Genomic DNA, 144,179 nt, shown 5'->3' with positions numbered 1-144,179 from the left:
TTCCATCTTTAGGACTTGAGATGGGTTCTAGTTGGATTATTTCCACAAGTCAATAAGACTTGTAATTCAAATGAGTTTGAATTTGAATTCAAGTTTGACTTCAAAGTGGGTTCCACATGGACCCTTCTGCCATGCTAATGGATTTGTAATAGGAAAGCCCAAATGTTAGGCCCATGCACATATTTGAGAGTTTGGGGTATGGTCTAAATAGAAGGATCCATATTGAGGCCCATGGGAAAATTTGAGTTTATGGGGGTAGTGTCCATTTAGGAGCTCATGAAAATTTTAATGTCGGCACCAATTTAATATTGATTCATTCCAACCCAAACTTACTCCATTGGATCAGATATTGGTCCAGTATTTTTATCTTCTATCAATGGATTGGATATTGGTCCAATCTGACCCAATTTAATATAAATCCATTACGGATGGACCAAGTCCAATCTAATTGAATAAATACTTTGGACCATCAAGTCTGAACTGCTCTAATTTATTATATCTTAGTGTTACATCCAATCCGTCCAAATCGATTTTGATTTGAACAGGTGCAATTCTAGTTTATTTGGCTACCGTTGTAGCAAGGTTTTAATTTGAAACCCATTTTGTATCTATTAATTTGAAACCCATTGTGTATCTATGGAATTGGGATATGCTTTATCCTCACACTAACCTCACAGCCACATCCCACTATGTATTAGAAACATTTCTCATGAATAATGACATACAAGTATAGGGCCAAATGATTGAAATTGTAGAATTATTTTTGAAAGCTGAACCAGAGATCGAACCAAAAGACGGTATTAGTTTTGGTTTATCATCATAATAAAGGTGAAGCATTAGCTGAAGTACTTCCCTTCTTGGAAAGTACCAGATAATCCTGAAAAATTTTACGCGCTGTTGGTGATCCAGAAACAAACGCAGCCACAACCGTATCAATATACCTACGGGTTCTCAATTGATCAAAGCGACCGAACATACTAAATTGGATTATTTTTCTTTTTCTGTATATTTAGTCCCGTGACTAGTACTACTATGTGGGGGCCTACCTTTAATTGGACCGTTCATCATGTAAGATATATATTATATACAACACATTACAGCCACACATAGCGAACATCTTCCATGAATGCAAGTACCAGCCATAATAAATCCGGACTTGAAAGAATAAACTCTAAGGTTCCGTTTACTTTTAGGTAAGTTATTTATTTGGGTAAATGCAGTTATCTGGATAAGTTTTTCCTGGGTAAGTGCATTTATCCATGTTCTTTTATTTCTCATGTAAATAAGGCAATGACCATTTTAGTCATAAAAATCTATTATTAAAAAGGGCATTTTTGTCCTACTCAAGTATTGGCAACTTTTCTTTTATGTGGAAAAGTTATTTACCCACATAGGAAATAGGTATCACATAAATCTAAAAAAAGAACATGAGATTCTTGGTCAATGGGAACAAAAATCCTATTGACCAACTTTACCCTCCTCTAAGCGGGCATAGCCTTGGCCTAGTTCCATCTAACTTTTCACAGAGATCAGGTTTAGTGAGGACGAAATTCAGATTCCCTTTCACCCACATCTTCTGTGTTTGGAAAGGCTGATTAGGAGTTTTGTGAGACTTTGGACTGGGGCATGTATGCAGTTGGAGTTAGGGGTGGATTCGAGCTGAGCCGAGTCGAATAGTACAAGGCTCGAGCTCGGTTTGAGATAGGACCTTGCCTCACAAGCCAAGCTCTATTAGGCTCGAGCTCGGCTCGTTGCCACCCCTAGTTGGAGCATTGAACGGTTGTGTCGGGAACTACTTGCCAAAATAGGTATGAGTGCAACTTGGATGGGCTTGGGTTGGAATTTTGTCAAAATATGGATGGACCCAGTCACCCAGCCCAGAAATGATGTGTAAAATCCTAAAATCGGGTTTCCAACTTGCAATCCTAAAATTAGGTTTTTCATTGCCTGATTCTTAAAATTGTTGGCTTGGTCAAATATACCCCAAATGCATGTGTTAGTATTTGTATTATTTTAGGCCCTGTTTGATTCACAGGAATAGGGTCTGGAATCGGAATGGGCTATTTCGATTCTAACTATTTGGTTGAGCGGAATCGGAATCCCATTCCCATTCCTATTGGAATGGCTTTCCCCCATTTGAGGGAATAGCCAATCTCTGCCCATTTCTTGGTAATGAAATCTCATTCCTACTGATTTCAATTCCTATTCCCATTCCTATCTGAACCAAAAAGAATATAGGAATAGAACATTCCGATTCTGATTCCTGTTGCAAACCAAACAAACCCTTGTATTTTTAATATTTTTATTTGAATGAATATTGTGAAAGTTTGACCCAATGACAAAAATGGCATTATGTCCAGTCTGAATTTAACAAAATTGAAGAAAGAGATGGAATTCCAATAATAGTTTGAACGTAATAAAGGGAGGAAGGGCTCAATCAAGAGTCCGGATTTCCTACCCACGGCAATTCTATCCATATCTACTCACATAACATTGCAGTCATACATGAGAACATCTCATCCTCTTATATGTTATTATGCGTGGGGAGATGTTCCCAGTGCACAGGGATAATGTTTTGTGGGTAGGCGTGGATAGGAGATCCAGAGTCATCAATAACAGCCCATCCATCCCTACACTTCTAGGAATACTGGCGTGTGTATTTAATATTTATGAGTGGTTACGTAGAGTTTGTAACACAGCATTGAGAACAGCAGATTCGTACTGGTTTCTTAATACATGTTGAGTATTTAAACTTAATTAATATTTTTCAATGTTCGATTATATATTTTAGCTATGAGAATTAAATTTATAATATATGGATTAAAGGAATAAAAAATGATTTAAGCACTCAGAATTTAACAATGTATGTCGTACTAAATAGAATGGAATGATGAAACAAGATTCATGTGTAATCCGATGAAGCACAAAAAAAAAACCCGGTTGAATGTTGAACCCATGAGTCCCATCGGTGACTGATAAGAAGTTTAAAAACAAATTGTAGATAACAAAAGTTATCTGATTTCTGATTTCTTAATATAAAATGTAAGAGTTGTTTTAGAAATATTTCAGTACAATTATATTGTTTTTTCTGATATAGTAATTGTTTTTGTTTTGATAAACAAAATCAACTTGTCAAAAACCCCCCTCAGAAGTCTAGAAATTAGGAAATATAACTTCATTCCAAATTTAAGTTTGGAAATGGCTATAAGAAATTCGTTGGCTTCCATATGGGTCTTTATATATGTATGGATAAATAGATGTAAAAATTTTTGTTACCGAAATATTTCCATCTCTTTTATATAAAGAAAAAAAAATCTTTTCCATCCCTTGTAATTTGTTTGGTAAACATGGTTTTAAAGGGTTTAAGCTTTTGAGGCATACATCTCAAGCCAAGGCACATAAATTTTGCCTCAAGGATTAAATTTAATAACTTTAATCCATGTCAAAAAGAGGCATAAACCTTAAGTCTTAAGGCTGTGTTTGTTTGTGGTGCAAATACAAAACTACACTGATGGAGTTTAAGAACAGTCGGATCTGTCAGTGTAAGAAGTGAACTGGTTTTATGCTGAATTTACACTCATATATGTTTGGCAAAACGATGTGAAATGTAGAAGCAGGGTGCTAGCAATTGAAACCATTAGAGAGAGAGAGAGGGAAGAGAAGAGAAGAGAGAGAGGGATTGAAATGGTGATTGAAACCATGACGGAGTGTGTTTGGCAAAACGATGTAAAATGTAGAAACAAGGTGCCGGCGATTGAAACCATGGTAAAGTAAGAGAGAGAGAGAGAGAGAGATTGAAATCACAATTGAAACCACAATGAAGTTTGTTTGGCAAAATGATGTAAAACGTAGAAATAGGGTGCTAGCGGTTGAAACTACAATGGAGAGAGAAAGAGAGAGGGAAGAGAAGAGAAGAGAGAGAGAGATTGAAATGGTGATTGAAACCATGACAGAGTGTGTTTGGCAAAACGATGTAAAATGTAGAAGCAAGGTGCTGGGGATTGAAACCATGGTAAAGTAAGAGAGAGAGAGATTGAAATCACAATTGAAACCACAATGAAGTGTGTTTGGCAAAATGATGTAAAATGTAGAAATAGGGTGCTAGCGGTTGAAACCACAATGGAGAGAGAGAGAGAGAGAGGGAAGAGAAGACAAGAGAGAGAGAGGTTGAAATGGTGATTGAAACCATGACAGAGTGTGTTTGGCAAAACGATGTAAAATGTAGAAGCAAGGTGCCGGCGATTGAAACCATGGTAAAGTAAGAGAGAGAGAGAGAGAGAGAGATTGAAATCACAATTGAAACCACAATGAAGTGTGTTTGGCAAAATGATGTAAAATGTAGAAATAGGGTGCTAGCAGTTGAAACCACAATGGAGAGAGAGAGAGAGGGAAGAGAAGAGAGAGAGAGATTGAAATGGTGATTGAAACCATGACAGAGTGTGTTTGGCAAAACGATGTAAAATGTAGAAGCAAGGTGCCGGCGATTGAAACCATGGTAAAGTAAGAGAGAGAGAGAGAGAGAGATTGAAATCACAATTGAAACCACAATGAAGTGTGTTTGGCAAAATGATGTAAAACGTAGAAATAGGGTGCTAGCGGTTGAAACCACAATGGAGAGAGAGAGAGAGAAAGAGATTGAAATGGCGATTGAAAGCATGATGGAGTGCGTTTGGCAAAACGATGTAAAACATAGAAGCAAGGTGCCAGCAATTGAAACCATGGAAGTGGGGTGTGTGTGTGTGTGTGTGAGAGAGAGAGAGAGAGAGAGATTGAAATCACGATTGAAACCACGACAAAGTGTGTTTCATAGAATGGTGTAAAACATAGAAGCAGGGTGCTAGCGATTGGAACCACAATAGAGAGAGAGAGAGATTGAAACCACGATGGAGAAGCAGGGTGCTGACGAAGATTGAAACCACGACGGGGTTGAGATGGAGTAGTTTCAGGGGAGGAGAAGAGAGACATTATACTTTTTACACCGATGGAGAGCTCAATCGAGTATTTTACATCGATTTTTGATGTATTTTTCACAACGATTCTCTATGTAAAAACTTGTCTAACAGCTCATTTACATCAAGAATCGTTTTTATTTTACATTCCATCGAAACGGCTGCAAAAGTGGACTAAGAGTGTAAAATCACGTCAAACCAGCTTTTACACCACACACAAATGCAGCCCAAGGCATGAGGTATAGTTTGAAGTGTAAAAAGGCATGAGCCTCAAGAACCAATGGTTGTTGAGTGATTTAATACAAAAATTATATTTTATGTATGTTTATAGTTCAAAATATATGAAAGGGCATTTTGGTAAATATGGAGTAATTTAAAAGAGTAAAGCAAAAGCCAATAGGGCAAATGAAGTTTAGTTTCTCTTAGTGGTTTAGGAGAGCTCAATGTGACATGGGCCAAGAAGAACCTTGTAAGTCTTTTTTTTTTCCTTATTATTCTATACTTTCACATTACCAAAAATCTAACATTCCAATTCCAAGTTTGTTATTTTTGTCATCTATTTCCCTATTGGACTTATTTTCTTTTTATTATTTTTTTACTGTTAGAACAGTAATATCAATTATATGGATAATCTAAAACATTATGATTGTTCATTTGAATTTGGAATCTTGAAATGTAAAAGATTTATGATTGCTGGTTGATTGGTTATGGTTTTGTTAAATGCTAAAAGCCTAGGACTTATTGCTTACGAACTTCTATTTTTAAGGAGTTATTAAAAACTTTCAATCATTCTAACATATGGGATCAAGTCCCACCTTCGCCCATATTTGTGGGGTGGGGGGTGGGGGGGGGGTTTAAGGGTTTGGGGGAGGGCTACCCCCTGTTGGATTTTTAATCATAACTTAGAGGGCCATGTATATCCAAGGTTAAAGACTAAGGCTTCATTGAGGCATAAGTCTTAAAAAATGAGAAAAAATAAATTAATTAAAATTTATAGAGGATAAATATAACATATGGCATACTATATTTTTTTGGAAATGAACTACATAACAGGTCTTTGTTATTAAGTTAAAATGATAGAAAGTATAAATGTCTACATAATATAGAAGTTTGGAGCAGTAAGTTCTAGGCCTTTAGCATTTAACAAAATAATAACCAATCAATTAATAATCGTAAACCTTTTACATTTCAAGTTTCAAAGTATTCAAAATTTTCAAATGACCAATAATAATGTTTTAGATTATCAAAAAAAATCTTTATAATCAAAATTGTTTTCACTAATACTAATTGGATCATATGATGAATCATCCACATAATTGATATTACAATTCCCATCATTCAACAATTTAGAAGAAAGGAAACAATTTGGTAAAAAAAATTCAATAAAAGAAACAAATCCGTTTGGAAAAGAAATGGAAAAAATAACAAAATTTTCTTTAGAAAAATAACAAACTTGGGATGTTAGATTTCTGATCACCCAAAATTATAGAATAAGAAAAAAATCCACTTGATTTAGGAGGTGTTCGGCATCGTGCAATGTCCAGATATATTGTGTTTGAAAACACGCAACACTTAAATAGCTGTTCGGTTGGCCTGTGGTGTAGATGGATCCAAACTATCTTGTGGATTGATCCACACCACGGGCCAAAATCTCTTCTACGAATTTTTCTCGTGGATCAAACTACGCAACCCTTCATTCATTGATCCTATGTTTCACCTATAAAATTTATCGTATGTAACCCTTTTTTTTACCGTTGCAGTATCTCAATCACCGCTCGCCGCTGCTTGCTTCTGGGCTTGCCGCTGCAATTTCGACCATTAGTGCTCACTTGCTTATGCAACTTCAGCCTTGCTGCATCGAACTACAAGTGGTAAGTGCTCCTTCTCCGGCCACCCTTGGCTTCTTTTTCTTTTTTTTCTTTCGTTTGTATTCTTTTTCAGAACTTCAGATTTGTGTTCGTTGGTGTTCTGCTTTTTTGTTTTTCTTAACTTTTCCCGCCCCTCTCTGGACCAAAGATTGAGACTCATGGAATAGTTATTACAATGAAACAAATCATCATGATCTTGAATGAATCTCTGTTTTCTAATATTTATTATAAAAGAAATTTGGGTTGCGCTGAGTTGGTAACAAATTTGAAAATGAAAAACAAATGAAAAAAAATCAGCATGATTTTGTTTTGGTGATCGTTGGAGACAAGCTCCTCAGTCGTCACTTACTTATATTAGCTACTCGGAAAACCTGTGCATCTTTCTCTGACACGCAAATTTTGTGTTGTTGGATCTAGGAGGTCGTTAATCACCTGAAAAACACAAGGAAAGTCAGCATTTAAAATACAATGGACTTTGAAACATTGAAATAAATTAAAGTCCAAATAACAAAAATATACAATGATATTAGTACCACAGTTCCAGACGTAAACTGTTAATAGTTCTCAAAATAATGCATGAATCACTTAAACCCAAAATATGGTAATAACAGTATGTGCACATAAGCTTTGGAAAGGAATCAACAACATCCCAAAGACCTTATCTCAATACATTCCAAGCGTTCCATGTATTTACTACTGACCTCATTGTAGATTCCAATTCCAGGATCCCAAGTTTTATGCAATTGTTTTTCTTCAAACAAATAGTTTTTAATCTTCACAAAGCATTAAGCAGAAATAGTACTCTAAGAGTCAAGGGTCAATAGGGAATTCTTAGTTTGGGGATACAGGGGTTTTCATTGTAATATTATAGAATAAGATGTGACTGTACTGTCATCCTAATTCTGCTCCATGCCTTTCCCTACTATTCAGTTTTGTGGAAAGTTGGGTTTGTTGGAATTATTTTCTGTCGAAATATCATTAGAAAAAACAAAAACAAAAATTCTAAGAGTCTGGGTTTATATAAATGGCCAGTAGCTGGAGGGGAAAAATATTACAGAACATACATAAACAAACAAAACAAAAATCATTTTAGCAACCAGATAAGTCCCATAGAAAGAAAAACAATTAGCCATATATACAAAGCACTAAGCTTAAAAGTTCCATATTGATAGCTGTAAAACCACCTAGAGAGAGAGTAGATGGAAAAATGATAAGAAATAGAAAGAAAAATGTGGGTCTCTTGGCATAAATCTGTGGAGACTCTATAACTTGATGTACCTTATTAGTATAGTCCCTATTGTATGTTACTTTTATATCTTATTCTTTTTGTCTCTTTCAGCCCTGTATGGACATTCTTGTAATTGTACATATCTTTTAATATATAAGATACTCTTTGAGGTGGGGGTCATTCATTCTTGACACCTCTAAGATGATTCTTGTTCTTTTCTCTATTCGGACAAGAGTGTTGACATGGTATCAGAGCAGGTTGCTCTCTGATCTATTAGAAGCAGTAAACCTATCGTAAGGTTGTCTTGATCAACCATTTTCTGCATTTTCTTCTTTGCACAACCAGTAGGAGAGATTTCTTTAGATCTCTCTTGGGCGACATTGGTTTGAGGCCAAACTTCAGGTCTGGTGTCGCCTAGACTTGATCTATTCTCCCTACAAACAACATTTGATTTGGTTAAGTTTTCAAAGGAGTTCCGATCTTCTTCTTGGGGCGGCAACACTGTACAATTTCCTTTTTTGGACTGCAACAGCTTTGGACTTCAGATCTGGTGTCGCCTAGACCTGATCTATTCTACCTACAAACAACATCTAATTTGGTGAACTTTTCAAAGGAGTTCTGATCTTCTTCTTGGGGTGGCAACACTTACAGTTTCCATTTTTTGACTGCAACCTTTTTTGGACTTCAGGCCTTCAACATCAGCCTGCGATTTAAGTTTTTCTCTCCAAATTGAAGGGTTCTCTCAAGCTCTCCTTAACCCTACACTCAGTTTTTGGTTTGGAGTTTTTAAGGACTGCCTCAATCAGCCTAAGATACCTCCTTGTTCGTGAAGAAGACGTCTGATGTGTTGGTAAATCACAGATTTCCCTCAATCGGCTGACTCGATCAACCTATAACCCTAGATCTGGTGTTGTCCTAGGGTTTTCTTGCCTCCCATTTATTTGATTCATATTTGAAAGGCCTTAGACTCGATAGTCTTAAAAATTTGCCTTTTTTGGACTGTCATCTTCTTGATTGCTGAATTTGGTTGTATCTGATATCCATGTGCCTGACTGTTGTTTTCTTGCTGAAATGGCCTCCAATAGTGGCGATTCTTTTGTTAAAGGTGATTCTCCGGCACCTAGTTCTTGGTAATATGTCTCCCTTTCAGAGGTTATTTGGTCGTTCTCCAGATTTATCTATGATTCATGTCTTTGGATGTGTGTGCTTTGTTCATCTTTCCTCTCGTGAACGTTCTAAATTGTCTGCACAGTCTGTCATGTGTGCCTTTGTGGGTTACAGTCATGACCACAAATGATTTCTTTGTTATGATCCCTCTATTTGCCGCATTCGTATATACGTAATGTTGTTTTCCTTGAGCACATTTCATTTTTCACTGGAATTGCTAGACTATCTACATCGTCTGTTTCTATTTTTTCAAACTTTGATTCACAAGATGCTCCACCTCCTTCTGTTGAGAAGGATTTTCTCTTCTTCTCTCACAAGCGGTTACGTGCTCCAGCCCCTACGCCTGCGACTCTCCTTCCTCCTAGTTCAGATCATCATCCTATCATTGTTCCTATGTTCCTCGCTCCTATTAGGAAGCTAATAGTAGACCTCATTGGAAGGAAGCCATGGATGTAGAGTGATGAGACTAAAAGGAATCCTATTTTTGTCCCCTAATTTTCATCTTCTTACATTATTTTAGCACTTAAATGAACTCATTACTCTTGTATTTCGATCCAGGGCAATAAAGAAGGCAATTGGAAGAAAACAGGGCAAATCAGGTGATTTTGCACAGTTTCGGAGACAATCAGTAATCTGGGCCAAGAAGCATTAGAAAGATGAAAGGAAGGCCTACAATTTTTATGTTTTGGGTTTTGACAGATTCGACCCGAATCGAGTACGAAAACGAGCCCGAAGTCGTAGCAAGTTCGTAGTCAGGCCCATTTCACAACTTAAGCCCAACTCGTAGAAGTACCTTGAAGCAGCCCAAGTTTTAAAGCAGCCCAACTCGAATTTAAGAGTCAAGAGTCCAAATCTCGAATGTAATCTCTAAAGAAAGAGTCTTATCAGATCTAAAGTCTTGAATGTAATCCTAGAGAGATTGATATTAGATCATTAGATAAGAGATAGGATAGGATTAGTTCAAAGAAGATCAAGACTCCCTAAAGATAAGATGATCTCCTAGAAGGAGTTGGAAAACAGCCATCTCCTTCGCTATATAAAGAGGGGGGCGAACCAGCTCTGGCATCACTCATTCAAAGATCCAAGAGATCATCAAGAAGACCAAGAAAGCCCAAGAAAGCAGTTCAGCCATGGAGAAGCAAAGCATGGAGATTGCGTAGATCATGAGCAGCTAAGCTCCTTTTTCTGGTTCAAGGGGAGAGGTTCAATTGTGTCATTGTGAGGTTCTGTAGTTAATTTATTTTCTTGCTTTTTAATTCAAGTATTCATTGATTCTTGTGCATACTTTTATTGGATGTTGATGTTAATTAGTTTGACAAACTGAATTAATGTTGATTTTCCTACTGCTATCCATGATTTCAATGATCCGTAATTATCACGAATAATGGTACAAGTAGCAATTAGGTTGATATCTTTTTGGGTCAATTGTTCGTGACAGCCTTTGACCAATGTTTTAACATGGTTCAACCTAAAGGAATTGATGGAACAAGATTCAGTAATTGCAGCTATCTCAATTATTGTTATTTTGGTTTAACTGTGTTCACAAATCTTAATGCTATCACTATTTAACATGGACGTTATCGTACCCAGTTGAGTGGTGATAAGTGTTGATCGAATGCTGGGTTTGGTCAACTGAATTAGGAAAACACAAGGTTTATTGTGGCTATCCTAATAAATCTAAAGTTAAATGCTTGAATTGCAAGAATGCTGAAATTTACCTAGGATCGATGGCCAACTGATTCAACCCGAACCCTTGAATCAGAATTCGGTAAGACTGATTTTCTCTTGTTTGTTATTCTTTTAATTTTAGTTATTAAATTTTCCCACTCAATTACTTTATCCATTCAGCTAAGAGATTACTGAATTGCTCCCTGTGGGATTTGACCTAGTACCACTTTTTACTACAATTATTTGATTGTGGGACTAGTACTAATTTTGAGGGCTTCGACAACCCGTCATAGATATTCATCCTTTACATGAGAATGACACTTGGGATCTTGTGTCTGCTCCTCTAGATGCATCCATTGTTGGGAGTCATTAGGTTTATAACATTAAGCTAAAGTCTAATGGATTTCTTGATCGATACAAGGCACGTTTAGTTGCCCAAGGATATAGTCAGGAGTATGGTATTGACTGAAGAAACCTTTACTACTGTTGCAAAGATCACCACAATCCGTGTTCTTTTAGCAGTGTCTGCTACTTAGTCTTAGACCATATGCCAGCTTGATGTGAAGAATGCCTTTCTTCATGGTCAGTTGAAGGAGACGATCTATATGAAGCCTCCTCCTGCATATTGCAGTGATCCTTTTTTAGTATGTCGCCTCAAAAAATCCCTATATGGTCTAAAACAAGCTCCCTGGGCATGGTTTGAACGCTTTCACGATATTGTTGTTGCTGTTGGATATAACTAGAGTTCTTCCGATCACTCTTTATTTGTTAGGCGACGACCTCAGGGTATTACCATTCTCCTACTATATGTTGATGACAAGTTGTTGACTGGGAATAATGCTGAAGGCATTCGTGAATTAAAACTATTACTTCATAATTCCTTTCACATGAAGGACTTGGGACCTCTCACATATTTCCTGGGACTAGAAGTACATCGTAGTGATCGAGAGTATTTTGTTTGTCAATAGAAGTATGCCTCTGACCTTATTAAACTTGTTGGTTTTAATGATAAAAAGCATGTTGATACACCTATGGAGCTAAATCTTAAGCTATCTAAATTTGAAGGTCCATTACTTCCTGATGCTGCCTTATATCGCCAACTTGTGGGGTCCCTCATTTATCTCACTATGACTCGGCCTGATATTTCTCATGCTATCCAAGTTGTTAGTCAATTTGTTCGATATATTAGAAGCACAACTTCGTAGGGACTATTCTTCTCATCCTCTTCTCCTATTCAGTTGAGAGCATATGCTGATACGGATTGGGCTAGTTGTCTAGACACTCGTAAGTCCACGTCTGGGTGGTGTGCTTTTATGGGTGATTCACTCATCTCTTGGAAGTGTAAGAAACAACAAACAGTCTCCAAGTCTTCCACTAAGCAGAATATAGGGCAATGTCTTTGGTTTGTAGTGAGATTGTTTGGTTACAGTCTCTCTTTATGGATCTTGGCATTCAGGTTTCTACTCCTATTCCTCTCCATGCAAACAATACGAGGGGACTGCCACTTTATTCGAGATCTCTTCACTACTGGGTCTATATCACTTCCTCATGTAGCTATCCTCGGACATGTAGATTACTGATATCTTCACCAAAACTATGATTAGAGTTCGATATCTCTTTCTAATAGACAAACTAATGCTTATGTCGAGGCAGTTTGAGGGGGGGGGTGTGGAGACTCTATAACTTGATGTACCTTATTAGTATGTCGAGGCATCAGTTCGATATCTCACAAGGAAGTAATCCATCCACTGAAATGAATTTTTTCCATCCATTAATTGTTTAGATGTCAGAACTGAGAAGCCATACGGCCAAAACATGATCTTGTGATGGCAAAAAGGAAGAATTTTTGGGTACTTAGGATTTGGGTTTATGGACACAGAACCTTTTATTCCTTACTCAGATCTTCAATCTTATACAACGGAAGTAATTCTAGCTAACACCATAAAAGCAGGAGCTGATTGGCTAATGACTTGATTTCTCACAATGATTCCATCCACTGAAATGAATTCTTTCCATCCATTAACTGTTCAGAAGTCGGAACTCAGAAGCCATCACTGAACCTGTCCAATTTTTATGGTTATGTTTAGTATAAAACACTTTTTTTGTATTCTAAGTGTATAGTTTCATACTAATAATTTGGGGTTTGTCTACATCATTAGAAATAGGGTCTGCAAAAATTCAGGTATTTTCTTGTATTTTTTTTTGCAATTTTCTGTAATTTCTGCAAAATTGTTGTAATTTCTGCACTTTTTGCAATTTACTGCAAAATTCCTGATATTTTCATGCATTTTTCTGATTTTTTCTGCAATTTTTTTGTAATTTCTGCACTTTTCTGAGTTTCTTGCAATTTTCTACAAAATTTCAGGTATTTTCATGCATTTTTCTGCAATTTACTGCAAATTTTCTGTAATTTCTATAATTTTCTGCAAAAATTGTTGAAGTTTCTATATTTTTCTAAAAATTCCTGATTTTCATGCATTTTTCTAAAATTTTCTACAAAATTATTGTAATTTCTGTAATTTTCTAGTTTTCTTGCAATTTTTTGCAATTTCCTACAATTTTTCTATTATTTTCATGCTTTTTTTTATTTTTTTGCAAAATTGTTGTAATTTCTGCATTTTCCTGCAAAATTTCTACATTTTTTTTTGCAATTTCTGCAAAATATGAGTATTTTCATGCATTTTTCTGAATTTTCTACAAAATTGTTGTAATTTCTTTAATCTCTACATTTTCCTACAATTAAGTTTTATATATTATTTTATTAGTAAAAATATCATTTTATTTTATTAATAAAAATATTAATTTATTTTATTAATAAAAGCATTATTTTATTTTACTAATAAAATATTAAGTTTCAAATATTATTTTATTAATTATTATCGTTACTATTTTATTAATTATTAAATTTTGGATATTATTTTTGTTAATATTAATAAAATTTTAATCATTATTAAAAATATTATTTATTATTAAATAATGTTAATATTAATATATAATTATTAAGTTTTGAATATTAATTTTATTAATATTAATAATCAATATTAATTGTTATTGATATTATTACTTATTATTAATTATTACTAATATTAATTTTATTAATTATTGAAATTCTTAGCAATTTACAATTATTATAATATTATGTATATTACAAAAAATTAAAATATTGCTTTTTAGTGATTAACGGCATTGGTTTTCTTAAATGTTGTAGTTGAGAGCATGGAATCAAATACAAGGTCTGAACTGAAATGCACCACACTTTGTAGAACACCCATAGAGGTGTGGTGTGGATTGGTCCACACATTTTTTTCTCCGGTGTAGAATAACTACCCAGTAGGGTGTGGATGAAAATACACCACCCAATTTCTCATATATGCTATAGAACACTCCGGTGTAGAATAACTACCCAGTAAAAATCAAGTGACTTTGAAGGTTCTTTATGGCCCTTGTTGCTTTGAACTCTCCTAAACCATTAAGAGAAAATAAACTTGACTTGCCCTATTGTCTCTTTTCATTTACTTTTTTTATTTAGTCCATAATTACCAAAATGCCCTTTTCATATATTTCTAACTATAAAAATACTTAAAATATAATTTTTCGTATTAAACTACTCAATAGTCATTGATTCTTGAGGCTCACAACTTTTTTGGCTCAAGCTACGACTCATTCCTTGAATTTTGATGAGAATAATGCTACCTCTTTTTAAGGTCCTAAGTCTTACATCACAAAGTTATGAAATTTAAGCCTTGAAGCAAAATTATGTACTTTGACTCAAGAGATATGCTTCACACCTCAAAGGCTCAAACCTCGAGCCTTTTATAACTTTGTTTACATCAAAACAATTAAAGGGATGGAAAAACAATATTATCCTTACATATATATAGAAGTTTACCTTCTAAAATAGAGCCACAGTTATCTGAAAGCCAACAAATTTCTTCTGGCCATTCTCAAACATTTGAATATAATACAAGTTTACCATCTTAAATAGAGACACTGTTGTAAAATTAAATCCCGGAATGAGGTTATATATATTTCCTAATTTCCAGACTCCCAACAGATTAACTACTGATTTACACTATATATTAACAATTCAGCTTGAGAAGAGTGCAAATACAAATATTTCAATGTAAAACCTCATATTTGGGATGTTAGAGTTCTGATTTACACTATATATTAGCAATTCAGCTTGAAAAAGAAATAATGACTTTTGATTGATTGGACTATGATTAATTATACGTATTGGTAGAAAATAAGAACTTTTGTCGAATTATAAAGTTGTATTGGTCATGGGTTCAATTATTCAACCTTCTAAGTAATATCTTTTCTCCAAAATTATCTCTAATTCCTATTTATCTCCAAAATTATCTCTAATTTAATAGAGAGTTTCTCTCCTAAATTATCTCTAATTCCTATTTATCCTCTCCACTACTTTTTTATCTATATCTATCTAAAGAAAGTTTGGATTAAAAAATTTAAGAATTATTTAAATATTCTAACAAAATTATATAATAACTTTAAAGCATTTATTAAAATCACAAAAAATAATTTTATATCTTTACAAAATATATCACGAAATTATGTACTAACAATTTAAATTATGCTTCTCCGGATTATCAATTTAAATGTTTTTCAAATATTTAATAATATGTAATATATTTAAATAAATAAAATTCAAATAACAAAAATTTTAAATATTTTATACATTGTTTAAATATTTATCATAACTAGATTTTAAATAGTTAAAACAACAGAATTATGTATTAGATTTTAAAAAATTTCTTATTCCAAAAATACCCTTAACACTTTGTATACAGAAAACAAAATTGGCCAAATATAGCCAATAGAGTGGTTGTTGTGTCTTATTAAGGGCAAAAATGGTATTTTTATTTCTATTTTCCATTAGACCCATAATTTTTAATTCCAAAAATACCCTTAACATTTTTTTATACAGAAAATAAAATTGGCCAAATATAGCCAATAGACTGGTTTCCCGTGTCTTATTAAGGGCAAAAATGGTATTTTAATTTATATTTTCTTTTGATTAAATTTATTAAAATGAACAATAGGGTCAAAACTATCATTTCCACTATCATCTAATGCAAGATTGATTAAATCCGTTGCAAATTATAAGTGGTGTTTTAGTAAAATGCTAATTATAGGGTAGATTTTAGTAAGTCCATGAAACTATAATGGTATTTTATTAATAACGTTAAAATATTTATTAAAAACACAAAAAATAATTTTATGTTTTTACAAAATATATCACAAAATTATGTACTAACAATTTAAATTATGTTTTTTGGATTATCAATTTAAATGTTTTTCAAATATTTAATAATATGTAATAGCTTTAAATAAATAAATTTCAAATAACAAAAAATTTTAAATATTTTATAGATTACTTAAATATTAAAATAACTAAATATTTATAATAACTAGATTTTAAATAGTTAAAATAACGAAATTACATAATAAATTGAAAAATTTTCGTCAAAGTAGAAAAATAATTATAACATAATATTGAAATTAATAATAATTTAACATATTATAAAATTAATAATGAAATTATGTAATAATAGTATAAATTATGATTTTAAGGATAATTAAATTCAATAAATAACTAATGTTTTAAAATTTAAATATTTTACATATTATTTAAGTAGCTAAATATTTTAAAAATTCTGAAAAGTAGAAAAATAATTATAACATAATATTGAAATTAATAATAATTTAATATTTTTACATAATATTGTAAATAACTAATTTCACTTATATCAAGTAATAATTTGAGAAAATAAATTTCAAAAAAATTATTTATTAGTAATAATTTTAAACTCTTAATATGTATTTATTATATAATTATATATGCTAAAATTAATACTTATTGTGTTTCAGTAATTATTTATTGTTTTTGTGATAAATGTATTTTCAATGATTATGTATAAATTTTTTTTGTTTTTTTATTTAACGGAAAACTTTTAATAATTATTGGAGATGAATCTACTATTATTGAAAATTTTAAATTTAAATTATTGTACTTATTGTATTTATTGTACTTTTATTATAACTTATTTATTAATATTTATTAGAGATTAAACTACTATTTGAGATTATACTATTTATTGACTAAGTTAATATATTTTTAGTACTTATTGTATTTTTTTTCATTATCAATTTATTTTCAATAATTATTGGAGATTAAACTATTGTTGTTTATCAGAGATGAGATTATTAATTTAGCTAAAATTATGAGTGTTCATAAGTTAGTTTAGTTCAATCGTAGGCTATTTGGCCAACCAAATTGATCTGGTCAAGTTGGGGAGTTGGTCAGTTGAAACCGATTGATCTTTTGTGAAAATCGACCCATTCAAGTTGTATCGATTTAGGATGATTTTTTGGTTTGGTCAATCGGTTAAAAAGATTTAGACTTAAAAATTTAATTTAATTTTAAAAATTATAATGTAATTATTAAAATATAAAACATTTTAGACTAAGAAATATGGGAAATTTCCCACTTTTCCGTATTACAAATTACATTTAAAATATAAAATATTATATATATATCCATGGTTAGGTCGTTCGATTTTGGTCAGTTTACAAATTGCCAAAGTGAAACTGATCCAACTTGGTCAAATTAGGAAATTTTTTAACCAAAGCCGACCTAAAATACTAGAAAACCGACCTACTTGGGTCAAGTTAATCGGGTTGGTCGGTTTCATCAGTTTGATGAATAAACCTAACTGAAATTAATTACTGTTATTTTTGTATTATAAAATAATTATTAAAAGTAGTATATAAAATATGAATAATTATTAATTATTTAAAAAATTGAAAAAATAAAATAATTGTAGACTCTTATTTGTTTCCATTAGGGTCATTTACTAGAACACACCTTATAGTTTTCATTTTACTAAAACAATTGTAGACTCTTGATTGTTTTGCCATTAGGCCCATGATGTTTTATTCCAAAAATACCATTTACATTTTTTTTTGTACATAAAACAAAATTGACCAAATATAGCCAATAGAGTAGTTCCCATGTCTTATTAAGGGAAAAAATGGTATTTTTATTTTCGTTTTCTTTTGGTTAAATTTATTTAAGTGAGTATTATGGTCAACACTATCATTTTTCACTATCATCTAATGGAAGATTGATTAAATCCATTGCAAATTATAAGTGGTGTTTTAGTAAATCCATGAAACTATAAGGGGTATTTTAGTAAATGACCATTTCTATTGTTTAGCTTTCATTTAATAAATCCCGTGCATCACACAGGTCCCCGCTAATTATAATGTTTAAATTATATGATCTATAATCTTTAAGAAAAGAGAAATGTAGATATTATATCAAAATAATATGGTTCAATAATACATTGTCCATAAACATAAAAGTGCACTTTAAATTCTCCATAATTTATAGTAATGTTGAACCATCTTGACCACCTCTTCATTGTCATTGAACCTATGGATTTATTTAAAATAGTAATTATTAATCATTATATACTGATGGTGCGTAATCCGGCTAGTCCTAGCTGTCAACGACATTGCCTCTGAACAGAACTACAGGGAACCTGAAACGGAGAAGAGGAGGAAGCTCCGGGGGGAACCCGGTATGGATGCTCCAAAGCTCAAGTTAGAATTCTTCAAAGGCAAGATAAAACCAGATGGCGCAAAGTTCGCATACCTTGTTCTTGGGGGGTAGGGAGCCTTTTATAACCACCTCGCGCACTCACTTCTAAGCTTCTGTCAGATCGGGTATGATTATTTCTAAGCTCCTGCCAGTTCGGATGTGATCCCCTTTGGCTGGGCAGAACCGCCACTGCTCTCTTTGTTGGAGCCGTCTCCGCGGCTGGTGATGACAGTGGCAGGTGGCGGCGGCAGGTGGCCGTTGAAGTGCGGGTGTCAAGCGTCAGATCCCAAGTCAGTCGGGTGTGCCGCCCTCCGATACGGACATCCTTGGTGTCAGGTATGGTACGTTTGTTCAGTCTAGCATCCTGGAGGCGAAGTGCTGGAGTGGTGAGCGAGATGAAGTCTTGAGTTCGGATAGGGGAGTGTCCCGAACTGCCATGAGGCGGACCAATTCAGGTCATTTGCCTTGCGTGCGGCTTGGGGCCTAAGGAAGAGTTCGGGCTCCTTGTAGGGAGTTCGGGCTCCTTGTAGGGACTTTGGGCTCTTTGTAGGGAGTTCGGGCCCCTTGTAGGGAGTTCGGGCTCTTGGTTCCTCCCTTCGGTGCTCGCGCTTTGGGCACGCTGTGGTGCCGAGCTGTCGCCCTTGCCACATGTTGGATGACTACGAGGTCGGGCCAAATCTTCCTTCATCAATTGCCCCCCACTCCTCGCACAAGGGGCTTGCCTTGGCACGAGGAGTTTGCGAGGTGGCTGGTGGATTTGTCCCGTGCTTTGAACTGGTTGACTGATAGTGCGAGGTGTTCGTCCGGAGCTGCCCGGGTTTTCTCGAGCGCCAAAGAGACAAAAAACGCGCCAATCTATCTAAAAAATGCTGACAGACGTGGCGGCATGCGCTTATCTCAAATTTCAAAAAAGCGCGCCGCTGGGAGACGTGGCAGCGGGTCTTTTCAAATTTTGAAAAAAAAACGTGCCGCTGCCGCTTTTAATGCGAGGGGACGTGCGCTGGTTCTGTGAGTTTCAAAAAGACGTGCGCCGATGTTCCATTAGTTTCAGAAAGACATGCGCCGGCGTTTCGTCAGTTTCGGAAAGACGTGCGTCAATCACGTCTTGGTCTTTGCGGACGTGTGGTCAGCATGACTGCAGGCCGTCGGATTGGTTTTGATCTGAGCCATTGCTTCTTGGTCACTGTGGGTATAAATAGTGGGGGGACCCCAGTCGTTGTCACTTCTGTGCTTTTCTCTCGAGCTCGCGTCCAGGCTTTCAGTTCGCGTTCAAGGTCTTTGCTCGTTCAAGTTTCCGTAGTCCGCTCCAACCTTTTTCCGGGTGAGTATCTTCCTAGAATCCACCTTACTCCTCGATGTCTAGCTCGGATAACTCAGACGGTTCTTCAAGTGGGTCCAAAGCAGGTTTCCACGAACCGAGTTGCATCCCTTGATAGGGTTGCATCCCTTGATAGGGTTGCATCCCCTGATAGTTCTAGTGAGCCGGAGGTAGAGCTCGAGGAAGAGTTCGAACCCGTAGGCCAAGTCACCTCAAGTAGTTTAGCGTCCACCTCTCGTCGGGGTCGGACGTTAGACAAATTTGGCCCTTCGACCATGACGCCTGAGGGGCTCCAGTCCCTTATTACATATTATAGCTTGCCTGGGGAGTATGCTTATTTCATACCTTCGGGTATCTTTCCTTGGGAACACGGTCCTAATGAGATCGTGATATTCCGGGAGCAGCTCGCCGCGGGGCTGCGACTGCCTTTCATCTCCTCCTTGTCGAAGTCTTGAACCACTTCGACGTGACGGTCGGCCAGCTTCACCCGAACTCCATTCAAAATTTGGTGGGGACAATCTCCTTATTTTGCGAAGAGGGCTTTCCTTTAGACTTGGAGATTTTCTCTTCCATCTTAATGCTTAAGAAGCAAGCGGGTCCCCTTCCCGGGCGTAGGCGAGCATATTACCTGTCTCCTCGTCCGGGTTTTAAGCTTTTACATGAACTTCCCAACAAGGTCCCGGCGTGGAAGTGGGACTACTTCGGGGTGCGAAGTGTACTGGGGTGGCCGTTTCAGACCGGGTGGGGGATGGCCGCTCCTGACTCCGGCGTCACGCTTGACAAAGAGACGGTGAAGGGCCTCCGGCAATGGGCGCGGCTTGGGCTAAAGTGTCAACAGTATCTAACAGAGGCCAAGCTCATTGCGGCCGGCCTGAGTTCGGGTAGGTTCCTCACTTAGAGGTTCTACTTTGCTCTCTCCCCTGCTTTTTACTGATGCCGAACTCTTTTTTGCAGGTGTGATGGACTCAGAAAGGACTCGTGGTGGGCACTTGTTTCAAGGCATGAAGAGGAGGAAGCGAGTCGCCAAGCGAACTCGCACCGCGCTGCCCCGGGATGTGGAGCCCGAGGTGCCGGGCTATCCATCAGAGGATCTGCCCAGGGAGCCCGAGATGGCTCCTCCAATGCAAGAAGCGGCAGGGGGCCCTTATGCTGAGACTACCTACACGGGGGCTCCTACCTACTCTGGTGCTCCTGCTTACTCTGGGTCTGCTCATACGCGAGCTGGGCCCTCAGGCTCGGGGGTCCCAGGGGATTTCAGGAGTCTGCTGTCGCCGACCCACGCTCTTCAGAAGAGTAAGGAGGCCATTTTCCCCGAGGAGGTCGCGGCGTGGACTGATCTTCCTTTGCATCAGGTGGCTTGTCGTGCTGTCACTCATGCCATGGTGGTAAGTCAGACTTTTTTATCGAGCTTTTTTGCTTTTATTCTTATGTCGTTCGTTTGATCACTTGTTCTTTCTTTTTGGTAGGTGAACTCTTCTATCCATGCCTTGGCGGCCCAGGTGAAAAGGAGCTCGAGGTAGGCGCGAGCTGCCGAAGAGGCTCTTCGTGCTGTCAAGACGACTTCGCAAGCTGCTGAAGTGGCTGCTCGTGCTGCCGAGGAGGCTACTTGCGTTGCACAGATCAGGCAGGCGAGGTCTCAGAGAGACGCCGAGGCCATGGGAGTAGTGGTGAAGCACATGGCGGACCTGAGGCTGGATCTGCAGCATCAGGTTGAGTACCTTTAGGAGGACATTAGGGAGAGGACACAGATCTTTTCTCAATGTATCGAAGATGCCAAGAAGAAGGCCGTCGATGAGTACATCGCCTCGCCGTGCTTTGATGATCTGATGGTGGACTCGTACAGAAGGGGTTTTAAACTAAGCCGGGGGATGATCCGGAATATGTACCCCGAGCTCGACATCAGTGCTATATCCACTTCGCGCATAACTCAGGAGATGACCAATGCTGCTGATGGTGAGCCAGATTCCGAGGGCGATGCAGGGCCTTCGGGTGTATCGTTGAAGTGCCTTCCGATAATGAAGAAGTAGCTCCGGGCCTATGAAATTTTTTTTTTTCGAAATGTACACTCCCTTATTTTGAAATGGAATGACTTTTCTTTTGGCTAAGTGTTGGTTGTTCTTTCTCCCGAACTGAACGTATTTGTTGAGCTGACCATACGTCCAGTCTGTTTCCTATCCGGGTTACCGCATTCGCGCGGCCTGTTTTGGTGTTTAATACTCTGAGGTGCCGATGTCCCTATTAGCTCATTGTCTCTACTTCACTTTTGGCTCACTTTTCTTAGATTGTGTGTGTCGAGGTACTTTCGTTAGCTCGGCATCCTAGCCCTTGGGCTTTGGTGGCGATTTTATCCACCTCGCTTGGTGGTCTATAGGTAATATCGCCTTAAGTTGACGATGTTCCATGATCGGGGTACTTGCTTACCCTCTAAGGTTTCGAGCTCGTATGCCCCCCCGAGTGCTTTTTTACTCTGTAGGGCCCTTCCCAATTTGGTCCGAGTTTGCCCATGCCGGGTTCGGGAACCATGATCTTACGGAGAACCAGGTCGCCAACGCGGAAGCTCCGCTTCTTTACTCTGGCGTTGTAGTACCGAGCTACTTTTGTTGGTAGGCCGTTGTCCGGATGTGTGCGAGGTCTCTTACCTCATCCAGTAGGTCGAGGTTGGTGCATAACTCGTCTCCGTTTGTCTGGTCGTCATATGCTTCTAGTCGCAGTGTAGGTATTTCGATTTCCGCCGGGATTACCGCTTCGGTGCCGTAGGTGAGGTTAAAGGGGTTTCTCCCGTGGCGGTTTTTTTCGTAGTTCGGTGAGCCCATAGAACACTTGGTAGCTCGTCCGCCCACAACCCTTTATCTTGGTCCAGTCGTGCTTTCAGTCTGCGGAGGATGGCTCTGTTCATTACTTCTGTCTGACCATTTGCTTGCGGGTGTGCGACCGATGTGAAGTTCTGACGAATTCCCATATCTTGGCACCATTCTTGGAACTTGATATCCTTGAACTGTCTTCCGTTGTCAAAGATTAGTATCCGAGGTAGCTCGAAGCGACATACTATGTTCCTCCAAAAGAAGTTTTGTATGTTGGGGACTGTGACCGTTGCTAGAGGTTCAGCCTCTATCCACTTTGTGAAGTAATCTACTGCCACCACTAAGGACTTTCTCCCACCTGTTGCTGGCGGGGAAGGCCCCAGGAGGTCGATGCCCCAATGCACAAAGGGCCATGGACTGGTGAGGTACTTGAGGTCAGCAGCAGGCTGATGGTGGATATTGGCATGCTTTTGACACTTGTCGCATTTCTTGATGAACTCGACCGCCTCTGCCTTCATCGTTGGCCAGTAGTATCCTTGTCGAAGTGCCTTTTGGGCGAGGGCTCTGCCCCCAGGTGTCCGCCGCACAGACCTTCATGGGTGTCGCGTAATACGAGTTCGGCTTCGGTATGTCGCAAGCAACGCAGGTAGGGGAGCGTGAGACCGTTGGTACAACCGTTCATCTATTATGACGTATTTGGCTACCTGGCGTTGCACCCTCTTGGCTGCATTGCGGTCCGCAGGGAGGGATCCATCTAGCAGAAAGCTCGCGAGTGGGTCGATCCAGCTCGGCTCTGCTTCAAGGACGGGAGCGACCTCCTCTACCCCACAGAGAACGCTAGGCCGAGGTAAGTCCTCTATGTACACGGTTCTCATGGTGTTGTGACTCGTGCTGGCTAACCAAGACAGGGCGTCGGCCTCAGTGTTCTCTGACCTCGGGAATTGCATGATGAAGTGTGACTGGAAGTTGAGCAGAGCCTCCTTTACTTTGCCAAGTATGCGATCATAGTGAGCTCGCATGCTTCATATTCAACCGTAACCTGGTTGACCACGAGCTGAGAATCACTACAGATAACTATGTGCTTCGCTCTTTATCTTTTGCGCTAGGTTTAGCCCAGCTATCAGTGCCTCGTACTCCGCCTCATTGTTGGATGTCGCGAACTCAAAGCGTAGTGCGTATTCCAACTTCGTGCCACCTGGGCCGCGTAGGACTATTCCAGCCCCGCTGCCCTACTAATTCGAGGAGCCATCTACGTGAAGGATCTAGGGCTCCTCATCCCAGTTCGCGTTTGGCCTAACTAGGAGAGATGCCACACTGGCTGCTACCTCACGGGGTTCAGACTCTATTGGCTTGGGAGCTCCAGGTTCGCCCGAACTGGGGATCTCGGGCTCAACCCGCCCAGGGGCCTCGAGGTCGAACGTGCACTCGGCGTTAAAATCTGCCAAGGCTTGAGCCTTAATAGCAGTTTGTGGCTTGTACTGAAGGTCGTACTCGCTGAGCTCAATGGCCCACTTTGTTAGCCGATCGGAAACTTTGGGCTTAAGTAAGACTTGCCTCAGAGGTTTGTCGGTCAAGACCACGAAAGTGTGAGCCTGGAAATACGGGCGGAGTTTTCGAGCAGCAATTACCAGTGCATACGCTAGCTTTTCTATCTGCGGGTATCTTGTCTCTGCTCCCTACAGAATTTTACTAACATAGTAGACGGGCCGCTGGACCCGATCTGCTTCTTTTATTAGCACCGAACTGACCACCTCATCACTTGCTAAGAGGTACAGTTCTAAGACTTCGCCTTCCTCGGGCCTGGCTAAGGTTGGCACGGTAGCAAGGTAGCTTTTTAGCTCATCGAACGCGAGCTGGCAGTCTCGGGTCCATTCGAACCCTTTGCCTTTGATTGCCTTAAAGAAAGGCAGACAGCGGTCTGCCGATTTGGACATGAAGCGGCTCAGAGCGGCTACGCAGCCATTTAGCCTCTGAACTTCTTTCACTTTCCGGGGTGGTCTCATATCTAGGATGGCCTTTATCTTGTCCGGGTTGGCCTCAATACCGCGCCAGTTGACAATGTACCCTAGGAACTTACCCGAGGTGACACTGAAGACACATTTGTTGGGGTTTAGTTTCATACTAAATCGACGCGGAATTTGGAAAACAGAATCTAAGTCTTGTATTAACTCCTGTGAGAACTGCGTCTTGACGACCATGTCGTCTACATAACACTCTATTTTCGTGCCAATTAAGGGCCGAAATAGCTTATTTACAAGTCTTTGGAAGGTCGCCCCAGCATTCTTCAGTCCGAAGGGCATGACCTTGTAACAGTACAGGCCGAACTCGGTTATGAAGCTGGTTTTTTCCTCATGGACTGGTCCATGTAACAGTACAGGGCATGACCTTAGCAGCTCATGTCCCAAGGTCGCGTCCACTAGGTGGTCAATTCTGGGGAGGGGGACAGTCTTTTGGGCAAGCTCGGTTCAGATCGGTGTAGTCGACGCACATGCGCCACTTGCCGTTTGCCTTTTTCACCAGCACTGGTTTGGCCACTCAGCTCAGGTAATGAACTTCCCTTATGAAGTCTGTTGGGAGGAGCATTTCGACCTCTTCGTCGACCGCCCTCCAGCGCTCTGGGGCTAAGTTGCATTTCTTCTGTCTAATGGGTCTGACTACAGGGTTAGTGTTAAGTTTGTGAGTTATAAGGCCAGGGTCAATACCGGGCATATCGACCGCGGACCATGCAAAAATATCTAAATTTTGAAGTAAGAAACTCACCAGTTTGGCCCGTAGAGGCTCCTTGACGGAAGCACCGATCTGTATCGTCCGAGCTGGATTTGTAGCCGAAGTCGGAATTGCGACTGTTTCCTCTGTGGGCGAAGCTCGTGCCTCGCCCTGCTCTGTAGGCCGTTCCAGCTCGAGGTCGTTGGCCGCCTTTGTTTTTCCCTTCAGGGCGGCAACATAACACTTGTGGGATTCAAGTTGGTCGCCCCACGCTACCCTCACACCGAACTCTGTAGGGAACTTCATTGCCAGATAGTAGGTGGAGACCACTGCCCGCAGAATATGCGTAATTGGCCGCCCTATTATGGCATTGTATGGGGAGGGGGTCGCGACCACCAGGAAATCGTGGTTGAGTCTGACCGCACAAGGCCATGTGCCAACCTCCACAGGTACTGTTATCTACCCGAGGGGCCTAACTTCCTCTCCACTGAAGCCCACCAGAGGAGTGCTTGCGGGTTTCAGTTCGCTTCTCTGCAACTGTAGCTGGTCAAATGCTGATTTGAAGAGGATGTCTGCCGAATTGCCCGAATCCACAAGTACGCGCCTGACTTCGAAGTCGCTGATCCTTAGTTTTATGACCAGCACATCATCATGGGGGTAGTGGACACCTCGCGCATCATCTTCCGTGAAGAAGAACGGTTCTTCTGTTTTCGGCCTCTTTGGAGGGTTCTGTTCTTCTCGGGCTGCCTCGCGAACTAACGTCCGAGCTGTTGCCGAAGTACACCCTGCTACCACCGAACCTCCCACTATTACATGGATGGTTCCCCGAACTGGCCTCTCTTCCGGAGGCTGTCGTTGCGACGCTTCGGCCGGTCTGCTGTTGGACTCGGGGGCATCCTTTTCATGATCCCCTTGCCGACCTGCCTTATCGTTATTATTATTATTATGCTGTACAAAATTTCTCAAGTATCCGCGATGGATGAGTCCCTCTATCTCGTCCCGAAGATTATTACACTGCTCGGTACTATGACCGTGATCTCTATGAAAACTACAGTACAGATTCTTATTTTTCTCGTTTGGATTCTCCTTCAGGCGAGGTGGCCACTTCACGTATGGGGCGTCTTTGATCGTCATCAAGATCTCGGTCCGCCTCGTGTTTAACGGCGTGTAATCCGTCCGAACCGCTAAGGGGGCTCGGGACGGCTGGCTCGGCTTCGCCTCTCGGGCCGGGTTTCTTCTGTCACCTGGGTTGGGGGGCTCACCTTCTCTTTTCCTTTTCTCGACCCCGCCTTCGGTCCTTTGGTTTATCTCTTCCTCTATTCTCATGAACTTGTCCGCGAGTTTGAGGAATTCGGCCATAGTCGCGGGCTAGCTGGCCACCATGTGCCATTTAAACTCCTTGTGCGTTACTCCTCTCTTGGTCGCCGCGAGCTGTACCGCGGGGTCTAATCGCGGTATCTACAAGCACGCTTCATTGAACCGCTTGATGTAGCCCTGGATGGATTCTCCTTCTCTGGACTACTCCGAAGATGCTTTCCTCAGTTCTGGGGCACCGCTTGCTAGTAGCGAAGTGTGCTGTGAAGACCTGCACGAACTGGGTCCAGCTTCTTATTGACCCTGGGGCTAGGTTCCTGTACCAGGTGCAGGCCACCCCCCTGAAGGTGGTGGTGAAGGCCACACACATGCATGATTCACTGGCCCTAGCGAGGTGCATTTGGGATTGGAAAGCATCGACGTGGTCGTTGGGGTCAAAGGACCCATCATACTTGTCCAACGGTGGAAGCTTGAAGTCTCTGGGCATGGGGACTGCCAGGAGTTCTGATGCGAGGGGGGAAGGAACTGAGAGAATCGGGGCAACTTTTACCTCGTCCGAGCTCGTCTCTTCCTTACCTCTGAGCTCGGGCAGGACACGGGTGGCAGTTCGGCGACTTCACCGGCGCCTTCGTTGTTTAGTGGGCCTGGTATTGGCGCTGCTGGCCTCTGTGTTGCCGAGCTTGATGGGCCCAGAATGTTGGTAGTCTGCTGCCAGGGTGCTGAATCGGTTCTCTGTGAGCGGGAACTCGGGCCTGGAGCGCCGGGGTGCTGACCTTGCGGGTGAGGTTCCTGACCCGCCTGCAAACTACGAGGCGGGGGTGATTTTTCTTTCCCTTCGGCCAGGGGATGATGCCTGACTGTTAGGGGGGTTCTGGGGTCAGGAGGCTTCTCCCTGGTGGTGGCGTGAGGGGAGGCCTTAACCGGCTTCGGAGCAGGGTGCCGAGGCGGAAGCAGCTGGTTCAAGGGTAGTTGGGGGAACTGCTGCTGGTAGTGCTGTTGATAGAGGTGGTGTAGTACTTGGTGCTGCTGGAGTTGATGCTGCTGGAATTGTTGCATTTGGGCTTGCATTGCCCGCGTGCATTGCATCAGATCGTCGAACTAGCTCAGGCGGGTCGCCAGGGGGACAACAGTTGGTTCAGCAAAATTTGTTTCGATAGGGAGTGGAAGGGGGACGTTTATGGCAGGAAGGTTTATGGGCGCCACTGTTTGAGGCGCATTCAAGCTGGGGAATCCATCCACCGGAATGGGGATGGCGAACTGTCTGATGCACACCACGGGGACTTGTAGTTGTTCCCCGATGGTGTTCGTGTCTGTGCCACGTCCGACATTGCTGGAAGAAGCCAAGAGTGTTGGGATTTTTGAAAGAAGAGGTTATGAGAGTTTTAGAGGGAGGCTTTTAGAAGCGAGTTCCCACAGACGGCGCCAATTGATGGTGCGCAATCCGGCTGGTCCTAGCTGTCAACGACCTTGCCTCTGAACGGAACTACAGGGAACCTGAAACGGAGAAGACGAGGAAGCTCTGGGGGGAACCCGGTATGGATGCTCCGAAGCTCAAGTTAGAATTCTTCAAAGGCAAGATAAAACCAGATGGCGCAAAGTTCGCATACCTTGTTCTTGGGGGGTAGGGAGCCTTTTATAACCACCTCGCGCACTCACTTCTAAGCTTCTGTCAGATCAGGTATGATTATTTCTAAGCTCCTTCCAGTTCAGATGTGATCCCCGCTGGCTAGGCAGAACCGCCACTGCTCTCTTTGTCGGAGCCGTCTCTACGGCTGGTGATGACAGTGGCAGGTGGCGGCGGTAGGTAGCCGTTGAAGTGCGGCTGTCAAGCGTCAGATCCCAAGTCAGTCGGGTGCGCCGCCCTCGGATACGGACATCCTTGGTGTCAGGTATGGTACACGTTTGTTCAGTCTAGCGTCATAGAGGCGAAGTGCTGGAGTGGTGAGCGAGATGAAGTCTTGAGTTCGGATAGGGGAGTGTCCCAAACTGCCATGAGGCGGGCCAGTTCAGGTCATTTGCCTTGCGTGCGGCTTGGGGCCCAAGGAAGAGTTCGGGCTCCTTGTAGGGAGTTCAGGCTCTTTGTAGGGAGTTCGGGCCCCTTGTAGGGAGTTCGGGCTCTTGGTTCCTCCCTTCGGTGCTCGCGCTTTGGGCACGCTGTGGTGCCGAGCTGTCGCCCTTGCCACGTGTTGGATGATTACGAGGTCAGGCCAAATCTTCCTTCATCATATACCATTACCGAAGTAATTCTTCCTCTATAGTGAAAGAGTTGAGAGACAATCTTGTATTCTTTACGGTAAAAATAGTTTTATTGAAAATAAACTTAAACATTTTTTTTATTTGTTGGACAATTTTTGGTAATATGAAAAATGTCAACAAATTTTGTATGGAATCACAACAATACCAATACTAACATATGCAAGTCATATCATATGGCATGTAATCACAGTAAAATCAATTAATTATGAACACATGGAAGACAAATGCTATGTAAAGAGAGAGAGATATATATATGCTATGTAACAACAACAAAATCAACTACCAACATAATCAATTGATAATATATTTTTAGAAATATAATGTAAGTTTCAACTATTTAAATATAATTTTCGTTAATATTTATTTCAAATAAGTAAAATATTTATATGGGGTCAAATCCGGTTTAGATTGGATTTTAAAATTTGTTGTTATTTGTTTTATAATTATTTAGCTATTTTTAATAATTTTTTATTTAATTCAAATATTTAAGTATATAGATTTGAATATTTTAAAGTTTCTATTAATTTCCTTAAAATAGTTATGAGGTCAAATATTTAAAATATTTATTGGTTAGTTATTTAATGGTTAGCAATTTAAATAGTTAATTATTTATTAGTTATTGGTTAGGATTTGACCAATAAAACATAACATCGTCTTTTAAGTGCAATTTTGGAAATTTAGTCTTCAGGAAATTAAATAAATATTCAAGAAATTAAACAATTTTCTGAAAATAATTAAATAAATATCTGAAAATATATTTCTGAAAAACAATTTGAATTCGTTTAATAAATATCTGAAAATTAAGTATTACAACAAAATATCACAACTAAACAATTTTTTGAAGATAATTAAATAAATATCTCAAAATATATTTCCAAAAAACAATTTGAATTCGCATAATAAATATCTGAAAATTAATATATTTTTATAGATTATTCATTTCTAGTAATTACTATTATTGATGATAATTAAATAAATATCTAAAAATAAATAAACAATTAATTTTGGTAAAAAATAATTAAAATAATTGTTAGAGTAAAATAATTAAACAATACTTAAATAATTGTTAGAGTAAAATATTTAAAAATAATTAAACAATTAATTCGTTTAATGAATTACAGTGTCATACACGGTAAATCTAACAACCGTGTATGACACGGTAAATTAAATATTGGATATAAACAGGTCGTCGTCAGTCCGTTTAGATTTTATCAAAAATGAGTTGACGCTAACCCGATTTACATCGTCTTCTTCACCCAAATATAGAAAGCGGGTTATTTTTCAGTGTTTTCTTCCGCTTTTTCTTTGGTTTTCTTGTTCACCCGAATATAACCTAACAACCTATAGTGTTTTCACTATATATTCAATACGAAAATAGATAAAAATATTTGGATTTAAGAGCCAAAGTGATTGTTCTCGTCTATTGTTTGTCCTCCAAAATAATGTCTTTTTGCCCCTGTTTTCAGTTAAAAAAATATATTTAATTTGGATTGGTAACAAATAAAGAAGAATGGAGAGGGGGAAGGAGTTTTACCTGTTGGGCGATGAATTAGAGTGATTCCGCCCCTGTTATTTTGTCCAAAAACAAAGTAGTTCCACCCTTGTTTGCTGTGCTTCTGCCTCTATTTTTCTCTATCAAAAATAGAGTACTAGAAGGTAGAAGAAGGAAGAAAAAGAACGGAGAAAACCTGTGTTCAAAAGTGGAAGAAGAACGTAGTTTTTGTGTTTGAGTTGGACATGATCTAAGAGAGGTTTCAGACATGATAAACCATCCTAGAATCATGACGAAACATGGCTCTTTGGAGGCCATTCAGGGTGGCCAAAAATGGCTCACCTATAACAATTTAATTGGTTAAATTCAAAACAATGTGGATTAAAAATTAAAAAAATATAAAAAATGAGAATTTTTTCACTTCCTTGTTTTAATACAAAATGTTTTCAAAACTGGACCACATTGGTCGGTTGGGTCGGATTGAATTAGAGTTGTACATATTTCAGGGTCATTCAAAAACCAGGTAAACCCAAAACCTTTACAGGTTAATTGAACCGTGAAAACCAAAACTTCTTTTGGTTCAGTTTTCAGAAACTGATTCTACAATTTCAATCATTTGTGACCCTTAGACTAGGGATGACAACAGGGCAGGTTCGGGGAGGATTTTCTAATTCTAAGCCCTACCCAAGGTTTTTAAAACTGGACCGAATAGGGAACTGTTCTAGGGTCCGGTTTCTGGGTCAAACAATCCGACTGTTTAGTCCAAACGAACAGCCCGCTTTGACAAAATAAATAAATATTTTAAAAATCCAAAAAACCATTAAAACCGTTCCCAAGTCAAATAGTTCAATGGTTCAACCGCCTGAGTCAATAGTTTGCTGACTAAATCATCGGTTTTAGGGTAAAACGGAACTGTTCAGGTGACTGGTTCCTAGTTTTTCCAGTCCGACTGTCCGCTCCGGTCCGGTTTTGAAAACCATATGACCCTACCTGCCTCCCTAAACCTCTTTTGAGAATCTAAACCCTCCTCACACATGAAAATGCAAAACCCTCATTGACTCTACCCTCCCTGCATTCAAGGGTAGGGACGGGTTAGGTTTAGAACCCACATCTAATTTCCTATTATTTCTTGTCATATATAAACAATAAATAAATAACAAAATTTCCAATTATTTGATTAAGACATGTAAAAACACATAAATTATCAATTATCTTTCATGTAAATTTTAAAATATTATTAAATTCAAGACCTAATATAATATTTATATGCTTTCCAACAATATTCGAGTTAAAAGTGGTCAAATTTAACCTAATATCGTACCCTACCCATCCCCACCTCAAAGCCGGTTCTTCAAGAAAAAACCCACCCCATCAAGAAACAAAGTTAGGGACGGGTACCCAGTGGATGGGATGGAAATTGCCATCCCTATGAATAGAAAAATGGATTCCAAATTAAAAACCATGTTATAAAAATAGTTGAATACACTAGAATGCCCCCATATAGAACTCTTCAGGCCTTACCGAATAGCAAAAGGTTCTCTGCTTTGGCATTGGATTTGGTTCCAATATCTGTGAGTTAAGAAGGTAGCAAGAAAGATTCCAACCAATGTATAGAATCAATCAATTAATGGGGTTATCAGTATTCGTCTTTTTTTATTTATTATCAATGTCAGAATTCAAAAAAAAAAAAAAAAAAGAAGGCGTGGTGCAGTATAAACCTTTACAATTCTAACGTTTCCTTTGGTCGTAAAATTGGTGATAAGTACAATTAGATGTTTCATTACATGTATTGCACATGTAGGTGGGTCCTATTAGTAATAGACTCATCATTATACCTATTCACGGGTCAGGCTTTAGATAATACTATTCCAGGTTCGGATTTTGGGTAGTATTCATAGAATTCTGTTAAAATCCAACCCCAAACCCAATTCATGAATAGATTTAATCATCATTATTTTCATCTTCATCATTTAAGCCTTATCCTGAAATTTGGGGTCAATTACATGAATCCTCTTCCACCGTTTTATTTTATTTAGCCTGACATACGTTATTAAATTATGAATGATTAAATCATTTCTTATTATTTCAATCCCTCTATTATAAATTTTATTGTTATTGTAAAAATATATAATCTAACACTAAAAATGTTAATTGATCTATAAATACCAAACATGCATGCAGTATGAAAGTAACCATGCTGGATGCTGGATATGTAAAACCCCTGACCAATAATGAGTGGATATGTAACCCCCCACATAGATTCTTTTCAAGTATAATCAGTTTGGCTAGCTTTTGTCTTTGTTTGTCATTACTGTTTCCAACATTATTAATCAATTTTTCCCTTTTAAACTCTCTAATTGCTGTCAAATATGTCTTCACCATCCACACCCAAATTGGATTCGGGCCATGAATAAAAGAAACAAACAAGTCGATGTCGGGGTAGTACGATGGAGCATATCATGGGTCTAAATCTGATCATCATTCATAAGATAAATATGTTTTTCGAATTTTTAATAAACAAAATCACTTTCTCCCTCTCTCACTCATTCATGAGACCGTATCCATCTAATACAGAACATTCGTCTTGCTTGGTGAGACGCAACAGGAGCAGCATTTCCTCTTTACACTAACAACAAACAATGGTACACTTTTCACATATATATACTATCATAGTTGTCATCGTCTATAATCCATCAATAATGTCTCATCAGTTGGAGTCCGGATCTATTCCTCACATCTGACATCTCATAGGTTCTTTATACATACATCCTATCATACACTGGGAACATTTCCCGTACTTATTAGTTATTACTCATGAGAAATACTCTCAATATGTCCGTGGATGTGTCAATAAGGCGCTCATTTGTGCGGAACAGATCTTGCTGCTAATTTCAATATTAATTGGAATCTATTTCTCACAGAATACACCTCACAGCTATATTCAGCCCAATTCAGAATTCTCATAAATTTATGAGCTTGTAATTCAAAATGTCTCAAGAGTAATTTTTTTTTATCTATAAATAATAAATACAAATACGAAAGAGGTGTAACACGCGTTGTAAAAGTGTAAAGAGCAGATTCAGATTCTTTTAATACCGCTTATAAACGACGTTGGACTTGACGTCAGTGGCTCATTGAATAGCATCTTCTAGAGCTCTGAGAGGTTCACAGAATAGAGAGAGAGAGATGATTGACTTAACATTGATGATGGGTGATGTGACAGAATTGTTGTCATCAAGAACTTTGAAATAGAAATGAGAGAGAGCCCCTTTCGATTCTTTGCATCACCCCTTTATTGAATCATGGCTGTTTCCTAGAAATTTCTTCCAAATGGGGGGACATGTGCAGTGCCCCTTCCCTTTAGGCTTCAACCACCTCAACTTCTTCTAAAATTTCATTCTTATCTAGTATTCACAGAATAACGCGTTTTGTTTTAATTGGGCACTATTATTTGTATGTGTTTTTATGTGCTCCGATGGCCCTGCAACTGCAACTCACAATGAGCCAATCTTTAATTTGTTTTGCTCGTCAAGTGTATCAAAGGTCACAAATGAAAATTATTTATTTAATTTAAAATTTTAAATAGGGAATCTTATCCATTCCGATCGGATTAGTAAAATTGGTTTGAATGTTGTATTTTTATTAAAAAGTTATGAGTTCAATGACGCTATTTTTAGCTCATTCAATTTGATCAACTGATGATGGTTCAGTTGGTAAATGATCTAGTTAACATGTTGTAGTGGAGATTTGGGAGAAATTTTACCCCCATTGTGTAGCCAGCCCTAGCCCTATGAAGCAAAATAGTTAAAAATCATCTCCGGTTCAATTCTCGATATATATAAGTTTTTGGATCCATTTGCAGCCCTATAAAATAATTAAAAAAACATAGGATGGGCCCTGCAACTAAACTAAACTAAACTATATGGATTCAAAGTGAATGTTTCCGTGCGAATCTCGGCATTCACTTGTTCTGATTCTACATATTAATCATTTTTATCTTCATCATGTAAGCCTTGTCTCAATTATATAGAGTGGACTATTGGTGGGACCAAATACTTTTTCAGTTGTTATTATTTCAGTCAGCAGTTTTAGAAGCTGCCTCGAACAAGATCTTTGCTTGCAAATATGATGCAGGCAAGTTGATGATCAGAATTATTATTAGTGGGGCTCTAAGTACCCAATTCCCACTTGTTTTTAATTCACTCAGCAGTTCTGGAAGTTTCCTGGAAGGCTGGAACTAAGGCCTGGCCTTTTATCAGAATTTCATTGGGCCCCCCACGAAAGCCTAAGCCCAAAACAGTATAAAATATGCAAATTCAGACCAAATCGGAATAGGTTCCTCCAGGTTTCATTTCACATAAAAGAAGGAAAACGAGTGGTTGTCATTATAATATAAATAACTTTCCTGATTTCCCCAGTGTTTTTTGACTCGATTGGAAAATGAACGTGAATTGCGGATAAACCTGTGGGAGTCATGACATTTCCAACTTTTACTTTATAGTTATGTTTGGTTTGAAGGAAAGGGTAGGAAAAGGAAGACAAAGACAGAAAAATCCATGCAAGGTTTATAAAGGTTTTCTTACTTTTCTTTTCCTTTTCCTGCATTTTCCTTCAAACCTAAAAGGCTCATTTTAGAAGGAATATAAATACAAATTTATATAGTATAAATAATACAAAATATAAGGTTTTACATTATATATTTATTTTTGTTTTCCTTCCAAATTGAGCCTTGGAAAAACCTGTAGTAGGAATCAATTCTCCTTCAGTTTGATCAAATGGAGCCAACCGGCATGGCTCTTGAGAATCAGGATTCCTTACAGAACGCACCTTACACTGATCTCACAATGCACGGTTGGGATGCATTGTGAGGTTGGTGTGAAGAACAGGTCTGGATTCGGCCCTCAAGTCTATAAAGACCCTACTTACAAGATACTATAATCGACATCAGGAATATTTACACACGAATGAATGACAATATGTAAGTAGGGATCACTTTCGGATGGCCAGAACATATCCCATTTAGAAATATTAAGCTTGGCCTAAGTTTTGTGTTTAGAACAGGTCTAGACTAAGTTTAGCCTGTATATTATGATATAAGAAAGACATGATATTAGAAAAACTTTTGACCAATCAACCGGTATCACATAAGGGGTGATCAATCAGGTGGTATTCATCAAAATGCATGGGGTGCTTCATAGCTTTTTCCGGTACCATGCCTTCATAGTATCATAGATTTTCCCATTAATGTATACATATGTATATATGTTATTTTATGTTATATTATATATTTTATATATAAATATTATAATATGACACATGTAGTATATATTATATATAATGTTTTATATTATATAATGTATAAAATAAATTTATATGCATATTATATGTCATTTAATATAAAATATTATATGTAATATTTTATATATAAAAGACAAGTTGGGATCAGGCCCGAAACTAGGCTATATAACCCTCATGACAAATGCAAACCTAACCTAGACTAGGGGTGTCCATCAAAAACCGAAAAACCGAATCGAACCATAAAATGTTGTTAATCGAACCGATCAATTCGGTTTTAGTTTGGTATTTTTGAAAAAACGAAGGACCGGTTTGATTTTCGATTAACCTACAAAAAAACCAGTGTTTAACTGAACTTACTGGTATATATATTTATATGTATATTTAATATATATTTTTAATATATGTCACATATTTTCTATATATTATATATAAATATATATATATATAAATATATACATATATTATATTTACAATAATATATTTATAAATATATTATATATATTTTTAAAATATTTATAATATATTATATATCATTTATTATTTATAATATAATATTATACATATATTTATATCATATATATTATAAATATAAAAAACTAAAAAATCGAAGAATCAAACCGGTCAAAAACTGAAACCAATAGACTGTTTAACCAGTGGTACTGGTTCGGTTTACAAAAAATGCCCATGGTTTGGTTAACCAAACCGTAAACACCCCTAACCTAGACTAGGGTTGTCAATGGGTTGGGTGCAGTTCAGAACAAGGCATAGTAGCCTGAACCAAGATTCAAGATATCGATATGTCCGATCCGCCGATAGGGGCATATCAAGTGATATCAGTACTTTTTTTTTTAAACCGATTCAGGGGCGATTTAAATTCCTCCACCCCTTGAACTGGTCAGAACCTCAACCCTCGGTAGGCACGTACCGAAGAACCCCCAAAATGATACATATCGTCTAATACGTGTCATACTTTGAACCTTACCATGAACCAATTGTTATTATAAACCCAAAACTGTGCCAATTATTAATCAGAGTAATTGGATCTTACCTGATTAAACCTGATTAGGTGATTATACTGACATGTACAATTATCCATGTTAATAAGTAATAACAGCTTAAAACTTCGATTTTGATAATAGAAGCTTAATAGAAAGTAAAATAGCAAATTATTGATATGTTAATAAATCAAATGTCTTTAATCAAAATTGTTTCAAATTTTTTTATCAAATTTACCCTTTTAGATATAAAATATAATATAAATTCAAAAAAGGTAAGAAATAATCTTTATGAATTATTAACTTAATAATTGATTTAAAACAACAAAAACCAATCCTAATCCAATTATTAACCGGGACAAAATCATCAAACTAAAACCAATTAATATAATCAGTTTGATAAAGTAGAACCAACTCATTCATCACCCAAACATAGAATGAAGTAGGAGAGATGATATCGTTGTTCGGACCCCCTACCCACAAGAACCTTGCTCACACCTAAGCAAGCACAAGTGGCACATTGAAAACATCTCCCACATTCACTTGTTTGTCATTCATAGCGAGATATTCCTGATGCACAGCTGTGATATTCTAGGTAGGGTTATTGTAGATTAGAGATCCGAATTGATGATGTTGATATGCAGCAGAATGTCTTGTGGATTCGTGTGAGTAGCCTATCCGAGCTCATGTCCCTTTGTGCCAACATATGGATATGGTGGCCAGTGGGGATGTGCACGGATTGAGTTTAAAATGCAATCCCAAATCGTCTTTAATAGAGTTAAAGAGTTGAGTCGGTTCACATACGTTGCGTTGGGTTCAGCGTCGGGACTATTGGCAGTTCTATACACGGCAGCACAGGACACGTACACGTGGTTCTTGTAGCCACGTGTCAAACCGTGTAAAAGATAAACCGGAAATGTAATGCCACGCATCTTTAACCTCTTTATTTTACCACTTAGGCCACGTGATGCCATCAGAAAGAACATTCCGTGCCTTTCATGTCCCCACATGATAGGAAAGCCATTCAGTACTTCGCATGCCTCCAGAGTCCAGATTAGAATTTAGAGTGAAGAGCATCGGCCCTTTGCCTTCTGGATTAATCATCCATCTCCCATATCCAACGGCTGGAGGGCATCATTCATACTTGGTGGGTGTGCATGGTCATCCCTTCGCTACATGCTTTTATAAACAAAACCCAAAACCAAAAGCCGAAGCAAAATATAATCCATACGTAGAAGTAAGCGCTAACATCCCTGGCCGGCTTGCAGCTTTGCTTTCTCCTTGGGTTGGCGGATGATGCAAATACCCTAAAAACAAGGCCACGTGTAAACTGTTTGGGTTGACACGAACTGTCGAGCTTAGACTACCTACACGTATATATACGTATATGGACTTGCGTATATACAGAGAGATAGAGAGGGTAGGTTTGTAAGATTTAACATTGTTGTCTGAGAGAGAGAGAGAGAGAGAGAGAGAGAGAGAGAGAGGGAGAGAGTTTCACATGAAAAGTCTACGTGAAGAAAGGGAATAAAAGGGGTGGGTAGAGGAGGGTTTTTCTGTGGTCTGTCTGTATGTTTTGTTGTGTGCATAGCTTTAAAGACACTCTAGGGTGACATTGGATCTGAACTCAACTCTCTCTCTCTCTCTCTGTGGCGTGGTGTGGTGGAACGTCTTTCATTCATGTTGTTGTTCTTCACATCAGGCGAATCAGGTTTGCCCCATCTCCACTCAACCGTCAACCCTTTTCTTCTTTAATCCTTTTCAATCTTTGGCGGTTTTGTTTTCATTTCTCTCTGTTACTCTGTAATCTGATCAAAACCCACCTTTACACGGCTAAATAAAAAGACCCCAAAATTACATTTATTCTCTCTGAATATTTTTTTTTATAAAACTTGAGTTCAAAGTAACCTTACATTTTTTAGGTGCTCTCTCTCTCTCTTTGAGAACTTCTAAAGAGATTTCAGTTCCTTCATCATCCTAAATTTTAGTACCACAGCACAGCTGGTTTGTTGTTGTTGTTGCTGCTAGCAGCTGCTGCTAAAAGAGACAAGCTGCAGTTGCTTTTCTTCTTCTCTTTCTTTTTCTTTTTCATATTTTTTTCTCTATCTCTATCTGCTCTCTTGGAGTTTTTCTTATTTTGGAGAAGTGGAAGAAACAGGAGGGGAAGTCTCTTCATTGTGGGATGGGCGTAAGAGGATTACCAGAGAGGAGATGACATGGTGCAATGAGTGCGACGATGACACCAACACCAGAGCCATCCAGATAAGCTCTATTTTGCCACCTGACCTTCTCAATGATAGAGTACTCCCCCAAGACCGTCGCTTCATAATTTGCCCTTCCTGTGGCCATCGAATCCAATCTCAGGACCAGGTGGGTTCTCATCATTCAATTCCCTTGTTATGACTGATTTTTTCTTTCAAACTATCATCTGTATTGATTCTGTTCCTTAAATTTATAGAATATATGTGTACTTAATGCTTGTGCATTTTAATGAACACACAAAATTGGTTGAATTAGGCCGGAATTCCTGACTTGCCGGGGCTACCCGCCGGAGTAAAGTTCGACCCAAGTGACCAAGAGCTTCTGGAGCATTTGGAAGCGAAGGTGCGATCCGATATGCACAGGCTCCACCCTCTCATAGATGAATTCATACCCACCCTCGAAGGAGAGAATGGAATTTGTTACACTCACCCTGAGAAGCTACCAGGTGAACCTCCAACAACCCCCATCACCATTCTTACGCTATCTCTTCTACGTACCTGTGAACTTACATTCATGCTTACGCATTCGTGATTCATGTATCAGTTCTGTGCATGTATTTCTACAGATAGTATCCAGTCCAGTTGCACCTCCGTCGCATTTTATTACGCATCAATGCTACTAGTTAACTTTTGTTAATAAAATACCTATTCAGGGAACAGATTAGGTGAGGTCCCTGAATAGGTTTTCTATTCTCTAACAGCTTTCTGAGTATGTTCGTTTTGAAGCTGTAAATGAAACCAGTCCTCACTTGCAAAAATAGTGACCTATATATCTTACTCACGTTGATCAAAGATGCATGATTGTTCAGGGGTTAACAAAGATGGGCTAAGTCGGCACTTCTTCCATCGACCTTCCAAGGCGTACACCACCGGAACCAGAAAGCGAAGGAAGGTGCACACAGATGCCGACGGGAGCGAGACGCGATGGCACAAGACGGGTAAGACTCGGCCGGTGTTTGTAGGTGGAAGGCTAAAAGGATACAAGAAGATACTTGTGCTATACACGAATTATGGTAAGCAAAGGAAGCCAGAGAAGACCAACTGGGTAATGCATCAGTATCACATTGGCAACAATGAAGAGGAGAAGGATGGAGAACTTGTGGTTTCAAAGGTTTTCTATCAGACACAACCCAGGCAATGTAGCTCAATTGTGAAGGAGGGTCTCTCTGGTAAGTCCAAGGGTGTGATAGGTCATGAGAGTTCAAGCTTCAGGGACGCCTCGTCCCTGGTTGAATACTATAATTCTCCATTCTTCTCATACGATCAAAGTGGCCATAATAGAGAAAGCCCACCTCAGCTAATACCCAATTTCGTCCTTCATCCTGATGGGTCTTCATTTCTTCCTTAAAAGGAAAGCTCACATTGCTAAAGAAAGAATTAAAAAGCAAACAGTAGCTCAGAGATAGCTGTTGCGTGTACTCGTCATCAAATAATAAATTATTTGCATTACTATTTTGATAATAATGAAGAGAGGGAAATAAAAGGAAACTGACTCCTTGTTTAGATGCTAATAAGTGTTCATTCTTTTAGGTCTGAAATAGAAATCAGTTGTGTTGGTACATCGATCGTTTTTGTAGCTATCGATCCATCCAGGCTTTCAACAGGGGTCAACGCACCCTTACAAGGGGTCCCTCCTTGCCTCATATATAGCTCTATACTACCGAGACCGAGAGAGTCATGTTGATGTAAAGCTGTACAAACACTATTCATTCTTACTGCCCAGACTGTCAAATTGATGCTTCCTTCCTCCATACTTGGTTTTTTGGTGTATTAATTAATAACTGAATAAATGAAACAACTACTCTCTCTCTCTCTGAACTTCTAGGTAGCAATCCTCTCTTGATGAGACGAATGTAGTTATTTCCTAAGGATAAGAAAATTAAGGATCTGGAAAGACTGGAATCCGGAATTCACCCGTTTAGAGGACTCAAAACAGGTTCAGGCTGAGCCTGAGCACCATCGGACATTTCGATGGTCTATGGGAAATGCAAGGCCAGATGTAGTCAAAAGACAGAAATACTTTTGAGAGATTCCCGTTTCCTGGATCTGATGTTGTGTTATATTCTTCCTTCTTCCCCACTACTAGAATTTGCAGTGCTTTTCCACTTATTGGGATCTTCAGCAGATTTGTCTTGTCCAGAGTCGAGGAATATATATATAGATAATTCCTTTAGTACTAGTTTAAGTCCTGAAACGGCTTGAATTTGAAATGGGTATCAGTCTGATCACCTGAAACTGAAAGATCAAAAATCTCTTAAAAATCGTAAATTTAAGCCATTTCATCTGTTACGTGATTTGTTTTTCAATTCTAATGAAACTCATCAACCGCTAGCTCTAAGTAACTGGTCCAACCATGTCTGATATTTCAGCAGTAATGGATCCTGATTCTGATCACTGCTGATGAGTATATTGAGTTATTGACCCACTACTTCAACTGTCTGTACAAGTGAAACGCATCAATTAAGGTCTTCTTACGTTCAGCAGGAGACGTCACACTCACACACAAGATGCCCCTTCCAACAATTAACAACAGCATAATCGCTTATTTAACGACTCTATCCCTTGAGAGGGAAATCTGGGTTCAACAAAGACGTACAGGTGACGAGCCACAATTCAGTCCTACCTTGAGCTCCAATGGCGACCACCCACATATTCTAATTGCCTGCAATCTCTGCAAATAACTCTCGGGCCGGGAATGGGCTTACTCGTATAACTTTCAGTTTTAAAAGCCTCCGTCTAACAGAGGGGGTATTTAGTTCAGTCGATAATTGTCACGGACCCAATAGTAAGGAGCATTAACTTCAATTTACCCCTTTTTTGATAAATTGGAAAATGCATTAACAAAGCCCAAAAAACTCACAACATAAACATAAAAAAAAAGTAATAAATAATGATGGAACTCTTGCATATATATATATATATATATATATATATGCATTTATAGGCTTTAATTAATAAGGCGATATTTGATTCTTGGTCATCAAAATGAGTGGTATGGATCCATCATAACCACAAATCTCTTAATTTGTTTTCAACCACACAATGCAAAAGAGGCTGCTATGTTTCGGGGTGTCCATGAAAAACTGAAAAATCGAATTGAATCGTAAAATGCGGTTAATTCAATCGATCGGTTCGTTTTTTATTTAGTATTTTTGAAAAACCGAAAAACTGGTTTGGTTTTCAGTTAATCTATAAAAAAACTGATGATTAACCAAACTGACCGGTATATATATTTCTATGTATATTTTATATATATTTTAAATATATATCACATATTTTCTATATATTATATATAAATATATATTCATTATATATATAAATATATACATATATTATATTTATAATAATCTATTGATAAATATATTATATATTTTTAAAATATTTATAATATAATACTATATATATATTTATATAATAAATATTATAAATATAAAAAACCAAAAAACAGAAGTACCAAATTGGTCAAAAACCAAAACCAGCATACTAGTTAATCGATGGTACTGGTTCGGTTTTGATTTGGAGAAATGAAAAAACCGGTAGTACCGATTCGATTTGTAAAAGTTGCCTATATAGTTCGGTTATCCGAACCGTGGACACCCCTAGCTATGTTCATGTTGATGGTTCATTTTTTATGCAACAACTGATTATTGATCATGTGAAGTTTTGAACATATATTTTCACTAATATTTACTCTTAATTGTATTTGTACAGCCATCATCATTATCATTGGACATTATGACTGGAGCCATATTAATTAGGGGTGTAAATGATTCGAATTCAAATCAAGCAATATCCGAATTTGAATTGAATAAGAAAATTCGATTCGATATCCAAAGGATATTGAAAGTTAATATTCGAATATGAATCTGATTAAATATTCGAATATCCAATTCAATTTGAATTTGATTAATTAATTATTTTAGATAATTCCTTTAGTACTAGTTTAAGTCCTGAAACGGCTTGAATTTGGCTGGACTCAAGAGATGTGGTCAAGGTTTGTGTTGGTGGAAAGGAAGTAAGGTTAATGGACAAAATCATAAGCTACATAGTCATCCAGTAAACATTAGGAGTCAAAATTACATAATAGAGTGAGTCCAAGTAAAATTTAAACTCATAAAAGTGCAAGTCATTCTAATAGATCATCCAATTACACAAACAAAAACCAAGTTTTAACTTCATGTCTAAAGAGAATTTCAAAGTTTGAACTAACACAAAGTGGTAATAATCATACCCAGAAGGCCGGCAACAATATTTCTACTCAACAGATCTACAATATCGTCAAATTATGTTATAATACTATTTCATATACTCCACACAGTACCAGTAGTTTTCACCGGAGAATATATCAATTATAGACAATTATGTAAGACTCAAACTGGACTAAAACTGGAATGCTCCATGAGTCCCAGTTTTACTGGTTAATCGGGCAGTTAACCTGTTCAGCCTATAAACCCCCATGAAAGCCATCATTTAACTGGGATCTGGAAAGGCCACTGGTTCCCAGTTTTCACAGTCTGAGCCAAGTCTTATAACATTAATTATAGTAATATTTTGTGTCGGTACCCATGGAAATAGAAATATGTAATGAAAATATTAGGAAACATGTGGACATTTTAAACCATTGATCTACTAATTAATTCCTAGTTAGGGAAGTCAAATCCTTGGGCAGAATCCTGAATTGCTCATTCAGATGGTTTCTAAGGAGTGAAAATGGGTTGTTGAAAGACTTGCTAAGTCTGCAACTTCAAGGTAATCTTTAGAATGGGGATGTCTAGGTCCTGGGATCAATCTGTAACTGTTGGTTCATGTAATATATATTTGCCGTTTGCTTTGTTCTGATCCCGTTACCCATTACCCATTTGGGACAACATGTATTCTTTCATGTGAATGAAATCCAAGATTTATAAAACTTTATAAAATACAAACCCAGGCCCTGGTATTCCACAAACAAGGTTTTCCCTTATTACCCCTGCTTTTTCTCAAACACAATGGCATACTTCCCATCAAAAATAAGCAATTCTCTAGTAAGGACCCGAAATAGGAACATTAAAAATAAAATTAGACTTCATATTCTTGTTTAAGATTTTAACTCCATAGTGTTATAGAAATCCTAAAAACAATATACCGGCAGTCTATCAGTCTTTAGTGGCAGTTTTAAATGGCTGCTGCTACAAACTCGTATTTCTAGCGGCAGTCATCCATCTGTCGGATAGAAAACGGCCGCTAATGCCCAATTTTCTTGTAGTGAAGATTCTCGTTCAGCTGTTAAAACTTTTTTAAATCCCTGAACATCCATCTTTCTATTTTATTTATCTAAACGATTTATGGTTCGATTAGTTTTCTAAATATAATATTAAGTTCTCTTGATTGCTCTGATAGATCCTTACAAATTTCTAATTGGATTTAATATTCAGATGATAGATAATTTTTATATTTCCTGATAGATAAAAATTTAAGTTTTCATTTTGTTTTTCTTGATTTATCAGAGAAAGGAATGGATATTTTTTTATATTTTATGTCAATACAAGGATTAAAGTATCGGTATCAGTATCTTATCGGACCATTCGGATATGGATACGGATACGAATACAAATATGGATACGCTTTGAAAATGCATAGATACGAATGAAAAAAATATCAAAATGCATGGATATACTAGGAGAATACATACAAATTCTATAAATACAATAAAATCATTAAATTTAAGATCAAAATAATCACAAATAGTATATAAATACATAGGAAATGTATATTTTAGTGATATATATGAAGAAATATATTATAATTCATATATCAATATGCATAGATATCATATAATTTTATTTATAATGCAACAATCAAGAGTCCAAAGCACTAAATATATGCACCTAATATATTTTAATTATTATATAAGTTATTTTTATTTTACTTTTTAAATTTTTTAACATTAATAAAAAGTCAACTGAATATTAAATTCTCAAATACAAATTAAAATATTAATTAATAATTTAAAAAAATCTAGCCTTAATTTAAAGTATATCAAAATTAATTCTTAAAATTTATAGTATACATATCATATAAAAATTCATAATTTTTAATTACTAAAATAATTATTCCTTTATTTATATAATTTTTCTAATATGAAAAATATTTTTTTGAAATAAATGTAAATTAATGGATTTGATAAATTCAATTTAATGTTATATTCTTAAATATTTTATAAACAATGTTTTTCTTTTTAATAAATAATAAATATGTTGTTATTACTTATTAATATAAATTAAAATTTTAATTAATAATTTGTAAAAATGTATAATATTTTTAATATGCATATCATTTGCAAATTTATAAATTTTATGTATTAAAATAATTATTCTATTCTCAATATTTTATTTGTATAATTTTCTTGATATTAAAAATCATCTTTTTATATAAACATGGATTTGATAGATTATTTGTTGTATTAGTTTATAAAATATTGTTTTTGAATATGCATCAACCTGTATCACTATGATACATAAGACTCACGGGATATGCTTTTGTTCGTAGCGTATCCCGTACCGCCATAGGTCGATACAGATACGATACGCCCTATATCGATATTTAAGTCCTTGTGTCAATGAAATGAAAAAAAATTAAAGAAACTTTTTTTATGCCAATGAAATGATTCTTGTTATTTTAGTTGATTTCATTTGGAGAAAATAGAAAACATTTTGGGGTCAATTAGGGTTTAAGAGAAAAAGGCAAGAAAAAGAAAATAAGAAAAGTTCAAGTGGGTATTATAATGCATTCCATCATATGACCTAACAATCTGAGGGTATTTATCACAAAGGCTCAATTTAGAAGGAGTACAAATAGAAATCTGTGAAGTGCAAAACCTTGTATTTTGTATGTATCTATATTGTACATATTTGCATTTATTCTCTTTCCAAACTAAGCCAAAGTGAAAATTGAGGGAGGATTTTGTTACAAATGAAATTTCAGGGGATAATTGCATAGTAATAGGTGACTTTGTAATTTACCCTTTCTAAAAACATATAAGATTAATATAAAGTATTAAAATACATGTAAGTCATAGGGCTAATCTTGTCCTAAAAGTAGAGGTGTAAATCGGGTCGGGCCATGAATTTGGGCCGGCACGGCATGACGGCATACAGGTCATGCCAGGCCCGGCACGATGGTCTAGGCCATGTTGAGCCTGGTTTCCAGGTCCACAAGCCAGCACGACATGACCCGCAAGCCCATAGTGGGCCAAGCGGGCCTCGCTTGGCTCAACCGATGAATTAGCCATTGGGAGGACCCCCAACAGCTAGTTTTAGCTTTTTGGGGTTTTTTACAGAAATACCCCCCCAACAACTATAAACAGCTATATAGGGGGTATTCGTATTTGGTTTTGGGGGAGAGAAAGAATAACACAAATGCCCCCAGTAGTTATATAACAACTAGTTTGGGGGGCGTAATAAAAATTCTACAACTTGTACAGCTGTATCTTCCACTTCTGAACTTGAATCCAGAAGTGGAAGAGAAAAATTTTTTATTTAATAAGAGGTAGAAATTCACTGCCTTGACAACAAGTTCATTTACTAAACTAAATTTTTATTTACAAGCAAATTTTTCTACTTTAAGTAATTCTTCCTTCACCTCGGAGGGAATAAATGATTTTGATGTTTTAATATGGTGGAGTGAACATAGAAAAAATTATCCAATTCTCGCCGCCATGGCATGTGATCTACTAACCCTCAGGTGTCTACAGTTCCATCGAAATCTTGTTTTAGTACAGGTACTAGGGTGTTGGACAATAAGAGAAACTGTATAAATGATGAAAGTCTAGAGATGTGTATCTACTTTAAAGATTGGCTAGATTTTGAAGATAGATTACAAGACAAAGAAGGGCATAGCACTACATCTGATGTTTCACACTTTCACTTGACGCAGATGATCAAAGTCAAGAACAATAAGTGAAAATGATGAAGTCAATATTTCTTGTATACTCTAGTTGTATAACATTTTTTCAAATTATTGTAATTTTTTTATTTTATTTAATTTATTTGATATTTTTTAATAACATAATTTTTATTTTCAACATATAATTTTATTGTACTTTTTATATTTTATTAATTTATTCCATTATCCAATTTTCATATTTCATTCATCCAACCATTGTATGCTTTGTATCATTCAAATTTAAATGAAATAAAATTCATATTTTTCTTTCAATTTGTTATTCACTTTGAGTCTTTGTCTCTGACTTCTTATTTGGTTAAGTATTTTTTTTTCATTTCTTTGTTAAATTCCTTATTTTTCAAAAAATTCCCAAAAAAAGTCTAACCCAGTTCGATCCAAGCCCAAGGCCTGGCCTGTGGCCTACCTCGGCACAGCCTACAGCCCACCCAGCCCAGGCCCGTGGCGTGGCATGGCACAACACAGGCCTGCACGAACCTGCACAAGCTTGAGCCATAAGCTGTGCTGGACCAACCCCCAAATTATCCCTGAAGAGAGCACGGCCCATTTTACACCTCTACCCAGAAGTGAACTCATCAACTATTCTATTGATGTGTAATTGATATTTTTGAATCTTGGTGGAAGGATAGGTTAGCTCAGGTCGACTTGAACTAGTAGTGACAAGATATGCCATCTGGGAATCAAAACCTCGGAAACTCCATTCCTAATGAATCTTGATGGATTCCTCCCTGACTTGGCAACGAGAATCAAATACCGACGCAGATACCCCAGTTTAACAAAATCAATCACATACAAAGGCAAACGTAAATCAATCCATCCATCTACAATTGTACAACACAACAAAGAACAGAGTAGTCAGTAGCCCAATCAAAAACAAATAACCAACCACTCGAAACAAAAACATGCAGAAAGAAACAAAAGTAAAATGGAAATCAGAAGACACTCGTGAAGTCCACTTGCCTTTTTACAATACCAAGTGTAACACCCTGTAATATATTCTATGGTAGGAGGAAGCCCAAGTCGTAGTAAAGAAAAATTCCTGTCTAGGGAACCACACACAAGCAGAACTTGAACGAAAAATAGAGGGAAGAAAAATAATGAAAAACCGTCCCGGCAACCCCCATCTCCCAAAATGTTGCTGTAATTGGCACTCAAATGCAGCACGAGGTACCAGTTAATTACATTATAGAGATGTTCCTCAGCCCAAAAAGCGGATGGCATTTCAAGGGAACGAACCCTCCTTGAAGAATTGCACTCTGCAAGTGTGGTGAGTTGATCTAAGTAATACCTACATAAATTACAGTCCTCTATACAAGTCATATACCAGAGACTATTTCTTGAGTACGTGTTTCTCATATAGAGCGAGGATGTCCTTCTTGTTGGGATTCCTCAACTGAAGCAACTCTGCACCAAAACCATGTTTTGTGAGCTCTTGCTTCAGTTTCAGCACGGTGAACTTAGTATAGTCCTCTGACTCTGTATGCTGACTGTGATTGTTATCATCACTGACCTTGAAAACTGAACCTCCATCTTCTGATTGGGCATACTTCAAAGGGCTTGTTGTACTTTTGGATCTCTTTCTTCCTCTGATTATCTTGTCATCAACGTCCATATCTTGGACAGATTCCAAACCCCCATCATGGTCATCAAGCCTTGAACGTTTCCCATGTGAAGCAGTTTTTAGTTTACTATCCAATGCTGTTTCATTCAGACGAACTGAAGTCAATTCCTGCTGGAGTAGATCCAATTTTCCTTGAGTGGTTTGTAGTTGTACAGATAGGCTTTCTGCCCTGTTGTTTGCCTCTGCTCGGGCTGCTCGTTCAGTTGCAAGAAGGCCCTCAAGAACTTGAACTGTGCTAGCCCTTTGTTCATTGTTTGATTTCAATAATGACTCGATCTCTTTCTCCCTCTCTTCAACCCTGGCCTCCAGTAGTGCCACTTTAGACAAGGCATCCATTTCAGAGGCACGAAATCTCTCTACTTCATCTGCTAGGTCAGCCTTCTGTCTCTCCAGGTTCTCGATGTTCCTTTCAGCTCTCTCAATTTGGGCCAATCGCTCCATTGCAACCCGCTGGACTTCACTTTTTTCCCTTTGAGCAGTGACAGCTTCTGCTCGTGCTATATCAGCCAAATCAGTTGCTCTCTTAGCTTCCTTTTCAGCAATTTTACATCTTTCCTGGACTTCCTCGAACCTCTTGAACTCAGATAGGTATTTCTGCTCCAGATGAGTCTTCTCTTGCTCCATTATCCTAGCTTCTCTCTCAAATGACTGAGCTGTGGCTTTAACAGCATCCAATTTCTCAGCTAACTCTTTTATTTCACGTTTCAGTGCCAACATTTCCGAGTCATAGCTCTTTACTTTTGCCTCAGCAGCCTGCAAATAGATTATAAAATATCATTACGTCATCATTGGAAATTCAAGCAGGAACATGAAGGTAGTTTTCTTTGTTGCAAGGAACCACTATCTTTGTAAGATGATGCCTTGACAATAAGATGCTTTTATAAAGTCTCGTAGTCTGGGTAGATGACTATATCTTCCATGTATAGCATCACCATTATAAAAGAGTATGGCAATGCAATGATACATCTAAAATAATATGTTAACATCTTTTGCAATAGCTACTTTTATAGACAGAAAGCTGCATAAATAGACACAAGAAGATTCAATCTGGTACTGTGTGGTACTCTTTGAACCCTCATAGAAACTTACTTTCAACTCCAAACTCAAAGTGGTGACACGCTGCTCAGCCTGTTCAAGCTCAGTTATCTTGCCTTTAATCTCCTGTTCCTGTTATTTATTAAGAAAAAAAGTTATTATCAGTACTTGTAAAGTAAAAAAGGAGAGTGGATGAAATTGAGGAGTGAAATAGAGATTAACCTTTTCAGCCAAAGTTGCAGAGAATTCCTCCCTCAAAGCATCTTCCCTTAGTTGTGTCTGCTTATTTGTTCGCTCTTGCACAGCAGCCGCCTTCTCCAGAGCAACCTTGGTTTCTCTAACAGCAACATCATACTTCCGTTTCCACTCCTCTGCCTCTTCTTGTGCAGACTGCGCTTGTTCACGAGCAGCAGCCAGCCTTGCTTCAGCAGCACTGGTTCTGGATTTGAGAATTGCTATTTCTGCACTTGATTGGTCCTCCTCAGCTTTCTGCTTTGAAAATATCTGTTCGTATTTTCTTTTCCATTCCAAGGAATCTTGTGCTGCAGAATCAAGATTTTTTGATAAGCTTGAACACCTCTCTTCCAAGGAGCTGCATTTGCTCTGCAAGGCAGTAATACGGCTCATATATTCATCAGAAATCTTCTTCTTGTCATTGATAGCATCTTCATAACGTTTCAGATATTCAGTTTTATACTTTTCACTTGCTTCCAGCTGCTTCTTAAGTAAGCCCAACTTGTCCTCGATAGAGCGGTGTTTCAACATGAGATTACTCTTCTCTGACTCAATTTGATCAAGAAGCTTCTTGGCAAGGTCAAGGATTGGCCCTTCCAGACTGGGAAGTTTGACAACATTAGATGAAAGTTAAAATGTAAACTTTAAAAATTACATTGGACAATAAGACAAACCTTTGCTGTAAGAAGACTGCAAGCTTCTGCCACTTTCCTGGACCGTGAGATGAAGCTTGATACTCAGATAGAAGGCCCTCAAGAACCTGCAGGGAATATTTATGGCCATGTCAAATAAGCAACATGCTGCTGATCAGTTACAGTACATCATACAAAATATAAATAATCATTGTGAATGAGGAATTCCCAGAATCACAATGGTGCAAAAGAGCATTTCCAAATAACTGATTCAGGCCAATGATCCAGTAGTTCGGACGGCACTTGGCATCCCTCTAAAAGATGAGGCACAGTATCAAACCCACATACCCACAGGCTCTCCATGGTAAGGTCCGTGGACCTCACATGCACCCTTCTGTCCCCACCCCATGAGCCCGCTGTAATGTGCTATGTAATACCAAAAATCACCGAGAACAGTTTACCTAGAAACCAAGCCCACAAGATTACTATATCTCAAACTTATTAAAAATAATACTTATATATGACATCACAGGTCCTTGGGTCAACCAAATGATTAGACTGCTTGACACATGGCCTGGTGGTCTTTCCAGTTTGATGGCCTGTCTTACAACATTGGTTTAATGGCCAATATTTCTGTTGAAGCTTCTAGTAATAACTTCCAGATGCACCCTGGATGGTTTATATTTCAATATGTTGACGGATACCTAAAAAGAAGAAATGATGGCCATCATGAAAAAAAAATAATATTTGTTATCACTAATCACTAAAAGAAAAATCCTTTTCATAGAAGTTCCCAAGCTTGAAACAGGGCAACAGACTCATGGATGAGTACACTACAAATTTCTTCAGCTTGCTTCATGAAATGTACAGCTGGAAGATGAGTAATCCATGGACAACATACGACTGGGCAATATTACCACTTATATATCAACTTGGGGATCATTTTTCCATCCTGATGTGGGCGTGTTTATTGGGAAGAAGTATCGCCGCCGGCAGCAGCAGTAATTGGGTGTTCTCAGTTCTCATCTTATCTAATTCCAGCTAGATACAGTTCTATCTTATCTATTCAGCATTCTTATCTTATCTGTTTTCAGTAGTAGGATTAGTAGGGAGTCTTATCTATTCAGCATTCTTATCTTATCTGTTTTCAGTAGTAGGATTAGTAGGTAGTCTTATCTATTCAGTGTTCTTATCTGTTTAGTAGTATAGATTAGTAGGGACTCTTCCTAAAAGTAGGACTCCTATCTCTTGTAATCTCCTATTTAAGGAGCTGATAATATTCAATAAAGGCATCGAAAATTTCAGTCAAGAAAGAGCAAAGGAGAGTTGGTGATCTCTTGAACAAATCACCACTAAGGCGCCAAGATAGGTTCCTCAAGAAAAGGGAGGAACAAGGGAAAACAGGAGGTTTTCCCCGTGGACCGACCCGTGACGAGATCCTATTCTCGGGCCCTTAACAATTTGGTATCAGAGCAAGGCGTCATGGGTGACCTTGAGCAGTTGAAGCCTAGGGTTCAGGATCTGGAGCTCAAGATCGTGGAAAACAGCACGGAGGTGCGCGAGATCAAGGACGACGTCCGAGAATTAAGGCGCTTGATGGAGTTGTACTTTTCCAACAAGGAAAGGAACCCGGAAGGGGCTGCAACCACAACCGGCCGCCGACCAGACATGGCAGAATCATCCGACAAGCAGCAAGTCGTTGCCCTAGCGCAAGTTAGCAACACCCAGAATGTCCCGATTAAGCAGGAATCCGGTGTCATCGAGGATTCCATCGACGAGAGTTCAAAGAAGAATAAGAGCAACTACTCCAAGGTCATCATCGCTGACCTCAACGTCGACCCTCCCGAAAGCGACGACGATGGCTGTGCCTCCATTGCTCCTCCTGATTCCACCAGGAGCATTAAGGAAGAAAATTGTGGGGAGAAAAGTACCTCAGTATGTAAAGACGTTGTGGTTGATGCCACAGAAGGAGAAGCTAAACGGTTAAATAAACTGGGGAAGTGTCGTTCAAGAATTAACAAGGGCAAATGTTCTCTTGAATGTGGGCCTGATACGGATGCCGATCAACACTGTCAAGGGGCTCCAGCATCCCGTGAGGAAAAAGTCAGTAGCCTTAAAACTGGTTTGGTTCATGTTGCAAGGAAGATGCCTAAAAATGCCCATGCACATTTTATACTTGGCCTAATGTATCAGAGGTTGGGTCAGCCACAAAAGGCAGTGCCAGCATATGAAAAGGCAGCAGAAACATTACTTTGGAGTGAGGAAGAGATTGATAGGCCTGAGTTACTTTCTTTGGTTCAAATTCATCATGCACAATGCCTCCTGCTAGGAAGTACAATTGATCATTGTGCCGATAAAGAACTCACGCATGAAGAACTTGGAGAAATTATTTCTAAGTTGACGGAGTCAGTGCAATCAGATATTAGACAAGCATCTGTCTGGAATACACTTGGTTTATTACTTATTAGAACCGGCCGTCTACAGAGTGCTATATCGGTTTTATCCTCTTTGTTGTCTATTGCTCCCGACCACTTGGACTCTCTTGCAAATCTTGGGATTGCTTATCTTCAAAGTGGTAGCTTGGAGCTGTCAATGAAATGTTTTCAAGATTTGATTCTAAAAGATCAAAACTATCCTGCGGCCCTAATCAATTATGCATCTCTTCTTTTGTGTAAATATGGTTCAGTTGTTGCAGGTGCTAGGGAAAGTGCTGGTGAAGGAGCTTGTATGCCTCATGTTGCGGCTGCAAATGTTGAAAAAGAGTGTTTGTTAGCTGCAGTCAGATCAGATCCTAGGGCTGCACATATCTGGGTGAATCTTGCTAATGCATACTATTTGGCTGGTGATCATAGAAGTGTTGGAAAGTGCCTGGAGAAGGCAGCAAAACTAGAGCCTAATTGCATGTCAACTTGATATGTTGTTGCGCTTCATCATATCAAGGATGCAAAAAGGTCTCAAGATCCCACTGAACAACTTTCATGGGCTGCGAATGAAATGGCTTCAATACTCAGAGAAGGGGACTCTGCAACAATTGAGCTTCGGATAGCATGGGCAGGACTTGCCATGGTTCACAAGGCTCAGCATGAAATTGCAGCAACGTTTGAAACTAGACATAATGATTTGACGAAAGTGGAAGAGCGAGCTCTGTACACACTAAAGCAGGCAATAGAAGAGGATCCAGATGATGCAGTTCAGTGGCACCAGCTTGGCCTTCACAATCTTTGTACTCTACGGCTCAAGACATCTCAGAAGTACCTTAAGGCTACAATTGCCCGCGACAAAGAATGCAGCTACGCATGGTCAAATCTTGGTATCCCACTGCAGCTGTCTGAGGATGAACCCTCTTCATTGGAACCCGATCCAGGAGGGCAAAATCATTCCACCTATCCGGGATTCCTTTGACTGTGTTTCAAGTCACCTATCCTGAATTCGAGCTTGAGGACAAGCTCTTAGTCCAGGAGGGGAGTAATGATGTGGACGCGTTTATTGGGAAGAAGTATCGCCGCCGGCAGCAACAGTAATTGGGTGTTCTCAGTTCTCATCTTATCTAATTCCAGCTAGATACAGTTCTATCTTATCTATTCAGCATTCTTATCTTATCTGTTTTCAGTAGTAGGATTAGTAGGGAGTCTTATCTATTCAGTGTTCTTATCTTATCTGTTTAGTAGTATAGATTAGTAGGGAGTCTTCGTAAAAGTAGGACTCTTATCTCTTGTAATCTCCTATTTAAGGAGCTGATAATATTCAATAAAGGCATCGAAAATTTCAGTCAAGAAAGAGCAAAGGAGAGTTGGTGATCTCTTGAACAAATCACCACTAAGGCGCCAAGATAGGTTCCTCAAGAAAAGGGTGGAATAAGGGAAAACAGGAGGTTTTCCCCGTGGACCGACCCGTGACGAGATCCTATTCTCGGGTCCTTAACACATCCATACCATGATCATAGTTGATGATGCTTAGAGTCTGATTTTGAAGGTTAGTGTAGAGTTGTAGGGCAATAATAGCTTTATTTATGATGCTGTTAGCATTCTACTTGTTAGCTGTTAGCATGTTAGTTGTTTATGTTTTTTCTTTAGTTGCTGATAAGTTATGTTAGTAGGGGCAATATTGTAAGTTTGCTATTTTAAAATCTTAAATATAAATAGCTGAGTGGGGCGGCAATGTGTAAGTCAACCCACACTCTTTTCTGAATTCTTTTTCTCTTCGACTTCTTCCTCTTCTATTGTCTGTTTTTCTTGTTGAATTCTCATCTAGAGTAGGACTGATCACAGTCTCTACTAGACAAGTGTTAGAAAACACCAGATTACTGATTACCTTTATTTAAAGGATAATAGTGATTGAGGATTGTCGAACTCATAACAGAAAGGCTAAAGGAGCTGGGAATTTTGATGCCACCACACTAGTTATGATCTACTCCATGAGGAGACCTAACTGTGGAATCAGACATGGACAATTTTGGTTTCCTGCCACAAAATACTAGATTTAAATGGTTTTAGGTGTTGTCGATGTGATCATCAATCAAGTAAATATCCTACTAGCCTGTAAAGTTATTATTATTATCATTTTTTTGTAAATAGAGCTTGTAAAATTATTAAGTATCTTCATATAACAAGCTGATTAAATTCTGAGGATGTAAACTATGATAGATAGAGAGAGAAGGATTATCATAAAGATGATAAGCATTATAAAACTCAAAACTTACAAAGTAGAAACCTAAAACTAATGGATTTATTTCAGAGAACTCCTAGTAGCAAAAACAAGGAACAAGAAAATCTGATAATGAAATTGACAACCTTGAGAACATCATCAATTTTAGCACCAGGAGCATGGCAAGCTGCTCGTAACTTCTTTTCCATGCCTTGTATGGTGTCTGAACATCTCAAATCTGCCTCCATATAAGCATTCCTCTTGTAGTCCTGAATCAATTACCAGTCCATATCAACAGCACCATAAGTCCAATATGTATTAAGAACTAGATATAAGTAAGGGTGTTTATTTAGCTTAATGATCTGAAAATATCAGTATAGAGAAATGTAATTCAGACTATGTTCCATTATTGGGAAGACAACTGAAACCACAGTACTACTAACCCATTTATTGGGAAGTCAACCAGTTAAAATTGCACAAGCAGTTGATAAATTCAACAAAAGAAAAATAAAAGAGAATGATATCTGTTCATTTTGAGCAGAAAACCTTCACAGATCCATCAACCACAAACAATATATGGGTATGGGTCTTCAAATACAAATTGATTGTTTATCCATAAAAAGCTTCCAATGTGAATTCCCAACAATATGTTTGGTTGCAAAGAAAATGGAAGAAAGGAAAAGAGTATCTAAAAGAAAGTGACTTTCCTTTGACTGATGAGAGAAACCAAAATAGAGAGAAAAGTTATGATGAACCAGGAAGGTAAATTTTCTATTTGATCTCTTTTATTTTTCTCTTCTAAAAAGGTAGACAAACAAAATAAAAATGGAGGGTGAGATAAAGCAAAAGTGGTCCTACGAGCATAGTTTCCAAGGTGCCAAGGTGAGGCTAGGCAACAGGGAGTGCCTTGTTGCCTAGGTACTTAGGTATCTAACTAGATTTAGCCTAGGCAATGGTTTAAAAAAAACCATAAATCCTGGGGTAATTCTCTAGGCTCCATAGCAGTCACCAACCATCACTCACTAGTAATTATCAATAATCTTCATCAGAAGAGTATAAGCATCAAATTAAAATATAGAAAAAACAACATATTCATAAGAAAAAGAAAAAAAGAAAAATAAGAAGGCTATAGGGTGGAAGAAGTATGTATTGATTAGATAAAATTTTAAGCTCTCCCTAAATTATTGGTTCAGATTTTGAAGTCTTCAAGGATTCAAGACAGCATACCCTAGCATGTTAATAAACCCACAAAAAAGAGTAATTTAGTGTCACAATGCCTATTTTATTATTATAATCTTAGAATAATATGAAGGCTATTGTCCAAAAAGCTAGGAACTTAGGTGAGGCAACCCTCCAAGGGCATTGTTATGTGCCCTAGGAGAACTCAACCCTAAAAGCTAGTTGTTAGAGGGAGGGAACCCAAGCACATATATACCCCACAACAGCATCCCATACTACCGATGTGGGATACCTTACATTAGCATCCCATACTACCAACGTGGGACAAATGGATCGTAACATTCCACCACGCTCTGCAGTCCCGGCACCCATGCAGGCTGGCTTTGCACTAGTCCGCCTAGTCCCAGCCAAACACTGCAATACCAACATCACCACTTGCACTGCAAGATTGCAAGTGGGAAGCATAGTATAGACTCTGATACCATTTGTTATGTGCCTTGGGAGAACTCACCCCTAAAATCTGTCAACACTCTCGGCTGAATAGAGAAAAGAACAAGAATAATTTTAGGAATGTCAAGAATGAATTGACCCCCACCTCAAGGAGTCTCTTATATATTAAAAGATATGTACAAATACAAGAATGCCCACATAGGGCTGAAAGAGAAAAAAGAATAAGATACATAAGTAATATACAACAGGGATTATACTAATAAGATACATCAAGTCACAGAGTCTCCACATCAGTTTATTTATAAGAAAGAGATATTGAACTCTTTATTCATAAAAAAAAAAAAGAGATATCGAACTCTAGTCATAGCTTTGGTGAAGATATTGGCAATCTGCATGCCCGAGGCTACATGAGGAAACGATATAGACCCAACAGTGAAAAGATCTCGGATAAAGTGGCAGTCCACCTCGATGTGCTTGGTCCTCTCATGGAAGACAGGGTTAGATTTAATCTTAATAGCACTCGTATTGTTTGCATAGAGAGGAATAGTAGGAAGTTGAATGTCAAGATCCATAAAAAGAGATCGTAACCAAACAATCTCACTGCAAATAGAAGACTTGGAGCTAGTGTCAGGACAACCAACCCAATCTGCATCAGCATATGCTCTCAACTAAATAGGAGAGAAGGAGAAGAACAGCCCCTAAGAAGTTGTATCGAATGGTGCGATGAATAGCAGTCATATGAGGCTGACGAGGGGCAGAAACAAATTGACCATAGTTGACAAGGCGACGCCTAGGCATGTAGGGGCTTTTTGGGTATCGCCTCGCCCAAACGCCATATGATGTATCTATAACATGTTGTAATTTTTTCATATTTAATGTTTTTATATTTTAAATCTATAATATAAATATAGACATGATGCACCGAATCATTATTTTATTTCTTTAATATTATAATAATTTTTTTATTAATTTCGTATCTTTTTAAGGTTTATGATAGATATGATATTCAAAGACGATTTATGAGAGATATAGATATGATATTCGAAGACGATTCCGGATATATCCTCGTCAAGTTCCAAGTTGTATGTCTTTGAAGAAGAAAGGCAAATCGATCTCAGAAGGTATGCTTTCTGTTCTTCTTCTTCTTGAACAAAAAAGAGGGGCTCTGCCCCTTCTTCTTTTCTTGTTTTGGAACAAAAGCAGGGGCTCCACCCCTAAGGGCTCCGCCCCTTCTTCTTTTCTTGTTTTGGAACAAAAGCAGAGGCTCCACCCCTAAGGGCTCCGCCCCTTCTTCTTTTCTTGTTTTGGAACAAAAGTAGGGGCTCTGCCCCTTCTTCTGTTGATGCTGGAATAAAAAACAGGGGTTCTGCCCCTTCCTTTTCTTTTTTTTGGAACAAAACTTCTTCTTTCCTCCTCCTCTCTTCTTCTTCTAGAACAAAAAATAGGGGTTTGTTTCTTTTTCTAGAAGATAGGGGCTCTGTCCTTATGTATTTTTATTTCAACAGCAAAAATTGGGGTTCATCCCATTTTTATTTTATTTTTCGTTTAGACATTAAGCAACACCTAGGTGCCCGCCTAGGCGACCAGGCGACCAAGCGCTCCCCTGTCGCCTAGGTTTGCCTTGGCGCCTTGAAAACTATGAAATTGACTAACAACCTGAACAGCATGAGAAATATCAAGCCAAGTCATAGTGAGATAAATGAGGAACCCCACAAGCTGGCGATACAAGGCAACATTGGGAAGTAATGGACCTTCAGATTTAGATAGCTTAAGATTTAGCTCCATAGGTGTATGTATATCAACATGCTTCTCATCATTAAGACTAGCAAGTTTAACAAGGTCAGAGGCATATTTCTGCTGACAAACAAAATACCCTCGACCACTAAGATGAACTTCCAGTCCCAGGAAATAGGTGAGAGGGCCCAAGTCCTTCATGTGAAAGGAATTATGAAGTAACAATTTCAATTCACGAATACCCTTAGCATCATTCCCACTTCCTAGTCAACATGTCATCAACATACAGCAAGAGAATGGTAATACCTTGAGGCCATCGCCTAACAAAGAGAGAGTGAACAGAAGAACTCTGACTATATATCCAGCAACAACTACAACATCTCAAAAGCGTTCAAACCATGCCCAGGGAGCTTGTTTTAGACAATATAGAGATTTTTTGAGGCGACATACTAAGGTAGAATCACTACAGTATCTAGGAGGAGGCTTCATGTAGACCGTCTCCTTCAACTGACCATGAAAAAAGGCATTCTTCACATCAAACTGGCATATGGTCCAAGATTGAGTGGCAAACAATGCTAAAAGAACACGGACTGTGGTGATCTTTGCAACAGAAGCAAAGGTTTCTTCATAGTCGATAACGTACTCCTGACTATATCCCTGGGCAACTAAGCGTGGTGATTCATCAGATTTCAGCTTAATGTTGTAAACCCAACAACTCCCAACAATGGAGGCATCTGGAGGAGCAAGCACAAGGTCCCAAGTGTCATTCTCATGTAAAGCATGAATCTCTGCATCCATGGATTCCTTCTAACGAGGGCTACTACTGGCTTCCTTAGTGATTTAAAAGGTGTGCCTAGGTGCACAGGCGGGGCGCATTTTAGGGTATGTGCCACGCCCAGGTCCTAGGTGCACCCCTTTCAAAAGGCGCACACCTGGTGCGCCCGATGTGCCTTGCGCCTCAGCCCAAGCATGCGCCTTTTTAAAATTTTGCGCTTTTTGTTGTTTTTTGAGTCTTTTGCTAATGTTGTTCTTTCACTCTTTGCAATAAAATATCTTCTTAAAAGGCAATGAAAGTTATACAATCATTATTTTTTATGCGAGAAATAAGAATTTCAGACCCTAACATACACTTGTTCGAGCCTACCTTGAAGGGTGTGGTACAAAAGAAACCCATAGAATCAAGAATGCAATCTGTTTTACATCACATTAGCTACTTGAAACAATGCAATTTAAGAAAAAAAAAAAAGAGAGATTATGGGTTCCACATGCTTGAAAATGCTTTATATGTTTGCTTTTATTTTTAAATTTTCATTTGAATATGCTTTACATGTTATGTTTATGTATTTTAATTTTAGATAAAAGGTTTTTAAAACATTTATTTTTAAACTTAAGTTTATATTTTTTATTAACATTATGTTTAATATTTTTATGAATTTTTTGCATTTTTTATTTTCTGACTTTTTATCTTTTAGCTTTTTCCGTAATTTTGCACCTTACGCCTCAGACGCAAATTGGCCCTTGTGCTTTTTTTGCGCCTTGCGCTTTTGAAACACTGGCTTCCTAGTAGGAGTGAGGAATATTTGTGCAAGATAGGGCAACAGACCAAGAGCTATGGTTTAAGGGAAAACCATAGCAGTCAGAAGGTCTAGGTATACGAGTAAAACAACAAAGAAGAACATACGTATCTGAAATAGATGTATCACTTACAGGAGCAATGGTAAGATGATCTGAACCAGGAGGAAGGAGAGTTGTAGGCACAACGGTTGGAGCACATAACCGCTTGCGAGAAGACGAGAAGAACATTCTTAGCAGGAGGCGGAGCATCTTGTGAATCAAAGTTTGGCAAAACATTAACAAATAGTGCATACAATCTAGTAATTCCGACAAAAAAGGAATTGTGCTCAAGGAAAACAACATTACGTGATATAGGAATGCGACAAATAGAGTGATAAGTCTGGAGAATGACCAAACAACTTCTGAAAGGGAGACATATTACCAAGAACAGAGGAAGGAATATAGTTGATCAAAAACACAGTTGTACTGGCTGCCTCTACCCAAAAAGAAGGTGGAGCATAGGACTCCTATAATAATGTCCTCACAACACTAAGGATATGTCCATTCTTGCGCTCGGACACACCATTCTACTAAGGAGTATCTGGACAAATTCGTTGCACTTGTATTCCATGATTCTTCAAATAGGATAAAAAATCTCCATCAGTGTATTCTCCCCCTAAATTCAAACGGAAAATGTGCACGTGTGATTAAAACCAAACCCACACCATAGCATGGAATAGCTTAAATGTTGGGAACACCTCAGACTTGTGGCGAAGAAAGTATATCCATGTGTACCTAGTACAATCATCAATGAACGAGACAATATTTGTATCCAAGCTGAGAAGAAACAAAAGCAGTCCAGACATCACTATGTATAAGCTTGAAGGGAGAGGTAGCATGCTCAAATATTTGAGGAAATGGTAAGGTATGACTCTTACTTAAGCAACAAGAAACGCAAGATGTATCAAAGGTGTGCAAGGAAGGAACTTTATTCTTAATAAGGCTTGAATCAAACAAAAATTTTAATTTTTCAGAATGTAAATGGCCCAAACGTTTATGCCATAAACGTTTTATGTGCAGTCCGGTTCTCTGAACATTGACAAAAACCAAAGTCCCAATTCAGCCCCAAAGGAGTATCAGGAGAAGTGAGGAACTTTGAGACAACGTCTATTTTATACAAGCAAACAAAGTACAAAGTGGGGAAGACATCCCTAAGAGCAAAGTTACCAACACATATCCTCCCAAAAATAAATAAAGTTTCTAGAACAAACATCATACCTGCAAAACCTTAGAAATTGAGGAAGCAAGCCATGGATTGCCACCACCTCATGTCACAAACTGTCCCCGTCTAGAGAGCATCTCCACAACCACTTTCCTAACAAAGCTGCATTCTTGTGGACCACATTACCTAATCCCAAACCACTCTCCTCATTACTCTTACACAAACATCTCCCATTTGATTAAATGATCTTTTTTACTTTCCCCCAGCTCCCACAAAAAAAATCCCTCATGACTTAGTCTAGCTTCTTTGCTTCCCTAGGAGGGATTCTAAAGATGGAAAGGAAAATAAACTAGAAAATTAGCAAGGGTAGCTCTTATCAAAACAATTCTACCTCCCAAAGAGATATAATTCTCTTAACAAGCATCCAATCTCTTTTCAGTCTTTTCCAAAATTGGATTCCAAAATCTACTCTCTTTAAGGTTAGCTCCTGGGAGAAAACATAAGTACGTTAACGGCCAAGAGGTAGTAGAGCATTCTAGACAAGCTGCTAAAGACTCTATTAGCCTCTCTTCCAAATTGACACATGCAATGCAACTCTTTACAAGATCGATTTTCAGGTTAGAGATCCTTTCAAAATACTGTCCAACATAAATGCTCCAGGTTAAAGAATCCAGATAGTATGCTATGTGCCATGCTACCATGTCCACTAATACACAAGTTAATCCTTTTTTAATATAACACCTAATGGCAGGGCTGGACTGCAAAAAAAAGATATAAGTCCACTAAAGTTTTGATGGATCACCTATTGCCAAAACTCAGAAACCTAGGTAATGGAAAATGCAAGCAAATGTGAAATTAGAATACTTTTAAGTATTATAGCCAATTATATAGCACCACCAGGTGTTAATTAAAAAGAATACTTTATGAAGATTAAATTTGTAAAGATACCATCTACAACTCAATATTTTCAAATTTCAAATGTTGGTTTGCTTCAAGTGACACAGGCCATTGCTTGGTGCAACGGTAAATCTCAATCTGAAAAGCATGAGAACATGGGTTTGAATCAGAGAAGTCACATTGTGTAAATATAGGCCAAAGGTTAGTTCCATATCCAAGTCTACCCCACCCAAGCATGGTTTAAAATGTCCCTAATTTCCCTAATATTTCCACAACATATTTCCATTTCCTAGGTTACTGACATGAAATTTTACAGAAATCAACATATTTCCCAATGAACACTACCAACACTATGTGGAGCAGTGTTCTCAAGCCGCCATTGACCCAGACGGTCGGAACATTCGGCCTAGGAACCATGCAGGCAACCAGTTCCATTTTACCTCAAACCCAGTCCTTGGCCAAAAACTATTGAATTGGTTAAGAACCCGCTAACCCAGGTGGTCGAACTGTCAACCTGTTCAATCCATTCAACGGTTTTTGTCTGTTTTTATTTTAATTTTTTTTATTTTTTAGTTGGAACAGGCTGTCCATTTGAACCGTACAGTCAAACCGTCATCCCGGAAACCAGTGGCCAGAAGAGTTCCAATTCCGGGTCGTTTTTTAAAATCTTGATGTAGAGTATAAGAGATAGCTTCGAAGACATATTTCTATCTCTATTTCCATGGGTAGCAACATATAATTTTATTGGAATTGACATATTCCCTAATGAACACTACCGGCAATATGTGGAGTAGAAGAAATAGTATTATAACATAAGTTAGAGACAATATTATAGATATGTGGAGTAACAATGTCAATGTCTGCCTAACTTAGATGATTACCACTTTGATCTAGCTCATATTCATTTTAAACATGAAACATGAAGTTAAATGTTAGTTTTTGTTTTGTAGTAGATAACCATTTACTTTTTCTATGAGTTCAAATTTTGCTTTAATTCTTTCTATCATGAAACTTTGAATCTTAAGGTTTACAGGACAACTTCAACACGTATCCTTTTGTCTTTACCTTTAGTTTCTTATCTTTGTTTTTATGATTTCAAACAAGATAATAATTTAAAAGGGTGTGTCTATGCTTCTTTTATCATTTTATAAAATATCAATTCTATGTTTTTGCATATTTTTCAATGTTTCCACCATGCCTATAAATTTTACAATATTTTGACATATCCAACATGTTTCCTATATTTGGATGACCGACATTTCCACCGACATCGACATTTTAAACCTTCTGCCTAAGACCTTGGATAGTCGAGACTATAATAGGGTAATCGCCCTTTGTTTGCTTCAATCAAATATTATTTAACTTATTTGGTTGCAGCCATCTCTTTTGGCAAATAATGGGATAATATCTAACTATTCATGAACAAGAAAATTATATTCACAATGTCAACACTCTTGTCTGAATAGAGAGAAGAACAAGAATAATCTTAGAGGTGTCAAGAATGAATGACCCCCACCTCAAAGAGTATCTTATATATTAAAAGATATGTACAATTACAAGAATGCCCATATAGGGCTGAAAGAGAAAAGAAGAATAAGTATAAGTAATGTACAACAAGGACTATACTAATAAGATACATCAAGTTATAGAGTCTCCACACACAATAAGTGCAACAACTACAAAGACCAAGAAAGACTTGAGGCACAACCAAAATAACAAATACGCCAAAAACTAGGAACCAATATTTGAACCTCAGCTGGGTTTCATGAGCAGATTCCATGAATACAACTTTAACATAAAGTTTTTTATGAACTACTTTCTAACACCACTGAGAATAGAACAGTAAAGGTGAATATATTGTACAAAAAGAACTGATCAAAAAAATATATTGTACAAAAAGTTAAAATTACCCAAACTTTAGCAGCCCAAAGTTTCTATGAAACCTCTAGCATACATAGTTTGTAGGAAAAGAAGCTATCTGGTTACTAAAGATCTTGGAGTACCTATACTAATATCCTAAAACAGAATTAATTATCACCTCGAAAGCCCTCTTGAAGAAGTTCTGAAGAAGTTTTTCATACTTTTGCCTTGCTGAACCAGCCCCCACAGCACTAGCGTTAAATGTGGCAATTGATTTTTGAACTGCCTCCTCATGTGCTTCTCTTAGAGAAACCTTCAATACCAAAACTTAAAAATAAATAAACATAATAAAGAATATCAAGTTGTACACAAGTTGCACTTACCTCTTCAGGAGGCTTTGAACGGTCAAAAGCAGTCATGTAAACTTCACTTGCTGAATCATAAGCTCTCCGACATTCTGCTTCTTCAACACTCTGCAAAGAAGAGTTCCTTAAATACTATGCTTGAATAATCCTTTTATCTAATAAATTAGGTTTCTACACAATCACAACATAGTTTTCAAGGTGCAAGGTAGAACCTTGTCTCCCAGTTGCCTAGGCAATAAGTTTTTTAATGTTAAAAAAAAACATAAATCCTAGAATTGTTCTCTAGGTTTCGTAGCAACCAGTAGTTACCTTTAACTAATAGCGTTGCCAATGATCCTCGTGAAATAAGTATAAATCTCATATAAAAACATAGAAAAGCAACATATTTATGAGAAGAAAATAAAGAATGAATTAATGAAAAGAAAAGAAAAATAACCTAGAAAATATAGGAGCTGAGTCCTTGTTTTTGTCCTAGGAAGAAGAAGAATGTTATCCTAGAAAAAAGAAACAAAAAAAAAGAAACTTAGAAAATAAAAAGGAGAAGGAATGGAGCCATTATTTTTATAGAAAAAAAAAAGAAGAAGAAAAAAGGACCAGAAGAAGAAGAGAAAAAAAAGGAGAAGGGGCAGCAAAAGGAGCCATTTAGCCATTGTTTTTGTTATAGAAAACCTCAGTTGCTCTTTTGTGTTGATTGGACAAAATCTCCAAGTTCTTCCTTACTTATCGATTCAGATTTTGAAGTCTTAAAAGGGTTCAAGACAATGTTCACTGACTTATGTGTCAACTGAATCAAAATGAACTTGATTCGAATCAAACTTGAGCCCGATTGCTCTTACTATTTACTCATTTTCTCCACTAAAAGACAAATCAATAAGTTGTTCAGTACTTCGGTTCGGCAACTTCAGCCTTTATCAAATAGCTCCTTCAAACATTTAAAATCAACAACTTCAGCCTTTAAGGAAGTTGGGAGCTCCTTAATGGATGAAGCTGAAGTTGAGTAGATTACCATGTCCTTGAATATCTTATTATTTACTCACTTTCTCTACTAAAAGACAAATCAATAAGTTGTTCAGTACTTCGGCTCAGCAACTTCAGCCTTTATCAAACAGCTCCTTCAGACATATAAAATCAATAATTTTCATATAGCAAGGATACAAACAAATAAGCAAAGAAACAAATCAATAGTATAACAAATCCAAGCAAACATCAAAATGCAAACAAGCAAATAAGAAAAGAGCACATTGAATCCAAAGTCCAAACAAGTATTGCAGCAAAAATCCAAACAAACAATCTGTAGTTTATATGTTTCTAATGAATAAAAAAACCAAACAAACAAGGAAGTATTCTATGATCTATTAACCTAGTGGTACAAGAATTGGTCAAAGATGGAGTTAACAGGGTAACGATGCATGATGATCAATTTGTCAAATAACAAACTTCCAAACATTGAATGAACCATCCATTGTCAATCCAAAATAAAAGAAAAAAGAAGTCGTCTAATGCAAGTTGAGGCCATGCCATCAGACCATCAAGTGCAAAACAGAAAAGCTCTGTAAGTTTCAGAGCATCACAAGAGCATCTTGACAAACTAAATTGTGAATGGAGGAGAAAGAAAAACAAGAAATCTTGAAACTCATTACTGACCTGCCATGAGGAAGATATTGTAGGCACTGCACCATTATTGAGAGCATCTAGAAAAGATTGAGTGACACCTGCTAGAATGGGGCCTGTCATTATTGTAGCACCTACTTGCTTGGGCCTGGTTCTCTCAAAAACAAACCTAGTCAATGCATCCAAACCAGATCTAAATTCTGGCCGTAATTTGTCCAACTGCATACAGCAAGCCAATACCTTAGTTTAGAAAAGAGATAAAAAAGAGCGCTAGTTAACATGAAGTCCCATTTGCAAAAAATTATACAATAAATGCAATGAGAAAGACCACTCACAGGGATCTGATCAAGTCGTTGGAGATCATTTTCATTGTTCAATGGCCGAACAAGGGCGAAACACTCACGATCTGGGAAAAGAGCACGAATGGATTCTCGGATCTATTGATCATTACTTAATAGAATTAGAACTTCCATTTGGACATAAGCAACAAAGCACAGTGCAGAAAAGGCATAGTCAGACCTAAATTTCCTAAGCGCAGTCTGTACCATATGATATGCAAAACTCAATTGTTTAATGGGGGTACCAAAAGCCCAATCTAGGACTCTTTCTTTTAGTTTGATAAATAAAATGTGGATGCATTTGTAAAAATTCATCCACAATTGTAATCATATGAAATAAAACCAGAGAACATGATACCTCATTCCTGGCAGCTACATCTTTTCCACCTCCTTGCATTGGCCTCAAGGCTAACTCTAGGTAATCACGTGGTGTTATTTTTCTATTATCCTCTACTAAATCCAAATAAAAATCCTGTAAGTCACAAGTTAAACAATGTCATCAGCTACCTTGAGAATGCAAAAATTTACTTACCATGACAGAGAGATCAATTGCAGCAAATGATGAAAACCAGAAGTTTGTAGTAACAAGGATGCCATGTTTACATAAAATCTCTAAAAAAAAATTAAGATTAGATCACCCTCAGAAGCCAAACAAAAATTGGCGAGAACTGCCCAAGCTCAGATGCTGTAGTCCTTCCTCCTCCAGAAGCTCTAACACGAATATGTTTGGTCATTTCAGTCACGAGAGAGAGACGATCAAGTGCAGCTTCATCAATACCACCCATCTGAAGTAGGAAAGGGAAACAGACTAGGTAGATGAACCAAGAAATCAACCAAATAAGAAAATAAAGATATTACTTTAAAAGTAGAAACAAATGCAACAAATCATGTAAGGGAGAAAGCAGCCAAAAACAATCAATTTGCAAAAGAAGTCTGAACCTGGTTGTAGATAAACATGCTGGATAAGAGAATGGCCAAGGAAAATATCTGAGTGCTGTATGTTCCCTGTTGAAGAATTGGGAATACAGGAAAACAATTAGATATCAGAACACGGAGTGTAAAAACTAAAAACAAAATAAAACATATCATTCAGTGTATCACAATATTTAATTACTAGAATAGTTTGAGCCTCAAGATCACAAAACAAATCTATAATGAATATGTTGGATATAAGATTTCATGTGATCATTTAAAGTCAAATATTTGGGCATTTCTAAGGGACGAAGACCTTACAATAGACAGAGTCAGAACTAACCGTTTGATCATAAGCATCAATTCCTTCACTGTCAAGAAGTAGGAGACTGTATTCAGTCCCATCAAGTGCAGTTCTCTTTAAAGGTGTGCTCCACATCCAAAGCCCTTTGGTGCATGGTCGGTGGGTCGATGCAACTTGAAACCCAGTACTCCTCCCAAGAAGCTACCGCATATTTAAACAGCATACACACATAAGTTACATAGATACTCTATTTTGGAGATCCAACAATGAAACACTGCTACCGTAACTGATTAAATAATCCAAAAATATAGACCATTTTTAGTGAAGCTGCAGTTCTTTAACCATTAGTGTGATGCATATCAGTCACAAAACATAGTGATTAACCAGATCTAGTGTCATTTGCTGATCATAAGGAATAAATAACTCATTAATGATTAATGCGTCCTGGGATGGAGCCAACATATTTGCATGCAACAAAATGTGGAACTTAACAATTTAGATTAAGCATAATAAGTACATATAGAGAAACATGTTTCTGAACAAATAGGATGTATGAAACAAACTTCAAGAAAGAAAAAGAAAAAGAAAAAAAATGACTGCTTGAAAGCCAAAGCTTGCAACATGATTTAAAATTCACAGGAAATGGTGTCTAAGCTATCTTGAACATCAGACCAAGTTGAACAGGGTTCAAGATTCAACTGATGAGCTGAACACCCAAACCTAACCAACCCAATCAGAATTTTCACCTGAGTTTTTGATTAGCAGCTTAACACAAGTTTACCAACCGGTCCAACCTAGACCTGAACTTCATTGACTTCGACTGGGCTCATGTTGGGTCTGAATCCTTGAATCCCACCAACGAGCAGTCAAATGTGTTATTAGTTATTACTTGTTCGGATTGTCCATCTGCTTGGACAGCTTGACTGAGATTTCAACTCTAGATTGTAGGGATGGTTTTTCTACCCTAACTCAAGCAGATACACAACTTGTTCTGTGTTGATCATCCACGAATTTTCCGCAACAACCAATCCTTCAAAATCCAGAGTCTTTACATATCAGCATTGCCAATAGCAATAGGACCCAGTGTTTTAAAAATGCAAGGTATAAGAAAATCTCAAGGGTCTTCTAGTGCCTGAGGCAAAAGGCTCAAGGTGAGGTGTGTGTTTTCGATGCAAGGCACAAGCATTTGAAAAAATAAAAAATATAAAAGCCTATTAGCTCAAATAACATATAAAACATATTCAAAGTAAAAAATGTGAAGGTGAAAGCAAACATATGTGGATTGTACCAAATTGCTTCAAGCTGGAGGTCATCTGTGATCATTTTCAGCGGCCTAGGTTTGGTGTCCCTAGCACAACACCTTGATCCCAGCTTGGCTCACAATGCATGCAACATATGTGTGTGTTTATATTATTATATATTATTTATTATGTAATAAATATACTATATATTTATTACAGTATAATGTCCATACTTGTCCTGGAGCCAAAAGTTAAATTAGAAATTTAGAATATATTAATAGTATCACCATTGCAAATGATGTCTTGTCCAAATATTTAATCCTTAATCTATTCATTGATTTAAGGCATTGAAGTACAGTTGAATGTCTTATCAACTTTTTGTAATGATGGGTAGTTCAAACATTTAAAAGTTTACAATAAAAATTTTCAAAATGTAAATCAGACATTAAAACATCCTTTCATCATTTTACCTTTTTCTAAATTTAAATCACATGTAATTAGAATCTAAACACATGTATTTAAATATAAAATTTTCAAAAAGCTGAAATCTGAAGGCATTTAATCATAGGCCCAGAACTAGGCCAGGCCTGTGCCTACCCAGGACCTGGCCTTGTATTTCAGGCCCAGGGTCTGGGCCAGGGTTCAAAGCCCTTAGCAGAGGTGCTGGGCTCAGCCTGGCCCATGATCATTCAAACACTCAATAATTCAAGCATGATGTTAAAAATGCATTCCTAAGCCTAGGAGATCAGCCCTTCACATCCCTAAAAGCCCCTTGAAGCAAAAGTCAAAACAAGTTCATGTGGGGGTTTGGGACAGTGCCCCAATCCCCAAACCTAAACTTTTTCCCCATATAAATTTAGTGGTTGGTTTTTTATTTTAGTTGCAACTCATTCCATTTTAGGATTAAATTTGAATATTAGCTGCATTGTAATGCTTTTTAAGTGAAAAGTTTGCAATTTGAGAGACTATTTGCAAGAACTAAGGCTTTAGGTTGTAGGAATACTTACTTTTTTATTTATTTTTATGTAATGACGAGTATAATTGTAATCTTCTTTTTAAACACACAAGTATAAATATGAAAGGGTTTGTGCCAACCTTATTTGATCAACCTCTTCGTTGTCTCTTTTCTCTTCTCTATTCCTCTCTCTCATTCTCTCTTCTCCTTCCTTCCTCCTTACTTCTTCCTTCTCTCTCTGTTGTTAATTCTACATGGTAATAAGAGCGATAGGACTCAGATTGGTTAACTAGTAGTTCTCTATGAAAATCAACCAAGTCAGTAAGTGATTGGTGGTTAAAAGAGGGAGCAGCAGGGTATCAGCAGCTAGTATAGAGGTCTTTACCCCTTAGTCAACATGACTTAAGAAGAATTTTGAATATGATCAAAGGCTAGAAGAGATCATTTTCAGCCTGGCCCAGAAATATCGGGCTTGGGCCTAGAGGTGCAAGGCAAAAACCTTTTTGAAACAAGGCAAAAAATTTTAAAAAAAAATCAAAGAATATGCAAAAAAGTTGCAAAAAAATGTAAAAACTCAAAATAAATGAAGAAAATATTAAAACTAATATTAATTACAAATGCAGATTGTAATATTTTAAAAGCTTATTAGCTCAAATTAAAATACATAACCATAACATATAAAACATATCAAAAGTGAAAATGCAAACAATAAAATCAAACATAACATATAAAACATATTCAAGTATGTCAAACACTCAAATTTTCAATTTCTTTATTTCTTTCCTAATTGCACTATTTCAAATAGATAATACGATGTTAAATATGTTTCATTCCTAATTCTACGAGGAGGCAAGCCCAAACAAATCCGTGTTAGGGTCTTAAGTTCTTAATCCCTATAAAGAAAATGCTTTTATCTTTTAGAAAATATTTTTCATTAGAAAAATGAAGAGGGGGTAAGAAAATATCTTCCTACCTATCCAAACAAGATGCTCATTCTAGAGGCTAAGATCTAGCTTCCCTCATCAAATGAAAAAAAAAGGGGGGCCCTCACCTCCGCCATCTGTCTTGCATCCATCCAACCACCATATTGGAGTCTACTTCAACTTTCAGTCAAAAATACATAAGAGAGAAGCTTAACCTCATACCAATGTTTTAAAGCGCAGAGGCGTGACACGAGGCATTCCACTATCTCGAGGCATGAGCCGTAGTTCAGAATGTAAGAGGCATAAGCCTACTTAAGAGGAGGGGGTAAGGAGGAAGGAGGGAGGAGGAGGGAGAAGAGGAAGGAGGATCTCATTTTTCTTTATTTTTAATAAAAATCTTTTATATTAAGAAAAATGAAGATGCATAGCACTAGTTAAAAGGGGGGTCTTGTCAAAGGGGTCCAGGGGCTTAGCCCCCAGCCCACTATATTTCCCCTTATCTTTTCTTTCCTTCCCTTTCCTTTTATTTTCTTTCTTTATCTCTTTTTTTCTTCTCTTTCTTTCTTTTTCTTTCCCTTCCCTTTCTTTTCTTTTCCTTTCCTTTCCTTTTTTTCTTTTTTCTTTCTCTTTTGTTTTTTCTATCTTTTTACATAAGGTGTGCATGAGGCGCATAAGGCATACGCCTCTAGCATGCCTGACGCCTCATGAAAAAAGCGTATGAGGCGTATGCCTTAGAGGGGTCAACGCCTCTAGCATATGCCTTACAGCGTCTTGGGGGCGCCTCCAAGGATATGCCTCCCACACCTTTTAAAACACTGCCTCATACTTTGTTGGAGGAAAAAAAGCTCTAGCTGGAGTCACCATCTCCTATGAGACCCAACTACACCAGCATATTCTGCTACAAAACCTCCCTTTTGTAGTAAAACCCTTTACCATACTTACCATATTCAGAGTTCTAAAGACTCATTCAATATTAATTTGCACTCCAGCATTCACTCACTCTTCACCCAAAAGAATAAGCAAGCAATGTATGGGCAGAAATAAGGCCAGCGGACTTTTTCTCTTTTTTTCTTTGTTTTTTGGTGAAATGTTTTGACTATGTTTTCTTTCATGATATTTTAGTAACTTGTAGGGGATAAATAAAAGTAGCCTCACCATGGAGGAATTGGATAAAAGTAGTCTCACTTGTAGGGGATAACTTATAGAGAACGAACTTTGGGGAGAGGTGGAGGAATTGGATAAAACATAAAAGTTTGTGTTTCTTCTCCTTCTTTCTCTGTGTTGGTGAATAGGGCCTCTTGTGGGATATTTCGGAGTTCAAGAGGATTGAGACAAGGGAACCCTTTGTCTCCCCTACTGTTTATCTGTGTGACTGAAGCTCTTTCCAAATTGGTGGAGAGAGCATGTTCAGGAGGGCTGATGGAAGATTATTAATTCGGGAAAAGTGAAGTTAAGGTTTCCCTTCTCCAATTCATAGGTGATACTTTGTTTTTCTATGATGCCACTTGGGAACAGCTAGAAGTTGTCAAAGCAATCTTGACATGGTTGGAGGTAGTGACTGGTTTGAACATCAATATATCCAAGAGTGAGATATTGGTTGTGGGGACAGTTGAAAATTTGGAGTGGGCAGCAAAATGGGGATGCAATGTTGCGAAACTCCTTACAAAATACCTTGGTTTGCCACTTGGTGACAACTGCAGACCAAAAGCTATTTGGGATTCCATAAAGTTGATAAGAGGCTAGCTTCTTGGAAGACAAAGTATCTGTCAAAAGGAGGTAAAGTCACTCTAATAAAAAGTGTACTTTCTTCCTTGCGAGTTTATTACATGTCCTTGTTGCCGATCCCAATGAACAAAGCAACACTTTTGGGAAGAAAATGAAGGATTTTTTGTGGAGAGGGCAGAAGGAGGAAGATAAATGTCATTTGGCTAAATGGAAGACAGTCCACAAATCCAAAGATCAAGGGGGCCTAGGCATCAGATAATTAAAGGAAGTCAACATAGCCTTGCTAGGAAAATGGTTATGGAGGTTCAATTATCAGTCAGATAGCCTTTAGAGGAGGCGAATCTTAGCCAACTATGGCCCTAGCGCTAGAGGTCGGATAGTCTTTGACTCACTTTTCATGAAGGGAATAAAGTACGAAATTGGTAACGGGCAAAGGGTCCTTTTCTGGAAAGATCAATGGTGTGGAGATGGCCTCCTTAAGGACAGATATACTGACCTCTTTGAAATTGTTGTAGACAAGAATTCAACGATGGCAGACTACTTGGTTAGGCAGAACGGGGGATGTGTTTGGAATCCCTAATTTAGGAGGAATCTGAACGATTGGGAAGTGAGTTCTCTAATAAATTTTCCGCAGACTTTACATAATGCTCAATTAAATGGAACTCTGGAGGATAAAGGGAAATGGATTTTTGAGAATTCAGGGGTTTTCTCTTACAAATCTTTCTACAACAACCTGACAAGGGAGGAAGACTCTGAGTTCCCAGGCAAGAAGATCTGGTTCAGGAGTGTACCATCGAAGTTGGCTTTCTTTGTGTGGTCATCAGTGCAGGAAAAAATATACAAGAGAAAAGTACAGAAACTACAAAACATCTTCTGATTCACTGTGAGTTTGCTCAATGACTCTGGGGGTAAATATTGGAAATATTTGGGGTAAAATTGTGTTTTCTGGATGATGTGAAGAGTTTCATGTTTGCTTGGTGGCAAGGGTTTAAGTAGGGCTGGAAAAGTGGTCTGAAGCATTATTCCCACAGCAGTTTCCTGGGTAGTTTGGTGTGAAAGAAACGTCAGAATTTTTGAAGGGGGTCAAAACTCAAAAGAGGAGGTTCTCAAAACAACATTGGGCATGTTATACTCGTAGTTGGCTAAGCACTCTCTGTTCAAAACAAGACATAGTGACACACAAGCTCTTTTTTTGATAGGGACTTTCTTTTGGACAGTTTTTTGTAATTTCTTATTGGACGGGTTCTTTTTATTTTGGGCTTTGGGATCTCCCCTAGTACAGATTCTCATTGTACAGGGGTTTGGGATGATTGTTAATCTTGATCCTTTTTGATACACAATACAATACTTTACCTTTTTCAAAAAATAAATGAAATAGCCTCACGTCATGTGAAAGGAGATCTTATAGTTGTCTCCATGTCTACAGGTTATAGTTCAATTTTTGTTCTAGCACTTATGACTAGAAAAAGAAATACCTAATTCAAATTGACCAAAACATCGCATTTTTCATTTTTTTCTCTAATATTAAATTTCCCATTTCTACATATTAGTACGAACTTTATTATAATGGTGGAAAATTTGCAAAAAGATCCTAATTGGGAAACTTTTGGAGTATCTAGAGTTCTTCAAAAAGTATGCTACAGGGTACAAAATTTAAAAATTCCATCATCTATTCACCAGGAAGTGCACACCATTTAGAAGTTTCAAAAGCAATACCGGCATTGAGAAGTAGAGAGAGGCAGTATTCTGTTGTTGGTAGAACAATCACATGAAACTAACTTCAGTCCGAGGTTTGAGTCGTTTGACATCTAAGGGGAATCCAAATTGAATAAATGCCTAACAGGATTTCAGAATAGTACCAAAACAACGCATAAAAGATGAACCCAATTCCCAATTCTAATTCCATCAAACGGTTCCACAAATTATGAGAATAGGAAAGAAATTGGAAATAGCTGAGTAGGGCACACAGACCATAAACCATGTATCAATTTCTTTTTGATTTTGCCTTTTCTCTTGGATTGGGTAGTCTGCTGTTTGAGTGTTTATTAGGTTATCGATAGAAGACGGGATCGAAAGACAGGGCTGTGATATCAACACCCAAACACTTCCAACTCATAACAAAATAAGCTTCTTCTGCACTTGCCAATTAAAGTTCTAAAGGCCCACGAAAGGAAAAACCCTAGAGCACTAAACATAAAGCGCAAGAGAAAGCTCCAAGACAACACCTGATTTAGAATGAAGCTCTTGCCCTGGCGAGCTCGACCGCAAACCGAGACGACCCCAATAGGCCCTTTGACGAGCTGAAGCGTAGCGACAGCCTCAGGGTCCATCCTGAATTTGCCTTTCTCATCGCAATAGACGAGACGAACTGGCCGGGCCGGGCCCGTTGCGACCACTGTCGAGGAAGAAGGAGAATGAGGGAGTGATTGAGGAGAAGTATCGATATTGTCCTTAGAGGCAGACGAACTGCCTCTACCCCATAACTTCTGCATCATCTTCTCTCCACCGATTTTTCCACTTTCGTGCTCGCTCGCTCGCTCTTCTTCTCTTCTGTGCTTTATTTTCTCAGTGGAGTGTGTTTTATTCAGGAAAAGGAAAAGAGAGATCTCGAAAGGAGTGAGATTTTAAAATGGCGGAGGGAAGTTGCCAAGTTGGAGAGATTTTGCTTCTTTATAAGAGAGACCTATTTCGTGCAGTCCATGTATTTGTTGTCTTCATACTGTTATTACATAATTACCCCTAGTTGGGGACCTTGATGTGATTTTTCGCGGGGTCTCTGGTTCAAAAGATGAGGGTGTCTTTGGCAGTCCGAAAAAAGCGGTTTGAACGACACCGTAGTTATGAAGCAGGCTCACGAGTCACTCGAGTCACCACCCACCCGTCACGACTCGTAGCCCCGTAGGGCCGTAAGGCCCGTAACGGACGAGTGTCAGCTGAACATTAAATCACAAAACCGAGGTCCAAGCCCAGAATTTATCGGCCGGGCCACAAATTAACTCCCCTAATTAAATGGTCCGAATTCCGACCTATCACATTCGTTCACATCATCACTCACGAGATGGAACAGTGAATGCTGAATTCTGTATCAATTTATCCACTTGAAGTGGACCAAACAATCCAATCAATGAACCAGTGAACGAATGAGTTTTCGAGTTCAAATCAGTCCCCCATTCCACAGCATATTTTTGCCGTATATTGGGAATATTTCCCGATGATAATATCAGGAATAATGATATCATCATCCGGAGATGTTTCAATACATGGTGGGGATGTGGTGTGGGACGTAGTGGGGGGCTGATTAGGTCTCTAAGTTTTCTAGGTCCAGTTTTTTGATAATTTTTAGGGCCCATCTGATTCACAATCGGAATCATAATTGGAATGAAAATCCCTTAGAATTGGATTCCAAATGGCTATTTCCCCATCTGTTTGAATTCAAACGGAATCAGAATTGGAATGGGGTTCTCATTCCCAAGGGAGGAGGAGTGAATGACCATCTATGTTATTATATCTATCCATATTATTATAAAAAGTGCTAATGAGGGTGTGAAACTTTTCTTTACTAAAATGCCCACATTTGTTATTTAGTCCGTCCCTAATTATGACGATTGAAAAGGTAATTTTAATTAATGTTTTTCACCTCATTTAATCCCCTTCATTAATTCTTGTATTTAAGTTATTAACTCACATTCTCTCTTATTAAATTCCATATTTAAATTAATTTTTCACTAATAAATGCTACTAATTAGATATATGTCTAATACTTTTAAAAATATAAACCAATATATTTCAAAACTTACTCAAAAAGAAAATCATTTTTTATCCCTGTGATGACTAAGCAATTCAACTATCCAAATCAAACAGGCCAACCCACGAAGTCATAGTTAGATAATACAATTTTTAAATAGAAATGAATATAAAAAATTACAAAAATGTAGAAAAATACACATTTATGATATTTTTATTGATGATGAAAATGAAATATATAATCTAAAACTAACAAAAAATGAAATTATTTGTCTTATTTGGCAAAGATCAATAGTCCAACTTTTGGGTCAAATCTATCAACATTGAATGTCATAATTAAATAATAAAAATTAATAAAATATAAAAAACAAACAAAATATAAAATATATAAATTTTACAAAAACAAACATTTTGGCACATGTATAATATCATATATTTACATATTAAACAAAAATAAGCATAAATAACAGTATTATTTTTACACACATGGAAATAAAAAATTATAGGAAAAATTGAACACATCTAGAACTCCATATTTACATTACTATTAAAAATATGAATAAAATCATAGAACTTTCTTCTAACTAAAATACCCATTTTTTGAATTTAATCCATATTTAGTTGTGAGGTTTAAAATATAGTTTGAACTACAATTTTCACATCATTCAATTCCCCCTCTTTAAATCTTATAGTTTTTTTGTAAATAAACAAAAAAGTATACACTAGGAAGATAAAACATTACAAAAAGAATAGTCCATCCAAATAGATAGGCCTACCAATGTTACCCAAAACTTTGTAGCCCAATATGAAGTGTTTAAATAATCAGATCCAAATTCTGCAGTATGCATTTGATTAATAGTGAAAAACAAAAAATAAAAAAAAATACATAAATTTTATATAAAAATTTGGATACATTATTCCTATCATTATCATCATCTAGAATTGTCACGTGCACGCTTACTAGTTCTCTTAAATGAGGGAATGTCATTCCACCAAGAATGAAAATCAGATTGAGTCCACCCAACCAAATGATTAGTCCAATTCTGATTCCAAACCATTATTCCCATAAACCAAACAGAGCCTTAATTTTTACATGTTGAAGGACTGGTCAGCTTTTTTCAGTTTTATATTTAATTTTACTGCCATTTTTAGTCTATCATACCATTTAACGGTATTAAAGTTAATTATTCTATTAAATAATCACAAAAATGACAATATTAATGAAGGAAAAATCTTTAAAAAAGATAAAATTAATAATCCTTGAAAAAAGAAACCAGAGTCAATGGACTTCTCGGATTGATTGAAAACTTGGATGGTTAGTATCAAAATGGCTGCAATTCATACCAAGATAGGTTTGGGCAATGACAGCCCATATCCAGGCAGTTTGGATTTGGCCAGGCCCAAAGTCAGTCCAAGCCACTCTACTTATATGGCTTAGAAGCTAGCCCAGGCCGGCTCAAACTCAGACAAAATTATGGTGTCATTGATTTATTAACTGTTCGTATAGTCGGAACTTTATGCACATATAGTTGTATCGAGTGAAGCTTCGTGTTGCTTTTACAGGGTTGGTCTGTCTACCGAGCTAAAATTAACTTTTGCCTTATATGATTGACAGTTGAGAACAAGAATTATGTCCTTATGAGGTCAAATTTGTAATTCTATATATTCGAAAAATGTAGCTACGGAATGCGGAAGCCGTTTATTTATTTATTTTGAAGGCTAAAATTATATTTTCATTCATCCAAGAAATTGATACAAGTAAATAGAATTGCCAATAATGCCGATCAGAGCCCAAATACAATTTCTTAAGAAGAACAAAATATATAAATAGAAATGGGTGAATAAATGAATTTTTGTAACCCAACAAAGGTGAAAAAATCACCAACATAAGTGGAAAAGCATAACTCCAATCCACCACAAACGCGTGAGAGAAAAGACAATAGATGTTCCCAAAAGAGATTGCAAGAGCCGGTAATAGCATGGTTGGAGTAGATCCACAAAAGAGGACAGAGCCCCAAACATTACAATCGATACCAAATATTGTAACTGCTTTCCAATACGGCATTCGCTGAAGAACTGCAAATGGAACTGACCATGAATTGCTTCTGTCGGAGAATCATGAATGGACTTAACCATAGACAACAAAAACGTAAAGCAACACCCACCAGTATCAAAAGGCCAATACAGGATCCAAGATCAAGTAACCCCTTTGTCAAAGCACCTACAAAAAGAAGAAAAAAAAACAAGAAAATAAATGAGAGAATAAAGGAAAAGGGGGGACTCCAAGAAGGGAGTCACCCCAACAGAGAGATTGATAGAGCCTCGAGAAACACGAGAGAGAAACTCTCTCTAAACAGAGAGAGGGAGAGGGAATGATTGTGCGACTTGTAGAGAGATTTGCAAGTCGTGACTTGCAAAGAGGGAGCGGTTTCAAACTATGGGGGGTTTCAGAGCGTGGAAATCTGCTCTACAGCCATTTATTTGACCTGGCTGGGGTTTCGGTCAAATACATAAGAGCTCCTCTTATGTTTACCTATAATTTGCCATCAGCGTTATTTTTTTTTAAACCATAGGGGTGAGCAAAAAACGAAAACTAAATTGACTGAAATCGAACAAAAAAATCAGTTAATCGAATCGGTCGATTTGGTTTTGGTTCGGTGTTTTAAAAAAACCGAAGGTATCGATTCGATTTTGATTGACCAATATAGAAAACCGGCAGTTAACCAAACCGATTGGTATACATATATTTATATATATATATTTATATATATATAAATTAATAAATATGCATTATATATAAATATATATTTATTATTTAAAATATAATATTATATATATTTATAATTTTTTATTATATATATATACTTTTATAATATATAATGTAAAAATTAAAAAAAAAAGAAAAACTGACAATTAGCCGGTTAACCGACAAATTTCGATTCAATTTTGGTTACCAATTTTCTAAAAACTGGTACTACCAATTCAGTTACAAAAAATACCCCACAGTTCAATACTAGCACCACACTAGTAACCCCTCCTCAAAGTCGGTGGTTACAGGAACCGAATCCACATATATTGAAACAAATCAGTTAATTTACCAATTGAGACACCTTGTATTTGGGGGTGATGATATTTAGTCCCCCAATTTGGGTGCTTAGATCGAGGCCTACTCCAACCATGCATTGGGTTGGGCCAATTAAGTTTGGACCAACCCAAGTTGGGTTGGGGGGGAAGTGGACTGACATGGATTGAAATAATAATTTGCTGGTCTGAATTAGTAATAACATGCTTCCATGTGCGAGAGATGTAGGATAGGTGTTTTATTACGTGAGAATGAATTAGCCGAATTTGATAGTTGTTTTATGGTGTGCAATTAATCATTTTGGGGTAAAATATAAAATCCTCCCCTGAAGTTTATGATAATCATAAAAATCTCCCTTATAGTTTCATTTTAATAAATACTTTCCCTGAACTTTTGAGAAATTCAACATAAACCTCCCTTCCGTCACATTCCTAGACAAAAAAACATTAGACTGATGTACCAGTATCTTCCAAATACCCATTCTACCATTTTATAAATTATTTTACATACAAAAGTACTGAATAACCATGTTTTCTAACTCGACAAAAACATTAGAAGATGATTGTTAAAAGGAGGTCTTTGTCAAGTAAAAGATAGGGTTATTTTAGTAATTTTATATATAAAATAATTTATAAAAGGTTAGAATGGGTATTTGGAATAAATTGATGCATCAGTCTAAGTTTTCTATCTAAGAAAGTGATGGAAGGTAGGTATTTTTTTTTCAAATTGCTCAAAAATCCAAGGAAGGTATTTGTTAAAATTAAACTATAGAAAAGGTTTATAATTGTCAAAAATTTCAGAGGTGGGTTTTGATGCTGCTCAATCCGAGGTTGTACACAAACTAAGAGCAACCAGATAGTTCCTTGCTGGCAGGGTGGGGCCGAGCTACAAGGACGATGCCGCACTTCAAGACCTATGACCAAGGAAGAAGAAGCCAGAGGCCCGAGGAATTATCCCCGGGTAAGTACTCCGACGCTCAAGTCAGTAGAAGGTGGTAGGTGGTCGGGCCGAGCTATAGGGATGTTGGTCTGAGCTAAATAGCAGTGTAGGTCTCAGAAGTTGGGATCCCTTACCTCGAGCATAGAGTACCTTTTTATAGTCGAAAATCCATGTCCTGGTCGGATTGGGCTTTCGGGGTTGTCGGGATGAGGTTAACCGCCGAGGTATTCAGGATAGAGTCCTATTCCCCAGCGAAGTCATCTACCTTATTCCTCTTTGTCCATTGTTGCGCTCGTGTAGTTGACGTGGCTGAAAGATGGGGGGCTATAGTAATAACGTAGCTTGACCGAGCTAGGCCGACATGGCTGAGCTGGGTGATGTGGCTGGGCGGTAGTTGGGCGGCCACATGTCTCGCAGGGCCAGCTCAACCGTGACCCCAACACCACTCCCTAGTATTGAAGTCCAAGAATGAAGTAGTCCAATTCGTCCTTCGGCTAAAGAACTTCCAAGTTGATGTTTGGATGAGGGCCTGGCCCCTTTGGTGTTCCTTGGTGCCTGTCGCAATCTTGAGAACCGAACAATATGGAACATGGCCAAGGAATCTTCCCATCGTTGGCTGCAGAACTCTAAAAGCGACGACTTTGGAATCCGAACACCACTCCCCCAATTCTGGAGCCGAGGAGGGGGAGTGCTTGGTCTGAAGTGTTGCATGGTCGCGTAGCTCGGTAGAGCACTGAGGTGTTGAACTGAGCTTCAAGGTCCGTCCTCCCGGTGGAGCTGAGGAATGACTTTGACTCTAGTGGAAGTTGAGCTTCTGTGCTTGTGGTCACTATGATGCTCAGCTATGGTGTACCAAGCTTTGGAGTTGGGTCTGAATTTCGGGGTTGGTCGCTGTGATGCTCGACCCTGAGGTGCCGAGCTTCCAGATTCGGGGCTTAGTTAGGCCGTGTGCTGAGGGAAGGATGTTTTGCTGCCGGTGGGAGGCTGATCTTCGGAGTTGAGGTCGTTGTGATGCTCGGCCACAGTGCGCCAAGCTACAGAGTTGGGGTCCTTAGGGGTGCCGAGCTATGGAACTGAGGCCGTCGCAATGCTCGGTTATGATTTGCCGAGCTCCGAAGCTAAGGGCCTCCAGGTGCCGAGCTATTTTGATGTTTGAGGGCCTCCAGGTGCCGAGCTTGTTGTGATGTTTGGTTGTGGTTTGCCGAGCTTCGAGGTTGGGGGCCTTGTAGGTGCCGAGCTATTTTGATGCTCGATTGTGGTCTGCCGAGCTTCGAAGTTGTGGGCCTCATAGGTGTCGAGCTATTTTGATGCTCGATTGTGGTATGTCGAGCTTCAAAGTTGGGGGCCTCATAGGTTCCAAGCTATTTTGATGCTCAGTTGTGGTCTGCCGAGTTTCAAAGTTGGGGGCCTTGTAGGTGACAAGCTATTTTGATGCTCGGTTGTGGTCTGTTGAGCTTCGAAGTTGGGGGCCTCGTAAGTGTCGAGCTATTGTGATGCTCGGCTATGGTATGCCGAGCTTCGATGTTGGGGTCCCTGCTCTTCGACTGAGGAACTTGTACTTGAAATCTTGGAGCCCTAGCACTACTCCCCCAGTGCCGAAGTCGAAGAGTGGGATGCTCAGCTGGGGCAGAGCAAGGCCTCATTTGCTATTGGGCGTTCCGAGGAAACCAGGGGAACTGGTTGACCCAGTGGGCCTGGGTGAACCTCAAGCACCTGTGTCAGTGGTTGGACCGCTACCGCGCGATGGTCTGAAGCAATTAATGCCCTGTTCGTTGCTTGTTAAGGTCGTCACTTCGATTTCCGAGGCTTTGCATATGCAGTAACAGTCGTGTCGATTGGTCTTCCTGAGCTTTGTTAGCGCAACGTTTGATCTTTACCATAGATCTGGCATTGATTCGCGTTCCTATGGGCTATAAGAAGGGGTGGAGGGGCATTTCTCCCTTGCCATTTGTGAGAGGAGTTTCTAGGACAACTCAGTTGGGCATTGTCCGCGTTGCTCGGCGTTTTGTTTTTATTCGTCGGCTTCAAGCTCGGTAAGATGTCCTCCTCATCTTCCCATTCTCCTTCCACTTATAGCTCTTCTTTTTTTAGTGGGTTTGATTACGAGTCCGAGGTTGGGGTTTTCGAGGATGCCGAGGTTGAGAGGACCGAGGTTGGTCCTTCTAATGTAGAAGTCGAGCTTCCGTTGCAAGCTTGTCACCGATTTGGGACCACACCCTACGCGTTGAACATCGAGGACATGGCTCGAATCTGAGCTATGTATGACATCCCTGTGGACTTCCGAATGAGGTGCCCGCAGCACGGTGAGATGGCAACCAATGCTCGGCCCAACGAACTTTGTGTGTACGAGAACAGTCTGGAAGTCGGGCTAAGGTTTCCTGTGAACGAAGGGGTTGCTGAGGTACTTGCATGGTTCCGAGCACTGTCGGTGTAGCTGATGCCGAATTCCTTTAGGTTTTTTGTCGACCTTCTGTCCTATTGCGTCGTCCGTGATATCGAGTTGACCCTAGGTATGGTGAGCTTCCTTCTTCAACTCAAACCTCACCAGCAGGGTTATTACTATTTCTCGGCTAGGAAGAACGCCAAGGTGCAAGTCGGGGCTCCTTTCTCTATGAAACACTGGAAGGAGACTTTCTTCTTTATCCATTGTCCTGGGGGCCTCCCCTTCCCGGTCGTTCTACGAGAGCTAAGAACAAAAATGCCCCAACCTCAATGGTCTGCACTTACCTGGGAGGAAAGGTCGGCCCTAAGCATGACCCATGAGATAGACGTAATTGTGTGTACATGCTCGGAGATGTTGATGCTCGACGGGCTAATGCGTAGGGTGGTTGGTTTGTCATTTTCATTACTTTATCTGCTTGTTAATATAACTGAGTGGGAAAATAAAATAACTAAAATTAAAAGAACAAGAAAGCAATAGCAAACTCAACAATAAAAAATAAATCAGTTTTACCGAATTCTGGTTCAAGGGTTCGGGTTGAATCAATTGGCCATCGATCCTAGGTAAAATTCAGCAGTCTTACAATTCAAGCATTTAACCTTAGATTTATTAGGATAGCCATAATAAACCATGTGTTTTCCTAAATTAGTTGACCAAACCCAGCATTCGATCAACACTTATCTTTAATCAACTGGGTATGATAGCGCTCCATATTAATTAACGATAGCATTAAGTTTTGTGAAAACAATTAAACCAAAACAACAATAATTGAGATAGTTGCAATTATTGAATCTTGTTCCATCGATTCCTTTTAGGTTAAACCATGTCAATACATTGGTCAAAGGCTGTCACGAACAATTGACCCAAAAAAATATTAACCTAATTGTTACTTGTACCACTATTTGTGACAATTACGGATCACCGAAATCATGGATAGCAGTAGGAAAATCAATATTAATTCAGTTTGTCAGACTAACTAACATTAACATCCAATAAAAATGTGCACAAGAACCAATGAATACTTGAATTAAAAAGCAAGAAAATAAATTAACTACAGAACCTCACAATGACACAATCGAACCCCCCCTTGAACCAGAAAAAGAAGCTTAGCTGCACATGATCTGCGCAATCTCCATGCTTTGCTTCTCCATGACCGAACTGATCTTCTTGAGTTGCTTGATGCTTGATTGCTAGATTATTGAGTGATGCCTAAAGCTGGTTCACCCCTTCTTTATATAGCTAAAGGAGATGGCTGTTTTCCAACTCCTTCTAGGAGATCATCTTATCTTTAGGGAGTCTTGATCTTCTTTGAACTAATCATATCCTATCTCTTATCTAATGATCTAATCTCAATCTTCTTATCTCTCTAGGATTACATTAAAGACTTTAGATCTGATAAGACTCTCTCCTTGGAGATTACATTCGAGATTTGGACTCTTCACTCTTGAATTCGAGTTGGACTGCTTCAAGGTACTTCTGCGAGTTGGGCTTAAGTTGTGAAATGGGCCTGGCTACGAATTTTCTCCGACTTCGGGCTCGTTTTCGTACTCTATGTAAGCCGTATCTGTCAAAACCCAGAACATAAAAGTTGTGGGCCTCCTTTCGTCTTTCTAATGCTTCTTGAATTGTCCAATTCGGAGTCCAGAATTGAGAGTTAGGCCCAGATTACTGACTATCGCCGAAACTGTGCAAAATCACCCGATTTGCCCTGTTTTCTTTCAATTGCCTTCTTTATTGCCCTGAATCAAAATACAAGAGTAATGAGTCCATTTAAGTGCTAAATAAATGTAAAAGAGTGAATGTTAGGGGATAAAAAATAGGGTTCTTTTTGGTCTCATCACTTGTACTTTCTTTGCTTCCTTGTTCTTGTACTTATTGTTGTGCTTATGTGATGTAGGTGTAGAAATGGCAAGTGAAGAGGAGATCGTACGCTGGATGAAGGAGAATCACCAAAGGCAGAACTGGGCTGGTGCGATACCACAAGTCCGTGCCGAGGTAGTTCCTCTTCCGAGGTCTTCCAAGAGGGTGCCTCGTCGGCAGAAGAGAGCTCGGTGGCGGGGGAATGACGACGAGGACGTAGTGGTCGTGGAACCTGGGGAAGTTCGCCAGACAGCTTTCCTACGCAGGTCGAAGTGGGGAGCAGTAGCTTGGACATCCATGTGCTGTGCTGGATAGTTCGTAGTCAGGACAGGCTAGAGACTCCCGGAGTTCCCGAGCAGCTAATTTGCGGAATGATGACGGCCTACATCACTGAAGAGGCTGGGAGTACTAGGAGTAGCACATTAGAGTGCTCACTCATCTAGGCTACAACTCAAGTAAGTTCATACTTAAGTGCCTTCATTGTTTTAAGTGTGTTTAACGCATGCTTAGCCATTGCTGTGGTTGATCACCTTCGTGAGTTGTGGCGGTGGTACGAGAAGGAGCATTCCGAGTACCTACAACTGAAGGCGCAATTGGCTGAGCTTCAGGCGATTGGGGAGCGATCTGCTGCACTGGAGAAGGAGGTGGCCGAGCAAGTAAAGTTGGTTCCTGGATTGAAGAACGAGATCACCAAACTAAAGGCAGAGAGGGAATGACTGAAGCAAGAGGCCGCCGAGGAGGTAGTGGCGAGGTACAAGAACTCGGTGGAACTTTGGTAGGACATGGATCAATATGCTTCAACTTCCTATGAAGCAGGTTTCAATGTCTTTTGGCAGAGAGCACTGCATCCCTATCCCGAGCTAGACGCTGTTGCGTAGACCTGGGAGGCCTACGATGATGAAATGCCCTCGGCCTTAGATGAGCTTGTTGACGAGGAAGGCAGAGGCGGCGATGATGAAGGTGGAGATGATGAGGCCACCAACTTCCCTTCTACGGATTAAGCTATTGTGGGTCCCTTCTTTTTTCTTTTGTTATATATATATATTGTTTCCTTGGCCTTGCCTTAGCCGAGATCTTCAGCTTCTGACTAGTGAAGTGGGAGTGCATTTCGAGCTCTCATCTTTGGGCTTAGTTTTCGGTCTTGGGGGCCTTTGGGGCCCTTCAAGGGCTAGCCATTGCTCGGCTAGCTCTGGCCGACTTAGTCGGTAGGCGAGCGGTGTTTGGATGACTGTCCTCAGGCCCTGAGGGGCGGGGGCATTCTTCTCTGCTTTAGGCTCAAGCCGTTCGAAGGTTAGCTGAGTCAAGCAGGTCGGGGATACGCTGCTGAGCTATGTGTTGTGGGCTTAGGCCATTCGGAGGTCAGCAGAGTCAATGAATTATACCGAACTACATATGTGTAGTGCGGCCAAGTAGCTTGGTCGTGTAGTGTGGTGCTCGTGCAGTGGTGTGTGTGCTGTGTGGTGTGCGTGCATGTGGTATGTCGTGCGCTCAACACTTTGCTTAGACAAGGTTTTTGGTCTGTAGGTGCCTAGACCAAGAACCTTGGTGATTCTATACGGCCCTTCCCTGTTTGGTCCGAGCTTTCCTTCCCCGGGCGCGAGCATTATGACTTTGCGGAGGATGAGGTCACCTGTCTTGAACTCGCATTTTCTGACTTTGGTGTCGTAGTATTTTGCCATCCTCTACTGTTGTGCTACCATCTTGACATTTGCTCGGCCCCGGGCTTCCTCGACCAGGTCCAACTCTGTGCGGAGGTCCTCGTCGTTCTGGTCTTCATCGAAGAGCTTGATCTGGAGGGTTGGAGCGTCAATCTCTATAGGTACCATAGCTTCGGCTCTATAGGTCAGGCTGAAGGGTGTTCCACCAGTGGTTGTCCGCGGAGTAGTTCTATAAGCCCAGAGTATGCTCGACAGTTCCTTGGCCCACCTCCCCTTGGCCTGGTCTAACCGAGTCTTCAGGCCATGCAATAAGGCTCGGTAGGTTACCTCGGTCTGCCCATTGCTCTGGGGTCGGTGTACAATGGTGGTCCGATGGTTAATCCTCAGGTCAGAGCAGAGGGCCTTGAACTTTCGGTCAGTGAACTATGTCTCGTTGTCTGTGATGAGGATGCGCGGAATGTCGAATCGGCAGACAATACTTTGCCAGAAAAAGTTTCGGGCATTGTGCGCGGTAATGCGTGCCAGAGCTTCGGCTTCCACCCATTTGGTGAAGTAATCTACCACCACCAAGAGGAATTTTTTCTGAGCAACCGCAGTAGGGAAGGGGCCGAGGCTGTTCATCCCCCATTGTGCGAACGACCATGGGATGGTGATAGGCTTCAGGGGGACCGCAGGCTGGTGATGGAGATTGGAGTGTCGTGGACAACTATCACATTTTCGAACTAACTGGGCTGCATCTTGCTTCAACGTCGGCCAGAAATAACCTTGTCGGAGTGCCTTGTGTGTGTCGGGATGGTCTCCATAGATACCTTCATGGATCTCCCTAAGGACGTAGTCTGCCTTGGATGAGGAGAGGCATTTCAGGTAGGGGAGAGTGTGTGAGCGGTGGTAGAGTTGACCTTGGATGAGGCAATACCGGGCTGATCCTGTGTTGGAGTCTCTTTGCTTCTGTCCAATCTTCTATAAGTGTGCCTTCTCGAAGGTACAGTGCTATGGGGTCCATCCAAGATGGGTCGTACTGTACCGGGAGAATGAGGAGAGCTATTGGTAAGATGCTCGGCTGAGCCAGTATGTCCAACCGGGCTGTCTTGCCAAGGTCGGTCTTTAGTGAGCTAGCTAACTTGGATAGCGCATCGGCTCATATGTTCTCAGCTCAAGGAATCTTCTGGATGTTGAAGTGCTCAAGTCGTTGCACCTTCTGTAGATAACTTGCCATTATGGGCGTTCGTGTCTCAAACTGTCCATGGATCTGGTTGACTACCAGTTGCGAATCACTGAAGGCTTCTATTCTCCGAGCTCCCAAGTCTAGGGCGAGGCGTAGTTCGACGATCAAGGCATCATACTCAACCTCGTTGTTGGATGCTTTAAACTCGAACCTAAGGGCATGTTCTAACACCGTGTCATCTGGTCCGAGGATAATAAGGCTGGCTCCGCTGCCTTGCTGATTGGATGAGCCATCTACGTGCAGTGTCCATACTTGTAGCGGTAGGGCAGGATCCTTGATAGTGAATGTGCATTCGACAATGAAGTCAGCTAGAGACTGTGCTTTGATCGCGGGCCAGGGGGCATATTCGATGTCGAACTCACTTAGCTCTACGCTCCATTTGATCAAGCGGCCAGATGCTTCCGGCCTTTGGAGGATTTGTTTGAGTGGCTGGTCGGTGAGTACTTGAATACTGTGGGCTTGAAAATATGGCCTGAGCTTCCTAGCCGAGGTGACAAGAGCTAGAGCCATTTTCTCCAAGTTGGAGTACCGGGATTCTGTGCCACCGAGGACTTTGCTGGTGTAGTAGATTGGCCTCTTTACCTGGTCTTCCTCCTTGACCAATACCGAGCTGATGACCTCATCCCCGGCTGAGAAGTAGAGCAATAGATCATCCCCTGGACTCGGCTTAGTGAGGAGAGGTGGTGAGCTCAGGTATTGCTTCAGTTCTTGAAAGGACCATTCGCATTCCTCGGTCCATTGGAAGTCCTTTGGTCGCTTAAGGGCTTTGAAGAAGGGCAGACACCGGTATGTGGATTTGGACATGAACCTGCTAAGGGCGGCTACTCTACCGGTGAGTTGTTGCACATCTTTGTGAGTTCGGGGCGACTGCATGTCAATGATGACTTGTATTTTCTCTGGATTTTCCTTAATCCCTCTTTGTGTCACCATGAACCCCAAGAATTTACCTGAGCCGACCCCAAAAGCACATTTGGTTAGTTCAGCTTCATCTTATACTTCCTGAGGGTACCTAAGACTTCCTTTAGGCCGACAAGGTGCGGCTCGGCTTTTTTGCTCTTCACTAACATGTTGTCGACGTATGCCTCTACGTTTCGGCCGAGCTGATCTTTGAACACCTCATTCACCAGCCGTTGGTAAGTGGTGCCAACGTTTTTAAGGCCGAAGGGCATTACCCTGTAGCAATATAAGCAGCGGTCAGTGATGAAAACTGTTTTCTCCTGGTCATTGGGATGCATTCGGATCTGATTGTACCATGAGAAAGCATCCATAAAGCTCAGGATTTCATTGCTCGCCATTGCATTGACAAGTTGGTCGATCTTTGGTAGAGGAAAGCTATATTTGGGGCAAGCTTTGTTTAGGTTGGTGAAGTCGATGCATATCCTCCACTTCCCATTGGATTTTTCACCATTTCCACGTTGGCCAGCTAGTCGGGCTATTTGACATCCCGAGTGAAATCGGCGTCAAGTAACTTTTGTACTTCGTGTGCAATCACTTGCCACCGTTCTGTTGCAAAGCTCCTCTTCCTATGCTTGATAGGTCGGTAGCGGGGGTCGACATTTAAATGGTGTGTGATGACTTCGGAGTCGATCCCTGACATATCTGTTGCCGACCAGGCAAATACGTCGGTGTGGTCCCTCAGTAGCGACACCTGGATGAGGTCTTCCCGGAGGCGGTCATATAGGAGAGAATCGACCTGGACTGTCCTTTCGGGGTCTTCTTCATTAAGCGACACCTGGATGAGGTCTTCGACAGGTTGGCCGCGCTGTGTCCTCACCTCGTCCCTTAGGTCATAAGCTTTTGCCATCAATGTTTCTGTGGCCGGGTGTGGTCCTCGATAGGAGAGCAAGTAGCATTGCCGTGCAGTTCTTTGCTCTCCACGTGCTACCCCTATGCCATATTCTGTGGGGAACTTCATGGCGAGATGGAATGGAGACCATAGCCTGCAGAGCATTAAGGGTCAGCCTACCGAGGATGGCGTTGTACGAAGAGGGGTAACGAACCACAATGAAGTCCACCATGGTCGTCGCAATAATGTCACCGTCTCCAATTTGTAGGGGAAGGGTTATTCTCCCAGTGGGCAGGAGGGACTCCCCAGAGAAGCCTATTAGGGGAGTGTTGACGGGGGTGCGGCGCTCTTTGTCGATGCTGAGCTTCTCAAATGCGTCCTCGAAGAGTACATCGCGGAGCTACTCGTGTCAACCAGGATCCGTCTTATCTCGAAATTGGCCACCTCGGCTGTGATTACCAAGGTGTCGTCATGTGGGGTCTGAACCCCCCGGAGGTCATCGTCGGTGAATGTGATAGATTGGTCGCACTTCTTCTTGTGCCCCCGGTTGTCAATCTCACACAGTCGCGCATACTTCTTCTGCCCCGAGCTACTCTCCCCTCTTGCGGTGATTCCACCTGATATGACGTGGATCACATTAGTAGGGGGAGCTCGGGGTGGCAGTCGAGCATCCTCCGTGCACTGTTCCTCCTATGCCAGCTTCTCACTCTTGATGAATCCACCGAGGTATCTGCACCTGATTACATCTTCAATGTGGTTGCGCAGGTCAAAGCAATTCTTCGTGTAGTGGTCATGATCTATGTGGAACTCACAATACTTGTTGTGGTTCCTTTTGTTGCTTCTTCGGCCAACGGGCGTAGTTGCGGTCACGGATTTGCATCAGTACTTCAAACCGCGACATATTGAGCGGCATGAAGTTCCGATAGGTTGGCGGGGGGTCCGTGGTCTATGGTCGGGTCTATAGTCTTGCCTCTTGTCGGACCTCTTTTCTTCATCCCGCAGTTGTGTTTGCGCTTCTTCTGCGTTGATATACTTCTACGCATGGCTCATCAGCACAGCCAGGGTTTTGCAAAGGGTTCTTGGAGATGGAGAAGTTGAAGGGGGATGGGCGAAGGCCGTGTTAAATAGCAGTGATAGCCACGGACTAGTTCAGGTTCCTGACTTGTAGTGCTTCCTTGTTAAATCTCGACAGGTAGTCCTTGAGAGACTCGTTTCTCCTCTGTCGCACTTGCATTAAGCTGGTCGAGGTCTTTCAATGCTTTTGACTCACTGTGAACTGTGGACGGAACTGAGTTTCCAGTTGCTCCTACGATGCTATTAAGCGTGGAGGCAGAGAAGAAAACCAGGTTAGGGCTGGATTTGTAAGGGTGGCCACGAGGGCTTTGCACATAAGGCCTTCGAAAGAGCCGTGCAACATCAACTAAGCCTTCAATGCCTCGATATGGTCGGAAGGATCAGTGTTTCCATCAAACTTATCAAGCTGAGGTGCCTGCCAGCTTGTGGGAGGTACCTCATCCACAATCTCCTAGGTGAAGGGGGGTTCCTTGGCAGTGGGCGCGGCCGGTTGTGCATGCTGATCTACAACCGACGTCGTGCTTCTCTAGCTGCACTCTAGCTCTTCCAAGTGCTATCGGAGCTCCTGAATCTCGTTATCCCTTTGGTCCGGGACCGCGGTGTGCGTTGCCCTTTCCTTCTTGGGGCGCACAGTGTAGTTTTTCACAGAGCTGGACTCGGCGATGGAGACCACGTGAGGTGGCATTCATCGGCTGAGCCTCTCATTTGCAGGGATCCGTGTGGTTTGGTGTGTTCTGCTATGAGAGCGGGCGGAGGGGGCCAACCTTCTTGTTGTATCATGCTTTTCTTGGTTGGACCGTGCTATACCCTTGTTTGCTCGGTGCGCTTTGAGGTCCTCGAGGTGAGGATCATCCTTCGTACGCATCGGGGCATAAGGGGGGACGGTCTTGCTGAGTGGTGCCGCGGATCCTAGGTTCTACATCATTTCGAAGATCTTGTCGACCTTTTCTTGCATTGCTCGGAATTGCACAGGATCAACCACGACTGGAGGCTGTGGAATTTCTTAATGCAGAGGGCTGCGTGTCGAGACTCTTGAGATGGGGATCGGCCTATTGATCGTTCAGGTTGGTTCTTGGGCATCTTGATCGCTTTCTTGATGGTGTGGTGAGGAAGTAAGGGTTTTCGGGAAAGGCTTTTTATGTGTTTCCCATAGATGGCGCCAATCTGATGCTGCTTAATCCGAGGTGGTACACAAAGGAAGAAGAAGTCAGAGGACCAAGGGGTTATCCCCGGGTAAGTATTCTGACGCTCAATTCAGTAGGAGGTGGTAGGTGGTCGGGCCGAGCTATAGGGATGCTGGTCTGAGCTAAATAGCAGTGTAGGTCTTAGAAGTTGAGACCCCTTACCTCGAGCATGGAGTACCTTCTTATAGCCGAAGATCCTTGTCTTGGTCGGGTTGGGCTTCTAGGGTTGTTAGGATGAGGTTAACTATCGAGGTATTCGGGATAGCGTCCCATTCCCCAGTGGAGTCGTCTTCCTTATTCCTCTTTATCCATAGTTGCGCTCATGTAGTTGACGTGGCTAAAAGATGGGGGGCCACAGTAATAACGTAGCTTGGCCGAGCTATGTTGACGTGACCGAGCTAGGATGACGTGGTTGGGCGATAATTGGGCGGCCAGGTGTCTTGTAGGTTCAATCAGGCTTGACCCAAACAGTTTTTGTATTTTACCCATCATTTTGCTCCACTGCGAGAGAGAAGTGCATATAACCCACAACCTCTCAATTTTTCAGTTGCACTTATAAGTTATAGTCTTATAGAGCAAAATGATGGGTCCTACCGTCCTGCATTGCTAATTGGATCTCTAATTTTATTAACTTTTAACACCTGCACATACATATGGTAGTCAGTTATAGAGACGGGTTCCGCTGATTTTTTTTTTTTTTTTTTATCTCCTGCACTTCCCTTCAATCTGTGATGAATAGATCTCTCATTACATGTGGTGTCCGTATTCACAGTAAGGATAAACCTGAACTGGATTCCCCACAAGTTCAGGTTAGGGTTTTGCTAAAATTTGAATGGCTCAGTCTGGAAGCTCCGGAGTTATGCAATCTAAAATCTTCAAATTGGATAGTTGACTTGCATCCCTACATAGTTGTAAGGCTGAAACGGTGCATCATAACTGGTCCAGTATTATCTACTAATTGTATAGAGGGTAGGGACACCCATTATCTGCCTTCTTGAGCAATGATGTGGTTAATCTAGTTCTAGCCTAATTATTTAAATTGGGGGGCTTTGGACCATATATGTTTGGTTTGGTAGAAAACAAGAAATGAGAAATAAGAGAAGAAGTTCTTAATAGGAAACTAAAATTTGTGAAATTCCTTTAACAATTTTTCCTCACCTCTTTGTTTCTTATTATTTTCTATCACAAAGCCAACACAACCTGTGGTTAAAGTTTTTGTGGAGTAATAGGAGCCATCCAAAGTATGGTTTTAAGTATTTGTGAAGATTGCCAATTGAGGGGTGGGTACGTAAGTTGACATGTTAGCTGGTTCGTTTACAAACAAATAAATGTTTGTGAAGATTTGCAAAATTTTGGTTTTAAATTAGGGTCATTGACACATAAGATTTGTTTCTACTGGAATATATGGATTTCAACCATTCTTTCCTTGGTCTTTTTATTAAATTAACATAGAAATACAAATACAAATATAGTATACTAATAAAATACTTATTTTATGGAAAATGGTTCAAATTTTTGAAAATTCAATAAATTTCATTGCTTTGAAGTAGGGGTGTAAGTTGAGCTAAGTTAGGTTGGGTTGAGATCTATCATAACCAGCCCAAGTTATTGAACCTCCATATGGTTGGGTTCCACTTGTGGGTCAATTTATTAACCTTTTTTTTGTGATGTTTTAATGGTATCTTAATAATGTCACAGTTAAAAATATTTTTGTGAAACTAAGGTGGTGTTTGATAACATTTTTCAGACCTCTGAAGTCTGAAAATATTGCTTTTCAGACGCCACTTATATTTGGGTTGAGTTTAAAAATCCAGATCTGAAATGCATTTTTAGATAAGAATTTATAAGAGGTAGGCCAATGACTTAATGCACTCAGACGTTTTTCAGGCAGCGTTAATAGACAAAAATGCCCATCCTCAATTTTCCTCACCATCTCCCTCTCTCTCCCCTTGTCTTCCAACCACCACTGCTGCAACTCTCAGCAACGGCGTTTCCCTCTCCCTCCCTCCCTACCTCTCTCACTCTCTCTCTCTTTCTCTCTCTCTCTCTCTCTCTCTCTCTCTCCCCCCATCTTCCCACCACTGCTGCAACAACTCTTGGCAGTGGCGTTCGAATTTTATTCATAATAATTTATTATTATTTTAATTCTTAATAATTTATTTTTAATTTATAAATTCATACATATTTCCAATTTTATTCTTATTTTAATAATTTTTTTTATAATTTTTATTTGTATTTGAATTCTTTTAATTATTAAATATTTTTTTCATTGCTTCATGGACTTTATTACTATTTTTGTTATTATTTTAACTTTTAATAATTTATTTTTAATTTATAAATTTATATATATTTTCAATTTTATTCTTATTCTAATAATTTTTAATTTTTTATAATTTATCATAATTTTTTCATATTTTTTAATATTATTTTGAATTTAATAAATTATATTTTATGAAATAGTACAAATTGAACTCAAAATTACCAAATAGTATGTTGTAGGGGTAAAATAGTAAAATTAAAGAATTTCAAATGTTGAAGGTTTGATCCAACACAAACAACCTTCTTTGTTCAGAGCCTTGAAAAAGTCAAAAAGCATCTATGTCTCTTTTTAGATTTCAGACACCATTAATATCTTTTTAACTTTTCAAATTTTAGATTTATCAAATGCCACTTAAGGCCCCATTTGGTTTGTGGGAATAGGGGTCTGGAATCAGAATCACAATAGCTCATTCCGATTCCAACTGTTTGGTTGAGCAAAATCGGAATTTCATTCCCATTCCAATAGGAATGGCGTTCCCCCATTTGAGGGAATGACCATTCACTGCCCCTCCTTTAGGAATGAAATCCTATTCCTGCTGATTCCCATTCCCATTCCTATCTGAACCAAACAGACTATGGGAATAGGGCATTCCAATTCCAATTCTAAAAGATTTTGATTCCAATTCCGGTTGTGAACCAAACGGACCCTAAGCGATAAATGATCAATGTGGCCTCTTCTTTTTTAACAATTCATAACAAAGTATAGAGATTGTGAAGGATGTTGCCATAGAATTTGGGCAAGATAAGCAAAATGAAAGGGTGCATCTAAAGTTGAGTTTACGTTTTTCAACCCTAACCTTGACACACAATGGTCCCAACCCAAGGTTTGGTTAGGTTCAGGCTAACTCAGTCCAAGTTGCACCTAGGGGTGTCAATGGACCAGTTTTGGATTGGACCCCATCCAATCCAAAATCAATTTGAATGGATTGGATGGACCAACAAGACATATTGAATTGGACCAGTCCAGATTTAATGGTCCAAAGTATTAATTGGATTGTATTGGATCTGGTCCATCCTTAATGAATTTATATTGTATTGGGTTGGATTGAGCCAATATCTGGTCCATTGATAAAATATAAGAATATAGGTGTCAATGAACTAGGTTTGGGTTAGAACCAATCTAAATTAAAATAATTTTGAACAGATTAGATGCTCCAAACATTGAATTGGACAGATTCAAAATATTGATTGGATTAGATCGGACTTGATCCATTTGTAATGAACTCATATTGGACTAGATTGGATTGGACCAAATCCAGTCCAAATGACACCCCTAGCTGCACCCCTACTTTAGAGCTTTCATGGACTAGAAAAGCAAAAAAGTGACATTCCCAAGACGCCAAGAATCCCTGTTTTGATAGATGGTCGGGAACATGCCATCCTTACATGTGGATATATCAAATGACGAAGATGATAACCTAAAGAAAAACTCACCTATTTTAAAATTGTCATGTACAACACGTGAATATACTGTGTTAAGAACTACTTGTTGAAGAAAGACTAGGCCTTAAGACATTAGAGGTGTAAATCGGGGTACGGCTGGCCTGTGGGCGGGCTATGTTGAGCCGTGCTTGCCTCCTCTGGATACTTTAGAGGTCAGGCCCGACACGGTCCATGACACAAGCCCAGGCTGGGCCCTGAGCCGAGCCCTGGGCCAGACCAGTCCATGGGTTTGGCTAGTCCATGAGAAGCATTTTTTTAATTCAAAAATAAATTGACAAAATCGACAAAAAATTGAAAAATATTAAAATTTTATTTAAAATAAATTTTGATGTATACAATTGTTTATATATAAAATAATAAAATGAAATTAAAAAAATTACAATACAATTAAAATAAAAAAATTACAATACAATATATATATATATATATATATATATATATATATATATATATATATATATATATATATATATATATATAATGTTGGGCTGTATCAGCATTACCTGCATTGTCATGCCATGCCATGCCGGCCTGTGGGCCTGAAAACCCAAGCCCAGCATGGCCTGGATGCTACAGTGACAGGCCAGGCTGGGCCGGACCCCGCCCATGTCATGTCAGATCATGGGCCGTACCACCCGATTTACAGCTCTATAAGACATTGATGTACCAATACATGGCTACAAGTTAATGCTTAGGCTGCATTTGACATTCCTTGTTTTAAGGACTTATCTCCTTTTTATCCTTATTTTGCCATTCATTCATAAGGGCATTTTAACTGCAAAAAGGAGATCTATCGGTAAAATAAGGAATGCCAAATGCAGCCTTAGACTAAGAATTTTTAATTTTCTATGTATTAAGAATACATAAATAAATAAACAGGAAGCATTAATGAAGGGGGTTACTTGTTGAACAACTCCTCCTTGGGGCACATTTGTTCATATATTGGATCCATTATAGGTGCCTTCACAGCACGGCTGCCTGCAAGGATACGTCCAGGCCCAGAATACATGGCAAATTTGGCTTTTGTTGAGTAAATATTCCAACCTGGCTAGAGCCTGTACCTTCCCATGAAAATGAAAATAAAAACAAAACATTCCAGTTTGGCAATTGAGGAAAAAACAATTATTGGAATTGGATACTCTAATGCAGTGGCCTTGATGATAAGTCATGTAATACAACCTCAATGACAATCTTTGAACTTGAATGGTTACAGCCTTTTTTCTCTTCAAAAAAGAACTAAGCTCCATTCATGGTCCCTAGTGTTTGAATACCACGACCCTGGACCTAGCTATCGATTGGTGTTTGGAATTTGTCTTCTAGGGTTACAGTTGCAAGATAAATTTGGCTGTGTTTGGGTCTGATGGCTACCTACTATCTGAACTCAGACAGACAACATGCATTTGTTCATGCTATGCTTCTTTCTTTCAGGCTATGATGGTTTAATGAAGAAAAGAAACATGCATAAGTAGGGTTACCAAAAGAAATTTGGCTGTCCGTATTCGACAATTAGGGCTGTCAACAGGGCTCTTCTTATGTGACAGCAAAAATTTGGCTGTCTGCATTCGACAACTAGGATTGTCCACAGGGCTCTCCTTATGTGATAGAAAAAATTTGGCTGTTCACATTCGATAACTAGGGTTGTCCACAGGGCTCTCCTTATGTGACACATTAGTCCATATGAGCTCCATTCCACAGTAAGAGTGCTGGAGGCATGGCTGTAATATGGACTGAGTTCACATCTGTGCCCCATAATGTCCCACAGTACATCCTTTTCGTATATTGGGAACATCTCCTGGATGATATACCAGAACAGATGATGTCATCATTGAGAAATGTTCCTAATACATGATGGGAATGTGCTGTGGGACATTATGGGGCATAGATCTGAACTCGCATGGACTAACATGTCACGTGGAAGGAGTCTGTAAACAGCACAGGCTATCTAATGTGGACAGGGTTATTTTATTGGGTAATCCAAATTCTAAGTGCTTTAGTTTGGAATTTATGTGGGAACCGATCGATGGCCTGGAGACAAAATGTTGCACACCCAACTGAACAACCTATCACGAGCGAACATGTCAATATTCTGTACATATAGGGCCCATGTAAAACCCACACCTTGTGCATTCAGAATCCTGTCATGTTCTCTCGTAATATGCTGTCCACTATATCTAGCCTGATGTGCAAGAATTTGTCTCCAACAAATTCAGACTTCTTTAAGTGGTCATTTTCAATTCCATTATTTAACATGGATTAAGATATTGAGCCCCATTTGATCTTAGAGCAGACATTTTAGTTAGATTGGACTCCAACCTTGATGGGAATTGAACTCTACTTCTTATAGGCTTCCTTCTCAATCTGACATGAACCCCACGCTTTGATGTGGGGATCATCTCATTAATTGCGTCGGGCCCCTATGCCATGCATTGATAATTACAGCCTGTTCGGGCTGGAATATTAACAATAACATGCAGGGATTAAGTACTAATAATTTAATAATATTTTAAATAAAATGAATTATTAATAAAATAAGATTCATGTAGCCGACCCATATGATCGGGATAAGGCATGGATGATGATGGTTAATAAAATTCTCCCTCATCTCTAGTTATCTTTTAACTTGAATCACTATCTATTCAATGAATTTGTGATTGATTGATAAAGATGAGAAACCAGAATTTGAAGCTTACAACTTAGGGAGACTGTATAGGAAATGGGTTTATCTAATTTGTTCAATCAAAGCAAGCATATTAAAAATTTAATTCTCTTGCCCAGTAGCCCCAATATGTGAATTGATGTGCTAGGAAATTAATAGAGAAAATGACTACTAAAACGAGTCAGTATGCAATTTGCTGCTATACGTGGTGACTGAATCCAACAGACATGGACTGATCTAATTTTCAAACCTAACACACTCGGTGGGGGTCGCAATTAACAGTCAACCATCACCAAGCAAACCGGGATCACTTGACACCTGCAGCTTTGGATTCTTTTTAGCGGGCTACCTAACAGGAGCCCTAGAAACGCACCTGACCGGTGAGGTGAGTAGGCAGAGGACGCAACTAATTAATCAGCCGCAGTTCTTAGGGGGGTATTCTATACAAACATAAATTGTTTTCTTCATGGTTTCACAAGGGTTGTAAAATTGCTTTGAAGATATATTATTTTCCTGCGAATAAGAATGCATATAAAACTTTTTTTTTTCTGATTATGTATGTAGTCAAATACATGATTTTTCTAGTGATTTTATTGATGTGATACTTTCTAAAAACAAATAAGCTCAGTTTGGAAGGAGTACAAAACGCAAATATATAATGTAAAATCTTATATTTTGTATGTATTTATATTCTTTCTAAGACTTAATTAATTATCATCTGAGTCTTGTTTCAATTATATATATAGAGAGAGAGAAAGAGAAAGAGAGAGACCCAGTTATTTGGAGTTGTTACATGAATTCTGCCTTTCCATTCCATTCTGTTTAGTGTGCTATCCATTATTAATACTCTTTCCAAACTTGCATTGTGAAAATTAACTAACCAGTTAAAAGACCGGAGGATGGGCCATGAGGTCCCAAACGTGATTTGGAACAGTTCAGGGCAAGGTTTTTAAAATCCACGCAGACAATAAACTGGTCAGGATCCAGTTTCTGGGTCGAACAGTCCGATTGTTTGAATTGAATGGTGGGTCCATTCTAACAAAAAAATAAAAAATTTAAAAAAATAAAAAGCAGTCAAAACCATTGAATGGTTTAAACGCCTGAATCAATGATTTGCTGACCAAATCAACGTTTTTAGCAAAAATCGATTTTGAAAAAAAATGGAATTGACACCTAACTGGTTTCCAGTTTTTCTGGTCTGACTGTCCGATCCGGTCCGGTTTTGAAAATTAAACCATGGTTCGGGAAGTGATATTATATATAATTGCTCTTCATTTCTCCGTAATAGACATATAGACATGTAGCAGAATTAGATGATCATTTGAACTCATTAAATAAATGACATAGAACCAGTGATACAGGGATTAAATTAATGCGTATGCTTGTCCTTTTATTTTTTTTTTAAAGTTCCTATTGACGTAACGTTATTAAAGAAAAAGAGGACGACAAACTTGGCTTAGGGATAAATGGATCAAATTGATTTATATATCATAATAAATTCATTCTATAAGGTCATTAATTATTAGTGTAAATGGTCTTTTAATTGTTAATGAAAATATGGTTAATTTACATGTAACATAGAGGGCTACAGCATCCAACCTTTTAAATCATGAATGTGGAATATTTCCTTTTTTTTTTTAAATAGAGGATGAAAAGCTTTACTTATGCTGTTATCAACAAGGCCTTTGTACAGGAGCAGCGTCACAGCCTCACGGGATTACTAGGCTGTGTTGTGTCGTTTACTTTTTGTGATGAAGATTTAAGACCTCCGTTGCTCATTCCCGTGACACAAACATTGGCGTTAGTGCATACAGTATGTAATAAAATCCAAATTTGCTTTGATATTATGGACAAGGAGTGAAGTTTTGATATACAAATTGCATCGTAAAGTTCCATCTTATGGAGGTCTCCCCATTTTATCTTTTCTTTTTTATTTTTTGTGCATTAATTGTGATTTTGGCACCAAGTTAAGGGTCCCACCTAAGAGGTCCCTCACACAAAAAATCAGCACCATCAGATGCCATTTGATGAAATGCTGATTTGTTGCATGCATGATCTCTGGGTAGACCCATCTGTCATTCCTTCTTTGTTTCCAGTCCACTCTTATGGCCGAGGGGACAGTACTAAACCCTACCACCCTATACGGTGGAGATACGTAAGTGTACAATTCAAACACTTCTATCTTGTGAAATTGAACTTGTCTTTCCTTCTGTCCTCTTCCACATCTACTCACTTCATTAATCGAGTGATTCATAAATATCACCAGTAGAGACGATAAATCTATGTGGAATTAGGTTAAAAATTTTATCGCATTTTATTTTATATTTTTGGAACCCATCATATATAAAAGTTTGGAATAGTAAACATATATGTTATAGTTAATTAACATGCTGATTTAATTTATATTTCTTTTTAAGGTCCAAGATATTCATGGTATTTGATTTTATTTGTCACAAAATGCTATATTCAACCTTATTTATTATTTTTTGGTAAAAATTCAACCTTATTTATTGATTCTAAAAAATAATTTTTAAGTTTAATATAAGTTTGGTTGAACAGATTTATCATATTATGGACCCATATGAATTTTATATCTTAAAGTTTCTAGAGACAGTAAAGAATTAATTAAAAAATAATAAACAGAACATGCATTATGGCTAATATTTTAATTTTGTAATTATATGGCAAATTTTATAGATGACATAACATATGAAAATACAAAGAAATGACACTGTTAATTTAACTTTGAAAATTACTAAAAATACTATTAGCACTTGCAAAATTTGATTGTAGCCTGGTTATGCATATATTAGATTATATTCTTTTATGTTTAAAAAAAAAAAGAAGACTAAAGAACAAAAAGATAAGATAATATATTATATTCTGAAGCAAAAAAAAAAGATAATATATTATATTAAGCTATATAACCTATGTTCTTATTTATCTTATTTAATTATATTGTTAGAAAACATGCTAGTTACACCTATCCATGTCAAGTATTATGTGCCTTCGGTTATATCAGTGACTAAACATGAATTGCTTCTTTTGTTCTATATTAATAACTAAACATGATTATTTTTCTAAACAAAAGTCTGCTAATGATGTTAAAGAATATTTCTTATAAAAGTAGTTGATGTAATCCATAAGAGATTGTTTGGCTGCTTTCTAGCACAAATAAAGACAACTTTTTTTTTTTGTTTTATTTTTTTTCCAGTTCTGGTAGACCGATAAGGAATTGTAATTTGTAATTAAATGCTGTCACAAGAAGAGATAGAAACCATGGGCCCCCAAAAAGAAACATAAGTCCAAAGCAGGTCATATATATGTTTCCATGTTGCTTATGTCATTTTATTTTATATTTCTATATTACTTATAAACACATCTTTCGAGTGCAATATTGTTTATTAGGGGGTGTTTGACAATGTGATTGATTTTGTTTTTGAAAACAAAAACAACCGCCATAATAGTTAAATTATATTGTTTTTTTTTTTTTGCTTATACATGCGGCAGTTGTTTTTGTTTTTCAAATACAATACCAATCATGTAGTTGTTTGGCATCCGTGCTGGGAACATCGCACCATTTTTTTATAAAAATGGTTCTGAGCATGTGATGAGAAAATTGTGCTTATTTTTTGTTTGGAACAGGTGCTACCACATAAGCGTTTCTGAAAAAATAGCATTGGTTTTATTTGGTACCAGTGCTGGCAACAATGTTTTTAACATTGATCTATAACATCCAAGATGATGCCACACCATTGCACCACTGGCAGCAATGCACTGTTGTCTCAAAAAACATTGAATTTGGCATTGCTCCATACTACACTTTTCCAATTTCCAAGTGTGATCTGGATTAACACTTTTTTTTCCTAGAAAAAGCAATACCAAACAAGAGGGCGTTGTTTCAAGCATTGCTTTCTCTTATGTGGCGTCATTTTCTCAGAAAACGGTATTGATTCCAAACAATATGCATGTTGTTGACACTCCCTTAATTTTCTCATATTTTCATACAAAACAGTTTTATTCATAAAATAGATTAACTCACCAAGAAAGAACCTACATACATGAACTAGATGGAGAAACTAAGAACATTGTTTTTATTCCTTTTGGATGTTGGTTTTCTCGCAACTAAAGACAAATACTATAATAAAAATATTAGGCTCTGTTTGTTTGCATTGCAAATCTGAACTGAAAAAAAAAATACATCTAGTTCAATTTAGCATTCATTTCTTTATGATTAGCACTCTTGTTTGATACAAAATGAACTTTTTTTGTCTTATTTGCACTTATTAATAGTGCAAATTTATATCCCTAAAACTGATACAAAATTTGCATCACCTTCCTCCTATCTCAATTCTCTTTCATATAAGGGGTGGACCACATCACTCACTTCCTGCCTTACTCTCAAATAAATAGACGTCCTCTTTATCTCCATTCTCTTTCATCATGGTTCAAAGTATTGATACACCTCGATATACACAAACGTCTGTATCAGATGTTTACATGATTTACTCGTAATATTTTTATTTTTTATGTTTTAATTTTACAGGGAGTTGGTCTTAGCAAGGCCTACCCTATGAAAAATAACAAAAATGTAAAATATCCATTATTTAGAATATCGGGGTGCTTCCAATGCGATACGATACACCTGATGTGCCCTAATAACGTTGATGGAGATCAATTCATTTTACTTTCAATTTATTTCTCACAAAAAAAAAGAGAAAAAACAGCCAAATCTAAAGCAAAAGTACACTAGCGTTTACAGTCAGCTTATTTGCACTCATGTACATCTACACCAATGCAAACGATAAAATCCATTTTCAATGTAAATGTATATTACTTAATTTCGATAGGTATAGCCCACTGGAATCATTCTCCACTCTTACAACTTCTGCAGTATTCGTAATAAACAAGTTAGAAATATTTTTTAATATTATCCAATTAAAATCTTTAATAAAAGAAAAGGAAGGAAGGGGAGAATGAAAACAACCCACAGTGTATGCACGGTCCATGGCCCATAAATTCGACTGTTCATTTGTTGTTGGTGAACTGTCCATTGAATGAGCCATATCACACTTAACTGTGAGATGAAGCAACTGAAACTGAACATGAAGTCATGAACTACTCTACAAAAGCTTGTCTCTTGGTTGTGTTTGTTTGCTTGTCAATTTGTTTTCTTGCTGGTGGGGGTATACGTAGGTTTTCCTTTCTAAGGGTTTTGACCACATAGATGGGAACTGGGAATGTTACCAAGAGAACCCAATCACGACGTGACACGTGGATAATCATCCATCAATATATTAAAATCAACGATCTGGATTCCCTACTTGGTGCTGCTAAAATAACAACGACTCCACAGTTGCAAGCCTTGTGGTTAGTAACTGAAAAATGTAAAACAACCTCAAACAGGATTCAGGGAATAGGACAGGCTCGAGCCCAGTGGCAGTAGGGAATTTTCCGTACTTTGCACGGGTGGGGCCATTCCCACGTGAACACCATACGCGTGCATGGAGAAGAAGTCAGCCGCCCCAGCTCACTCTCTCTCTCCACTTAATTCTACAATAAAAACTAGAGTTCCTCCAGGCTCAAAGCTAAACGGTGCCACTCTCTGAAAAGATTATAAAGGCTTTTTCAACCCTTTTCCACTAGCTATATGCCTCAGAAGATGGATTTCTTTCTTCAATCAGAGAACCAGAAAAGCCCACCCAAGCGCAACAAGAAGCGGCTATCCCAGGACCAGGTGAGGCTCCTGGAGACAAGCTTCAGCAACGAGAAGAAGCTGGAGCCAGAGCGGAAGATCCAGCTTGCGCGTGATCTGGGTCTGCATCCGAGGCAGGTGGCAATCTGGTACCAGAACAAAAGGGCGCGTTGGAAGACCCAGAGCCTTGAGCTTGACTACAAGGCTCTCCAGCTAAAGCTGGAAAGCGCCTTGGCAGATAAGAGGCGGCTTGAGAAGGAGATGCTGAGGCTCAGACAAGAGTTAGACAAGGCTCAGGAGATGCTAATGGTCTCAAATTCTACTCCCCCTACTGCTCTCTCTTCAATCTCCACTTCTTGTGACGAGGATGGGTCATCCGGCTTGCCTCGTAGCTCTTACTGGGAGAACTCTGGAGTAATTCAAGCTGAAGAGCTCTACGCTTTCTTGATGGGGGCTGATGCTCAGGCTTCCAAATTCAAATGGTCATGATCTCTTTGCTCCATTAATATTGAAATCTAGACGTACAACAGAGATTGTGACTGTATATATATATATATATATAAAGAGACGACTGGTACCAATATAAGCTTTAATTTGCTATTATGATTGGAAAAAGGAGAGTTATTAAATCGTTTTCTGGCCGTTTATATATATTCATGTATCAGCTAATCTTTTCTTTTCTTTTCTTCTCTCTTTTTTTTTTTTAATGGTTAAATCTTCAGAAAGGAGAAACAGCACAGAGATGTTCATTAATTGGCCATGCAACCATTCAAAATCCCAAACCGTTCCCACAAAGAAAATTATCTAATTGGAAAGAAAACTGTTAATTAATGAATGAGTCATTGGGATTTAAATGTTAAAAAATTGAGTCTTACTTTTACATCTGATGTCATGATAAGGGTAGTGTCATTCCATCTCCATTGCATCAGACAAATCCTTTTCTTACATTTCTATACAAATACAGATTCCTCTTTTATGAAAATGCATGAACTTGGTGCGTTCAAGTCCCTGTTTAGGGTCACAAATTGAAAGCTCGACAGTTAGGGACCCATGATCGAATTGGGTCGTCTGCAATTCTGCATTCAAGTTCAGTCCTACTCATAGCAAGCTCTTGCTTTGCACTTGCACATACACAAGATAAACCTCTAGTGGATGAGTTCATTCATTCTATTTTTTTGTTTCCCAGTGCAGTGAACATTTTAGGGGCTATTGCTTGGTGCCATGATAAAATTTTGGGCTGATAAGCATGAAACGGGTTAAAGCCTAAAACCATGACATCTCGGCCTTTGATGCATTGTTGGGACTCCATTTTACATCACTTCGTCCAATTCAATTCAAGGTGAAGCGCCATAGCAGTAATACATGATTCGCGGTTTCAGACCAGGGCTACTCCAATTGGGGGTGGTTGATTTTTGAGTTGAGCCTGAATTTTGTGCCAAGAGAGAGAGAGACCCCTCCCAAGACCTCAAATAGTTGGGACCGACATTGGGTAATGGAGTTTTTAGTGAAATGAGCAGTTTAGATCATGGTTTTGAAAACCGGGTTGGATCGGATCGGATGGTTGGACTGATTGACCTGGGAACCGATGAGGCAACCGGTTCTGTTTCACCTTAAAACCACTCATGGACCAAAAACCATTAATTTGATCAACAACCCACTGATCCAGACAGTCAAACCACCCACCTGTTAATCCAGACAACAATTTTGACCATTTTTTATTGGGAGAATGACTGATCAGTCTAGGTCAGAATTTTGTAGCCCCACTGTACAAAGGGATGAATCCTGATCATGAATTGATGTCAAATTTACAGGTAGGATGCGGTTTATAGAGGACAACTAATAGACTATGGGAGCTGTCATTTAGAATTCTGCATTAGATTGCAGAGTAGTTAACCCTTTTTTATTTTACTTATTTATTTATTTAATAAGAACGAATCATCTATTTGAACCAGATGGTCAAATTATTTGACCTAAAAACCAGTCTCTAAAATGGTCCCCCTGCATGGAGAGGATGAAATATTCTCAGTGTATAACTGCGATAGACGTGAAGAGAGTTTGTGTGGACAGGATATCCTGACTCTCAGTAAATATGCAAAGATAAATTTTAAGACTGCTTAGAATTTGAGATTCAGAAGCTGATTCGACGTCACCGGTCGATCTGCATATACCTTTTGCCTTTTCATGGATTAGTGGGGGACTGGGGATGGACCCCACATCACATGATCAGTTGAATGCAAATTGTTAAAATTGAAGCACTATCTATTAGAAGTGGGCTCAGGTCACTTGTCAATTTGTGTGAAGCTTAAAGTGAAAGAAAAAACAAGTAGAAAGGTCTACTTACTGTTCCACAATTTAGTTTTTTTGGGCTTGATAGAACTACAAACAGTGAATCCTCTAATAACATTATATCTATATTATATAATTATATAAAGGAAACAGGGAGGTTAAGGTCTTGTTTGGGAATGCTTATGTTAAAAATAAATATTTATAGAATAAGTGCTTAAAAACAGGTGCTTATTCAAATAAGAATTTATTTATATTTGGCACCCAGTTTTTTTAAGTGCTATTTAAAAAAAAATATTTATTTTATATTGAACTTTGGTGGCTTTTTTCTCTAATATGAACTTAAATAAGCACTTGTGACTCTTTTGTCCTTCATTTTCTTTTAAAATTTCAAAATATTCAATTCAAAGTGAATGAATAAAAGTGTTTTGATAGAATTGCTTTCGTGAAAGTGCTTTTATAAAAGTATTTTCATAAAAGTATTTTTGATAAAAGTACTTTTATACACTTGAAAAAGTGCTTTTATGAAAGTACTTTCGTAAAAGTGCTTTTACAAAAACACTTCAGTAAAAATGTTTTTATAAAAATGCTTTCATAAAAGTGCTTTCGCAAAAGTGCTTTTATACTTTCATAAAAGTGCTTTTGCAAAAGTGCTTTTATAAAAGTACTTTCGTAAAAGTGCTCTTATAAAAGTACTTTCGTATAATTGCTTTCATGTAAAAGCACTTTTATAAAAGTGCTTTGTAAAAGTACTTTTATAAAAATGTTTTCATAAAAGTAATTCGCTTTCGTAAAAGCAACCAACAATGTTGTTGCTAAAAGTGACAATATTGAAAGGGTATAATTCATATTCTAAAAATTTATTGAGGACAATTATGGGAAAAATTTTGATAAGTTTGAATAAGTATTTATTATATGAGCACTTAAAAAAGCTGAAAATTTGGGATTAAAAAATAAGTAAGCACTTATTTCGGGCTTATTTCCCAAACACCAAAAGTGTTTAATGATGCAGTCCTAGCCCAAATAAGTACTTATTTAAGCACTCCCAAATGTGGCCTAAAAATTCTTTCATACCTTTTCTTTTGGTTATTTATATTTAAATAAATAATATAAAAATTAAAATAAAATCCACCATTACTCTAATAAAATCATTCTTTATGTTAAATCTCTATGTACCCTTTTGAATGAGTTGGGTTAAGGGTCAATCTAAATCCAACCCTAGACATGAACCTTGAGCCCGGATCTCAAACTAAAATTCCACCCAAACTAAAGCCAAAACAATTTGGGAGGGGCTTGGGTGGGTTTGGTTGGGCTTAGGTTATTTAGGTTTAAAAGTCCTCTCATTCATGTTTTGCACCTTTTGTCTCTCATTTTGGTAAAATTGGATACCATCACAGTTGTAATGCCAAAGTAAGAATATCTATCAAGAAAGGCTGTTTTGGTAAAATTGCACCTTTTTCTATTTCTTTGGCTTTGGCTTTTTTTTTTGTTTTATTTTAATATAAATATTGGTTATATACCATTATTTATTTCATTTCTTAAGTAACTACTATAAAACAATCATTAAATGATATTTTATAATACTTGTTGTATTAGTAGGTAGATATATGCATGGCGTGTACGTGGAATTGTGGATGCATTTATATGTAAAATACTCTGGAAGAATTACTTTTACTGTCTTCAAGTTCTCCTCTTTCCCACTTATGTCGAGTTTTATTATTATTATTATTATTATTAAACATTGATATGTGGTCAATATCACCAGAATTATTAATGATGAAAGTATGAAACTAGTGCCAGACTGGGGCGGTTTAATTAAATTCAATTTGGGGGACAGCCAAAGGAGCATCCATAAGAGTCATCATCATCATCTTTGATGCAAAGAACTGTTCTCATTGCTTTCTACAGTTTGTCCAATCAATGAAGTCCTCCATCTATAATTGCTTGCACTCATGGAAGAACTCATCCCTGATGGCTCTGGCTTCATCACTTAATTTGCAAACAGAAGTAACCCAACTACCCAAGAGAGATGCTTTGTCAACTGCTAGCCTCGGATCCCCAATCAGCTTCACACCCTCCCATTCTCTTGTGGTATAAATGCATGCACCAAACAACTTCCAACTATTTTCTAACTTGTCTTATAAATATATATATATATATATATATATATATATATATATTTATATTTATATATGCAATATCAACAATTTTGAATTCACTGTAGCTATATAGGAATTTGATCAATGACCTCTTTGCACAATCGACAAGTAATTTTTGGAGATGTGAAGTATCAAAAACAAAGAACCATGATTATGATCAACTTTATGGTAAAACTAATTTGGTGCATTTGGGAGGGATTTCAGGCAGTGTGGCTTATGGCTTTGCAAGGTGGGTCTCTTACTTGAAAAGCATAGAAGCTATGTTTGGTGAAAAACATGGAAAGCCCCAATATTATTTTGTTGAGTTTAATCAACTTTATGGTAAAACTAGTTTCAGTAGCTCCAAAACAGCTCAGTGAAAGCAACTAAATCAAAGCTGAAGCTATTTCAAACAGAATCTTAAGAGATAGGTTTAACCGAATATAATAGCTGCTTAGCAGGCTGTGGAAGCAATAATAATGCTCCACACAGTTATAAAACACATGGGACTCACAAGCGCTCAACCCCTTACTGGTCCCATGCATTTTATCACTGGTATGGTATGGAGCATTATCATTGGTTCCACGGCCCGCTACACAGATAAAGAGTTCATCTAATCCAGATTTATCTCTTAGGCCCCGTTTGGCTCACGGGAATAGGGGTCTGGAATCAGAATCAGAATGGATTATTTCAATTCCAACTGTTTAGTTGAGTGGAATCAAAATCTCATTCCCATTCCTGCTGATTCCAATTCTTATTACCATTGCTGTCTGAACCGAACAGACTATGGGAATAAACCATTTCGATTCTGATTCCAAAAGATTTCGATTCCGATTCTAAATCTAAACCAAACGAACCCTTAATTATTATCAATTAGAAGTTAGAGCTAAGCTGGGCTTCGGGCTTAGCCCATAAACAATTTACACTTCAGACCAGACCCATTCAAAATTTGACAAAATCCCTGAGCCATGAAGAGGTCTATTATCAAGCATGAATTATGAACTGACCCTATTGTCCATTTTGACATTTTGCTTGCCCTCTTAAGGACTTAAACTTTCACAAAACACTCCCTTTTACCAGTGGTGCCATGCGACCAAATCAACCTCTGCAACTCTTCCATATCCTGTCAACTATTGGTACTACAACCATAGATGATTTTCTCCTTCCTATTGTCTTACAACATGTATTTTATTCGATACAACCCAGTAAGTAAGTTTTATAGTTGTAAGGTTTGCACCAATTGCAGTAGTAATGTACAGAAGCACATCGATGGGTTGGTAAACCAAATCATAAAAATCTCGAAAAAATCTTCATCTATTTTTTAGAATGACTAATCAGTCCAACTAAGAATTTTTTACCCCCACTGTACAGGGGGATAAATCCTGACCGTGGATTGATGTCAAATCTATGGGCAGAATGCGGTTTGGGGGGGGGCTACTAGTAGACTATGGGGTACTGTAATTCAGAATTCTGCATTGGGTTGCAATGAAATTAACCCTACATTTAATCAATCCCAGACACATGAGAGGTATTATTAGTTAAAATCATCAGAAAAGTACGGACAGGTCCAATGCAGATTTCTGAATTCCACTACAAAGTTATAAACATTCAAAATGTCAAAAACTCCCACTCTATACACCAATGCCTGCCTGTAAATTAGCATCAATTCCGAACTAACACCCACCCCAACTGTACTTTGTGTCTAAAAATTCTGACCCTGGGCTGAACCGTTAAGTAAGCCAATAGAATGTTTAATTATCAAAATGCCCTCTTCAAAGGAGCATGAAGTGAAAATTTTAAAATGATGCAAATGGGCAAAGTCATTCCCCCTAGGAGAACTCTACATCACCATTTTATTGGAAGTTATTACCACTATATCTCCCTAGTGAAGAGCTATCCATTACATTGTCACTGAATACAAAAGAATATCTAACAATGCCAAAAAAAATCATTTGCATCTTTTACACTATAAGCGGAGAAAATATTTTTATCACCGTCGCATGAAAAGAAATTATATATGCCAAGGTTTTTAAAATCAACCGGACAACAAACCGGTCAGGGGTCTTATTGTCAGATTGAACTGTCCGACCATTCAAACCAAATGGATGGCCCATTCTGATAAAAAATAAAAAATAAAACCGACAAAACCATTGAACGGTTCAAAGGGTTCAATCACCCGGGTCAGCAATTTGCTGATCAAATTAACAGCTTTGGGGGAAATAACAGTTCTGGGGGAAAATAGAACCGATCACCTGACTGGTTCCCGGTTTTTCCAGTCCAACCATCTGTTCTGGTCAGGTCCGGTTTTAAAAACCATGATATATGCATATGCCCGGCATTTTAATCAGGAAAATCTATGTTGCCAAAAAGACATGATACCAACTCACCTGTGAATTTTGATAAATACCATCCGATTGATTAACATGTTTATTATATGGTATTATATGGTTTGATTGATCAATCAAAACTCACCTTGTTTTTGTTCTGTTTTTTTTTTTTTTTTTTTTTTTTTTTTTTTTTTTGAATTCAAAGAAGAGGGAGAGTTTAGCTCGAAACAAAAGCGAAACACAGTAACAGTGATTACAAGGGTGCAATACCATAAACAAATTATCTAAAAGGAAAACAATGCGCATTTAACTTGTTTATACCCAAAAGAAAGGATCCTATTTCCTCCTAAAACTGCTTTCTCTTTCAATGTTGTTGTATTTCACCATCATAGGACCTCTCGTTTATGTGAAGGAATTCATCAAAATATAGGTCAATGCAATCTTGACAAATGCCAATGCGTTCATTTAAGATCTCCTTTTTCTTTTTCCCTTTCCTCTATTCTCCCTCTAACACCCACCAGATCCAAGCCAACAAAAACAATCAAACCAAGCTAGCTTTCAGATGCTCTCGTTTTCAAGCATAGTCTGTTTCACCACTCCTAATAATTTTGCAAAGTAGATCTTGCAATGTTCTGAGCCTATAGGAGAACATATACATGTGCACATATACGTAAACATGCAATTGACTGCAAGAGTTATGTTTTCTGTTAAATTTACATAACCTTAGGTCAAAGAATTTACTTAAGTATCAATGATCCCAACTCTGTTTAAGAACAGGACAACCAAGAGATTTCCTTTACATCCCAACTGGGCTGCTATATCAGGAATAGGTTGGACGATTTCTTTCTTAAAACTGTTACGGATAGTAACTGTAAAAGTAGGTTAATTATTATGGATTTCCAGTAAAATACAAGATTCACATACAAACATCCAACAAAACCTATAATCCTGAATATGGGAACCCCCTGTCAGTGTCTCTCCTTGTTTGTACATGGCAAATATCTGCATTTGAACAATTCAAACAGATTCATAAAATACTGAGAAAAGTTTTGATAAACTGAATGCAACCTGTGTGCTTGCGAGATAGAAGATGAAGAGAGAAGAGAGTTTAATCATTAATTTTTTTCAGACTGAGTTACCTGCTGTATGTCTGATACATCAAAGAACTGCCCTTTTCCATGGTATAAAACAATTTGCATGAAAATGGTGGTTATATGTTAGCCAAAAAAAAGTTTGAAATTTGCTGATATAACATTGAATGATGACAAGAAGAAAGGAGTTCTGGAATATTTTGTTTTCAGGTACGACATCAAAAGCCACCCAACCATGCTGTTTTTGAATCTTGACCAGTGAAACCCCATTGTAAGCATAATGTATGGTAATACTAATATCAATAAGCAGTTGTTTTCTCCAATCATTTGATTTGGTGCATTCAAGTTTGTATGATAAGGTATTCGACAGAGAAGTATTTACTTCATTTAAATGGAACTGGTACTTCCCTTTGAAAAAACACAGAGTTGTACTTATCTCTTAAACTTCTCATCAAATCTATATCTTAGGGTAAAAGTGATAATATGAAATTGTGAACAAGATGCTACTCAACTAGTTTCAAGTTGCATCGTATAAACTAAAAAGAATATCCATAGCAAACAAGTAATTTTAGAATCTTAGTCTGTAAATATGATTTCTAGTAATTAAAAATAGTTAATTGGGGTTAAAAAGGAGAAAAATCTAAAGTGAGTTTTATAATATAAGATGAACTAGTCTTGTCTCCTGATAGCAAATAAAAAGAAATTTTGTTAAGAACAAAAGTTGTACAGTTATAAATAGGGCATAATTATCATTGTGTGTGACATTGCATCATCATAAATGGTTCTTGATGGTCACATCTTGACATTAGGTGACATCTTAGTCCCTCTCCCTCCACACCTGAGTTGTATTAAAATTGAATTTTGGTGGGTTCTAGATGGCAATTTGGGACTATCCAGCAATATATGAGTTCATAGAAAGTGGAGTTCTACTTTTTCCAGTACTACTAGGTCTATTTGGATAGGACTTAGGAGATTTAGTTAGGTCAAAGCTCTACTGTTACTTCTTGGGCTTGGGTTTATTCACAGCCTTGGCTTCTATAATATTCTGAGAAGGCTTAAATGATTTAGGTGGGCCTATCTGCATTTTATGAACACCTACAAAAGGCTCATGCTTCAGATTTCAACATGAAAATCTTGTTCACTTATATCCCCAAGTCCACCAACACTTTAGTGGTTGAACTTGCACGACTCAATGACCAAATCATATAGTGGATCACTTGGACCTTTTTTCTTATCAGTTTGGTTTGAGTTTACTCACAGCCTTGGTTTCTATGATATGGTTAATCTGAGAAGGCTTAAATGATGTAGGTGGGCCTATCTGCACTTCATGAACACCTACAAAAGTGTAGGTGGGCTTAAATGATGCTTAAGCTTTCAACTTGAAAATCATGTTCACTTACATCCCTAAATGCACCAAAACTTTTGTGGATGAGTTAGTTTTTTTTTTTTTTTTTTATTTGTTGCTCAGATTGGACTCAATGACTGAATTATATAGTGGATCTCTTTACACTTTTCTTTTGTCTTGCTTTTAGTAAACTTATCATTAGCAATCAAGTAGATATTTAAATAAAAAAATCCCAGATTAAAACAGAAGAAAAATAATTACATTTACATTTGGAATCTGATTGACAATTGTCACAAGGTGATCTAGATGGCTACAGTACAGGCCCAACAGACGGTGTATTCATAATGCATAAAATAAACTCTAAAAATGGTGTCTGTAAGTAGCATAGATTCCAGGATATCATTACTTATCATTTTCATATGAGTGTCATGATGCCATTTCTAAAAGGAATAAGGGACAGAAAGAAAATAAGAGGAAGCAAAAACAACCAAATAACCAAGAAGAATTTTTTAAATACGTGTACATCCACCAATTGACATGCTAATTTAAGAGTTGCTTCATAGGGAAAATCTGAATTTTTATCTCACCACTCACAAAAGCTTTACGGAGCATCCTCTAAACACACGTATATTTGGTCAGATACCACTACGACTACAGATGACAGTTTTTGTCAAGCTAAGTATTTGAATGTAAGGATACTTCATTACTGCATCAATTGGAAACTTTTGGCCTTACAAAATCAATCTGAATCCTTGCATTAGGTTCTAACAACATGAGCGAAAGACAACAAAACGCTAAACTTATTATGGGGTTTAAAATTATCTCAATTCTAGGCCCAAACGCAAAGCTCTGAAAAGATAAAAGTTAATCAGAATTTAATAACTATTCAGATTAACATAATTCGAGATGAGCCAAGATACTTTTTTTTATTGGCATCAACGATCAAGATACAATTCTCGCCAAAACAAAATGTACACAGGAACAAGACTATAAACTTGAATTCCAATGTAGCCTGCTCGTTTTCATTTTTTTCCCTTTTATTTGATAAAGAAAAAATTTTGCATCCACAAGGAAAAAGAAAACCACAACTAAAATTCAAAGTTCGAACTTATGTAAGTGCGCACCTGAAATTATCAAATTAACATTCATTTCTTCCTCATTATGTATACATCCGTCTCCTCATACGCATATTCTGGGTGCAAATCCTCGTGGGGGACCTTCTCAATCGTGAAAACCCTCTCGCACAATTCCCAGAACAGCCGGTGAGCCTCCGGTGACCTCAATTGGTAACCCAGCAACACGAAACCAGAATTCCCCACAAGAGCTTCCATGGCAGAAACAAGCGGGCCGACAGACTCCTCTATGTAAACGACGTCAGCGGCGATGACAAAATCGAAAGGAGGGTTTAGGGTTTTGATTTGATTGAGGTTGTTCCAGTAAAGTTGGGCATATTTTAGGTTTTTCCCAAGTGTGGGTTTGTTGCGTTTGAGGTTGCGCTTGAGGGCAGGCATGACTGGGGCTATATCAGTGAGAATGATGTCCAGGCCGAGCAAGGAGAGTCCCATGCCGGCAGGGCCACATCCAGAGCCCAGTTCAATGGCTCGCTTGCCAGAGAAGTTGAGGAGGTGAACATAAGGGTTCGGGGTGGAGAGAGACGAGTTGTGGGTCAGAAGCCAGCGCTCAACGAATTTGACGAGGACAAGGGAGCAGGGCCAGACGGAAGTGCCGACGTGCATAGAGCCGTTGTCTTGTTCGATAGAGAGGAGTGCATCGCGCACAGGGAGTTCGATCACAGGTGAATCCGTGAATTTCATCGAAAATTTCTCTGCTCCCCCGCGTTTGAGAAATTGAGAAATGAGAAATTTTGCAATGCGTTTTCTTCAGGCCAAGGTTCAACGTATCGATACCGCAACGACTAACAGAGCGACAACTTTTAAGAGGGATTCGCTTTGAAATTGCAACATAACATGAATTAATACTGGCATAGTTTTACACAAGGTTTTTAAAACCGCACCGGACAACGAACCGGTCAGGTCCGGTTCCCGGATCGAACGGTCCGAACCGAACGGACGGTCCATTCTGACAAAAAATAAAAAATAAAAAAAAACGGTCAAAACCGTTGGACGGTTCGACCACATAGGTCAGTGGTTTGCTGATCAAATCAATGATTTTTGGTGAAAATAACGGTTCTGGGGTAAAATGGAACCGATCATTTAACTGATTCGGTGGTTCCCAATTTTTCTGGTCTGACCGCCCGACCCAATCCAGTTTTAAAAACCATAGCTTTAAAGATATAAATTGGGCTGTGTCGATCGTGACCTGACACAGGTACAACGGCACATAGGCATTGGGCCGTGATGGGTTTGGGCTTTTAAGTTTATGGACTAGCACGGTATGGCACCATCGAATAGTAAACAATTGGTAAAAGCCAATAAAAGAAATTAATTGGTAAAAAGAATTAGAACTAGGTAAATTTTGAAAAATCAATGTAAATAACAAATCTAATTGATTTCTTAAAGATTAATTTTAGTTTTAAAAAAAGTTGTTTTAGAAGAGAAAAACCCATAAGCTGTAATGGTATAATTGTAGACATGTAGTAGTAACGGTAAGAAATCATGCCTTTTCTATGGGTGGCCTGGGCTTAGCCCCTTCATATGGGCTACCTATGGCTATGGCTTCTGGGCTTAGCCCCAACCAGGGGAGATCGGCTTCATTCGAACATCTATCGAACAGCCTTTACAGCCCTGCATTATTTTATGATGCGAGGTTTTGAAGGCTGTTCGAACGAGAGCCTTGCACTGACTGAATCAAATTTCCAATTAGAGACTCCTTTCGAAGCTGAAAGCTTGGCTGTTTGGAAAGAATTCACATCTCCGCCCCACAATACATTCCGTCATGTATTGTATCATCATTGGAAGATATTCCTAATACACGGCGAATATGTACTGTGAAGCATTGTGGGGCGGGATACTATAGGGCGGAGATGTGGTTTCGTCTGGAAAGCTCTTCTTTTTACCACAGCCCGAAAGATAGTTATCATAGGCTCGGACTCTCCACTTCTGATGAATAGCTATAATGGAGAAGATAGGGGAGTTACTTGGAAGTTGTTTTTTTGGATAGATAAATTAAAACTTATTTCAAAATTTTTGAATTATACTTTTTGTATAGACCTAAGTCGAAGACTGCTTTTGCTCATGTGATGGCTTGTAAAGCAAAATCTTTTAGAACTTGCTCATGCTGGTGGGGCTCCCCACCAAGCTGGCTGGATCCGTTTGTATTTATTTTGCTTTAATATAGTTTTGTTCAATTATCAAAAAAAAACATGGATTTATGGGGTATGGTATAAACAAAGTTTAATTCGCATAAATTAATATTATTAATTTTTATATCTATAGAATGTCGGGACATGCCTTGATTTCGGTGTATGCATCTCATAAAGTTAGGATCATCATTTACACCCCCCAATGGCCTATAGTTTGCAATGATTTACTTCACTTTTTTTCCTCCATGGGGCTACACAATGAGGGGTTAGCCCTTCCCCCAAACTCATAACCGCCCAATTATGGTGTAAAATCAGGATTCAATTCCAAGTCTCTGCTACAATCAAATAGAAACCTTACCAATTAGTCAATTGCCATCCTTCCAATTGATATATTTACTCCAAACTTTGTTAAGAGTCATTTGTATTGCCATCTTAAAATGGTCACATGATCACCTAAACCCGTTACAATGAATTGGAGACCTTATTAACTATGGTTTTTAAAGACAAACCGGTGACTGAATCAGTCAGGGGTCTGGTTACCAGTTTGAACGGAACGGTCCGATCGTTCAACCCGAACGGCCAGCCCGTTCTGACCAAAAAATTAAAAAAATAAAATAAAAAAATTGGAAAATGGTCAAAATCGTTCAAACGGTTAACCAGTCGGTTCAGCGATTTGCTAACCAAAATCAATGGTTTTGGAGGAAAACGGAATCAGTCAGGTGACCGGTTCCCGGTTTTTCCAAGTCGACCGTCCGGTCTAATCCGGTTTTGAAAACAGTATTACCAACTAGTCTGTTGGCACCTTTGCCAATTGATTTACTTAATCGACCATTTGTTAAGAACTAAATCAAGTGGAAAATGTTTAAGGACATGGGCCATGGTTGTTTATCTCCTAAAGGATCCCTATCACTTTATATCAAGGTTTTAGAAAGAAAACCCTCCGCCCATAGCAAAACTTGGCTGGAGAAGACATTGGTTGTGTGTAATTGATTTTTTACGATATAATTAGGTGCCATTTTCTCAAATCCATATTTTATTTGATAATAACAGATTTGGATAAATTGTAGATTAAGATCAAAATTACCCTTCATTATATAAGAAGACATTGTCTTTCGTCTTTTTCCTCGAGATTGAACCAAAGTAGTGGTGAATAGAGTAAAAAGCTATGTGAAGTCTCTAGTTTTTGGTACTAAACCAAATCACATGGATGCTAGACTACCTCCAAAGTTACTCTGCAGAAGTTTCATTGGCTCCAAATTTGTCTTATGTGAAATCTTCCATTTCTTGGTTGGTTTGAGTCTCTACGAGAAGCAATTACGTACAAAAGAGTAGAAGCTATAGGAGTCAAAGAAGCAGGAGGCTACTTATGTGCCCCATATTGGATTGTTGCCAGCTGATACGATGGTGGTAATCGTCATGCATTAGATGATGACCGGACAGGAAGAAGGCTATGTTCATGTTGTTCACATAGGTGAGGCCATTGAGCAGGAGGTTAGTCGTTGATGTTTTTGTTTGAATTAGTTATTGTGTTCATACTTGAGAAGATGAAAAGAAAGAATCCAACAAATTCACCCATTTGAGATGGTAATGAGGAAAAGAACCAAAAAAAAAAAAAAATCAAGGAAACACCAAAAAGCTCAGTTGAATCAATGTATGTAATTCTAAACAATATAACATTATTTATTTACATTACTTGAGATGGTGTTATGTATGTCTCAAAATGCATCAAGTTAAAATTATTAAGATGGTTGTCCAAGGATATCCCTTTAATGAATAAACTTGTTACTCCATTGATGCTTGATTTGTTATATATGGAGTGCAGCATGTCTTAGACAGTTCACCTGGATGAATCTCTTACGTGAGTTACATCCATGGTGATTAGCAATTTTAGGGCCCATTCATTTTTTTTTTTGGATTTTGACAAGAGGAAATTTGGTTATGGGTATCACTTATTCGAATAGGTGATATCCATCTCCTAGGTGGATAAGTAACTTTTTCACTTAGAGGGGCAAGTTGCCAATACTTAGATGGGACAAAATTGTCCATTTTTATAATGGATTTTTATGGTTAAAATGGTCATTGTCTTATTTACTTAGGAAATAAGAGAACATGGGTATATGAACTTACCTAATGTTTCCTGGGAAATACTTACCCATGTATGTAACTTCCCGAAAAGTGAACGAGGCCTTACATGTAATTAGTTGTCCAAAAGAATCACCATAAGTTCATATGTGAGAAGCTTATATATTGCACTTAGGGGGTGTTTGCCAAAGTCTATGAAATTACAAAGACCCCCATGCAAGGTTCAAAGTATCGACTCCTATATCGGTGCTTTTTTTATTTTTTATTTATTTATTTTCAAAACCGGTTCAGAGGGTCGGTGTAAGTCTTGGCTACCCTCTGAACCATGGTCTGACCCGATACAACCCTTGGAGGGGCGTTATTGGGAAGCCATCAGCACGATATGTATCGGCCGATACAGGCCAATACGTGTTGATACTTTGAACCTTGCCCCCATGTACTATGGGGTCAATGGAAATTGCCCCCATGAACTTTCGTTGGAGACAAAGTCCCCTAAACTTTCACTTTACGATAAATACCCCTTAACTGTTAAGTTAGATGAGATGATAAAACACATTAAATTATCAAAATATATACCCACCTGAACTTTCCTTATTTTTTTCATTGCCCTTTTCCTTTAAACCCTAATTGACCCAAAAATATCTCAATGTCTCCTAACAAAACCAGCTAAATAATAAGAATTCATTGAAATAGAAAAGGTTTCTTTAAATTATTGTTTCATTTCATTGACATTAATGTTTCTCTTCATCTTAAAACATAAAAATTATCCACTCCTTTCTCCAATAAACCATGAAAACCTTAAATATATCTATTAGGAAGAAACATTTACCATTTCATATGAATATTGAATCTATAGCTAGAAATCTACAAGGATCTATTAGCACGACTTAGAGTACTTCAATATTATATTTAGAAAATTAATCAAATCATAAATCGTTCAAAATAAATAAGAAAAGAGTAGTTTGAGGATTAAAAATTTAAACAACTGAATGATAATCTTTTTCAAAATTAACTAACAAATTCTAATGAAAGGGGGTATTTGTTGCAAAATAAAAGTTCAAGGGGTCTTTGTCCCAAATGAAAGTTTAGGGAATAATTGTCATTAATCCCATAGTATGGGGGTCTTTGTAAGTTACCTTGTTTATTCAAAACAAAACAGTTTTTGCATAAAAAACCTTCTTTTTTCCTGATGCGACAATTGCTTTGTTTTGGAAAAAAAAAATCATACTAAATTGTTGAAACAATAAAATCATACATGTTGGTGAACATCCCCGTAGTCCCTTGTTTCAGTTAGACTTGAGACTGAACCAACCAAAAACCCTGCTTGTATAAGGACCACTGAAATATTCAAACTAAGTTGATCAATCAAGTGAACTCAAGAGCAAAACCATGTTACCTTGACCAAATTTTCAAAATCTTTTATACTGAATGTTACTTTTGTGATTTTATTGAGAAGCACACAAGCAGCACCATATGCATATGTGATTCATAGCACTGTTTTCAAAATCGGACTGGACTGTACGGTCGGACCGGGAAAACCGGGAACCAGTAGGTTCCGTTTTCCTTGAAAACTGCATTTTTCCCCAAAATCGTTGATTTTGGTCAGTAAACCGCTGAATTGGCCGGTTAACCATTTGAACCGTTTGAATGATTTTCACTATTTTCCAATTTTTTAATTTTTTATTTTTATGTTAAAATGGGTCAGCCGTTCGAGTCAAACAGTCGGACTGTTCGAACTGATAACCAGACCCCTGACCAGTTCAATCACCGGTTCAATTTTAAAAATCATGAATCATAGTAAATGTTGGAAGCATAGTAGATAGTCCAAGTTGAAGAGTCTTTCTCGCTCATTTGCTTTCTCTTGTGATTTGTGAAGCTTTGTCATAAGTATCATAATATTGCCTACTCTACTTCCTTCTTCATACAGGTTAGAATTCATAATTTCAAAAAGTACACTTCTCAATCGAAGTGTACTTTGGTATCAAATATAGAGCATCGCGGATGAATTTATCATTAGATTCATTACATTTTGTCTCTACATTTCATATGGTTATTTTTGGTCTATAATGGCGCCACGATTGGTAATTTTACTACTCACTCTTGGTCCATAATACCCTTTGATTGTTAACAACAACAAAGTGCAGTTTGGTAATTTTAATTACTATTCATTGTAACACCCATTAATGGTGCTGTACTAAAGTGGCACTTTTTGAAAGCTTTATGCAATGGCGTTTTTCAAAGTTTAGGTACTAAAATGAAACCACTTCCAAAGTATAGCGTACTAATACCATAGAAGATAGAGTGAAAACAATGCACACCTTCACTTAAGATGAAGAAAAAAAAATCAATTATGGTGATTATCTCCTTCACATGATCCATGTCTATAGACAATGGTCGATAGACCTACATCAATAATAACTATAACCTCATTGTGGTTGGGTTAGAGTACTGGATGTATACAAGTCAATACACCATTTAAGCTTTTTGTAGATGGGGCGTATTATATTACAGTTAAGTCCTCACTGGCCCACCCAATTGTCACCCCCAAATGAACTGGCTTCATAAACTAAGGGGAAGTTTGAAAGCGACTGAATTGAATGACTTTCTTTGTCTTTTAGTGGATAAAATAATAAAAAAGTAATATCTTTGAGGCTAGAGCTTCAGTCATTAAGGCCATGTTTGGTTCACTGCTGTGGGGCTTATTCTCTTAATTCTTGCTCATTCCAAACAAAAATAGCAAGAATAGGCAAGAATGAATAACATTAGAGTGTTTGGTTACAAAATTCTTGCAAACGACCACATTCTTTTTAGAATGAAAAATCAGCCCCATAGCACAAAAATTGAATATAGCGTATGGCATGAAAAATAATCATGCCCCATTTTGCTCATTTCATTCTTTGAGGAAACTCTACCTATAAAACTGTTGTCATATATGTTTACTTTTGTGAAAGCACTTTTACAAAAACACTTTTCTAAAAGTACTTTTACGAAAACACTTTCATAAAACTTTTACATGAAAGCACTTTTATGGAAGCACTTTTACGAAAGCACTTTTATGAAAGTACTTCTTCATGGGAGCACTTTTGTGGAAGTACTTTTATGAAAGCACTTTTGTATAAAAACACTTTTACGGAAGTGCTTTTACGAAAGCACTTTATGAAAGCACTTTTATTAAAGCACTTTTATGAAAGTATTTTTATAAGCACTTTTACGAAAGTACTTTTATAAAAGCACGTTTATGGAAGTACTTTTACGAAAGCACTTTTACAAAAACACTTTTATGAAAGTACTTTTATGAAAGCACTTTTACGAAAGTACTTGTATAAAAGAATTTTTATGAATACTTTTATAAAAGCAATTTTATGAAAATACTTTTACAAAATATCTATGCCAATTGGTAAACATTGACTACTGGAGACCTAGGCTGACGGTTTGTGAATACTGGTACAATTTTTTTTTGAAGAATGAAAATGAGTAACATAGGACACTTACTAGTCTGAAAAGAATTCTTTTTTAACAAAAAAGTGTTTGGTTCATAGCAATATTTTCTCATTCTTCCTATTTTTATCCATTCTTTTCCATTTTAGAATTTCATCTTGGGTAAGAATGAGAATTGAACCAAACATGGCCTAAGGATCTCACAACATCCTTCCTTAATAATAATAGTTCTCATCACAAAGGATGGCATAGATCCTGAAATTTCTTTTTTTGTGTATGGGAAGCCGTATAAGGAAACAAGGAAGATGTTTGTAGAATAATGGAAGTAGTTGGCAATGCACATTTCTGGTCCTTGGATTTTCATTAGAGATGTAAATATGATTTTTAGAAAAGAAGATAAAGATGGTGGATCCAAAGTTAGAACTTCAAGGATAGAAAACATAAGAGAGGTGGTTTCGAAAACATAAAAGAAAATTTTCATGTGGCTTTGGAAAATGATGCATGGAATGCTTTATTTCTAGAGGCTAGAGTGCTTCACCTCTTTATGGGAGGATCAAATCACATTCCTATCCTTTTAGACACTTCCCTTCCCCTTGAAAAATTCATAAAACCTTTCAGATTTGAAAATCTTTGGAATTCTCATAAAGACTGTGTGGATATTATAATGAATACCTGGAATTTGAGTGACTTCAATGATGGACAATTAAACTTCATCAAGATTTATAAAAATCTACAAAAGGGATCTCTCCAAATGGCATAAGAAGATATTTGGCAAAGTGCAAGATAGAATAAAAAATCTCTAAATAGACTCAAGCAATGAGAGAAGCAAGCTATGTAGCTATTTCAATCCATCCAAGTTAAAAGAAATAGAAAGTCAGTTGGACGAGGAATTAAAAAGAGAAGAAATCCTTTGGGCTTAAAAGTCTAGATTTGTATTGTGACTTTGAAGAATGAAGAGGAAAGTTGGGTATTTGGGCAAAAACAATTATCATATTTTCTAGTTAAACACTTCGAGGATCTATTTAAATCCTCAAACTTGATTCATAGTGGAGGACTTTTAAACCTAGTTAGCCAAGTTATCATTGAGGAAGACAATAGGTTTCTGCAAAAATATGTTGAGGATGAGGAAATTAAAATTGTTTTATTTCAAAAGTGTCCTCACAAAGCTCTTAGACCAAATGGTTTCCCCAATTCCTTCTTTCGGAATTATTGTAACTGGGCTCAGTATCATCATTGCAATGAAAGAATCTTTAACAACGGAGTTATGAATAAAGAGTTAAACAAAATTTTCATAGTCCCTATTCAAATGTGCAAGAACCCAGAAAATGCTTCCCAGTTTTGACCAATAAGCCCCTGTAGCACCATATATAATATTATAGCCAAGATTCTGGTGAATAAATTAAAGCCCATTCTCCCCAAAATTATAAGTGTGAGTCAAAATTCCTTTGTTCCAAGAAGATAGTTCTTTTCTTCTAGGGGATTGAAGTAGGGAAATCCCTTGTCACCTTATCTTTTCCTATTCTATTTTGATGTGTTATCCTTGTCCTTGCAAAATTTACACTATTCAGGTTCTATCTATGGAATAAAAATAAACAATCTTTGTCTTATTGTTACTTATTTTTTGTAGATGATTCCTGCATCTTCTTAAAAGCAAGTACATCTAAAGGGAGAGTGATTATGGATGTGTTGAAGTAGTATGGGGAAGTATAAGGTCAGAAGGTGAATCTCTCAAAATCTAAAGTTTTTTTAACCCAAAGTTGCCTCCAAAGATCTAAAAAATTGTATCAAATGTGCTAGGCACTAAAAAGTTGATAGACCTTCAATTTACTTAGGTATCAAATGTGCTAGGCATTACGAAAAGCAATCTTTTCAACTATCTTTGTGATAGAATGGAAAGTAAATCAAATAGGTGGAAAATTTCTTTTTTATCATCTAAAGGAAAGGAAGTGATGATTAAGTTTGTGCTAACTTCCATCCCTACATATGCCATGTCTTGTTTCTTGATCCTTAACAGTGCTTATAACCTTCTTGCTAAATCCCAAAGATAATTCATGTAGAGGAAAATTTGTAAAAGTTTGGTGGTGGTTTAAGCTTTAGAGATCCTTATATTTTCAACTTATCTCTCTTGGCCAAGAAAGCTTGGAGATTTAGCACAAATAGAAATAGTTTATGGGCAAAAGTGATTGAAGGGAGATATCTAAAGGGCAAGTATTTCTGGAGTTTCAAAACTCTTAATTATTCTTGGGAATTTAGAAGTCTAATGGTTGGGAGAGATATTCTATCTGAAAGGGTTTGTTGGAGTGTTTCGGGTGGGGACCACAGACATATGGGAGAACCCATGGATCTTGGATTTCCTTTCTTCAAACCCATGAGCCTAGATCAAACAATCCTCAAATTAGATGGGTGTGTGACTTTATTGATGATCATCATGACCATTGTAGGAATAAGAGAAGTTGGCTGATCAAATCTTTGATAATTATATTGTTAGTAAGATTTTAAAGATGGATCTACCATCAGTTGCTAGACATGATAGATAATTTTGGACTTTGGACCCAAAGTGGAGATTCTCAATCAAATCTACATATCTTTTGGTTCTCAAGTTGTTTAAGAGGCAAGGCAGTGTTGAATCCGCCTTTTAAACTATCTCAATCTCATTGGGAGAAGACTTGGTCCTTAAGTATTTCCCAAAAAATTAAGCATTTTATTTAGAAATGTTGCTATACTAGTGTGGCTGTTAACAAGGTTCTAATAAGTAGAGGAGTCCTCATCAATGAGGGGTGCCCACTATGTGAAAAACCCCAAAGAAGTATTATATATCCATGCTTTTCTATTTTATCATCATGCTCGGGAAAATTGGTTAAGTTGTTATCTAAATACTTCTATTGACTAGTGGGTAGGTTGGTTGGATCAGGCGTCATGCTCTACTCAAGGTTCAAATTATCGGATATGCTTCACGTATCGGGGAGGCAATTTTAAGATACGTATCGAGATGCGCCTTGTATATGCATGCGTGTTAGAGAAAAATTAATATATACATAAAAAACACATATATACACATAGAAACACTATAAAAACTTCAATATAACATAAAAATACATCAATAACACTTAATAGGCTTTAATAAGATATATGCATTAAATTAATATATTTTAATAGAATTTATGAGGAGTCACATCATAGTCAAACATACTAAGTAGCTAAACAATGTTTATTAAAATTATAATCACATCAATATTTAATAACTCAATTCAACACATATAATATAATCCAACACAAGATATTAATGTCTAATAATTAAAAAGTATTTGTTTTTAATTTTGAAAATTATAAAAAAACATATTTGAAGAAAAATATCAAATGATCTATATATATGATAGATCAGCCATATATTAAGAATATATTCAATCATTATAGGCAAATTACGAAAAAAATAAATAATTAATATTTTTTAATTCTGAAAATTACAAAAAAAATCAACAAAAATCATATTTAAAGAAAAAAATATCAAATGATATATGGATATGATAGATCAGACATATAGTAAGAATATATCCAATCCTTATGGGAAAATTACAATAAAAAATTATTAATTAATATTTGTTTTTAATTCTGAAAATTATAAAAAAATCAACAAAAAACTCATATTTGAAGAAAAAATATCAAATGATCTATGGATATCATAGATCATCCATGTATTAATAATGTATTCAATCCTTATGGGAAAATTACAATAAAAATAAATAATTAATATTTATACTTAATTCTGAAAATTGCAAAAAAATCATATTTAAAGAAAAAATATCAAATGATCTATGGATATAATAGATCAGCCATATATTAACACTATAAGCAGTTCTTATGGATAAATCACAATAAAAAATAAATAATTAATAATTAACTTTTAATTCCAAAAAGTACAAAAATTCAAAAAAAAATCATACTTGAAGAATAAATACCAAATGATCTATGAATATGATAGATCAGCCATATATTAACAGTATATGCAGTTCTTATGGACAAAATACAATAAAAAAATAATTTTTTATTTTTTAATTCCAAAGATTACAAAAATTAAAAAAAATAGTACACAAAAAATTTCACATCATCCATAGGTTTCTAACATATTAATTTCTTACATTGAAATAAAAAAAAAAACAAACATTTTTTTCATATTTTTTCCAATTTTCCTCACAAAAATCCACAAATCTATACATATAATAAAAAAATTTGTGATTTTTGACACAGGAAATGTAGATCAGCCAAGATTATAACACATTCAAGCATCAAACAAAAAAAAAAAAACAAATCAAAAGGATTAAATGAAAAATAAGTTGAAACACTCATATGTTTTCACAATATTTTCTAAAATTTGAAAAATCTTCTCAAATCTTCACTTTTGATGCGTTTTTGTTGGTTTTTTTGTAGATCTAGCAATATAGGCAAGTTTTTCAAAGATTTGAAGTGGTTTGGGGGGGGGGGGAGAAGGCTTTTTCGGGAGAAAGACGCTTTCTTTCACTTGTTTGTCGTTTTAAGTTTCCGCCTATATCATTTAGAATTGGTAGTGTATCGATCAATATGCCACCATATCGATAGCGTATCAATCGATACAGCATCAAAATGCCTGAAACACTACCGTATCGTATTGATATGGTACAAATACGCATGAAAAAAGACGATATGTCCGATTTTCATGCGTATCCCGTATCTCCTTTTCAAAGATATGATACAATACACCCCGTATGAAGGGATGAGAGATCCATCGTATGGACGCCCAAAAATTACGGAATAAGGTGGGCGAATTTCAAAAATTTATCTCCCCTCAACTGGAAATCACATTCCCTATTTTAGAAAAATCATATTTTTCAAGAATCAATCTTGAACCATGAATCGAACTAGATCTGAACAAAAGCAGTAGGAGAGGATTATACCCGATATGGAGAAATAATATCTCCCAACGAAGGTGTTCACACCCAAGGAAGGATCCAGAGACTGCTCCCACTGAAGATGGCACAGTGTAGGATGGAGTAGAATCAGCAGTGTTCTCTCCAAGAACCTGATCCTTCGCAAGAAATAGTAGGATGGCACGTGAGCACAGCTTCCTATCAGTCCCTTCACAAGGAACTGATGTCAAGATCGAATCTTGATTTCTCCCACTGAACTGGAGGTCGAACTGGCAAGTGAGGCGGCGGCAGGAAGGAGGCGGCAAGAGAGAATTTTCACAGGTGTGCTGAATTATCTCTTCTGTGATTTCAGCTCTGAAGACAAGTGAAGGACTTGTGTTGTTGTGTCTAAAGGGTGCCGCCCCCTCCTCCTTTTATAGCCTTAAAGGGATCAGCTCCTAATCCCATTAGGAGTTGCTGATCCAAATCATATTTGGATCAGACTTCCCTTTAAGTGATAAGGGTAAACCCTTATCTTATCTACAAATTGGACCAGCCTTCTCCTAATCTCATCAGGAGGTTTCCAGATCTGAATCACATTCAGATTTAGACTCTCTGAGTGGATAGAGTTAAGACCCAATCCTATCTGCTAATCCAATCTCAGAATTCGCCCCTTATTTAACTGATTAAATTAGCCCAGTTCGAAATGGGCTTTAAACCCATTAAGGTTATGTGCTCACTTAGCCTTCCTAACTGCTACCCAGTTGGGCTTCCTTGTATGGCATGGGACCCAAACATTGATCTACACATCAGCCACATGGGTTCAGCCCAGCCTTTGTTACGAGGCCTGGCCGAATACACTGTTATGGGCAGTGCACCCCTAAAACCCATCACATGGGCTCTATGGGCCCAACACTTAGCCTAAGTGGTCCCTGGGCCAAGCCACCTTGTAACACCCAGGGACTGTGGGCAGATGCAAGATTAGCCCATCAGGTATTACCCTCAATGGTCTTACACTTAACCTCTCAACCCATAATGATCAAACACTGCCCGACAAGAGATGACCTCTCCCTCAGTTGCAAGGAACAGTGTTGCACTCTCTTCTTATATGGATCCCGGGATTTAAAACCTTTTGCAAACATTTTGGAAACCATAATATATATACTTTTCTATCTCATATAAAATATATTTTGCAAAACAAATTTCAATGATTGAAATCGGCTGCCGGCAGTCTTGGTTTCCATTAGAGAGAGTGCATCCCTGATCATTACATTTGTCCGACAAAGGGGCTGATCCTGTCACTATGATCACCCACTCAGATGAATTCTCAGACTGTCCCAACATACCCAGGTTTTGACCCCCGCTAAGGATCTCACTGATTGGTACATCAAAGACAGCCCAATCTGACACCTAGTGCAGTATCATAATCGAGTCTAGGGGTCGGGTGTAACTTTCCAGTTTTGCCCATTAATCTCCAAGGTCCAGGGCAATACTGAAAATCTGGTCGGTTCAAAGATTCAATTAATCCTACACTGCATGTGCCTTGGGTCTCACCCTGGCGGCTGAGACAAGCCACCCCAACTGACTTGGTGGCACATCAGTGTCAGCCTTATTAGGATAGGTCTCCCCAGACCGATCCACTGGCTGTGAACATTCTAAACTAATACGAGTCTCATTCAGTGTCCAATTTAAGGGTATTACACAGAAATGCACCACAGGAACATGAATCAAATATGTACTTTATTCATTTACAATAAATTCATAATGTACATCATTTTGATTGGGGCTAAGGACATACAATTGTCTAACACCGTATTGGCATATCATATTGATACTACCTACGATCTAGTGTGATAGATTTGCCTATTATTGAACTCTCAGTCATTATGCTATGGATAGTTTGGATAGCGAGAAATGAATTTATCTTTAATGGTACCCACCCTAACCAACTCTTTCTATTCTCTTTGTAAACAGGTTGATGAAGGAAGTGATGAAAGTTTTCTCCCAAAAATCGGAAGATTGTTGCATCTTAAAGGCCATATTGTAACTCTTTTGGATGGGCTGGTCCAGTTCTAGGTTTTTGTATAGCAAGAACTAATGGTGGTTATTCAAAAAATATGAGCAGTGGCTTTGGATTTGTAATTTAGGATGACTTTGGCACCTTTTTGAATGTTGGTTGTGGCCCTTGTAAGGTGATATCGGATGAACATGCTGAAGCTTTTGCTATTAAATCTTGTTGTTTTGCTGCTAAGGAGCTTGGTATTGGGAATCTATTAATCTTAATTGATTCTCTTACTTAAACCTTAGATGCTCAATCATTGGATAGCCAACCTAATAGTTGGCCTATTTTATTTGACATCCTTAATCTTGATGGTATTACTCTCAAGTTTTGTTTTGTTAAGAGAGAATTTGTTTTAGCAGCTGATAGCCTTGCCTCAAAAGGATCATCTGGATTAGTTTCGTCTTGTCTCTCTCTTCCAGATTGGTTGTCTCTGATGGTGGAGACTAATTTTGCTTTATCAGTTCATGGGGATGATAGACCCTTAGGTTATGTTTGGTTTAAAGGAAGGGAAAGATAGGGAAACCTATATAAAGTTTATAAAGGACTCCCTACCTTTCCCTCCCTTTCCCTACTTTTTTCTTCAAACCAAACACAGCATTAAAGTTTCCTTTCTATATTTTAGTTGGTGTTGTTTCTTCTTGTTTCTTCTGCTTTTTTTTTTCTTGCCTTTGAAATCCTTCTTACCAAAAAATTATTATTCACTAAGACAAAGCCGGTTCACTCTAAGGCTATGTTTGGTTTGAAGGAAAAAGGTGAGGAAAGGAAAGGAAAGGTAGGAAAACCCATACAAGGTTTGTAAAGGTTTCCCTGCATTTCCTTTCCTTTCCCTACTTTTCCCTTCAAACCAAACACAGCCTAAAAAGTTATTTATTTATTTAATTTTACTTATTAAGGATATTAAAGTCATATGGCTCCCCAAGTTTATTTATTAATGTATCCACCCATACTTGGGTGCATCGATATGAATACATGTCATATCGATATTTTAATTCTTTAGGATTATGATTTATAGGTAATTTAAAGAAACCTTAGTGGAAAGTGAAATAAACCAGCACTCCTTAGCATGCCTCTCAAATTGAGGGCTGGCCATAAGTTATCATCCCAACAATGGCTCATTTGGCACAGATTTTATGGGAAGGGTTTCGTGATGGAGCCATTCAACAAAGCTCTTCTATAGAAGCATGGTTAAGGAAACTGGATGAGGATACATGAATGGTGGCCGGTCATCAATTGATTTATATAGACCAAAGATATATATTGAAAATAAGGCTCCATTTGGGAAGATCAGTGTAAATACATATGCAAGGTTCACGAAAATGACAGTATTTGCATTTGCACTCTTCCCAACAGGGGCCGAAAAGGCTACATTTGGTTGTAGTGCAAATGTAAAGAATGCAAATTTTGGTTTAATTTTGTTTTGGGTTTTACTTTATTCTGCTTCAGGTCTTATTTTACTTCATTTGTACTACAATCAAACAAAATAAATCATTTGCACACAAATCATTTGCATTACCATAGTTTTGCATCCATGCAAATAAATTTGCACTGCAGCCAAATGCAACCTAAGACAATTTGGGAAGAGTACAAATAAAAAAATGTACTGTACACAATTTCCTAATAACTAGGTAGGAAAAATTATAAGGGCAAAAGGGACATTTGCTCTTCAATTGGAATCTTACCCTATTTGGATTGTGGGAACAAAATTGGAAATCTACTCAACTTGAGTTTTCCTATTTTTTTGGGCTGGCCGAGCCTAGCCCTTATGCAGGTCAACCTGAATCTAGCTGAACATTAGCTGATATTAATAGGTTCATGCAATTTTTTAATACATTGGATCTAATAAACCCTATTTGCCAAACTTGAGCCTGGCCCGGGCCTGGGTTGGAAAGATCGGACATGACCTTGGATTCATTCCAGGCTCAATTGTTAGGGTTGGGCCTGGATTGACCTTTAACCCTGACCAGCCCGCCGCCAGACTTCTACCTCTAACTCCACTCTTTGCTCAATTCGTTGATATTTAAATGACGACTAGCCCCCTCCCTCCCAAAAGTTGCAGAATTGAGTGCCTAAAAGCTGCTTAGCTCTTTAATTCACTCTGTTAAGAAAACCCAAATAGAGCTAGGAACCATAAGCTCAAAAGATTTGACCCTTCCATTCCGCTGCCAACTCCAATTCCATCCTGATCCCAAGCGCGGTTCAAGGATATGCATGCAACGCACTAAATTACCAGTTTCCTAAGAAAACATGAGTTTCGTTTCTCAAAGAAGTCCACCATACTGGAATGGAATATCTGATTTTTATGCTCCAAAGTTCTTTTTTTTTTCACTCCATGAAGCTGATCGAATTGGTTTACAGTACCACACATGATAGCATGGGAGCCGTGGCCGACCTACTCTTCTAGCAAAACCTAAATTTCCACCAGTCAGCAATCTTATTATGGAAGTTAGACTAGTTTCCTTTGAAAGTTGAAATTTTGTAAGGAAATATTGTAGAATTTTAACATGATTTCATTGAATAATGTATTAATTCTTTTAGTCATCCAAGTTAAGCGACAAGTTAACATGGAGGTCTCTTATGCTAAAATTCAAAATAGAGGTCTAGAATCATCATCATCACCATCTAATTAACTCTCCCAACATGGATGGGGTCGGCTACATGAATCCTGTTTCACCATTAATTAAGATCTATGATCATGACAAAAGTTTTAGTCCTCCTTTATCTGGGGGACCTGTGGTGTAAGACAAGCTGATATACTTGCAGAATTAATTGGAGGTCTAAAACGTGATCTCTAAATCTAAACCTTAGTAAACCAGCAGTTCAAGATCATTTTACATGCATATAGTTTCATGGGCACCATGGCGAGACCCTGGGGCTATCTCCCTGTAAGCATGCATGGCTCTACCCATAAATGATAAAGTTGTTTATGAACATGTAAAACTGTTATAAGCATACATGTAGTTCCTTTTTCTCTTTCTACTTTCCCTTTTCCTTTTTTCTTTTCCTTTTTTTTTTCTTTCCTCATCGTTGCAATATGATTAACAGGAGCAGAATCACAATATACTTGTTAGGGCCCAATCCCCAGTTCTTTCCTGCAAGAACGAGTTTCCTTGTTGAATTCTAAAAGAAATCTAATCAGAAGGTACTTAAAAAGAGAAAAAAGCAAAACATGACAGAGGGTGAGGAGAGATCAGAGAGAAGATAAGAAAGTTACGTCTAATCTTCTTAACAAAGTTTTGAGTGTTTCCTTCATTTCCAAGTACTCTGACAGTGTTTTACCTGTATACACAAGGTCTTCTCTATATGTGTTCCATGGTACAGAAAATATGCATGGTTGTGTAGAAGGAAAGTCTAGATACGTTAATTAGCTAAGCCTATGAACTCAAATCCAACTTTATACCACTGAGATACTGTAAAACCCAGCTTGAAAAAGACCAGAATCATGATAGAGATGAAACACTGCAATAATGGAGTTAAAAAGGGGGTTCTTGCTTTGCCTCCACTACTAACCCCCCCTTTTTCCTAAAATAAAAAGGGACCAATTTTAAAAGATCAGCTTTGAGGGTTCCAACAGAATATGCATGGATCTCCTCCTCCAACTCTTGAATAGTTTTCTAAACACATCTTTTAGCCCCCATAAGCACTCATACTTCCTTTTTCTCTCTGCAAAGATTGAAAATAATATAATCTCAAGAACCCCACTTTATTATCAACTATGCTTTTCATGGAGAAGTATGCAATTCATGAGACCCCCATCTAATCAAATCCATCCATTGATTGACGACGGACAGATGGTTTGAACACCAACCCCTAAGAAATCCCTTGTCTGCCCTTCTTCTGCATCATCGTTCAGAGTTTTTGGGCGCTTTCTGGGGTACATCTGCAAATGGTTCAAAGTAGTTAGATCCCTCACCGAGTTGTCTAAATCGCTTCCGAGATTAGTTGGTATGAGGCTTGGAGAAAACAAATCGTTATACTTGTTTCCATCTTGAATTTGGTTGTTGTTGCACTTCAGTCCATAGCTCTCAAGAAATGATGGGTTGGTGGAAGTAGCGCCAATTTCAGCAGCTTTTTGTAGTAAGGCTGTTGCGGACATGATTGCTGGAGGCAGTTGGTGATGGTAGTGTTGGGTGCTATACAAGGAAGGAGCACTAGCAAGTCGGGGACTCCCAACTTCCTTGAGGTTGGTTAATGGCGGTGTGGTGCTGGTTAGCTCTCCAGCATTCGTTGATGAGAGCTTATTTCCGAATGCCCAGTTTACTTGGTAATCTGTATGTGGAGGATTTGAAAATGGATCAGCATAAACTGTTCCTATACTCGAAGAGCCCATTTGATGTAGTTCTGTGAGATTGTTGCTCATTGCTTGGTTAGTCTGGGATTCTTGGTCCATCCACAGAGAGAGTCCTGGTCTAGTCTGATCCATTGCTCCATTGCTGCTTGGAATTGGCTTGAAAACAGAAGAGAAATGTTGCACCATGTTGGATCTTAGCGAAGTCCCCATAAAAGGATAACTGATGTTCCCAGCATTCGCATTGTTCATTTTATATGCTGCAGTAACTCTAGCTGTTTCTTCTGCCAAAGCTTCGCAGAAGGCTCTGTGAGTGATGAAGCTGTCTCGCCTGTTCACACAGAAGAGTAGAAAAGCATTCATATCTAACAGATAGAGACAGCAGAATGAACCAAATTAACTGACGAACAAAAAGGAATGTAGTAGTTGAAACAAGAACATCAAAATTTTTACTACTTAAGCTCTATCTACTTTGGCTCCGGCTCGTAGCCCAAGTGGCTGACATCTGCACCAGAACCATGAGATTGTGGGTTTGTTCCCAGCAGCTTGTCCACCATAAAGGGTAAAAAAACATGAACAACATCATCAGTTCGATAGTCTTACAAGAACACGTTACAACCCTAACACTCAAGAGATAGAGATCTCCTAACGTCAAAAGATATATATCTCAATAGATGGAAATCAACAGCATGTCTTTCTAACAAATCATTTGTCTTCACTGTGCACCCTTTTCCTTTTTATTCTCCTCCTAATTAAAATCCAGAGCGAGAGAGAGAAATCTTGTCTATTCCACACAAAACTAAACAAACAAAAATAGCTTAGTTACTTCCATGATTGTTTTGCCTCGTAAAATTTCTTCTCTTGGTTTCTGTTTACTAAAAAATTGCATCATTGATTATACTGTAAATTATATGAAAATGGAAGCCATATATATAAATAATTACCGTGAAAATAGAGTTCCACAATCGCATCTGTACTCCCTAGTGCCACAGGTCTTGGAATGGGCTTTCCAATCAGACTGCACAGCATACCGCTTTGAGCATTTCTCGCACTTCCACTTCTTCTCTCCATGCTTTCTACAGAAGTGCTTCTTTATACCAGTGAGGTCTCCAAGAGCCCTTGATGGGTGGTGGTGAACGCAGGTCTTTTCCGGGCACACATAGACGCGTTTCTTGGGTTCCTTGCTGGTTCTTTGCCTAAGCTTCCATGGAAGGTTATGTCCCCGCCGGTGAAGTTGAAGGTTTTGATCCCTTTGGAAGCCTTTCCCACATATCTCACACAGGAATCTGTTGGTTGCCATTAGAGTTTTCGGCGACAGGGCGATGACCTCAGCTTCAGGATCTGTTTAGCCAAATAGAATCATCAGTCACAAGAATGAATATCTATGAATATACTCATAACCCAAGAAATAAGAAAACAATCTCAAAAGCTAGATATATTTTCATGAAGAGAAAGAAGATTAATTGCCTGGATTTCCTGGTAGATTTCTTTTCTTCTTTACGACAGGCGGGTTGGATCCAACAACCGTTTCCTGATTAAAAGCACCTGAGATTGCTTCTCCTGCCATCTTCTCTAACATGGATCGATCGCAAGTTTTCAACCCTTTTTAATTACTCAAAGCTATCACAGCAGAAAATAGAGGGGGTAATATGGAACCTTTTGTTATTGCTCTAGGCTTTAATAACATAATCTGATCAACTGAAGCCCTCTCTCTCTTTCTCTCTCTCTCTCTCTCTCTCTCTCTCTCTGATGTTTCTCCGCAGTCTTATTTACCAACTTTTGGTCTGAATATAAAAGCAAAGTATTATTCTATGAAGGCGGTGAAAAGTTAAAGTTGGAGCAGGGTGAAGGACTGAAGGGGGGAGGGGGGGTTTGACAGCAGAACCCAAAGGTGCATGATGACACATATGATGAGGTCGGAAGAAAGCTAGTATTCATGCGTTTCCTATTTGGAATGATTATCCCATAATTTGCTTGCTTTTTTTGATTTGTTCTTCTCTATACTTCTTCCTTTCAGTTCTCATCAACTGTTTTTTTATATTATTTACTTCTACATTGGGACTTGGGAGGGATTATCTATATTCCCATAACTGAAACCAAATATACTTCAACTACAGGATCTGAAATTCTCAAGTCAGTCCAGTCTTCTCTCACTTTGATACTATCAAAATATTCTTGCACCTTCCCACACGTATACCAAATCTTACAGTATAGGGTAGCCAGACCTCTCTCTCTCTCTCTCTAGTTAAATCTTAACCCAGTTCACCAGGAGAACTGGGAGTTCTATTTACAAAATAGTAAGTGGAGGGGACTCTTATAAAGTCTCTGAATTATAATATGATGATGTACTACTGGTCGGTGGGTTACCTTGGGACAGGATCTGTATTAAAGACATAAGCTGGTTCATCTTGATGACTTGGACCCCTTGGCCCATCCAAACTCAAAAGTTGTTGATTGCATTTGGGACATGCTGGACTTAACCAAGGCTGAATCACTGCAGGTTAAATTAAGCACCCTTGCATTTTCCCCACATTTGATTTTTTTTTCTTTTTTTTTTATTCTTCTGATAACTGGCCATGAAGAACTGAAGAGTATGTATCAATTTGAGGGAGCCGACACTTTATGTTGATGTGATTCCTGTTGCCTGAATCATATTTTGGTTTTCTCAATTTATCATATCTACCACAAGTTGCTGTCCCAACAGCAAAATGCCAGTTGCAAATTGAAAATAATTCACATTGACACTGCATGCATGCATTTGGTGGTGAAGAAAATGGAAGAAATGAAAAGAAAATTATCCAAAAGGAAAGTAACTTAGGCTTTGTTTGAGTTTGTGCTTAGAAGGTGCTTCTGCAGCTTTTGAAAAGGGAAGTGCTTCCTTTTATCCTAGATGTGTAGGGTGATTCACTGTTAGAAGTACTTCCGCATGAAGCCGGAGCCATTCTCCCCACACAAATTAGCAAAAGTTAGAAGACCTGACTGTGTATCCGATTTTTTGGAAAGCTATCTTTTGATAGTAATTTGAAATTAATTTCGAATAACCCTCTCGATCTCAATCAATAGAATCACTTCCTTAGCAAATATTATATCAATATAGAAGTGCTTCTTCAAATAAGCGCTTTTATAGAAATGCTTCCGGTCGAGAAGCAGTTTCCAGTTTTAAGAGCAACTCTAAACGCACAACCTCAGTTTGATTACAGGCAAGGGAAACTAAAAATAGGAAGATATATAAGTTTTCTTTCTTATGTCTTCTGCTCTCTCTTAGAAGGTAAAGAAAATAAAGAAAAGAAGTGGTGGAAAGTGAAAAGAAGCAAAACCAGCCCCACTCTATTCTCAACTTCTTTTTTAAAAATTCTTTTCTATCATTTTCTTCACAATAAAACTAATATGGCAATTTCCATGAAAATAAATAAATAAAAACAGCTTTCTAGCCCTATCTAGCTTAGGGATACCTTACTTTCACACCCCATAACAACTTTATTTTCTTTTGGGTCCTTACATTTCACAAAAGGAACCCACTTTTTAATGGCTCCCAAGTCAAAATGAAAGCATACATGTATGAAGCATTTACCAATAAAGATACTATTGTTGTTATCCGTCCTATCCTCAAGTGTAGCTTCCCATCTATCATCTACACTTTCCTTTTACATATAAATACAACCTATGAAGTTGGAAGTTTGGAAACCTTCTTAATTTTTACCATTCACATCCTTGATCAGGTATAAACATATTATTATATTATCAGACATATAAATATGCATGACTGGTTAATGGCACATTTCATTTGTCGTCGTGTGATTAACCAAAATTTAAATCAGACGGTAACATATCATCTCGAGTTTTGTATTGGGTCCTATTCAGTGGGCTCCAATACATGCATTGTATCTAACAATAAGTAGGTTGAAATCAAATCAAAACAAATTTTATATACATAAGCACTAATCTTATAATAATAAGTAAGACGGTGAGAGTAAAAATAAATTCTTTTTCATGGATTCAAAAACGCCCTTCAGAGACAGACCAATTCATGTGCTCAACTGTCGAGGCCACTAAAATCTGAAGGAAACGACACTCGGAAACACACAAACGTAAAAGGGAATAATCGTCCATATGATTATGACACTATCCACCTCACATTGACTAGATCTGTGAACCCACTTGACCACCTTTCTTTTGAAGCCTCGATTCATATATATATATATATATATATATATATATTCCATGGTTAGTCCTTGTTTTACAAATTAAGTAGTAGACTAGTAGAAGAGTAACAGGGTAATAATGTTAAGTTTGATTAATTAAAGGGGGTTAATGAAGGATAAAAGAGGTTAAAAGACAGAGAACTGACAAAGGCAGTGAATTTTTAGAAGTATGAGACAGTCGTCCCCTTGTGGGCTGACTTTTCCTATACCTTAATCATAATCTAATTATGCTACTGCTTTTGCAAATTTTTCTATAATTCAAGTTTTGGAGTTTTGCTGTTGAACTATGGTGGCCCAAGAATATTCTCTCCTTGCCCAACACTCTCGAGGGTTTCATTTCAACTTTCAAGATTTATGAGATTCGTTCACAAACCCCACATGAGTTACAGAACTTCTACTAAGAAAAATAAACTCTCTCTCTGTCTGTCTCTCTCCCCTTTGAATTAAGTTAAAATGCTAGAAACAATTAAGGGTTTAGGGAAAAGCAAGATGTTGTCACCGAGGGTATGTTTGTTTCTTTGGTCGTCTGTTACTTTGGGTTATTTTACAAATTGTTTGTATTAATCCAAACAAAGAACTAAAAGTATTTCCCAATTCCAATGTATGGACCTGTCTACAACTCCTCATCAACTTCCTAAAAGAACCTATACACAGTTCATTTTAGATTATACTGTTCCTTTATTCCATTTTGGTTTCTGTATGTCCTAAAGAAAAAATATAAAAATATCTTGTATTATATATGGTTTTACGGTTTTTAAGGCCACAAATTAATCTCCACTTGATCTACAGCTCCAAATTCCATAAGTTAATTACACTAATTTGCAATTATTAATTATATGGATGACAATGTGATAATGGTGCATAATGAACATGCAAAGGGCACAGGGTGATTAAGGGAAGGTGCACCAGATTTAATTAAAACACAAAATCTTGTGGAAAGAGACTAATTGGGTATTTAAAAGAGAGTGGTTTTGGATCTAGGACACATGCTTTTGCTCAGCAAAGTTGGAGAATAAATACCTTTTTAAGTTTATTATTTTTTAGTATATTGATTGGACATGTGGCAGGCTTCCATTTGTGTTTGACATCCTATGTGGGAATAAAATTATTGTTGTATATTCCCTTGGATCCTTTTTCCTTTACTCTTTTGCAGTTTTTGATATTCATGGTTAGGTTGATCTGTAAAGGCTGACCTGAGGTAGGGTTTTGTAGGTACAAGTGTACAACAGCCTCAACTGCCACAAAGTAAACACTCCCCTGTCTAATTCCAATTCTTAACCCAAAAAATAAATAAATAAAGTAAAAAAAAAATAATGAAATTACCTTAACCCTCGTATGGGAGTGCTTATTTTAAACATTAATTTTAGGTCGGGATCACACCAATAAGCAGTTGTGTGCATTTGGAAGAAGCGCTTTTTCAATTTTCATCTTATTTAAACCAAAATTTTCATCTTATTTTTAAGTGCTTATTGCCTTAATTTCTGGCCCATCTTTGCCTGCCACATAATATTCAAAATACCTATATATATTACCCGGTTTGAAAGAAGCGCTTTTTCAATAAACACTCATAAGCACTTCTCTATCCAATAAACACTCCCAAACGGGGGGCTTAATATCCACTTATCCCCAAATGGGAAGATGTTTGGTTATGCTGATACATAGGGGCGTCAATTGGATTGGATTTGATCCATTATAAATGGACTAGGTCAAATCCAATCCAATGAATATTTTGGACCATTTTTTATGGGTTTAATTTAATGTTTGGATCGTCCAATCTGTTCATCAAATTCATTTTAATTTAGATTGGTTTTAATTCAAACCCGGTCCATTGATACCTATATTTTTATCTTATTTCAATGGACCAGTTATTGGCTTAATCCAACCCAATCCAATATAAATTTATTATGGATGGACCAGGTCCAATCCAATCTAATAGATATTTGGACTGAATTGGTCCTCCAATCCATCCAAATCATGATTTTTAAAATCGGATCGGACTAGAAAAATCAAGAACCGGTCATGACCAGTTCCGTTTTCTCCCAAAACTGTTGATTTTGGTCAGCAAACCGCTGAACCGACCAGTTAACCATTCGAACCATTTGAACGGTTTTGACCGCTTTTCAATTTTTTTAATTCTTTTATTTTTTTGTTAGAACAGACCAACCGTTCAAATGGTTTTGGGGTCCAGTTTTAAAAACCATGATCCAAATTGATATTGATTTTGGACTAGACGAGGTCCAATCCAAAGACCAAAACCAGTCCGTTGACACCCTTACTGATACATCTATTCTAACTACTACCATAAACGCCACTTCTTTTGTTAGACTTAGGGGTGTTTCCCAGTATGTATGGTTTTTGTTTTCTATAATAAAAACAATTGCTACATAAGCAAAAAATAAAACATCTTGGCTGATGTGGCAAATTCTTTTTTTTTTTATTGTACCGTTAATTAAGTAGATCAGACTCTAAACATTACAACATGTTGGTGAACACCCCCTAATTGTTTTTAATTTTTTATTTAGATGGAGCAAACAGTGCATTACATCTTCCTTGTATGATTTGAATATATTACCAGGACGACAATTTTGTCACGTCATTAGTTCAGCAAGTAAGAGCCTCGTACACTCATAGACTCATAGTTAGGATCATAGGATGTTGATGAGGACAAACATATCATCATGAGTTCAAACGATCATAGCGTACATCCCTTGACAATGTAATAATCAACTTACATATTTTTGCCTGTTACAGTGCCACCAGATAAGTATGTATGACGACAATGGAATCTTTTCTCTCTCTCTCTCTTTTGGTAGTTGAGTCCTTCTGTATCAAGGAATCCCAAAAGGGCCCTACATGTTCCTCTCACCTGTTTCTCCGTTAATGGGTCAAATTTGAGCCCAAAAGACCTTGCCATGAATTCAAATTTAGGTTAATTTTGTTTTGCATAGAAATATTAAAGCTTTTAGTGGTTAATTTTACTAGGGTAAAGAAATTTGCAGTATGGGATTGATTTGGACAAGAGGATATATTGAACGGGTGGACAATAAAGAGAGTTCCCATTTGATTGATGGCTCAGACTGGCCACATCACACTTCCACGTGGCAGAAGTATGACAGGTTGTGGGCCATCAACCTCATGGTAGTATTGCAATAAAGAAGAGAAAAAGAAATAAGATAAACCACTATGACCCAACAACCAGATGATAATATGCTCATTTGCTGTGATTTAGATATAAGAAAAAAGATTCTCTTTTTGGCTTTGGAAGCAAAGGTAAAGCATCTCTTTCTCTCTATCTCTCTCACACATGAAAAGGAAGTAATAAAACCTATGTTGCCTTTTCCATGAGAAAGATAGAGAAAACAATAACAATGACCCACTGGCCACTACTAGGCGAGGCGACCTAGCTAGTTAAGTAATGGACACTGAATTGCCCACTAAATCAACCCTTTTAAGTAGAAATTTCAAAATGCTAAAGCATACACAATTGTATTGGTTTCAAGAACAAACACTGAAAAAACTTGGTTGGCTAGTGAATCTACGTGTATTGAGAGAGAGAGAGAGAGATTTTGCTAGAAGAAATTCCTTTTCTGCTTTGAAATGCGCTTGGTAGTTGCTTTAGCTGGGTTTGTCGCTAAAGATAGGTTTGAAGGCCCACTGTCACTCAGTTTGTCCCTACAGATATGGTTGGGAAATTCTTGCTTGTGAATGTACTTGTTAATTCCTGCAATGAACAGTTAGAATTTGTACCTACTTGGGCCGTTTAGTTCAATTAGATCCAAATGATATAAGGTATCAAAGTTTAGTAGGGAATTCATCTTGGGCTGTCTTTTGTACTTTTTTTGGCTAAGGCAGAAGCTAACTTATATATAAGCATTTCTTTTTTTTTTATTTTAGGAAAATATATACTATTCTTTTTTGGCACTGTGAAAAAACATTATTTATTAGAAAAAAAATATACATAGTTTTGTTTCATCAATTTTCGCAGCTATTTTGGGAAAATATAGAAAATTGGTTGTAGTAACATCTCAATCGTGTTAACAGCAATAGATGGTCAATGGAAATGGTTGATTGATGTCAGTAATTGGGAGGGTGGTGATGGTTGTAGCAGAGGGATGCTGAATCCAATGATCAATGTAATAGGGTGAAGGACAGAAGAGGCCCAACCCAATATGTCCTGATCGAGGCCCATTCATCCCATTAACGGTTGTGTTTGGGGTATATATGAGACAAAATCCATAGGCTGAGACTGCTCTTAGCACTCGATTTTGCATAACCTAGTGCTTTTCATAATATGGGCACAGATTCAACCATGGGAAACCAAAAGTACCCAAAACATTCAAAACCCTACAAATATTCACCAAAAGAAACCCTAGAGAAGTTCTTGGGATGGTGCTAGAAATCTCACAAAATTCAAATTTTAAATATGTTTAGCTTAAGATAATTAACCATCTTGTTTAGTTCCATTTAAATAATTAAATGCCACTAATGCATTGAACTGTTCTTTCAGAATAAAATTTGTTCATCAAGCAAAACTTAATAAACATGTTAATATTCGAAATTTAATAAAACAAAATAAAGAAGAGATGGCCAATGTTCCTTCTGACAAGGCAAGAGTCCTGATTTTCATCATGACATGTGGATACATGTGATGGTAACATGGCAAGAATGACATCCTTTCTGACTTGTCCTTTTAGCTGACATATAAATGTAATGAATTAGATTCCAGTGGATTTTTAACCTCCTGAATTTGTTAGTGTTTTATCATTATTGCTTATTTTCTTCCCATTTCTTAGTATAAGGAGTTCAATTATGCTCCCTCACAAGTACCAAAAATTGTCCCTTTACACGTTTTGAAGCATTCCCTGGACTGATTACAAATTCCCCTCATCCATAAGAAACAAAATTGTCCTCAGTGCCTCAAAATTTATAAATTCTCCTCAAGGGGCAGTGCCAAAATTTTCATTAGATTTCTTCTTTTGCGTACATTTATTTGTTAGAGAGGTGGTTGTTAAGTGTATTATACAATAGTCCACCAATTTTCATCTAATCTCATCTCTTGTAAATTGTGATTAGTTCCAAAGAGATGAAGGTATAAAGTTTTCTATTTTTCCTAAGAAACCCACTTAAATTGGGATCACAGATGATACTTGAGGTTTTACTCACAAACAAGTGATGCCAATTGATACACCAAGGTTTATAGTTCAATTCTAAGCTAACCATATAGAGCATGGAGCTGATAAATGAAAAAGGAATAAGGTTAAGAAAAAAGCCCAAGCTTATAGAAACCGTTTGGTTTCAAATAAGGAATGAAAGGGGATCCATTTTTGGGAAATTTTCCTCCCCTCAAATGTTTAGGACTCTGATGGTAAGCTCGTAGAGTCCTATATCCAGTAACAAACAGAAAAGAATTTGATTAGAAAGAAGGGCATTTTGATCTTATGATTTCCAATGTATAACAGAATTGTGAGAATCCTCTCAAAAGAGTACTAACATAATGCTATAACTTTTCAGAGAAGGATAACCAGCCCTGATAGTTTACCTTCTCTTCCTTATTTTGGTACAATTTCTTCTGATCAGAGAGTATTTATAGCAAATTTCCCTAGGCTTAAGTTTATCCTTTTTGGTAAAGCAAAGGGTATTGACAAATACAAGTGACAATAAGATGACTGTGGTTGATTGGCTATTACTTTTTTTAGTGGGCCACAAGATGGGCACTTGACTAGACAAAACAGGTTGGCTGGGCTGGAGTGATAATGGAGCACAGTGCATGGAGCTTTATCCAGGCTCTATCACCCATGATGAGGATCTCTTCTTTCCCTATCATCTCATCTTATAAATTTAAACTCACAGCCTCTTGTGCCACAACCAGTCAGGCAGTGGGTTAGTTGGCATGTTGCAGAGGCAGATGAGTGATGAGTGATGAGCTTGTGGGCCACAAAAAAGAGGGCCCATTGAGGGTGATGGACCTTTGTCTGCATATGTACTTTTTAAGCCTACAGATAGGGAAGAGGCTTACAAGGTGAGTTACATTACATATAAGCCCAAAAGATAAGTCCCTTCCTTTTTGCAGGAGTGAAAGAAATCATGGAGCCTAGAAAATGCCCATCATTCTCAATGAACACTCATTTTTTGTTTGGCCCACAAGCAAGCTCACTGACATCCTAGACAGACCAACAAATCCTTATTCGGCTGCTTGTGGTATATGTCCTCTCCTTGTGAGAGAAGTCACGGGTTACGTTTGTGAAATTATAGGGATGGGATGGAAACCATAAAATCATGGGTAGTGGAGCCAGGGTGAACCCTTTGTCTCACAATACAAGCTGGTGCCAGTCTTGTTGGCTTGTCCTTTGCAGCCCTTTGAGATATGAGTCAAATGCCTTTCAGATGGTTCCAAGTTAAGCCCACTAAAAACAAACCAGACAGGGCCACAAAATCATAGACAACGAACCTGCTTTTCCGAAGCCTTGGCATTGCCAAAGCATGGAGTTTAGTAATTATTAATCCTAACAGCGCCCGTTCGGGAGGGCTTTCACGTGCGGCCTTACTAGTTTCTTCATAGTGGCTCGGTGAAAGCAGTGCAATCAAAGTTGAAGGCCTCCCAAAAGTTTTGGTTGAGCTGATTTGTAGAAGTCATTAAAAGAAGCTTATATTATGGTTGAAAGGTAGTAAATTTGGGCTTTCCAGGATTTTTGCCCAACATTGTTTATAGGATATCCAGGTGGGGCTTACCGTGCAAAGCCTAAAAGCCACCACAAGAAGCACCTCTTAAACGGCCACTAAAATAATCTTTCGCTTTTGAGAGCTTTGGGTTTGGGCTGAGATATAGAAATGAACTGAAAATCCATTCAACTGTTTGGTAAGAATTACTTTTAAAAAGCATATCTATAACAATCTAAATCCTAAGCTTATGTATCGCAGCACAAACTTATTCATTCTCTATGTCTCAACTCTAGGTGAGGTGATAAGGATAAGATTAATTTGATGTTGTTATTCCGTGCTTGTCCAAGTGATGGACAGGTTAAATCCGTGAGGTGGTGGGCCACCAGGCCATGTATAGTGATGTAGCGCAATCTCGTTGCTCTCTGTTGTAGGATAGTTCGGTCGTCAGACTAATGAGATCGTTTAGTTGAGTATATCAGAGTGTCCAAGTTGCTTTACTCTGGGTGGACACTCTGTTGCTTAAGTTAGCGAAGAGTGTTGAAAGGTAAAAACAAGAGAATCAAAGAGCTGTGAGAGCTATATCTCACGAAATGTGTTTGAGATCTCTAACTCGTCTGATTCGGAGTTAGTTTTGCACCCAAAGACGGACTCCACGTAAGCTGATAAGGCTTATCCAACTCAATTCGAATTGGGC

The 144,179-nt window shown here is 37.9% G+C and overlaps 4 protein-coding genes and 2 pseudogenes across 4 annotated transcripts; 3 read left to right on the top strand and 3 right to left on the bottom strand.

Annotated features, from left to right (window-relative positions):
* The first annotated feature begins 38,245 nt into the window (after nt 1-38,245).
* Nucleotides 38,246-40,507, top strand: LOC104589087 (NAC domain-containing protein 73-like). Its single transcript, XM_010247276.3, has 4 exons — nt 38,246-38,398; nt 38,846-39,057; nt 39,205-39,394; nt 39,758-40,507. The coding sequence occupies exons 1-4, from the start codon at nt 38,368-38,370 to the stop codon at nt 40,294-40,296; spliced, it is 972 nt and encodes a 323-aa protein (XP_010245578.1). The 5' UTR covers nt 38,246-38,367; the 3' UTR covers nt 40,297-40,507.
* A 7,153-nt stretch (nt 40,508-47,660) lies between these two features.
* On the bottom strand, nt 47,661-74,997 carry LOC104589086 (uncharacterized). Its single transcript, XM_010247273.3, has 14 exons — nt 74,551-74,997; nt 67,521-67,682; nt 67,205-67,270; nt 66,904-67,050; nt 66,624-66,737; nt 66,263-66,364; nt 65,961-66,146; nt 64,335-64,424; nt 64,130-64,264; nt 55,202-55,324; nt 50,454-50,539; nt 49,768-50,380; nt 49,600-49,677; nt 47,661-49,263 (listed from the first exon to the last, which is right to left on the bottom strand). The coding sequence occupies exons 1-14, from the start codon at nt 74,818-74,820 to the stop codon at nt 48,220-48,222; spliced, it is 3,216 nt and encodes a 1,071-aa protein (XP_010245575.1). The 5' UTR covers nt 74,821-74,997; the 3' UTR covers nt 47,661-48,219.
* Nucleotides 51,747-53,951, top strand: LOC104589099 (uncharacterized; annotated as a pseudogene).
* A 28,306-nt stretch (nt 74,998-103,303) lies between the features above and the next one.
* On the top strand, nt 103,304-104,111 carry LOC104589085 (homeobox-leucine zipper protein ATHB-52 pseudogene; annotated as a pseudogene).
* A 6,689-nt stretch (nt 104,112-110,800) lies between these two features.
* LOC104589084 (S-adenosyl-L-methionine-dependent methyltransferases superfamily protein) lies at nt 110,801-114,573 on the bottom strand. The gene is made up of 2 exons (XM_010247271.3): nt 113,739-114,573; nt 110,801-111,180 (listed from the first exon to the last, which is right to left on the bottom strand). Exon 1 carries the CDS (start codon nt 114,426-114,428, stop codon nt 113,760-113,762), a length of 669 nt encoding a protein of 222 aa, XP_010245573.1. The 5' UTR covers nt 114,429-114,573; the 3' UTR covers nt 110,801-111,180; nt 113,739-113,759.
* A 16,984-nt stretch (nt 114,574-131,557) lies between these two features.
* LOC104589083 (zinc finger protein MAGPIE-like) lies at nt 131,558-134,389 on the bottom strand. The gene is made up of 3 exons (XM_010247270.3): nt 134,091-134,389; nt 133,568-133,964; nt 131,558-132,954 (listed from the first exon to the last, which is right to left on the bottom strand). Exons 1-3 carry the CDS (start codon nt 134,200-134,202, stop codon nt 132,096-132,098), a joined length of 1,368 nt encoding a protein of 455 aa, XP_010245572.1. The 5' UTR covers nt 134,203-134,389; the 3' UTR covers nt 131,558-132,095.
* Between the last annotated feature and the right edge of the window lie 9,790 nt (nt 134,390-144,179).

Source organism: Nelumbo nucifera, chromosome 1 (genome assembly GCF_055504915.1).
Source record: "Nelumbo nucifera cultivar China Antique chromosome 1, China Antique-T2T, whole genome shotgun sequence".
Taxonomy (NCBI): domain Eukaryota; kingdom Viridiplantae; phylum Streptophyta; class Magnoliopsida; order Proteales; family Nelumbonaceae; genus Nelumbo; species Nelumbo nucifera.
Note: the sequence above shows the minus strand (reverse complement) of the source record. Positions and strands in the feature narration are given on the sequence as shown.

Bases quoted from the DNA above. Each gene is read 5' to 3' on its own strand.
- LOC104589087 (XM_010247276.3), top strand. From the start codon at position 38,368: ATGTTGTTGTTCTTCACATCAGGCGAATCAG. The intron at 38,399-38,845 runs GTTTGCCCCATC...TGGAAGAAACAG, and splicing joins CTTCACATCAGGCGAATCAG to GAGGGGAAGTCTCTTCATTG. The intron at 39,058-39,204 runs GTGGGTTCTCAT...TGGTTGAATTAG, and splicing joins GAATCCAATCTCAGGACCAG to GCCGGAATTCCTGACTTGCC.
- LOC104589086 (XM_010247273.3), bottom strand. From the start codon at position 74,820: ATGATGCAGAAGTTATGGGGTAGAGGCAGTTCGTCTGCCTCTAAGGAC. The intron at 67,271-67,520 runs GTTAGTTCTGAC...ATTCTTCAACAG, and splicing joins TTGATGCTTATGATCAAACG to GGAACATACAGCACTCAGAT. The intron at 67,051-67,204 runs GTTCAGACTTCT...TTCCTACTTCAG, and splicing joins GCATGTTTATCTACAACCAG to ATGGGTGGTATTGATGAAGC.
- LOC104589084 (XM_010247271.3), bottom strand. From the start codon at position 114,428: ATGAAATTCACGGATTCACCTGTGATCGAACTCCCTGTGCGCGATGCA.
- LOC104589083 (XM_010247270.3), bottom strand. From the start codon at position 134,202: ATGTTAGAGAAGATGGCAGGAGAAGCAATCTCAGGTGCTTTTAATCAG. The intron at 133,965-134,090 runs GCAATTAATCTT...TTGGCTAAACAG, and splicing joins AAATCTACCAGGAAATCCAG to ATCCTGAAGCTGAGGTCATC. The intron at 132,955-133,567 runs GTAATTATTTAT...CTGTGTGAACAG, and splicing joins TGTGGAACTCTATTTTCACG to GCGAGACAGCTTCATCACTC.